Here is a 128095-nt window from a genome sequence, read left to right as displayed (position 1 = left end):
TGCTTCCCATTTAGACTGTGAATCCCCTGTGGTACAGGGATCACATTTCCATTTGATCTTCTTGAATTGACTACAGTGTATAGTACAATGCTTTGTACATAGTTAATGCTTAACAAATGTTAGTAAAATTAATAAATGTCTTTTCACCTTATACAGTGGAACAGCCACAGAGACACTCCATTAGTGTGTATGTTAAGGACAACGATGACTTTTTGAAAGAAACTATCAATTCAAATGATCATGCAATATCTTACTGGAGAAAGAGCAGAAAGGGTGGTTCTCTCTCTCTCATTACTGTCAGCCCCACCCCATTTTCAAGCCAGTGAGAAGGAGGTTATGAATAAAGGAAATAAAGATTTAGAAAAAAGAATTCTTCAGCACTGAGACAGGATTTTATATTGTCAAAAAAACCACCTGGCTTCATTCATCACTTGTTCGGGGAAGGAAGTCAATGGGGGAGGAAATGTGTCTGACTTGGTTACCTTAATAATAATAATTACGGTATTTGTTAGGTGCTTACTATGTGTCAAGCAGTGTGCTAGGCACAGAGGGGAGATACAGGATAATCAGGTCAGGCACAGTCCCTGTCCCACATGAGGCTCCCGGTCTAAATATCTACCCCAGCGCTTAACAGAATGCTGGGGTAAGTGCTCAACCAATACCACTATTAGTAGATCTCCAATACGTGCCTTCTGAGTGACCTTGGGTGAGTCACTTAGGAGATGCAGAAAAAAGAAACAGATGCAATTTTCAGTTGACTGGGAGAACAAACTTTGTCCCTGCCCCACTGAGTAGAAATAATAATGACCAAAGAAGCAATGATTCTGAATTCCTGGACCCCATTAGATTCCAAAATCTACTGAATTTTTAACTCATTGATTGTTCTTATGTCATTTGATAAGCACTTACTATGTGCCAGGCACTGTACTAAGTGCTAGGGTAGATATAAGTCAATCAGGTTGGACACAGTCTTAATCCCCATTTTACAGCTGAGGTAACTGAGGCACAGGGAAGTGAAGTGACTTGCCCAGGGACATACAGCAGAGAAGTGGCAGAGCGCAGATAAAACCCAGGTCCTACTGACTCCAAGGCCCATGCTCTATCCACTGGGCCACGGTACTTCTCAGCAGAAAGAGCTTACGACTGGGAGTCATGGAACTTGGAAACCTGGGTTCTACTCCCAACTCTGCCAGTTGCCTGCTGTGTTGGCCTGGGCAAGTCCTGTAATGTCTCAGGGCCTCCATTTTCTCATCTGTAAAATGTGGATTCAATAACTGTTTTCCCTTCTCCTTAGACTGTGAGCCCAATGTGGGACTGAATCCGACTGCAGAGTAGCATGTACTCTGGTGCTTAGTAAGCCCTTAACGAATACCACAATTATTAATATAAAGTTGCATGCTCAGGGTGGTAATTTCTGAAAAGTAAGCTTAGTCCTATCAGGGAAATTAGACAAGGTTGCAGACAGCTGCTTCAAGAAATGATGCTTGGCATGTGGGGCTGGATAAAGTTACTAATTTGGGAGTGCAAGCCCATGGAATAATGCTTGTCTTCTGAGAACAATAGTGCATTTGGGATGATTAAGACTGGTAATAAGGATGGCTCCAAAGTAGTATAATCAGTGGCTTGTCTTACTAAAGAAGGGGAAATAAAATGTCATGTTTATAGCCGCCCCTCTTCTCCTGGGCAACTTTAAAGGAGCAGAGCCGTTGAGGTTAATTGTGGCTTTCACTAAGGATACGAATTTTCCCTTACTGGTGGGAGAATCCTGGAATAATCAGGCTCAAAGGGACCTTGAAAGGTCATCCAATCTCTCCCCCATGCCCAAAAGGGCAGTCCCTAAACCATTCTGACCGGAGGGGCATCTATTCTACTTAAAAGATCCCCAGGAGTCAATCCCACCACCTTCTGTGGTAAAATAGGCAATGGTTTGTTTTTTTGCCTTATAATTTACCTAAATTTCTCATGTGGAGATTGGTAAGCTGCATGGCTCAGTGGGAAGAGCAAGGGTCTGAGAGTCAGAAGACCTCGATTCTGCTCCTGGCTCTGCTACCTGCCTGCTGTATGAACTTGGGCAAGCCACTTCACTTCTCTGGGCCTCAGTATCCTCATTTGTAAAATGGTGATCACATACCTGTTCTCCCTCTCCCTTAGGCTGTGAGCCCCTTGTGGGACAGGGACTATGTCTTACCTTTTTATCTTCTATCTCCCAGAGTTTAAAGCACCAGCCGACCTCCTAGTAGCCCCTCGCTCTCAACTTTCTGGCCTCTGCCCCTTGGTTCACACTGTTCCCCCAGCTTGGAACTCCTTCCTGCCTCATATCAGACAGACCACAGCTCTCCCCGGCACCCAAATCCCTCCTCAAATCCCACCTCCTCCTATAAGGCCTTCCCTGATTAATTTCCCAGCCCCCTGAGTCACATCATCCCTTCCACCAACTCTAGCACTTATCTATCCTCTCCTCCACTCATGTCTATGTTGGTACTCAGTTATTTTACCATTCGAGCTCTAAATATTTTTACGTTGGTCTTCTCTGTTAGAGAGGAAGCTCCCTGTAGGTAGGGAATTTGTCATTATGTTTTTCTATACTCCCCAAGTCTCTAGCACAGTGCACCGCACCAAGAGGGCAGTTGACATATGCTAAAATTACTCCTATTACTGCTATTATCACACCAAGACCTCTAATGCAGGCGAGGGGGCTCCTGAAAATAGGATCTCAGGACATCAACGACGAGAGGAAGCCTTGAAAATAAATAGCCCAAGGAGCAAAATGTCCCATCTCTCCATTAACAGAACTTTAATCTGTCCTAGTGCAAAAAGTGAAAGGCAAGGAATAGGAGCAGGAAATTAAATAGACGGCTATTTAGTTAACAGTGAGTGAGTTAAATACCCGGTACTTAAGAACTTTCCTTCTTATCTTTGCTTCTCTGGCTCATAATGAACCTGAAATACTTGTCAGTGTCAGGAGTAGTGTTGTTTTTTTGCCCTGTCCTGATAATTTGGAGATCATCTCTTGGCAAGAAGCACAGAATCCAGATAAGCAGGTACCTTCGGTATAATAATGATAACCAATCAACTGTACTGATTGAGCACTTACTATGTGCCGAACACTGTACTAAGTTGCTATGCAATAATAATATAACCTATGCTGCTGTTCAGCGAGTGTAGTTGATGAGTGAATAGATTATTTGGAGTTTACTTTCAATTTAAAAAGTCTAGAATATAAATCCCTTTTTTCTTATAAAAGGCATTATTCTTATTTTTTCTGATATTTTTGGAACCCAAATTTTATATTAATCAGACACAGACAATTTATTTGGAATCTGAAACATTTGGGATCAGAACTATTTCGGATGCCCCACTTTTTCAGATAACTGAGTTACAGAATGAATACTTGGGTCCCATTTCTGGCCCAGTTTAAGTTCCAACATTTATCTAGAAATATCACACCTTTAACCTCAATTTTTCCCTAGGAAAAATTTCTGGGAAAAAAAAGAAAAAAAAACGACATAAAATCCCCAAACAGGTGCTCTAGCTGTAAGGTTCCTTTCCCCTCTTAACTACGGGATGTGTCTACCAGCTCTGTTATATTGCACTCTCCCAAGTGCTTAATACTGGGTTCTGCACAAAGTAAGTACTCATTAAATACTGCTGATTGAACTGTTGGTAACCACAGGTGTCTGGGCAATGGTCATTCCTAATAGTAATAATAATAGGTTGTATTTGTTGAGTGCTCACTACCTGCCAGGCACCGTTCTAAGCATTGAGGTAGATACAATATAAGCAGATCAGACAATGTCCCTATCCTTCATGGGGCTTCTAGTCTAAGTGGGAGGGAGAACCTTTTCTACCTTCCTAATGACATGAGGCCAGATCATTATTACTAACAGTATTATTACTACTACTACTACTAATAATGATGATAATATTATCAGCATTGCTCTGTGACAAACACTGTACTAAGTGCTGGGGCAGACATAAGAGAATCTGACAGACATACTCCCTGTCCCACAAGGGGTTCACAGTGTAAGTGGAAAGGAGAGCAGGTATTCCCGTGAAGAACAGTCTCCTCTTGGGCACAGAGTGCACTCAAACCCTTGGATACTTGTCACCCTGTGTCTTTGTCACTGGGAAGGGCAACTCTGTAAGGTTGTCGTACTGTGGGCAAGGAATGTGTCTACAACTCTGCTGTAGTGTAGTCTCCCAGGTGCTCAGTACAGTGGTCTGCATACGGAGTGCTCAATAAATGTCAATGGTGGATTGATAATACTGGCATCACCTTCCTGTGTATGTAATTGTCCCGTATGGTCAGGGATGCTGATGCTGACCATGAGGAAATTTCTACTCGTGGCATATGTAGATGAAAAGACTAGGACAACTGGAAATCCTTCCTCTTGTGGTACCGGCCATTGCTTTAAAATCTGTCACTGGACTTGAGGTTCTCCCGACCCCTTTATTCAAGGAGAGCTGCACCTCTTCCTGATTTTTGCACTCCCAACAGTAGTCCCTAATGCTGCAGTCTTCTCCTTCAGTCGCTGCTTTCTGGCCTTGTTTGAGCCCAGGCTTCACTGCGTCTTTAAAGAGAGAGTTCCAACCACCCTGCTGGTGTGGGCCCCATTTCACACATCCACCCTTTGCTCATGCCTTGCTAGTGAAACTGTGTTGCTATGAGCAAGTCTCAGTGTGGGTGTGAGCAGATATCGAAAGCCCATGGAGAATGGAGGGCCTCTTTCTGGTGAGCAGATATCTATGGAAGTTTAATGTCACTCAAGAAATACTGAAAAGAATATAAAAACGTTTGGCTGCCAAGATTTATCTCTGTGATTTAGGTCTTTTCTAGCTTTGCCTGGTTTGCATTTATGGTTTCTGTGCCTCACACTTTTCATGTCAGGAACTGACATTTATGAGCCATCTCATTTGCTTTTTAAGACCATTTCTACCCAAGGAGATGCTCTAGGCTCCACTGCAGGTCAGCAGATTATGCCAACCAGGTATCTCTATTTGGTTGATCTTGCCCTGAGATTAATCAATCAATCACAGGTAGTGATTGAGCACCTACTGTGTGCAGAGCTTGGGAGAGAACAATAGAGTTTTTAGAAAGGATCCCTGCCTTCAAGAGTTTATTATCTACACTATCAATCAATAAATCAAAGGTATTCATTGAGTGGTCTGCTTTATGCAGAGTACTATGCTAAAGGCTTCGGAGCCTACAAGAGAAGTAAAATCTTAATTCAATGGTATATTTGAGGAGGGCAGGGACCAAGCCCCTTACTTTATCCAAGATCAGTTCTCAGGTGAAGGAAGTCTCTCAGGCTCCTGGGCTCCAGACCCAGCCACCAGTTACGCAACTTCTCAGCCACCCCATTGGACTGTTTTTGCAGGCTCCAGCAGGGCAATGGAAGTCCCATCCTGGCAGGGACCGTATCTGCTAATTCTGTTGTATCGTACTCTCTCAAGTGCTTAGTTCAGTGCTCTGCACATAGTAAGCACTCAGTAAATACCACTGATTAACTGCTTGGGCTTCCATCCTGTTCTCCCCCGTACTTAGAATGTGAACTCTGGTTGCGACAGGGACTGTGACCCATCGGAAAATCTTGTCTCTATCCCAGGGCTTAGTACTGCCATCTAGAAAGTACCAAACAAATGCCACAGTAAATAGTATTGGGTTGATCCAGCATAAGGCTGGGAGGTTGAGTCAGGAACAGATGACTGCAGGGATCACTTTTTTAAAAAAATTGTTCCATGCATATCTCCCCACTCCTCAAAATCCTCCAGTGGTTGCCCATCCATCTTCCCATCAAGGAGAAATTGCTCACCATTGACTTTAAGGCATTCAGTCAGCTTCCTCCCTCCCACTTAACCTCGCTCTTCTTCCATTACCACCCAGCCAGCACACTCACCTCCTCTAACAACAACCTACCTACTGTACTTCAATCTCATTATTTTTTTGATGGCACTTGTTAAGCGCTTGCTAAATGCCAAGCACTGGATCTCACTTCTCTCCCACCTGAAACTCCCTCCCCCTTCAAAGCCACCAGACTACCGCTCTTCCTACCTTCACAGTCCTACTAAAATCACATCTCCTCCAGAAAGCCTTTCCTGACTAATCTCTTTCCTCCCACCCTGCGATCCCTCCCTTCTGACTAGTGCCCTTGTCCCTGAGGTGATTGGATACTAACCACCCCACTTCACCCCCAGAGTTCTTACGCTTTACTGTTCCTACTGTCTGTAATTTATTTTGGTGTTCATCGCCCCATTAGACTGTTAGCTCCCTGTGGGCAAGGATCATATTAACCAGCTGTATTGTACTGTCTTCTCCCAAGGACTCAGTAGAGTGCTCAGCACATAGTAAACACTCAATAAATACCACTGATTGCCTGACTGATTGGAACCCCAGAGTTCTGGCTCTGAGGTGACAGGGGTGGGGGGGATCCAGGCTATTGTATCATCCTGGGGTTGGAGCCAGCTCTCGGCTCAATAAACCGTTTCTGTTTGGCACTGCACCTGACTGGAAGCTGCTTTTTCCATTTTGGACCCACCAAAAACAAATAAACCCCAGAGCCCTCCCTTACTGAACAGCTGGGAAGTGTCCTGAGTTTGGCTGGGCCGGCTTCCAGTTCCACGACAGCCAGGCTTGGGCCAGAGACCTTTCTGGTCATAAAAACAGACTCGAAGTTTAACTCCGACTTAACTTGTGCAGGATCAAAGCTGTAATCCATTGGAAACTGGCTTTCCCAGCGAAAGGAGAGCAAAGAGGAGAACTTAGGCAAGGTGATCTGGCAAGGTGAATGTTCCATGGAGCTGGGAGGGACACGGGGAAGGGAGAGTGGTGGTCGGGCTCAAAGAGGGGCAGATCTAGGGGGTTGAAGAGGGACCAGGAGTAGCCTGCACATCTAGGGATGGACTGTGCTGCTTTAAATCACAAAATATTCCTGGTTTATTGATGAGCTGCCTAAACAATAATACTAGTAATAACAGTTGTAGTATTTGTTAAGCACTGATTCTGTGTCAAGCACTATTCTAAGCACTGGGGTGTAGGGAAGCAGGGTGACCTGGGAGTCAGTGGGTTTGGTTTCTAAACCTGACTCCTCCCTGCACCTGCTGTGTGATCTTGGGCAAGCTATTTGACTTTTCCGTGGCTCAGTTCCCTCATCTGCAAAATGGGGATTCAATATCTGTTCTACCTCCTGCTTAGACTGTGAGCCCCACGTGGGATCTGGTTATCTTGTACCTACCCCAGCGCTTAATACATCATAAGCACTTAACAAAAAAACACAATTATTATTATTACAGTCCCTGTTTCCCATCGGAATCCCAGGCTAAAGGGAGGGGAGAACAGGCAATTAATCCCCATTTTTTCAGTTGAGGAAACTGAGGCACAGAACAGATCAGCGACTTGGTCAAGGTCATACAGCAGGCAAGTGGCAGAGCTGGGATTAGAACCTAGGTCTCCCCTTAAAAGCAACTACCTTGGGATGCTGAAAATCAAAGAAAAATCCATCTAAATATATCAATCAATCATCTCCACCTCTTTAAACTGAGAAGAGGGGTTTTTAAGGTTAAAGGTGTACAGAAACCCTGAGCAGTCCAACTTGCTTGTCTCTTCCAACCATCTGTTTGCCAATTTATTTTGCATTTTCAGCCAAAATCCTTCAAGCAGGATGTTCTAATGTGCAGTCTCAACTCCTGGTGGCAGATAAGAGATTCTACTGCCGTCAAGCTCTCTGGCATTGAACCACAGTGAGAAAATATATATCCTGACTCAAAGCTTTGGTGCCTCAGACGGGTCGAGGAGGTAATGAGATGATTTATTTCTAGTCCAAGAAAACCCAAACTCTGGACGCTGCTTCCTGTGACTTCCTGGTTTTCCTCAGTAATTAGATGACAGAGTGGACATGTAATAAAGTTATCTCTTTGCCTGCAGAAGTTACCACAGTCTCATGCTGCTGTGGCTGCCTCTACTACTACTACTAATAATAATGTTGGCATTTGTTAAGTGTTTACTATGTGCCGAGCACCGTTCTAAGCACTAGGGTAGATACAGGGTAATCAGGTTTTCCCACATGAGGCTCACAGTCTTAATCCCCATTTTACAGATGAGGTCACTGAGGCACCGAGAAGTTAAGTGACTTGCCCAAAGTCACACAGCTGACATGTGGCGGAGCCGGGATTAGAACCCATGACTTCTGCCTCCTAAGCCCGTGCTCTTTCCACTGAGCCACACTGCTTCTCTACTACTACTGAGACTCACACTAACAATAATAATTTTTTTTTTTAATTGTGGTATTTGTTAATGCGCATCATTGACTGGTGAGATGAATTTCAGCACTGGGGACTGAAGAATGGATTTTGGGGTGAAAGTCATTTTATGTCTTCTGCAAATTACTTGTAGTGACTTTGTTTCATAACCAAAAATCTCATTAGAGTAGCAGTAGAGCAACGCCTGGATGGGAGCTTCATTCCCCACAATATCCTTTGGGTAATTAAAGGGCCAGCACACCTCCGGAGGGAAGATCGATGCACCTGTGAATTCGACCCTAGAACGGTGGGACTAGAAAACCAGTCCATGGGATTCCCATTTGGACAACGGCGCCGCCTTCCGAACCTCTATTCCCCACTGTTAGCCTTCCTGACCTACTCATGGAACGGCAGCAAATGGCTCGAAATGAATCGGTTAAGTTGCAGAAACACGAGCAAAGGGGAAGACAGAATGAAAGGTTTTATGGCCACATGCTCGGCCGCCACACCTGGTATTAGGGAGATGCCCGATTTCATCTCCTTTCTCCTGCCTGTCAGCTAAATCACGGACTGAGAGGCAAAATGTAGTGCTCGGAAATTTCTCAGGCAATTTGGATTCTCCCCCGAGGACTTCGAGCCCATAAAGCAAGGCACTAATTATCAGACTTTAACAGTAACGTTTTCCATCTCTACCCTGGAATCCCTGGGCCCCGTTTATTAAGAGGCAACGTGGCTGAGGGGAAAGAGCCTGGGGCTTGGAATCAAGAGACCTGGGTTCAAGTCCTAGCTTGCCACGTGTCTGCTGAGTGACCTTGAGCAAGTCTCTTAAACTTTCTGTGCCTTAGTTTCCTCATCTGTAAAAAAGAGGTAAAATCTTTTTTCGCCCTTGTTCTTAGATGGGGAGCCCGTTGGGATGGGGACTATCTGATCTGATTGGGGATTGTCTGATCTGATTGGGGATTGTCTGATCTGATTAGTCCTTATCTACCCCAGTACTTGGCACATAGTAAGCACCTAATATATACCATAGTTATTACTGCATTTGAGGGGAGCTGCCTGTACAGCAAATGGAAAGAGTCAGAGTTCCTAACTGAGCAACTCAAGGGACCAACAATTCAGACGCCCGAACGTTCTACTGGAAAGACTACATCAACATTTAATTTTCTCCACTGTCGCCTCAGCATTACACACCACAGAAACAGACATCCTTAAGGTTTGATGATTCCAAGCAAAAATGAGTAAACTTGTGCCAAAGTTAACAACAAACCAAGCTGAAGAGAAAACCTTACCTTTGAAATGCTGAACATCTCTAGTGGGCAAAACAAAATGTCTCATTCATTATTCAATAGGGGCTTCCTATCAGTTGGAAGCAGCATGGCCTAGTGGAAAGAGCAAAGGCCTGGAGTCAGGAAACCTGGGTTCTAATTCCGGCTCTGTCGCTTGCCTGATGTGTGACCTTGGATAAGTCACTCACTCAACTAACCTGTGCCTCAATGCCCTCATCTGTAAAATGGAGATTAGATCCTACTCCCCCCTTACTTAGACTGTGAGCCCCTTGTTGGACAGGGACTAAGTCCAATCTGATTATCTTGTATCCACCCCAGTGCTTAGAACAGTTCTTGGCACATTGTAAGCACTTAATAATAGTAATAATTAATAATAATAACCCACCAAGTTACAGACCTTGCGGCCTGAACATGAATAGGCTTCAGGTAATCGTATTCTCTGCAACAGGGGAGAGGGAGTTTTTTGGATAAAACTGCTCAGGGGTCATCTTGCCTTCAAAAGCAGAAAAAGGCACTGAGAATTAAAAGCCAAAAAGCAAATTGCTTGAAAGTAAGAGTACAGATTGGAAGGAGGAGGGAAGTGAAACTAATGTCTTCATTTGGTATCATAAAGAGCAAAAGGAAAGCCTGTTTATACACTAGTTAAATGCCACCCAGAGAAGCCAGTTAATCCCATTAAGTGCATTAGCACACAGTACTGGTTTATGAAAGTAGTACTCTCACCATCTCCCCATTCCCTTCCCTTCAAAGAGCTGCCTTCCTTTCCAGGCACAGGAAGCAAGTCAGGCTTACGGCTCTAGTAAACTGTAGCTTCCTTTTTCCAGGCAGGATTTTGGTCTAACTCTTACTCTTTTGCAAACAGTGGATATAATGAGGTATTGTCCTAAGAAGTCAGCTCTCAAATGGCATCCTTCTTTTTCCCAGATGATACCTTTGCCCTATTACTTTGGCCTACAACGATATTACACGTAACCACTCTTCAATCCCAGGACGAGAATTTTTGCCTGTCAAAGGCCTTGTTCAACTCCTTCAGGCTCTCAAAACAGGTGACTTAGAGAGCATTTCATACCCCCACTTGAAGTGGAAAAGCTTGAAAATACAACCTTTGATATTACAAATCTCTCAGCTCATCTGGCTACAGTTCCCAAGTGAAGGTTCCTCCCTCCGCATGCCCCTCTACCCAGTCTAGGGCAAGGCAGCACTCCTGTGGAGTAAGAGAAGGTGGGGACAGTGGAGAGGACTCTTTAAAGATGCCATGACATTGGGAGTCAGTGTGGTCCAGTGGAAGGAGCTCCGGACTGCGAGTCAAAAGACCTGGGTTTTAGTCCCGCCTCTGCCCCCTTCCTGCTGGATGAACTTGGGCAAGCTTCTTCACTTCTCTGTGCCTCAGTTTCCTTACTTGTAAAATGAGGATAAAATACCTCTTCTCCATCCCTCTTAGACTCCTACCACCAATGGCGTAGGGACTATATCTGATCAGCTTAGCCTGTATCGACCCTGAGGCTTAGCACATAGCAAGGGCTTAATAAATACCAGTGTGTAATAATCATTACAGCTTAAACTGACTGAGGTAAAATCCTTTTGACAGTCTTCTGCCCTCTCCCCAACTTAAGAACTTGCTGTGGACCTCAAGGCAGCCCTTTTTTTCCCTCCCTCTCATTTATTTTAGTGGCTGTTGCCCCCACTAGATTATAAAATCCTCGAGGTCAGGGATTGTATCTAACTCTTGAACTCGCCCAAATGCTTAGCGAGGTGCTCTGCACACAATAATCACTTAATGACAGCACTGATGGATGGATGGATGGATGGATGGGCTGATTGATTGCCCCATTCCAGAACTTTCTGGAAAGATGCTACGTTCTTCAAGGAATCGATATACCCCAGCAACAGGGTGTCCTGGGAAGCCTGCCCTATTTTCCGGCAAGGGGCAGCAACCAAGCAGAGTGGCCTAGTGGAGAGACCACAGGTCTGGGAGTCAAAGGGACCCTCTAATCACGGCTCCACCGCTTGTCTGCTGTGTGACCTTGGGCAAGTCACTTCACTCTTCTGGGACTCAGTTCCGTCATCTGGAAAATGATGAGCCCCATGTGGGACATGGACTGTATTCAACCTGATTAGCTTGTATCTAATCCAGCACTTAGAACAGGGCCTGATAAATAGTAAGCGTTTAACAAGTACCATAAAAAAACCAGCCCTGCCAATCTGGGGATTGTGTGCTAAATGAACCATTTCTCCACATCATGTTGGATGCCATTTGGGTGGCAAACCAGTATTTGCTAGGCCTGAGGCAATCGCTGTCCTGGCACATTTCACTGAGATCAAGTCAGCCGATGGAAGGTCAACAAGGTCCTGGGTGGCTCCATTTAGCTGAGGAAAGAGAAAAGAGCCAAGAAAGAGGAAGAGTGGGGTCAGTAGGAAGAAGGGGAGAGAAGGGGGAAGCAGAGTAGCTAGTGGAAAGAGCCCAGGACTGGAAGTCAGCAGACCTGGATTTAAGCCTGCCTCTGCCCCTTCCCTGCTGTGGGACCTTGAGCAAGTCACTTCACTTTGTTAGGCCTCAGTTTCCTCTTCTGGAAAATGGGGAGAAAATCCCTGCTTGCCCTCCTCTTTAGACTGCGAGCCCCCTGTGAGAAAAACTGTCAGCGTTGATCATCCTGAATCTAGCCCATAGTAAGCACTTAACAAACACCACGATTATTAATGATGAGTCAACATCACAGAGTTGGGGCATTGGCCTAATGAAAGCAGAGAACAGAAATACTAATGGGTAGAAGCTGGCATCACCCAGATGGGCCAGGACAGGAAAACTGCTTCGTGTGGTCCCTTAGCCTGCCTGTGATTAGTTGCAGGACCACCCCAGTATTTAGTACATAACAGCGCACAATTGCCCTGATTTGGTCCTGTGGAGAAGCCTGCTGAGCAGAAGTGTTTAAGAAAAAGCTCCAGCTGAGTGTTCACAATGCCCTGCTAATCTGAAATTCCTGCTCAAGCAAACTCCCACACTGCACACACACACACACACACACACACACAGAGGCATTTCCTGTTTTCCTAGGACTTCGTCATCTCTAGCAGGAATGGTTAACGAAGGGGCAGGGGGAGGCCAGTGCCATCTCTCTAGCTCACTTCAACCCTATCCCGGCGCTAACTTGACATCCTGTCACCTCACCATGGTTTCCAGTAACACTGATCTGGCTCAGCTAAAGCAGCACTCAGAAACTAGTGAGCCAGAGAACAGGTGTGAATAATCATCACTGCCTTCATCATCATCATCACGACCACCACCACCGTCAGTGTATTCTATTATAGAGATGCAGCATGACTCGGAAAAAACATGGTCTTGGGAGTCAGAGGTCATGTGTTCTAATCTCTGCTCCGGCTCTCGTGTGCTGTGTGACCTTGGGCAAGCCACTTCACTTCTCTGGGCCTCAGTTACCTCATCTATAAAATGGCGATTAGGACTGTGAGCCCCACGTGGGACAACCTACTTACCTTGTACCTACCCCAGTGCTTAGAACAGTGCTTGGCACATAGTAAGCACTTAACAAATACCAATACTATTATTATTATTTTACTAGGACCGAGGGTGGCTCGGCATTAACCATCCCCACGACTGCCCGCATCGGCCAAGGGCACACACCGTCCCCCTCTTACCGTTGCTATGTGAGCAGCGCCGGAGAAGGGGCCTGAGAAGGGGCCGGCCGACTTGTCATGGACAGGAGGTGCAAGTGTGTCAAAGATTCTCTCTCGAAGACACTTCCAACACCCGGATGCAATCTCAATGTCGATGGAGCCATTTTCTGACCAAATGACAACACCACATAACTGCTACTACTATTCTACTACTACTATTACTGCGAATTCTATTACTATTACCACCAGTATTACTGCTAATGCTACAGGCAGACTCCCCCTCTAGACTGTAAGTTCGTTGTGGGCAGGGAATGTGTCTGTTATATTGTCATATTACCACCAGTATTACTGCTATTGCTACTGCAAGACTCCCCCTCTAGACTGTAAGTTCGCTGTGGGCAGGGAATCTGTTCTATTGCTATATTACCACCAGTATTACTGCTATTGCTACTGCCAGACTCCCCCTCTAGACCATAAGTTCTTTGTGGGCAGGGAATGTGTCTGTTCTATTGTTATAGGGTACTCTCCCAAGCACTCAGTACAGTGCTCTGCACACTGTAAGCATGCAATAAATACGACTGACTGACTGACTGACTATTATTGCTAGGACTATTACATCATTCGAATTACTGCTGTTGCTGCTGCTGCTATTGCTATCACTATTACTTCTATTACTGTTATTACTACTACTATTATTATTACTATGACTATTAACTATTATCACTGTTATCATTAGGACTATTACTTCTACAACTGTTATTATTATGACTATTACTGCTAATCCTACTATTACTGTCATTACAACTACTTCAAGGGGACCTTACGATAAAGAGGTCTTCTCTACCGCAGGGCCCTCTTAAAGTCTGTTCCCTTTTTCTCCAAATGTGGTGACTTTTAATCATCTAGCTACAGCCCAGTCTCTTTCACTGCAGTTGGGTTTTCTGAACACTAGCCCTGTTGTATTCAAATGGAGAAGCCACCCTAGCACTAGTTTAAAAGTTAAAGAGCCTCACCTACTTTTTGGTCCAGCCCCTTGTCTCCAGGAAATGTCCTAGGTCCCAGAGAAACTGCTGAGAAAAGCAAGTGCCCTTCTGAGACAACTAGTGAGTAACCCCGTTGACCGAGGGCACTACAGTGGAGGATGAAAAGAATAAATGTCTTTCACCATTGCCGGAGGCCATCAATTAATCAAGCAATAGAACGCATAAAGAGTTTACCCTATGCAGAGCACCGTACTAAACGTTCGACTGAGTATGACGGCAGCACTTTACCTTGCGCCATGGGTCTCTCCGGCTCTGGTGTCTAGCAAAAGAAATGAAATGGAGAAACAAACCCCTTCAAACAGAAAGTTTCCCAGGGGAGAAACTGCTCAAAACACAGAATGGGACACAAAAATAGTGTCTCCCCTGGGAACCGGTGAAGTGTCTTGCTCCTGGCTACTGGTGGGATCCCAGAGGGCCCTGCTTCTGACTAGCAACACTAATTCCAAGCTCGTTCATGTCCACGGCGCTTCTCCCTCAGATGATTTCCAGCCTGTCTCCTGAGGGAAAAGCCATTAATCAGCTCCCTCTGACATCATCCGCCCAAGCCAGCCGAATGCTCTGATAAAAGGCCGGCCAGATCTCACCTCAGAGCTCGGTGGTTTCTTATGCAAGATTGTGCCTGTTTCCCAAGCTCTGTCGGGGGAAGAAGTCTCGTCAGGCCGGCTCACAGAAGTCCCGTCTCCGACTCGGAAAACCAAAGCCACCCTGTGAGAGTCAAAATTCTAGGCAGCGTGTTCTTGGCTCTGGCCAGGGAAGACAGAATTTCTGATAAGGTAGAGGTGAAGGGAGAAACTTTCTCTTTAGAAGAAACAGAAAAGGAAACAGGAGGGGGGTGGTAGAGGCATGAAGGCTGATGAAGAGGATGGTGTGACGCTGCAATGGTTGAAAGAACCAATAAAAACCACTTTGTTTTCCCCGGTTAATTAATATTCCTTGCAGCCTGAGTACAGCAAAGAAAGGTCAGATTCCCTCACTACTCCTAACTGAGTTTGTTTGGCTATTTATAGTCATGCTGTTTGCAAGAGCACACAAATTACTATTGTAAATCGACTTGTAAATTTCAAGAGAAAGTTAAAGAAGGCAATTAGCTGAAATGCTTGTCCAACACATCTTATATCTTTAATTTTGGGCAGGAGAGTGATAGAACATCTTTTTTCCCCCCAAGGGATGAGTGTACATTTACAGAAAAAGAGCCCATTCCTAAAATAAAGCTTCCTTTAAATAAACTGTTTTGTGGCGATTCCCAATCACCTTGTCCAACACTCCTTTCCCAAAGGGCAGTGGTCTGCCCATTGGCCAAGGTCCTGAGACTGACCTGCGGGAAAGTCCTGCGTGACTTTCCCAAAGCCTTCCTTGGGTCCTCCACTTCCCGTTGAGAGGAGGGTTGCAAAACTCGCTCGTCTGCTGGGCCGGTTCCCTTCTCGACGCTTTTACTTCTGCTTCCCAGGCTGATTTCGATCAACCCTGGCAGAGAATTCACAGCCAAGTGGAGCTTGGCCCCACGGTCAGGCCTTTTATGACTCCGGTCTTGCATAACAGTAATAATAATTGCGGTCTCTGTTAAGCACTTACTATGTGCCAGGTACTGTATTAAGTGCTGGGATAGATACAAGATGATCAGATCTCACATAGGGCTCACAGTCTAAGTAGGAGGGAGGACAGGCATTGAGTCCCCATTTTGCAGATGACAGAACTGAGGCTCACAGAAGTTAACTCGATTTGCTTGTCTTCACCCCAGCGCTTAGTGAAGTACATAGAACCTAGTAAGCACTTAACAAATACCAGTATTATCATTATTATTGACTTGCCCAAGGTCACACAGCAGACAGGTGACTGGACCGAATTAGAACCCAGATCCTCTGACCCCTGCTCTTTCCACTAGGCCACACTGCTTCTTGCATAATGGTGTACAAATGCTATGCCGAGGGGGCTTCCCTGAAAATAATCTGCCCCATTGCTCAGGTGACGCAGACCTTTATTTCCATCTTTTGTTGACAAAATCCCAACAGAGGGCATTCTTACTCATCCCAAACTGCACCCGTTTCCTGTGTATTCTTGAGCAGAAGGTACCATGAGCGGGCTGGGTGGCCGTCCTACCAGGTACACAGTTCCCTCCTCTGCAAATAGACTGCCCGTCTTGTCAGGACAGTCGGTTTCCCTCATGACTCCAGAGCTAAAATCCCTGCTCTCCCTTTGACTGGGAGCCCCCATGTGGGCCAGGCACTTACCTAACCTGATTATCTTGCATCTGACCCAGTGCTTAGCACCCTGTTTGGCACATAATAAGCACTTAAGAAATACCACAATTACAACTTCAAAGTTGGTCCCCATGGGTCTGATTGCGTGTGAGAGGATTAATCTGGTCAGACAAGGGCTCACCCTACTAGATCATGCTGACTTGCAATCCAGAGCATTTATTGCAGAATATTAAGATTTATCTCAACAATGTTTGCCATGTATAGGCATGATCTGGATAAACACTGATGTCCCTCCTACACGGCCACACCACAGAGTGACTTTTGCTCTCCGCGCTAAACGTAGTTTTACAAGCTAGGTCTTATTGACGAAGCACACTTTGAAGGTCAAAGTTATCAATCGGTACCGAGAGGAATCGCAGATATTGAAAGAAAGGCTCAGAAAATAAACCCTACACTTTCATTAGTGTACTTTGATAGAATGCATTGGTCTCCCCAACCCTGTACACTCCTCATTCTCTTCTTAATGCTCCAACTTGCTCCTTCTTTGTCTCCTTTACTGGCTCTTCTCCCACCTCTCAATCCCTAATGAAGGGTGTTAGACTGTAAGCTTCTAGGGGGCAGTGTCTTTTCTGTTGTTCTCTCCTAAGTGCTTAGTACAGTTCTCGGTATACAATAGGTGCACAATGAATACCGTTGACTGGTTGATTGTTGTATACCTACGGTGTGCCAAGCACTCTTTAGTCATTGCTGCTATTAATGCGTGTTTTCATTACATGATTGGGACATAACACAAAGAAGGTACAGTCAGTTCCTTCGGGTCGGGGCTGCACTTTCACAGAATTTAATGTTAAGGAGAAATCCCATTTTAGTTCTGGCATAAATTGAGAGGCAGTCTTCTCTTCCTCCTTTCCCTTCTCTTTCCCTGGAACTCTGACTCTGGAGAGCTCCACCCCATCCTCAGCCCAGTGTCCCCAATCCTGACCCTACCCCCTCCCAGTGTCCCACTCCAGAGGCTTCAGCTCATTTTTTCATGGGTCTGGGGTTAGAGTTTGGGCCCTAGCTCAGAAACGGATTCCCAAATGCCCAGCGAGTGATGGAGAGGATTGAATCCCACCAAGCCTCCCCGGGCGTTCGGGCTCAGACTCCCAGATTCTCCCGCTTGCTGTTTCCGGTTCCCGGGGCCCCCCGCGGCAGTCGCAGCAGCTGTGAGCCTCTCAGGCAGGATGTGACCTTGCCTTTCTCCTCACCACTTTGTGAGGCAGTGCTCCTGGTTTCTCGCCAACAGATACCCGTTGCCAAGAGCCTGCCTTTCCACAGAGCTCCCTTTTCCCAAAAGCCACAATAATCACTGCTGCTTAAGCTAGTGTCGGCTGAAGCTCCTGCGGGATCAATTTTGACCAATCCGTCTGTCTGACGTGCCCAACCACACCTTCCAGGGAGGACCGCCACAAAAGGCATTTTAGACATCACCTCCTGACTGTGAAAGATGAAATAAATATGTCTGCTGACAAAGACCGTGACTGAGAGTTACCCGACTCCACGCGCTGAGGATTCTGCTCCTCTAGCCACAATGCTCTAATGATTTTGTGTATTTGTCTGTGCAGTGATTCGATGTTTCAACATTCCTGAGATGCCTGTCTCCAGGTCTTTCTTCCCACTTAATGCTCTTAGACAGTGAACACTCCGAGAGACAGGGAACCTGTCGAATGCCCACCTTCTTTCCCAGAACTTATTACAGTGCTCTGGGCCTGGGAGCCAGAAGGACCTGGGTTCTCATCCCAGCTCTGCCACGTGACTGCTGTGTGACCTTGAGTAAGTCACTTACTTTCTTTGGCCCTCAGTTACCTCATCTGGAAAATGGGGATTAAGAGTGTGAGCCCCATGGGTACGGGAAGGTACGGATCATCAGTTCCAACGCGGTCCCCGTCCGACATGGGACTCACAGTCTCCAAGAGGTGGGGAGCACATGTATCCTACCCCTTTTTACAGATGAGGAAATTGAGGAACAGAGAGGTTTAGTGGCTTGGCCAAGGGAACACAGCAAGCAAGTGGCAAAGCCAGGATTAGAACCCTGGCCCTCTGACTACCAGGCCCACGTTCTTTCCACTACGCCATGGTGCTTCTCGATTTAGAATCCTGGCTGCTCCCCTCAAGGTTTACACTGGCTTCCAAGAAGTTAAAGGCCCCAAGCCCCCTTTAGGAAACGTGCTCTGCTGGTGTTCACCAATGAATGTTTTCTGTGTGACATTTGGTCTGACTATACCCTTTAAGGAAACAGCGGCATTAATCAGAGTAATATAACCTCTCAACGGGAGGGAGAATTAGCAGCAATAAACCCAGCCTGAGAATAACAGTAATTCATTCTTATCCAGATTTAATTCATTTATCATTGCTCAACGGCTTCGATTATCACCCTTTGGCTTTTGCCCTCTCACAGATTTCTGCCAGATTCCTTTAGGCTGAAACTCCATGCTTGCTCTCTGACCAAATGCAATGTCTGCCCAGACCATGGAGCAGGTTTTTAAGAGTTGCCGGGGAAGGGTTGCAGGGGGTGTGGGGGGTGTGTGCATGTGTGTGTGTGTGGTGGGGCGGTCAAGGAGGGAAGGAGATAGGTTTTCCCACAAGGAAAAGTCAAAATGGCTTCCTCAATCCTTCTCCTGAAATAAAAAAACACCCTGTTCACTTGCCCTCTCTTAGCTTTACCGTGAAGAAGCCATCCTGTTTTCCGTTTTCAGTAGCAAGCTACAGGAAATTCTCAGATTACTAGTCTTCATCAATTTTTACAACACATCCTAGGAGGTATTTCCTTGAACCACATGAAATAGCATAATGAATAATGAAAATGAAACCATACCTGAATAAGGACATTTTGCAAGCAGTAACCTTGACTTTTTTTTAAAGCACATTCAGTGTCATTTGAAATTACTGCTGAAAAAAGAACATGATTTTGGAAACACGGCAGGGACCGTGTCTTCTACTTCTATGGCACTTGTCAGAACGCTTAGTGAATGGTTTAGCAAATAATAATACTAATAATTGTATTTAAGTGCTTACTCTTTAACAAGCACTGTGGTAAGCCCTGGGGTAGATACAGAACAGTCAGATGAGACATAGTCCCTGTCCCATATGGGAATCACACTCTAAAGGGGAGAATCAGTATTTAACCTCCTCTGACAGATGAGGAAATTGAGGCACCAAGAAGTTAAGTGATTTGCCCAAAGTCACATAGCAGGCAAATGGTGGATCCAGGATTAGAATCCAGGGTACCTGACTCTCTCTGACTCTCTCTTACTGAGTGCCTACTCCGAGCAGAGCACCGTAGTAACAGCTTATGACAGCACGGCAGAGTCCGTGGCACGATGCTGACCACCCCAACAATCCGGATCGATTAACCCTCTCTGGTGGCGTTAGCCACCTCTCCATCTCTCCATTAGGACTTACACATAGCAATAAATGATGGTATCTCTACAGCGCTTACTATGTGCCAAAGCACTGTGCTAAGCACCGGGGTCGACACACGATAATCATCTGAGCTGATGATCAGCTCAGACCCAGTCCTGGTCCCACCTGGGGCTCACAGTCTAAGAAGAAGAGGGTGAACGAATAGCTCATCCCATGTTACCCAATGAATAACTGAACGCGGGAGTGAGTTACTGGCTGAGGGTGCACCCGCTCTGTGTAGCTGCAGAAGACATTCTGGTGAATCAACATGGTTTCAGGCATAATAAATGGCATTTATTGAGCACTTACAGTGCGTGGAGTACTGTATTAAGCGACGGTAGACTTTGTGAGTTGGAGCCAGTACTTGTAAACTCTGGAATACCTACGAAGAGTAAGCTGTTTCCCGGTTTTCCTTATTCAAGGAAAAGGAATGCCTGGGAAACTAGGGAGTGGGGGGAAAATGGGGGGAAAAAGATTTTGAAACAGGTCCTGGGACTATTAAAACCAAAAATGAAAGCTTGACCATCTTCCGAGACACACTGGTCCCCCAACGCTCCGCTTGTTCCAACTCTGGAGCAATGGATCAAACATATTTAGAAAATAATGAGCTGCTAATTTTAAATTCAGATCTCAGCAGGACTCTTCCCTGGCTCACCAAGAGCATTGACAGGAATGACTTCACACTAAAGCGCTCTCTTCACCTGACAGCCCAGCAGGGTTAACATTTGAGTTCAAGCGAGTCTAGCTATTTGATTGCCATGTTTATCAGTCTGTGACCTTCTGGGGATTATATAACCTCATTTATTAGTTCTTCTTTTAAGACTTCTCCATGTCGGGTTGGGGTTTTAAAGTATGTATTTCACCTGGTGCTGAAGAGAAAAGCCCTGGTGTTTCCATTCCTCCAGTTTCCCAGTAAACAGGCGGCGAATAAAGCAAACTCTGTTTCTCGGCTTCCCTGCGATGAGGAGGAAAGACGGAGCCAATCGGACTCCTGCCAAATAATTTGGTGCCAGTTCACCCTTTCATAATAAAAATGGCATTTATTAGGCACTTGCTATCTGCCAAGTATTGAGCTAAAAACTGGGGTAGATATGTGATCATCAAATCAGAGTTCCTGTCTCTTATGGTGTTCACAATCTAAAAGGAGGGAGGGCAGGTGTTTTATCTGCATTTTGAGAAGCAGTGAGGCCTAGTGGAACGAGCCTGGGCCTGAGGCTCAGAGAACCCAGATTCTAACCTGGGCTCTGCCAGTTGCCTGCTTTGTGACCTTGGGCAAGTCGCTTCACTTCTCTGGGCTTCAGTTTTCTCATCTGTATTATGAGGATTAGCTCCCTGTTCTCCCTCATATTTAGAATGTGACCCCAGTGTAGAACTGGGACCATGACCTGCTTAGCTTGTTTCTGCCCTAGAGTTTAGTACAGCACCTAGTACAGTGCTCTGTACCAGTAAGTGCTTAATAAATATTTCCACTACCCACACTCCCAACTTGGCAGTCAGGGTTCAAGGGCGCAGATAAGCGCTAAGTAGAGATTCGAGAGAGCAGAGGAATGAGGAGTTTTGGCTCCGGGAGTATGTGCTGCCCCTGAGCAGCTGTCCTAGGGGGAAGACAGCTAAAAGGACCAAATAAAGCCACCATCAGGTGGCTTGGCATAACCCTATCCCCAGGGGCCTATGGGTAGGAAGACGAGGCGTGGCCAGGTGAGGGCTGCCCCAGGGAAGAGGGATGAGCCGCCACTAGGAAAATCCCTCTGAGCCAATGAAGAGGTGTCAGGAGACAGCCCTTAGCCTATAGGAGAGTAACAGTATTTACTAAGTGCTCACAAAGTGTAATGCACTGTAGTGAGGACTGGGAAAGAACACAGGGGTGAGGTTTAGACTACAGCCCTAGTCCTCCAGGGGCTCACAAACTAAGTATAAAAGAGGGGAGAGGGGACTGGTGACAGACACAGAAGGAAAGATGAACAATAAGAACAAAAAAAATCCCATAAAAGACCAAGGCAGGGAGTGATACAAAATTATGACAAAAAGCCAGAGGGTATTGTGGGCAGAGGAGCAGAAGCAGGAGAGGGAGGAAAGGGACAAAGGTAAGGGGTGAGATCCTGTGCCAAACTGGTAGGCCAGAGAGATAATCCCAGAGAAGCAGCAGTAACTCCAGTCAGGGATGGGGCTCCAGCCTTCAAAGACCGTCCTGAGAGGAGGGAGAAATGGCATTCCATCTGACGTCATTATGCTATTAAGCCCAGCACACAGCTTGACACAACAATGTCTTACAGAAGTCTCCCTGAGCCCCTAAACCTGTTATATTTTTCCAAAGGGACCCCTGACCACCCCCTGCTCCAGAACCTTTGCATTCCCTTTCCAGCTTCCCATGAACATGAGTGTGGCTTTCAACTTGGGTGGAGGGAGGCTGGGCACCTTCACATCTTTAACTGGGACCACCCCCTCTGACGGGGCACCCCGAGTCAGCTGCCTCACTCACTTCCCGCCGGAAGCCGTCCCCAAAGGGGAGGTATCAGCGGAGGGCCGACAGACTGGGCTGTTCTCTGACTCTGTCTCTCTCTCCCTTTTTGCCTCTTCCTCCCTCCCTTCTTCTCTGCCTTTTTCTCTCTCCCCTGAGGCTAATCCGAAATATATACTGTATCCAAATCTTGATTTTTGAGGCATTATTCTCCTAATTTGAAACTCTCTCCTTCAATCCGACAAACTACTGCCCTCCCCATATCCACAGTCCTCCTGAAAGTCCCCCTCCCAATTAATTCCCAGCCTCCCAAATCATATCAACCCCTCAGCCATCTCAAGCACTTTTGCACCCACCTTGCAAGCGCTGTCCTGATTTCTCCTCCCATCTGAAAATAGCCTGGAGTTCTTGAGTTTGCTCTGAAAAAAATTCCTTCATTTCACAAGCCTGATAGAGGGTTGCCAACTGCCGGGGTTTTTTGTTCCCCTGCCAGAAGCCAAAAATAAGTGCTACTTTATCAACAGTAAGACTCAAAAGAGTCTCTTCCTGCCGACTGGTTGGATTGGAAGAGAAGGGTTCGTCTGAGATCTTTTTTGGGGGGTCAGGGGTCAAGAGATGCAATTTCCCCTGGAAAACTCAAGAGCTGCCCCGGAGCTTGCCATTTCTCATCCGACCGGGATACTAGTTCAAGAGGATGGTCTCCTAGAAGCCTCCCTCCGGTCCCATCGCTCACCTCTCGTCCCTCAAGTAGCTCCCTAATAACCAGCTGCAGCCTCTCTTTCCACAGAGCCGGTGGTGATTAGGGATCAGGTGCAGAATCAGGGGAATTAGTGTGTTCTGTAGATTCTTTTGCACTCAGGGTAAAACAAATACAAAATAAATAAAAGGACATTCACTTCAGGGCAATGGCACCAAGAAACCTATCCGGCTTGGGAGTCAGAAAGACATGGGTTCTAATCCCGGCTCTGCTGCTTGTCTGCTGTGTGACCTTGGGCAAGTCACTTCACTGGGCCTCTGTTACCTCATCTGTAAAATGGGCATTAAAAGTATGAGCCCCTTGTGGGACAGTGACTGTGTCCAACTTGATCCGCTTGTATCTACTCCAATGCTTAGAACAGTGCTTGACACTTAGTAAGTGCTTCAGAAATGCCATTATTATAAGTGGGGTTGCAATGGGAGGAGAGCAGAGATATATAGGCAGAAGAGAACTAATCGAGTACCTAAAAGCCAATGGTGGAGCTTCTGCTTGAAATGGAGAGGAAGTGGCAGCCATGGGAGGTTTTAGAGGAGGGGAAACATGCGCAGAACACTGTTTCAGGAAAATGACTCGAGCAGCAGAATGAGGTCTGCAATGGAGGGGAGTAAGGCTGGGAAGGCAAGGAGGTCAGTCAGGAAGATGGTTCAGGTGATCTTAACCATAAGCTTCCCCCACCTAGGTACAGTCTAAATTTGACCCCCTTTCCACGTATGGGTCTTTCTTGCCAGCAAGTCCTCCTTACCTCCGTCTGGCAGAGCCTCAGGCTGGTTCTCCTTCAAATCATACCACATCTCCGGGGGTTGACTTTAGGGTAGGGAGCAGCCAGAGAGAGCAGGGAAAGAAATCCCCCTTAGGCAATTGGGAATGACTTTTATATGTAGGACGTGGACCTGGGAATGGACCTGGGAACGTGAGCTCTCCTTGGGGATGGCCTTGGACTAATCTCCTCCTTTCCCCACTCGCTCCCCAAACCCACTTCCTCATAGAAGGAGAGGGAGAAGAGGCAGCCTCAGTTTGGAGTTCTGTGCCCGGGGCACTAAGGCGCCCGGGTAAGCTGAGTTCAGGCAGCCAAATGCCACCGATGGAACAACCAAATCCCAGTGGCCCCGTTTGGAAGCTAGCATCATGGGGCCAACTGGTCAGATGCCTCATCCCTCCGCCCCAGGCTATCTGAGATGACTGGTTCTTTCCTCTCCCTATTGCATTTTCCCATTCCTCTCCTCATGCTCTTGGAAAATGCTGAAAGGGCAACAGGGATGTTTCATATAGCAATACCTTTCTGCGCTCTAACTTTCCCCGAGGCAGCGGCCGGGCAGCCTTCTCCTTGAGAGCGGCTTTAAGGTGGGGGTAGGGCTCTGCTCTGACCTCAAGGGACCTCTGTTGGCAATGACCCCAGAGTGGATAGGGGCCACGGAAACCCTATCCAAGCAACTGGAGCGGCTCTGGGAAAGAGGCAGTGAGAGAGAGGAACGAGTCCCACGCTCCAGGGAACGGGATTTTCACCTTGAGCCTTGGGAGCAGGACCCACTTCCTGAGCAGTCCTGTCTCAGCCTTGCCACAACCTGGCCCGGTGTGGGTGAACAGCAGCAGAAGCAGTAGTTCAAGGGTGGGGAGAGGCCTTTGGATGTGTCCAGCAGGGTCTGGAGAAGTCACCCAGGTCCACAACAGGTCCCCTGGAGTTTGGGATGGAATCAGACATTCCCTCCAGATACCTCTGAACTTCCCCTCCGGCATTTGGGAAGCAGAGGTGAGAAGTCCCAGAGAAGAAGGGTGACGCTAAGGAAGCCTGCTAGATCCCAAGCTTCTCGAGGGCTGGGATCATGGTCTCTTCCCCCAGCACTCAGTACAGGATTCTGAATATAATAAGGTACTCAATACATACCATTGACTGATGGAACTGGCGGAGAGCTTGGGCAGTCCTCGGCAATAAGCCGTTACGACAGATTACCAGAGACCCAAGGAAATACTTGGCACAAAGAGTTGATGCCTTGTGCTTTAGTAGACTTGGCACTGATTTTAGCTACTACAAGGAGGGCTGGCAGAAATTCATGAAACGATCCTAGTATTTTAAAATTCTCTTCTGCTGCCTCAGTTTCTCTGCTTCTGTGCAAATCTCTTTCCACATGTATAAATGTATTTGTGTGTGTGTGCATCTATTATATATATTTATACACACACACACAGTCAGTTGTCCTCATACTCAAAGATTCTCTTGATGTGAAACACACCAATGTGTGTATGTGTGTGACTGAAAAATCCAGAGTCCGGAGTGCCCTATGAGCCCACAAGGCCTGTCCCTTGCTGGGCTTTTGTGCTTGTTGCTGGGAGCCGTGGCTGCTGTTTTCACTTTTGCCTCATCTCACAATTCTTATGAAGCTTCAGCTTGAAGAGAGCCGCTCCCTCCTCTGCCTGACAGAAGGGGGCCTGTTTCCCAAACTCAACCCATCCAAGGGCCATACGAAGCCTCTGTGGCCCCACTTAGAAGTGGGGTGCCCAGAGTTCCACTGTGGGCTCACAGTCTATGTAGGGGGAGAATAGAGACCAAATCCCCATTTTACAGATGAAGAAACAGGCAGGGGAGTTTGGTGAATTGCCCAAGGTCACAGAGCAGGCAAGTGGCAGAGCTGGGATTAAAACCCAAGTCCTCTGGTTCCCAGGCCCGGGTTCTTTCCACTAGGCTGCACTGCCTCCTCTTCCCTGCTCGCCATCAATGATTTATCATGCTCCTTTTGAGATTCTCAGATATCCGCTCCAACAAAGGGAAACCAAGAAAACTGAGGATGATACAACTCCAGAGAAAATGGGGGTTAAATACCTGTTCTCCTTGATTAGCTCATAGTAAGCACTTAAATACCATTATTATTATCAATAATATTACCACTGTTAATAATAATGTCCTGGCTATTATGCCTATCTTGCATACAGTCACTTCTCCAGGCCAAGAAACAATTTCTGCCAAGAGAGAACCACCTGGGCCTGGCCTGTGAGTATGGGCTGATTAAAAAACTTAAAAACAAACTCAAAACAATTAAGGTATTTTGTATTATTGCCAAGGCCACAGGCTACAGTCAACTCTGGTTTATTTAGGAGTTGACTGCCCATTTTGGGAGGACTGAAGATGTTCTTATTCTCCTCTCCTCCTTTCTCTTTTATTCATTCATTCATTCATATTTATTGAGCACTGTGAGCAGAACACCATAATAAGCGCTTGGAAAGTACAATTCAGCAACAGATAGAGACAATCCCTACCCAACAACAGGCTCACAGTCTAGAAGGAAGAGACAGACACAAAACAAAACAAGTAGACAGGCAGGTAAGTAAGTAAGTAGCTGAGTAGGTAAGTCCCTGATCATCAGCATGATGTACCAGAGCCAAAGTATGAAAGAAAAATGTGGAAAGGCAAATCAATTCACTGATTTTACTACAGGCAATGGACTGTGCTGGGAGGTTGGAGCTTCAGTTTAAATGAAGCTTTTTGACTACTTGAGGGCCCCAGATTTCCTTTCTCTCCCCAGTCCCATCACTGCAAATAACCAAAATCAATTGGCATCGGAAGTCTTGTCAATTAATCAAGTGATCAATGGTATTTACTGAGCACCTACTGAGTGCTAAGCACTGTACTAGGAGTATTCAACAGTAGCAAAGACTCGGGTTCCCAGGCCTCCCAGAGTATGCTATCTATCGGAGGAGACAAAAATGATTTCCAGAAAATGACTGGCTCAACTTACTCCGGATGAATCAGAGGCAGGAGGAGGAGGAGGGCTTGACTCTATACCCCGGTTCTGCCTTGCTGGGTCCCTGGGTCAGATTCCTCACTGGAATGTCTTAAGTGCCACCCGCAGTATTTTCCTCCTGATAAATAGGCAGCTTAATGGCAAAGGCAGTCTCAAGCTAGGGTGTCTTTAGAGAGGTGAACAGTGGCCTGTATTAAGCTGTGAGGGCTTTCTAAAGATGAGCTAGGCATTTAGTGGGAATTTACTGGGGCTTTAATAACCCATCCCGAAAACTACAAGCAGCTTCATTCAGTATCTTATGGTAAACATTTGATAAATTCTAAGAGTACCTTATTAACAAAGGGAGGTGGGTAGAGTTGGCAAGTGATGGAAGTAAAGTTTATAGAGCCTGGGACCTTATGAACACAACAATTTTTATTCTGGCCCTAGGAAGTTGTTCAAGAGTTCTCTCTTCAACTACCTTCGTTTTTCTGGTGGAGAGAGCCACCTAGAGTCAGCCCATAAGATCATTCCAGAGAAGGTCATGTCCTGTATCGGCATACTGCCCTGAAGGAACTACATTATTAACAGGGCTGCACACTTTTTCCTCTAGGCAAAACATTATCTTTCTTCTGGAATCTCTGCCCCGTTCTCTGCCTGAAAACACAAGTGCCTCAAGCAAAAGGTGGTTGTAGAAACAGTACTGACAGCGCCCCTCATCTAGTTTAGTGGACAGAGCCCGGGCTTGGGAGTCAGGACCTGGGTTTGAATACCAGCTCTACCACTTACCTGCTGTGTGACCTTGGGTCACTTCACTTCTATGTTCCTCAGTTACCTCATCTGTAAAATGGGGATTAAGACCGTGAGCCCCATGAGGGACATGGACTGTGTCCAACTTGAGTACCTTATAGCTACCCCAGTGCTTAGTACAGTGCTCGACACATAGTAAGCATTTAACAAATACCATTGGAAAAAAAAACAAAACCCCAAAACTAGATGGGTCTGGAAAAGCCATGTCCTCTAGAACACAATGGCCTCAACTAGCCGGGAGTAGTAGAAATGGTATTTATTAAGTATCTAGTGAGTGCCACACAATACTAAGTGCTTGGGAAAATACCATGTATCCTGCCCAAGGGGAGCTTACAATCTAAAGCGGACAGGAAGAACAGGTGGCTTTGTGGCCTGGTTGATTCGGAAGGCAAGGAAGCATTTCCTCCTAACTGGGGACCCAATCTGTGGGATCTCCAATCCCCACGTCAAGAGCCAAACCGCTCTCCCTCAGTTTCATCTCTCACCATCAACCTTTTGCTCGCACCCTCCCTCCTGACTGGAACTCCCTCCCCCTTCACGTTGGGGAGATTGCCGCTCTTCGCATCTTCAAAATCCTCCTGGAATCACCTCTCTTCCAAAAGGCCTTCCCTCACTACTCCATCATCCTCCCCACCCTATATCCTCCATTACATCTGCTTTGTCACTATCATGTCACCTACAACCTTGGGTATTCTCACACCTCTCAGCACTTTTGTACATATCTTTACACTCTATTGCTTCCCTTGACTCAAATTAATTTTAGTGACTCCTCTGCTAGGTCATATGCATCTTGGTGGCAGGGTTCATGTCTACTAACAACTCCACTTGACTAAGTACACAGAAAAGCGCTCTTCACAAAGTGCTTGACAAAAAGGATTGATTAAAGAACAAAACTTTCTAATTATACTTCTGGTCAAAGCTTTCTTTACTGCTATTCTCACCCCATTGGAGCTCACAAGCAGCCAGGCAACCTGTTGGAACCACGGCAGACTCCGTCTGGCTTCCATTTAAACACTTAAATCACTTAACAGCCATCCTGGAGGTTTGTAAAACCCAAGATTGACTGGTATACTATGTGCCCTTTGACTCAAGGTCAGTGATTCCCACCTCGGGCAGATGCTAGATTTTCACCCTCCCAGAGTTAACCCATTCCTGAGTTTGGCATACTAAACCCTCATTCATTATCTTCCTTGCAGTGTGCTAAGAATTCATTCAGAAAAATAAATGCTTATTCAAACTGTGTTGGGGCACAACAAATTAACTTAGCTGGGCCAATAATTCACCTGTGAGTGGATTCTAAATCCCAAAATATAATTAAGAAACTGAAGAAAAAGCAGCTATTATGTATAGGGGCTGAAACCCAGACTATCAGTCAACCAAATTTAAAGACGAAAAATACAGCGTAAGAAAGGCCTGAAAACAAATTCTGCTCATAATTGGAGGCCTGCTGGAAAAAAACACCTAAAACTCCAGATTGATTACACAGCAACCGCAGGTTCAAGGAGGGGTCTGACCTGCAGTTCGCACTTTGATTTCTAACTTCCAGCCTGTTTCATACATTATCTACACCAGTAGTTAACTATGTAATCAAAGGGAGAACGGAGCTGGGCCCAAGTTACGTTCAGTTTCGGAACTTAAATCAATACATGGTATTTACTGAGTTTTTACTGGGTGCACAGCACTATACTAAGTTCTTGGGCAAGTACAATACAACAGATTTGGTAGACTTGATCCCTGCCCCTCAAGAACCTTACAGTCTAGAGAGATGTTGTGGTTCCAAGACACCAGTGGGATAATATCCATTTGGGGGTGTCACCCTGAGAAAACAGCTGTTCCAAGTTTTAAGACAGAAAAGGATCCGGACCTCTCGGCCGAGGGATCCTGCCAAAATGAGTCTTGTCATCCATTTGTCTACATGCCTTCGGTCCCTCTAAATAACTTCAAGGTAGATTGGAAAATGAGTGGTGAGTTGGAGAGGGAAGCGTGTGAGACCTGAACACTCAGTCTTCCGCCCCCCGATGGACCCAGGAGCTGAGACCAGGGAGCCCGACCTTGCTTCGGGCCACTATAAGGTGAAGGTCGGTGGGTTCTACCTAAATGCTCAGGCCATGAAGGACCCTGAGGTTTTCTTTAATCAACAACCGGTCCGTGGCTTTTTAAAAGCAGATTCATTAAAAAGCTCAGTTCCACTGAATGGGTCTTCCTAGAAATTATTTCAATAGGCTGCAGCATTGCAAGCATGTTATGGAATCTGGGTTTGGGGAGGAAATGCCAGCTCAAAGGTGAGCTCTACTTTTGAAACTGGTCTTTCTCTATGTGGTAAAGTGTTCTGCCCACAGTGCTCTGCCCTCCATAAATGCCACTGATTGAGGGTAGGGATCATGTCTCCTAACTCTACGGCACTCTCCTAAGTGATCTGCACAGTGCTCAGCACAGCTCCATAAATACCACTAATCAGTTGCTTGAGACTGACCTTAGCATTATCGATGCAATGATGCATCTGCTAACTGAAGCATTAACAGCCTAAATGGGACCCTGGTACCACATTCATTTAAATGAAAATTCTTTCCCACATCCCATTCTTTAGCCCTGCCCCATATTCTTTCAGATCGCAACTACTGTTGACTTACCGAGCTGATTAAAAATCACCGAGCATATCACGTCTGGCCTCTTCTCCTAGTTTAACCAACCTTTCTAATGGCTCCAATGACCCTACTAACTTGAAGTGATATCACACATTGAAAAAAAAAGTCTCATCCTATCAACAACCTTATTTTATCCTCACAGCATCCCAGTGAGGTTGGGAGAGGCAGGGAATAGGACCCCCTATGTCCCAGATAAGGAAACTGAGAGACAGAGAGATAAAGTGGAGAAGTGGACTGGTGGAAGGAAAATAGGACTGGAAATCACGAGAGCCAGGTACTAATCCTGGCTCTCAGCCACTTGCTGAAGGTGTGACTATGGACAAGTCACAACTTCCTTGTGCCTCAGTTCCCACATCTGGAAAATGGGGTTTAAATACCTGTTCTCCCTCCCCCTCCCCCTGAGACTGTGAGACCGGTATGGCACAAAGACCGCATTCAATCTGCTGATCTTGTACCTACTCTAGCACTTAGCATTGTCCTTAACACCTCATAAGAACTTAATACCATCACCACCATGAAGTAGTTTGCCCAAGGCCACCCAGCTGGCTAGCAGCAGAACAGGACTAACACCACGCAGGCTTCCTGGACTTCCCACTCCGCCACGGTGCCTCTGGAGTGATCACCACAGAATCGGACAGAAGAGAGATGATTTTGTTCTCGGTGGCTGATCAAGACTCAGGCGTGCCTGTCCTTGGCCCCGAGGGTCTGGTTCCCTAAAAGTCAGGGCTGGACCAGACAGATCTCCCATCAGGTCAAGAGTGTGGGCAAAGAGGCTGGAAACCACCAAGTCCTCAGGTTCCAAGGCCCAAAATAACATGCTGCAGCCAGCTGGAGACTCTGATCACTCTGCCAAAGGACAACACACCAGCCAGACCACACATGCCTGGGACTTGGAAAACTGTTTTATTGGCCACTAGCTGCACCCTCCAGGCCAGGGCCTGGCACCCTGCCCTCCCCAGGGCAGAGCAGACACGATACACAGGGTCGGAGTTGATCTTTTCTGCATTTTCTTTCCAGCCTACTTTCCTCCATCCTCACCCCCTTACTCGTCCCTGGTGGAACTCTCCCCGCCCTCACCTCTTCCTCCCAACCCTCCCCACTGTGTGCTCTTAAGGGACACCAAGGTCGCAGCCATCCACTCATTCAGACGGCCACCCCCTCCACGGCCCTGCTCCCCCGTGGTTCTCAGCGCCCCGCGGCCGAGGCCGCATCCATCGACCGTTTGGCCGACTGGCATGGGGCCTTCAGCGGTAGCCCGTCCTGCTCTTGGATATGTTTGCTGTCCCATCCGCGTCCCCGGGTCCCATCTGGCCAGGCACCCACGTGACCATGGGGGGCCCCATGCCAGTGGTACTCCTCGCCTAGTTGTTCTTCTTCCGCTTCTTCACTTTCTTCTTCTTCCTCTCCACTTTCATTCCCGACTCTTCTCCTCGATTCCTAGCCCTTGACTTCTCTTTTCCATCTTTTCCGGGAAGAACAGAAAGAAAGACGTTACGGGGCGAGCATTCCATCTGGCTGGGGATTCCCTTTATCACTCCGACATGGATTTACTCAGACTCCAGAGATCCAGGCGGTCTTTCCAGGAGCCTCGCTCACTGCTCCGCTGGGAGCCCAGAGTCGGGCTGAGAGGTGGCTGGGCACCGTTTACGCAGCCTCGATGGGCCTCCTACCCTGAAAACGGCCACCCCGGTCTGGCCTCACTGTGACACTGAGCACGTGGGAGGCAGGATCGACGTCAATGGGGTAGGGGGGAGGTGGTTAACCATCAACACGCATTTCTTTGCAGTGGGAAGTGTCGTTCCAGCATCACCAGACAGAATACAATTGTAGGGAGTCTAATGTGTAAATGTGCAGCAGAGACATGGGCATATAAACATACGTGGCTCAGCCCCATGCCAAACTGCAGGATCTTACTCTTCAGAAAGAACGAAAATAGCACCAGGCATTGACTTAGGAGTGCTTAGGGAACACAACCGTCACAGTGATCCCCAAACTCTTGTTAACTGCTGCGAGATGACCCAGCAGGCCACCCTCCTTCTGGAATCTGGATGGGACTCAGAACATGGAGCTGGGGTCCCCGCTTTGGGGTGCATCAGCTGCTGGGTCAGAGACACCCAGAATGCAAATCCATATTACACATTTCCCAGCATCTACGTAATGCGAAACTCAGCTGGTCTAACTTTGCCTCTGAAACAAAGCCTCTTACCTCCCTCCTTCCCCACTTTAGCTCTCGTCCGACGTTTCCTTTTCCTCTTTCGACTGAACGTATCATCATCATCATCCGTAGATACGTCATTGAGGAAATCGGTCCGGGGGAAGATGCCTGGCAGATACAAAGTTAAGTTCCGTGAGAGGCTCGCAGAGGGGGTAGCAGACACGTTTCTTCCTCACCTTCCAGGACTGGGGTATGGACACAAACTTTGACGGTGTCTGCCCTGCTTCCACCAACCTGGCTAAACTGTGGAGACAAACTCCACAGTGCGATTTTCTTTTTTAAACAGGTTTCGATATCCCCAACACCACACCTTAAGCCCCAGGAAATGAATCTTTCAACTAATAACATTACACCACTGGAAGACCTTGGCCTCTCAAGATACATTTAAGCAACTCAAAGAGAGCTTAATGGACTAAGGAGGCGGTCCAGAGACCGGATGCCTCAAATTCTAATCCAGTCACTCGCTCACTGAGTGCACATTACTGCAAGCTCCCGAGTGTCCCAATCCACGGATTAAGATCGCTTATTTCCCATCCCTCACTATTAGAACCGAGTCATCTATTTCACGGATCTAAAATATTTATTTTCTACAAAAGAGTGAAAGGTTTCCAATGCTTAAAACAGACAACCATGCAGAAGTGCACAAATCCTTTTGGAGGAATACTCTTGCCTTTGCCCTACTGAATCCTTACCTTCAGCCAAGTTCTGGAACCTGTGAAGACACAAAATGGAAGAGTTATCACTACAAAGGTTGGATTTTATTAAGCAAAAAAAGCTGCATCGCTGACTGAGACAACAACCAGGGTTTTCTCTTGTGCTCTACCAAGGTCTTAGTGATTTTTTTTCACGATTTTTTTTAAGCACTTACTATGTGCCAGGCACTTCCTAAAGCACTGGGATAGACACAAGTTTAATCAGGTTGGACACAATCAGTGTCCCACATGGGGCTCACAGTCTAAAGTCTCATTTTCTAGGTGCAATAACTGAGGCACAGAGAAGTGAACTGACTCACCCAAGGTCACTGGGCAGGCAAGTGGCAGAGTCAGGATAAGAATTCAGGCCCATGGTTCTATCCACTAGGTTCTGAGTCCACTTGGGTTTGGCTTTTCTCTCTATCACTTCTAGCAATAAAAATACCTTCCATGGGAAACCAATCTCCCTCAGGATTTTAGACTGCTTAAGGTTGCCCGAGAACAGAAGTCCTCGAGCTCAGACAAAGGACAGGTGAAAAGGAAACAATAGCAGCACGGCCTAGTGGATAGGGCACAGGCCTGCGAGTCAGAAGGACCTGGGTTTTAATCCTGACTCCGCCATTTGTCTGCTGGGCGACCTTGGGCAAGTCGCTTCACTTCTCTGGGCTGCAGGTACCTCATCTGTAAAATGGGGATTAAAACTGTGAGTCCTGTGTGACATATGGACTGTGTCCAACCTGATGATCTTGTAACTACCCCAGTGCTTAGTACAGTACCTGGTGCTTAGTACAGTACCTGGCACATAGTAAGCGCCTGAATACCAGTTTTTGGTTTTTTAAATAAAAAAAGGAAAGCAGGGGTCCTGGGTGGCAATGGGATGTGGGAATATGGAGACAGAGTTGGCAGCGAAAGGCGATGATCACTGAACAAGAGTCGATGTAAAGTAAACTTACTTTTGGACCAGTTTGTAGAGACAATTCCGGTTGAAGGCAGGAATGTTTTGCCTGCTGGACAGTTCAAACAGCCTGTGGCCAACTGCTTCAAAGTTAAACTGTGCAAAGACAGAGGTAGTCGACTTACACGACGGCCCACTGCCCTGGTGGCAGCCCTGCTCCCATGTGAAACCACCAACTCGTGGGCAGAGAAGGGAGGCAGCTATTCCAGGCAAACACTCAGATGCTGGTCACGCAGATGGCCAGTTCTGGTTCCAACCCCACCCCTGTACCAGCTGTCTGGAACCCTGGACTCTCACTTGCTCGGGTGGCATAAAAGGATTTTTGTTTCCTTGAGGAAAACTTTGATTGTCTTTCCTCTGCTCACCATAGAGTCTGTGAGAGCTCCTTAGCCTATGAACCCCATGAGGGACAATGACTGTGTCTGATCTGACTATAGTGTTTCTACCCCAAACCTTGGCATATAATAAATGCTTAATCTCACAGTTAGCGCGGTTTAGTGGAAAGAGCACGGGCTTGGGAGTTGGGAGGATGTGGGTTCTAATTCCGGCTCCACCTCTTGTCAGCTGTGTGACTTTGGGCAAGTCACTTAACTTCTCTGGGCCTCAGTTACCTAATCTGTAAAATGAGGATTAAGACTGTGAGCCCCACATAGGACATCCTGATTACCCTCTATCTACCCCAGCACTTACAACAGTGCTTGGCACACAGTAAGCGCTTAACAAATACCGCAATTATTATTATTGTGTCAAACTTAAATCTTGTACCTACTCCCAACCTGGTATATAGTAAGTGCTTACTAACCAGCATCATTATTATTTCAAGATGTCTTAACAGTCAATGGCATATTTACTGAGCACTTACTGTACGCAAAGCACTGAACTAGGCTGGTGTGAATAATTTCGCCAGGTGTAAACTCGCTCCTCGATCGGCCCAGGTGAGTTCTGCCAGCCTCCAGGTTGGACGCAATCGCTCTGTGCCACCCCATTCTGGCTCCCTCAGGGCCAAAGCAGCCAATCCTGGCACTGGGCTGGAACCACACCCACCTGAAGGACAGGGCCAATGTCCTTATCGGCATTTCTATGAGGGGCTCGCTGCTCCTCGTCATCATCGTCACCATCCTCCTCCTCCTCCTCTTCCAGCTCTGGGTCATCCTCTCGGGAGGAAGCCTTAGCTTTAGTCCCTAGGAAAAAAAGAAGACATACTGAAGGAGCAAACCATATCTTCAGTCCCACATCTTCAGGAAGGAGGGGAAAGGGGAACTGTCCACCCTGCCAACTGAATGATAAAGCTTGAATGAATACTATGTATTTGTTTCCGTGCTATTAATCCCTCCCTGGTATTTACTGAGGGCCAACTGTGAGCAGGGGACTGGACATAGCACTTGGGAGAGTATAATGGAGGTAGAAGGAGCAATCCCTTGCCTTCCAGTCTAGCAGGCTATTCCTTAGCTTGCAACCGTTCAGGCGAGCCAGGCAGGAATGACGGCACCAAGGATAAACCAATATGCCGACCATCATCGGGCGCGGCCAACTTCCCTTCCAATGAGCCCGAATCGCGCCTCAGTAAACCACCGCTACACCTGAAGTCGTCGGACAGCTTAGCTTCTCCTGCTCCAGCAGCAATAGGGTGGTGCTTACCGGCGGGCCCAGAGAGGCCCTACGAGGCCACAGTCGCCACCAAGATGGAGGGGGGGCACTGGCAGAATGGAAAACACCGAACTCCAATTCCCCAGGGAGGTCTCACCTCGGTCCTGTTTCCGAGACCGTTTCCTGGACGTCTGCTCCTCTCCTGAGAGCTCACTGGCTTTTTCGTTGGCCTTCAACTCCCTCATCAAATCTTCAATGGCAAAAGGGGCCTGGTCAATAATGGTTTCGAAGATGTCCTGGACTATGACCTCCACCAACGTGGAACTATACATGATGGAGGAACAGGAATGAGAAAGAAATAATGAGGAGAAGAAAGAACTTTTCTCTGTTCTCAGAAGACCACCAACACCCACACCAACACCCACCCCCTCGAGGAAAACCTTTCATTTGAATCTTCTGAACACTCAGCCCTTCCTTTCCCAAAATAAACCAATCCGGAAATAGTGAGTTCAGGGAACCAGCCATACTGAGGGGACCAATGGTTCTCGGAGGAACCGTCAAACCCACTCCATGACAATCAGCAACTTACTCCTTCGACTTGGCTGCAATTCTGCAGAGCGGATCGATAAATTTTAAGTTCTGATCTGCTGTGAGCTGTCCAGGAAAGAGAAGCGATGTGGTAATTGAGCAACACGCTCCACCAACCATGTGCCTCTCTCTCACACACATACATTCACACACTCAGACACCCCCTACCCCCACCACCCCCACACCCCGCCAGGAAGCAGGCTGCAGGTTTGCCTGGCCCTGGATCGCTCCCACCGCCAACTCCTCCTACCTCCTCAGCTCCCACTTTGGCCAATTCCTCCAGGTACAAGTCGATAAAGTGGAATTTCACTCCATTGGGAGCATGGCTGTCTGGGTGCAGGATTTCTTTCATTAGCATATCCAGAAGGAGCTCAATCTGACTGGCAGGGGAAGAAGGCCGACCGAAGACCAATGTTTGAAAAGGAAGCAGAGACCCTTCCTCTCCCTCAACACCCAAGCCACAAAACGCTGCAGCCGCAGCTAGCCGCCCGGCCCAGAACCAAAAGACTCAGAGAGGATGCGGGTGGGGTAAGGACTGGGAAGCCACATAAGCTAATACACAACATGACACTACAGTGCTGCTTGATGGGGCCAGTTTAATCAGTCCAGCACATAAGTCGAGGGAAAGCGAAGACGTTGGGCAAAGCATCAGCGTGGCTCTGAGAAAATTGGAGCACAAGAGTAAAAGCAAGGGAGATGGGTGGAAAGGACTGACACAGGGGGCAAGACTGACTGCAGGCAATGTTTCCAACAGTGAGATAAGCTTAAAACTGAAGGGGCCCTGTGGCAGCTGACCCGATATTCAGATTATGCAAGTCCTGGGTTTCCTCTCCACTTCCCTCTGGCATCTTGTCTTTTGGCTATTTTGCTATTTCCTAGAACTTGATTAAAGCTAAAGTGCCAAAAGATAAAAATTCCAACCAATTTATTTTGCTACTCATTAGTAGCATCGGTAACAAGTTCGGTGGGGCCCAGGCGGAAACTCCTCACTTTACCAACATGGGAGTTTTGCATTTACTATGGAGTGTTTTTTTTTTAATTATTATTATTATGGTATTTAAGTGCTGACTGCTTTAAGCACATGATAATCAGGTCAGATAGGGTCCCTGTGCTACCTGGGGTTCAAAGTCTACATAGGAAGGAGGACAAGTATTGAATCTCTATTTTACATGTGAGGAAGTGGAGGCCCAGAAGTGAAGTGACTTCCCCAAGGTCACCCAGCAGGCAAGTGGCGGAGGCAGCATTAGAATCCAGATCCTCTGCCTCCCAGGCTCGTCCTCTTCCCAATAGGCCACACTGCTTTCTCAGTGTTTTGATAGCAACCTGACTCCTGTGCCAACCCGCAATCCTCAAAAAGAGAGGCAAAGCCTATTTTAAGTGGACTGATGATGGAGCCTAGATCATGAGACCCCAGGACCAAGAACCTCTGTGAAGGGATTCATGATGGATCTAGCGGCCTGGGCAGTGCCATTAACACTCTTTCCTCCCCGCCAGGCGGGTGACTAAATGCATCTCGTTTTTATATCATTGCTACCAGCGCTCAATCAAATCACTGACTGACTATTTGAGGAGCAATACCACCACTATACGGCAAGGAAGGATGATGGCAGCAGAGGGAGAAAACTGCAAACCATCGCAAAAACCTCCCAGACCGGCATGCTGCTTCAAAGAGGGCACCACTACTCAAAAGCTTTCATGCTCTGATGGAACTGGCAGCTAAGCTCTGTGACGTACTAACCTTTCTTCCCATCCGTTTCTTTTCACTACTTCGAAGGACTGGTTCAGGACCATACGGATTAGCTGTGATACAAAAAGAGAACTGCATTAGGAGAAAACAAAACACGGGCTTCGCCACCACTCAGTCCCTCCAAGAGGAAAGCCAGCCGGACGCTGCATGACGCCAGACACTGAAGGCTTTGAGCTCTTGCGGCTGCTCAACAGATGGACTGGGATCAGAATTTTCCCAAGGTTTATCGGAGACTTTGGTCTTGGGATGTCACATCTTTGCTAAGAGTCGAAGCTGCCCTGAGATGGTGAGTGTGGACCCACCCTGAAGCCAGAGGGAATACTGGGTCTTGTAATCACCAGTACAACTCACATGCCCAGTAGCTTGCTGGGAACCACTGCCATCACCCCCCTCTCATCCTGAGGCGGGGGCCCCAATAGTGGGTTAGAGTAGCTCAGCCTGTGACTGGCTAGAGCCCAAACCCATGACTGCAAGCTAGGCAGAGCTCATTAAGCGCAGAAAAAGTGGATCACCATTGCCTTCCCAAAGGGTTAATTTAGGGTGATTTTGTGCCAAGGCCCTGATGCCTAAGCCAGTTCACCGATTCCACCTTGGGTTTCTGACGCCAGTTTTCATGCTCACCACTTGAAAGGTAATTCGCTAAAAGTACAAGTTGTGGGACAAAGATAAGGCAAGTTCACATTATACTCAAGGAAAGAAGTCACTAGTTCGACTAATTCCAATATTTACCTTTTTTTACCATAATTGACTCATTCAACTTCTCAGAAAGGTGATACAGTCACTATTCAATGTCGCTGATTTGAAAGGCCACTATATTTCTTTCAGCAGCCTACAAGTTTTTATTTTGACTTCAGCATTTCCCTTACCCTTCCTTTGAAGTAAATCTCTGACTTGAAAGAGGGATCAAAGCCCGTTTCAATTCAGCATTAGACAATGACACCTACTTCCCTTTCCCTATGCTAGATCTGTAAACACAAAGTGTCCTTCTGTTGAATAGGAACTGAAAGATAAAGCTTGCGTTTATAAATACACACGGAGAGAAAACAACTTCAAAGTCTTTCATTACTTCATAAAGACTGGGTAGGAGGCAGGATTGTAGCGAGCCAGAAACAGACATCTTAGCTGAGGAGGAACGGAGTGTGAGTTGGTCTGAAGTGGGAGAAGCGAGCTGACAGGTTAAGAGCCAGAGAGGAAAGGTTCAGACGCTCTTACCATATAGAATTTATCCAGGCGCAAACGGTCTATGCCATTCCACTCCCGGTTCATAGTTTGCCAAAAGGTCTGAAGGAATAAATGCTCTACGGGAGAACAAAGGTGAAGCCACCCAACATCAACTGGTCATCGTGCAATACTGCCGACTGATTGATCTCCACCTCCAAGCTAATACCCAAAACCAATCTCCAGGTCACCAGATTGCTGGGAGCACAATGTGTCACTTTTGGGGTTCCCTTTCTCCCCACCCCTCCTGAACTCATAGATTCCATTTCCCTTCAAAGCGAAAGCGTCGTGGACTTGCCACAAACCAGCCTTCTCCCGGATAGTTAATTCTCTATTATTTTCACCCTTCTGCTGTAGCGGATCCAGAGATGAGACAAAGCTACGGGGCAAGATCCCAGATGATTATCTCTAGGTGGAAAATTCCCTGTGGGCAGGAAATGTGCCTATCGACTGTTGCACTGTACTCTCCCAAGCTCTTAGAATTGTGTACTGCACACATTAAGGGCTCAATAAACACCAGTGACTGATTTTTTGAAACTCCTGTTACAAAATTGACAGGGCTTCCAAATCTGGAGAGAAAAAATCCACGCCAAGCAATATGGATGATTATGGAGTCTCTGTCATCTATACAAAATGTGGCTCAGATGTTTCTGAATAGGCTGAGGGAATAGAGACAAAAACGCTACTTCCTCTGTCATTGTAAAAGCAACCGCTAATCCCGCCCAGATGGTGATGGAAGCAATACCAATCCTGGCATTTACTGAGCGCCTACTGAATGCAATGCATCTAACTAAGAGCATGGGAAAGGACAAAAAGAGCCCATGAGCAGGGATGGCCCCACCCACAGAAGTAATGCAGAATTGGTCCACTGTCCCCAAACCTCTATCACTCCCGGCAGGAAGGGAAAGGAAAGGAAGCACAGTGACTTTATGTGCCAGCCAACACTAGCCCTATTCTCTCAGACTCTCAGGCCGTGAACCCATTTTCCAGCTCCTGATGGCCCTCTAAACTCAGGGTTACAGACCGACTAGTCAAGAACCCTGATTAATCTCTCCCCACTTTATATCCGCACCCTCCATTAAATGGTTACTTTGGCACCGCATCGTCACCTAAGCACCCGGATAGCCACGCCAGCCACCGCACTTAGGGACTTAACTTTGCACTCTATTGTTTCCCTCTGCCTGCAATTTGTCTGTCTCCCGTACTAGACCCTTGAGGACAGGGATCAGGTCTACTGCCTTGACTGTACTCTCCCAAGCTCTCAAAACTAGCCTTTGCAACAGGGTAAATGCAACAGGATAAGTATTGATCGACCAAAATGAAAACAAGGAATCTCTGGACCAACGGACTCAGAATATGTGGATCCAGGGAGAGACCTTTACGTGACACACTAAGAACGCCTTTCAGATTTCCTTCAGGTCCCTTTTAGAGGTAGAATTCATTACGGATATTTTCCTTCTGGGGGTAATTTGGGTCCTTGGATATTAAGTTGGGCCCAGTCAGGAGACAGTTCTCAAACCCAGGATGGGAATACTCACGTGCTTCTGCATTCTGAAAGTCATGAATGAGCTGGGAAATCGTGTTTCCTAGGGCCTCCTATAACAACAAAAACAAAAAAAGGAACACACCATGATTTCAAATACTAGACACTCTGAGGGTAGGAACAAGAGGGGAAAAAAGGGATAATGGGGAAAAAAGCCACACTTTTCTACAAGGGAACGAGAGTCCAGCATTTTGACAAAATAGTGAAAACAGAGATTCTCAAAATACCATAATTTTATACCAAGAATCTTTGAGTGAAGGGCTCCCCCGACACATAATAAGGCTCTGGATCTCAGAGGTTCAAGGGGTACAGAGACTTGTCACATTCTTGAACCACACTGACCTGGGGGCTCGCATCCAAGATGACAATCAAGAAGAAAGTACAAAGGGGGAGGAGAGAAGTAAGCTCAACCTTTCTCCTTCCTCCCTCCCCACAAGGAAGCAAAAGTGGGAAAACAGTAGTCGTAATCGAATTTGTTAAGCACTTACTATGTGCAAAGCACTCTGTAAGCACTGGGAAAGAATACACAGGTGGGAATTAGACTGTACCAGTGGGCCGGCCCTTCTGGGTGGATCCAGGTCCCCCGGTCACAGAGAAAGTTGGACACCTCTAACAGTACAACAGACCTTCGACATGGTCTGAGGTTTGGAGGCCCCTTGTCGCCAACTGTCCTTAGTCAAGTTCCCCAAAGTCATTTTGCCTTCCTGATTCTGGGGAAGGTCTGACACTGCTCAATGACCGGCTTGGATTCCAGATGTGCCCACGTCACCCCAGGGATATGAAACAACTCAGCCGACAACACTGAAACCAACAGGCCCAAGTACACTGTCCCGAGGACTCTGTCCGTTTACCAGTGCCGACGGAGGATGGTGGAGGGTGCGGGGACCACCTATTGGAATTCAGCCGGGCACTACCCGCAAAACGCCATGCTCCCCACCCAAACCCGCAACAACGACATTTCTCTCACCTGCAAGAGAGGCTTGTCCTGCATCCACATGCAGTAAAAGAGTCCCTTCCAGATTTTCAACATTTCGTCATGACTAAAACCACCTACATCAAAAATGAAAACAAAGTAAAAATGACGTTCAGAATATCACCTTTATCCTTCGATTCTGGATATTAAGCCGGCGAAGAGCGGGTATTAGAAAGGGGATGGGAAGTTAAGTCGTCGGCATCCTAAAAGTTGTCTGCTTATAATGAATTCAATCGAACGGGTATGTGCCGGTCATAAGGTAACGAGGGGACTCCCACTGGAAGAAGGGGGCAGGAAGCCAAAAGTTTAGGCTTTGCAGTTCTGAGCCTCCTTGTGCCTTTGGGGCTCTCAGGCTGAGTGACTAGAGGTCCCCTCCCCCCCACCCAGCCCGATCCGTCCCTCTAGAAAGAAGCTCCCACATGAGCGGAGGTGGAAGTCCTTTCTGAGCCCTGGGGTGGTTATGGCTATTTCTCCCCAAGGAGCAAGTGGCGGAGGCCCCATCCTCAGCCGGTCCCCGCCACCCCGACCTAGACCCACATGGTCCCCGGCAGCCCTCGCTCCCCGCACAAAGCCTCCTTCACTGTCCAGGACCAGGACTCGAACCAAGAGCAGGACCAGGACCAGGCCCAGGGGCAGGTCCAGGCCAAGGACCAAGAGCAGGACCAGGGCCAGGCCCAGGACGAGGATCATGAGCAGGAGCGGGAGCAGGACCAGGACCAGGACCAAGAGCAGGCCCAGGCCGAGGACCAAGAGCAGGCCCAGGCCAAGGACCAAGCTGAAGACCAAGAGGAGGCCCAGACCGTGGACCAAGAGCAGGATCAGGGCCAGGCCCAGGCCAAGGACCAAGAGCAGGACCAGTATCAAGAGCAGGCCCAGGCCAAGGTGATAATGTTGTCTTGTTTCCTTCTGTCTTGCTCTGCCGTCTGGCTCCCCCGATTAGATTGTGAGATTGTCACTGGGCAGCGATTGTCTCTGTTGCCGAATTGTAATAATAATAATAATAATGTTGGTATTTGTTAAGCGCTTACTATGTGCAGAGCACTGTTCTAAGCGCAGGGGTAGACACAGGGGAATCAGATTGTCCCACGTGGGGCTCACAGCCTTAATCCCCATTTGACAGATGAGGTAACTGAGGCACAGTGAAGTGACTTGCCCACAGTCACACTGCTGACAAGTGGCGGAGCCGGGATTCGAACCCATGACCTCTGACTCCCAAGGTCGTGCTCTTTCCCCTGAGCCACACAAGTGCTTAGTACAGTGCTCTGCACATAGTAAGCGCTCAATAAATACTATTGAATGAATGAATGAATGAATGACCAAGAGCAAGACCAGGCCTGGGCCCAGGCTGAGAACCAAAAGCAGGCCCAGGCCGTGGACCAAGAGCAGGGCCAAGCCCAGGCCCTGCACGAGGACCAAGAGCAGGTCCAGGACCAGGACCAAGAGCAGGCCCAGGCCAAGGACCAAGAGCAGGACCAGGCCCAGGCCCAGTCTGAGGACCAAGAACAGGAGTGGGAGCAGGATCAGGACCAGCCTTCCCAGACTGAGCTTCCCCTTTTCCCTCTGCTCCCTCTCTGTCCCTTCACCTCCCTTCAGCTAAGTCCCCTTTCCCTCTGCTCCTCTCCCTTCCCCTCAGCACTGTGCTCATTTGTATATATTTTTATTACCCTATTTATTTTGTTCATGAGGTGTCCATCCCCTTGATTCTATTTATTGCGATTAAGTTGTCTTGCTTTTGTCCGTCTGGCTCCCCCGATTAGAGTGTGAGCCCGGCAATGGGCAGGGATGGTCTCTATCTGTTGCCAAACTATACATTCCAAGGGCTAGTCCAGTGTTCGGCACATAGTAAGCGCTAAATAAATACTACTGACTGAATGAATGACCAAGAGCAAGACCAGGCCCGGGTCCAGGCCGAAGGACCGGAGCAGGCCGAAGGACCGGGGCAGGCCGAAGGACCGGGGCAGGCCGAAGGACCGGGGCAGGCCGAAGGACCGGGGCAGGCCGAAGGACCGGCCCAGGCCGAGGGCCAAGCGCAGTCCGGAGAGGGGACCCAAGCCCGCCCCGCCGCCGTCACCTGAGCTCCGCTGCGTCTTGGCGCTGATGTACTTGCGCAGCTTCCTCACGGCCCGGTCCCGGGTGACCTTCTCGTTGGCCGCCAGCCGCTGGGCGAGCTGGATCTCGGGCGCCAGCGCCGCGGTGGCCCTCGCTGCCGCCGCCATGCTGCTGCCGCGCGCGCACGCGCGCGCGGAGGAGAGGGGAGGGGGGAGCACGCATGCGCCGCGCGCACCCACGCGCCGGAGCCCAACGGCCGGAAGCCGGCGGCGGCACGCGGCGAGGCTGCGAGGGGGGCCCCTCTGCGCCTGCGCACTGCGCGCCCGCCCTTTCCCGCCTCTTCTCCTCAGGCCCGAAGCCCAAGGCCCCGTTGGCGTCGCCCTCCTTGCCTCCCTTTCCGCCCCGAGCCTTACCCCTCCTTCACAATCGCAGTTAAGGATGGCTGCTTAATCCTTATTAAGGATTAATCTTCATCGATCGCTGCTCCCTAGCGGACCCTGCTCGGGGCGGGGGCGCCCAAATGGGGTTCTGGGGAGGGTGTGATAGACTCCTCTGGTGGAGAAAATGAGACTGGAAAAACGCTAAGTGCCCCTGCCTTAGAAGGTAAACCCTTAAATGGATTAAACAGGGGTAAGAAGAAGAATAATGTTGGGATTTCTTAATTGCTTCTTCACGCATTCATCCATTTAATAGTATTTAATAATATTGGTATTTGTTAAGCGCTTATTATGTGCAGAGCACTGTTCTAAGCGCTGGGGTAATAATAATAATATTGGTATTTGTTAAGCACTTACTATGTGCCGAGCACTGTTCTAAGCGCCGGGGGAGATCCAGGGTAATTAGGTTGTTCATTCATTCATTCAATAGTATTTATTGAGCGCTTACTATGTGCAGAGCACTGTACTAAGCGCTTGGGATGGACAAGTCGGCAACAGATAGAGACAGTCCCTGCCGTTTGACGGGCTTACAGTCTAATCGGGGGAGACACGTGAGGCTCACAGTCTTCATCCCCATTTTACAGATGAGGGAACTGAGGCCCAGAGAAGTCAAGTGACTTGCCCACAGTCACCCAGCTGACAAGTGGTAGAGTGGGGATTCGAACCCATGGCCTCTGACTCCAAAGCCCGGGCTCGTTCCATTGAGCCACTTTTATTGAGCGCTTACTATGTGCAGAGCACTGTACAAAGCACTTGGAATGCACAAATCAGTAACAGAGAGAGACAGTCCCTGCCCTTTGACGGGCTTACAGTCTAATCGGGGGAGACGAACAGACAAGAACTATGTGCAGAGCACTATGCTTACTATGTGCAGAGCACTGTTCGAAGCGCAGGGGTAGATGCAGAGTAATAATAATAACAATGTTGGTGTTTGTTAAGCGCTTATTATGTGTACAGCACTGTTCGAAGCACTGGGGGAGATCCAGGGTAATAATAATAATAATGTTGGTGTTTGTTAAGCGCTTACTATGTGCCAGGCACTGTTCTAAGCGCTGGGGTAGATACAGGGTAATAATAATAATGTTGGTATTTGTTAAGCACCTACTATGTACAGAGCACTGTTCGAAGCGCTGGGGGAGATCAAGGGTAATAATAATGTTGGTGTTTGTTAAGCGCTAACTATGTGCAGAGCACTGTTCGAAGCGCTGGGGGAGATACAGGGTAATAATAATGTTGGTATTTGTTAAGCGCTTACTTTGTGCAGAGCACTTCAAAGCGCTGGGGGAGACCCAGGGTAATAATAATAATAATGTTGGTATTTGTTAAGCGCTTACTTGTACTGAGCACTGTTCTAAGCGCTGGGTAGATGCAGGATCATCAGGTTGTCCCACATGAGGCTCACAGTCTTCATCCCCATTTTACAGATGAGGTAACTGAGGCCCAGAGAAGTCAAGTGACTTGCCCAAAGTCACACAGCTGACAAGTGGCAGAGCAGGGATTTGAACCCATGACCTCTGACTTCCAAGCCCGGGCTCTTGCCACTGAGCCACGCTGCTTCCTATAATGTTGGTATTTGTTAAGCGCTTACTGTGTACTGAGCACTGTTCTAAACGCTGGGTGGATGAAGCGTCATCAAGTTGTCCCACATGAGCCTCACAGTCTTCATCCCCATTTTACAGATGAGGTAACTGAGGCCCAGAGAAGGGGCAGAGCCGGGATTTGAACCCATGACCTCTGACTCCCAAGCTCGGGCTCTTTGGAGACTGTGAGCCCGTTGTTGGGTAGGGATTATCTCTCTTTGTTGCTGAAGTGTACTTTCCAAGCGCTTAGGGCAGTGCTGTGCCCTCCCTTTTCCTCTGCTCCTCCTCCCCTTCCCCCCTACTCCCTTCTTCTGCTCTTCCCCCTTCCCCTCCCCACGGCACTTGGGCCTATTTGTACCTATTATTTATTACTCTATTTTATTAATGATGTGTATCTATCTAGGATTCTATTTATCTTGATGGTATTGACGCCTGTCTACTTCTTTTGTGGTCTGTCTCCCCTCTTTTAGGCTATGAGCCCATTGTTGGGCAGGGATGGTCTCTGTCTGTCATCAAATTGTCCCTTCCAAGCACTTAGCAGAGTGCTCTGCACACAATAATGGCTCAATAAATACGACTGAATGCACCCAGGTCCTTCTGATTCCCAGGCCCGTGGTCTAACCACTTGGCAATTGAGGCCAAGTGCTCAATAAATACAATTGAATGAATGAACCCAGGACCTTCTGACTCCCAGGCCTGTGGTGTAACCACTCGGCCATGCAGCTTCTCGAGGAATTCTAAAAGTATTTGATATCTTTTAGTCAGATTTTTTAAGGATGGCGTTAAGCAACCCAGTTAGCAGGAAAGACTCTTGATTATATTGATCACTTTGGTCAGCTATATACTGAACTTCTGGACTGCTTCAAGGCTCTCCATCACCTTGCCCCTTCCTACCTCTCCTCCCTTCTCTCTTTCTACCGCCCACCCCGCACGCTCCGCTCCTCTGCCGCCCACCTCCTCGCCGTCCCTCGGTCTCGCCTATCCCGCCGTCGACCCCTGGGTCACGTCCTCCCGCGGTCCTGGAACGCCCTCCCTCCTCACCTCCGCCAAACTGATTCTCTTTCCCTCTTCAAAACCTTACTTAAAAATCACCTCCTCCAAGAGGCGTTCCCAGACTGAGCTCCTCTTCCCCCTCTACTCCCTCTGCCATCCCCCCTTTACCTCTCCGCAGCTAAAGCCTCATTTTCCCCTTTTCCCTCTGCTCCTCCACCTCTCCCTTCCCATCCCCACAGCACTGTACCCGTCCGCTCAACTGTATATATTTTCGTTACCCTATTTATTTTGTTAATGAATTGTACATCGCCTTGATTCTATTTAGTTGCCATTGTTTTTACGAGATGTTCTTCCCCTTGACGCTGTTTATTGCCATTGTTCTTGTCTGTCCGTCTCCCCCGATTAGACTGTAAGCCCGTCAAACGGCAGGGACTGTCTCTATCTGTTGCCGACTTGTTCATCCCAAGCGCTTAGTACAGTGCTCTGCACATAGTAAGCGCTCAATAAATACTATTGAATGAATGAATGAATGACTGAATCTAAAAATTCAACACATTGATTCAACAGACTAGCCAAAGTATTTAGGAAGAAAAATCATTTATTGGGAAAAAAAATTGCATTTCACCGCAACACCATGAAAATATTTATTTGCATACTGTATTTTCTTCATAAGTAGTTATGACTTTCACAAAATGGAAAACCTATATAATTGTTTTCACACACACACACACACACACACACATTACAGTACAAATTGATGTAATCTTCAGTTGGTTAAGGAAACAATACCTGCACTGTACAAAAAACATTTATCTTTTCTAGGCAGCAGTAACAGTGAAATTAAATGTGCTTTGTTTCCAAAAATGGCATCCTCTTACAGAAACTTTAGCAATCAGAAAAAGGAACTCAATGGATTGAGGTTTCAGATTCTGAACTAATTTGTTTTCCAGGCAACACTTTAGTCCTACTTTTGGCTTCCTGTTGTGAAATTATCCTTCAGAAATACTACTAAATGTTCCATAGTTCAAGTTTAAGATTAGGCAATTCTTTAATAAATTTAAAACACCCAAAGGGTGAGGGACACAATGTACTTCCAGTGACAAAATAAGAGCTGAACATTCGTTCAGTCAACAACTTTTTTTAAAGCTAGTCATCACTATCAAAATCATTATTTAATCATCTATTTAACACTTAGATTCCAGAACATAAAAATCACATTTAAAATCAACAAAATCAAAGGTGGCATTGTTGCTTGTAAACTCCTAGGTCATGATTATCTATTCCACTAACCCAATTCAGGATTAAAATAACATTCCAATCTTATTTGCATACAATTATCCAGTGTATTGCTTATACATGCATACATCGGATACACATGAATAGAAGAAAATACTGTGTTGCAAGAACTGCTGTCTTTTACATACTGAATGCAGTAGATAAGCAGTGTGGTATAGCGGGTGGAGCACAGGCCTGGGAGTCAGAAGGACCTGGGTTCTAATCCTGACTCTGCCACTTGCCTGCTGTGTGACCTTGGGCAAGCCACTTAAGTTCTCTGTGCCTCAGTGTCATCATCTGTAAAACTGGGAGCCCCATGTACAATATGGGCTGTGTTCCGTCTGACTGAGCTTCTATCTACCCCAGTGCTTAGTATAGAGACTGGCACACTGTAAGCACCTAATACCATAAAAAAATGCAGTGAATTCATTTAGCACATAAAAACACTATTGATTTGTGGACATCATAGCCTGATCAAACTGGGACATTTCCCAGATACTCATCAAGGGACCATCCTGGTCTCTATTTTTTTTTGTGAATCTGTGGCATCCTAAAATAAGATAATCTCACCACAAATATAACCTGAATGTGTGAAATATTCTCTTACATGAGCTCTGGCTGCTCTGAACCTACACTCTTTTTCCTGATCTCTCAGGTTCCTTTAAGTCTCTCCACTTTATATTCCCTAGCCTCCTAATTGGATCCTGGCTACATCTTGAAAGCTTTTGAATGAAGATTTCTTCCACTGTTAGGTTAAATGCCTTGGCACTCTTTGCAGTGCTGGCTTTCTGCTTTAGTTATCAAGCGTAGATATGCAGTGCGGCCCTTGTTCTAACCTGGTTTGGGGAGTCTTGACCCAGTAGCCTCTGCCTCCAGTGGAAGTACTGTGGTGGTGATGATCAAATCAGCTACTCTGGAATACCCAGCCCAGTAATTTCCACAGATGGAATGCCTGAGTAACATATTCCTGGATCATTCCACAGTTATCATTCCCTGGACAAAAGCTGTCTGAAAGCATTCAGATTATTTTGCCAAGTGAATTATTGAAATTTAGGTCCCAATTCAGAAATCTCTTTCCACCCATCCCCTTGTATAAGGAGGAATGCTAGTGCTGGGATAACTGAGACTCGGGTATACAGAACTAGCAAGATCAAATATGGAACTGTGTTGTGCCAATGTCTCCCAGTTGAGAAAGTGTCTCAGCTTTCCTCTGCAATATCTTTGTTCACCCATCCCAGGTATCGCCCCATTCTGCTGGTAGTCAACTGCAGTGTCTACAGGCCATGTCAATTTCAGCATCTCCAAGGGGACACCAGGATATTCTGGTAGGTGCAAACTGGGAAATGGGTGGAGGGGAGGGGACGGGGAGAGGTGTCATCCCCAGGCCTCTGGACACATTCTAATTAGCACTGGCTGCCAGCGGGTATAGCCCCGGACTGGATGGAGACTTGGGGCCTGGCTTGGGCCTTCCTGAACCGAGCCAGGTGTGAGCCCAGCTGAGTCCCGGCCTGGCCCAATTCCAAATATATTAACTCTATTGAATACTGAGACTTTCCATCTTCTGGAGCAAACTGCTCATGCTCATGCACAGGGCACCTGGGAGCATGCAAGGACACCATAACAGATAATGATAATTGTAGTATTTGCCAAGCACTGGGGTAAGCGTGGGGGGTAATGCAGAATAATCAGATCAGACACAGCCCCTGTTCCACATGGAGTTCACAATCTATGGGGGAAGAGAAAAAGGTATTTCAACCTCTTTTCACAGATGAGGAAATTCTAAGCTCCCTCTAGACTGTAAGCTCTTTGTGGGCAGGGACCGTGTTTATCAACTCTGTAATACTGTTATAGCGTACTTTCCCAAGTGCTTAGTACAGTGCTCTGCACACGGTAAGCTCGCAATAAATATGATTGATTGAGCGATTGAAACCCAAACCCAACTGGGCTGTTTTTGCAGCCAAACCTGGACCACAGCCAGGGCTGGTCCAACTGTGGTCCCTCCCTGGTCCCAACCCTTGGACCTCAACCAGCCTCAAAACAGGTGTCAAGCAGCAGTCTCATCAGGCTACGGGGTGCCCACTCGGCAGCTCATTTATCCAGATATGGGATCATTGAAGATAACTTAGAGCCAGCTTCAGCAACGAGTTTATGCTTCCGTGCCAGGCGGAGGGAAGATGCGGGGGAAATGGGAGGGTGGATGCTGGGCCCATGGAGGCAGACAGCATTCGGTGTCTCATCTCAGCCAGTTTCTTCGGCATCGTCAGCTTCACGCTGTCTCTTTGGTGCGCCCTATGGGATTGTAGGCCAAAGTATCCTCCACAAGTGTGATCCAAGCAACGTTTGGGGTCTCATACATTCTGGAGGCACTGAGCTCAGCCAGAAGGACGAAGGGTCACAGAGGTGAGGGCTGGGTGAGGTCCCCAGGGGAGAGAGGTATAGGAGGCCAAAGCTAGATCTTGCTAATAGGAAACCAAGCTTTTGAAACTGACCCAGTCTAACCACCTTCCACCTCCAAAGAGTAATTCCCTCTCCCCTAGCTTTGTGGACCAGTTTGGGACCTCTGCAAAGAACAGTGCCAATTTACTTCATATTTATAGAACTTTCTCCTTCAGTAGTTCCCTTAGAGCATGAGCCCTGGGCAGGAATGTGTCATTTTTTGGTTTGGTACTCCCCAAGTGCTCAAATATGGTGCATTGCTCCCAGTTGGGTACTCAATAAATACTCACGCTCCTAGAGGAGTTCACATCTTTACAAATAGCTTGTGAACTCCTTTTCAGATAAATACAAGTCATTCATTTTACTATCCATACTTGAAGTGGAGAGGGAGAGAAAGGGTGGCTAACTTTTGGGGGGAACTGAGACATTAGTGTGCCTATTTGCTAGGCTGGCTTCCACCCACCCACAGGCACCAGTGGTCTGATTCCTATTTAACAGCCGGGGATTCTGAGGTGCATTCAGGTGTAAGTCGGTGTTCTGACAACACCTGGAGGGAAGATAAGCTGGAAATAAAACCCTGGGTACCTAATCACGATTGCTTTTCTAACTCTGCAGAAAGAGTTTCAATTTAAAGACAAAACACACTTCTTTTCATTCACATTTTAAAAAAACAAACTAAACACCTCATTCCTTCTAAAATAGATCATGTATCTACAGAAGACACATTGTTCAAATCTCCTCATTCAGCTCTCAAAAAAATGGACACATTATTCGTGTGCACAAAATGTGTAGTGAGGCAAAACTACATTACACAATAGCTATTGATCTTCTCTAGCAGATCTACTATAACATCTTTGTGTACTTCAGCATAGAAACCATTCTGCAATAAGAACATAGAAATACGGGCCAACCAGAAAATACACAAGCACTATAAAAGCCCACAGTTTTCAATAGAAATAAACCACTACCATTATACAGGACCAAGTGCAATGGCATAAAAATTATCACTCTATTGCGTGTTCCTTATAGAGCACTGCTGAAAGAGGAAAACATTGAATTTATCCATCTATTCACTGCAAAGTACTGTACTGCACAGATATCAAGTACATAAAAAGTGTGATTTAAACAGATATTTACAAACTAAAAAAATATTACTTAAAAAGGCATTTTCTTTTTAACCTATCCAGGGCTGGTGGGGTAATACTGTCCCTGCCATATCATAGCCACTGTTTTACCTCTTCCCACCCAATTTTACTCTTTTGGAAAAGGCAGACATGGTGTGGCTGGGGTCTGAAACCACAGTGCTGTCTATAAAAAATAGAGGAATTCATCAAAACACTCTTCTTGCTTTCAGAAGGCCTGCACAACCAGCCCCTAAAGTTTGCATCTAGCCCACTGAAACGGAAAGTTCAACATTTAGAACGCACATATGTGACACACAGACATACATACACACACATACACAGTACTTAGGTTACATTCTCATCTATGTACACTTTTCTAAGTAGTAACAAGGCAATGTGTAAGCAAATGTCTAATTTCAAGGGGAACATCATGGCACAGTTAGCAGCATATCAGCATTTCCGTTTGCCTCCTCCACCTCCTTCGTGGGCTAATATTTTTCATCCTTATTAGCTGGGGGACTTGGGCCCTGGTGGACCACAGCATGAGTCTTTGCGAGGGATTGATATCCGGGTTGACTGTGATGGGAATTACACATCTAAGACAGAGACTGAATTATAGATATGCACTTCTCCCCAGCTTTTCCTTGACTCTGATTTAGCAATGGAGAAGTAGATTGGCTTTGTCCACAAAAACAATACTAAATTCTGTGTAGCAACCACAGTGAAAAGCCAATTTCTTCCAAGATCAAAGTTGATCGATGGAGGGTGGCCCTTCTTTGGTCAGGGTCTTTGCTCTTCTACTGATCTGATGTCTTCAGCCACTGTTTGCATTGGGCTCTGCGCAAATGTTTTGATGCAAAGAGGCCAAGTCTTAGCTGCCGTGCATGGGAAAATGCCATACCTGAGGGGATTGGGGAAGGGGTATCCCGTCCCATGATCCCATCCTAACAACAGGTGATGCAGTCATCAGGATGTGGTGCAGTTGCAGAGTGGTAGAAATCTGCTCCATCATACTTTCAGACCCTACAACTGTCTTGGGCTAATGGCTTCCTTGGCCACTTCTTGCCAAACCAAGAGCTAGCAGGCAACTGGGATCTGGGCACAAGCTTCCTCTCCTGAACTACTGCTGTTTCTTGGGAGAGTATAGTAAAACAGAGGTGATAGATAGATCCCTCTCCACAAGGACTTTGGACTAGTGAGCCAATGCTACTGAAACACTTTCTTCTGACCAATTTGAGATTCAGCATCTGGTTCCAGAAACTGTCACTAAGGTGAAGATGGTTTCTGACTATCCGACGTACAGTTTTGTTGGTAAGAGATCGCTCCCCTGCTCAGCTGAACCCCCATTTCATTTGGTGGGTCAGTACCGCCACTGCCCCAGATAACTTCTGAAAGAGTAGAGGTGTTGTCTTTCAGAGGACTCATGAACACATCAATTCCACACCTGTGTCTATTCAATTATTTTTATTTTGGTACTCCTGCAACTGTTTTTATGTCTGTCTCCCCCAGTAGAGTGTATTGGGCACCTCATGGGCAGGGAACGGGCTCACATCTTCATTCTGTTCCTCCCAAACAGAGCACCACATCTAGTAGGGGTTCAGTAAGTAAAACGATTCGTACTACTGCGCTGGACCAATAAAAATGTCTGCAGCCCCTAACCTCCGGTCTCAGTGCAATCCCAAATGGATGTACCCCAGCTTGCGTTTGAGGTGGATTTAAATCAAAAGTGGTGTGGAATTGAAAAGAAAAGCGCAAGATGGAAATGCAGAATGACATCCTATCACTTCCACCTCCAACAAGCAAATGGAGTCCCAGGTCCAGAAGCCTCCCACTCCTCCCCTTGACTCAGAAACCCCGTCTCCTCTCAGTCCTCAACTGCTCTCTCCACAACTGGCTTCCATCAATCAAGGGTATTTACTGAGCGCTTACTGTGTGTGTGTGTGTGCACAGTACTGTACTAAGCACTCGGTAGAGCAATACAAGAGGTGGGTAGGCGTGATTCCTACCCTCAAGGAGCCTTTGCTGGAGTAAGGTCTTTAAAGAACGAGTCTCATAAAACAAGCCTAAAATGCTAATAAATATATGTATTTATTTTCCAGTCATAAAGTCATTCTTTTTACATCAGGGCACTTCAGGCATCACAGTGTAGGCTGCCCCCTGCCTCCTCCACCCCACACTAAGAAAACCGTAGTTAAACCCACCTTTCCGCATCAGTGCAATCAAACCAAGTTTGGTCTATTTTGAAATCATCAACATCTTTAAAAATAGGCTCTAATTTTTTAAGCACGGTATATTAAACATAGATCATTTTTACAACGTTTCTTGATACATAGAGCTAATTAAAATAGACTAATACAGTCACCAGAGTCGAGCCAGATAATAGGTGAAAACAGCTAATCTAAAAAGGGCCACGCTTTGTTAGCTTTCCTTAAGCTAAAATTGAGAACTACCTGGCCCGAGGAAGGACTGAGAAAATGAGGCCCGAAACAGTGCTGACAGATTCTGAAAATAAAACCAAGGCCTTTCAGAAGTAATCTGGCCCGCTTCATTTATCGCTTCTTGTTATATAATGTAGGTCTTTGTTGGCATCTTCCTGGACCCCATAAGCGAAAACTGAGGTAAACTGACTATCATGGCTATTAGGCACACCCTCTCAAGAACTGTTCAACACTGCTACTGATGACATTCAATTTCGTGAGCTGCATATTTAGAGAGATATTGCACCTTTCCATCATTGCTAGGTGACTGCAGGTCTAATCCCCAAATAAATGATCCAAGCTAAAAAGAACAGACTTTTGGTAGCTCCATATTAGAAAATAAAAGTCTTCAGAATTTCCCCAAAGCCTCCTACAACTATATAATAAGCTACATAAAAATCAGGATATTTCAACACATCCTTTTGTGCTTTTCCCATAGGGGCTATAATTATTGCTGGGCAATCATCTTGAATGTCAAGCTCTGTATGAAGATATGAAGAGCTTTGCAATTGGGAATCACATTCATTTGCTTAGTTTAATTGCTTTTTTTTTTTGGTAAGAGGAAATGCAAGCATTTTAAAGTGAGATCTGGCATGCAGTCCTCATGTCCTTCATCTGAATGACAGGGTGGTTTCTAAAATATAAAGCAGTGGCAAGAGATGGGAGGATTTATAGGTTTCGAGAGCCACAATTTGGTTAGGATTACCACCAGAAGGGATTAAGAGGGTAATTTGGTCTTGTTACCTATATATGTATTTATCAGATTTGGTGCAGGATTGACCGAAATGTGTACCCATTTTGCTTGGAGCCTACGCTTTCTCTACCATAACTAAAAAGGGCGCTTCTATCAGAAGAGTATATTCACCCAAAAGGATAATGTTGCATGAAATCACCATATTAATATATCTCCCAAGTGTCCCTTGTTACAGTGCCTTTTGAGCTACTGTATCTAAACTGGGAAGCTCTCCCTTTCATTTTCTAACGATGTCTGGTTTCACCCATTTCAACCCAATTGTTCTATTTTGCCTGATTTCATTTGATATGCCCAATGTTTACACCTAAAAGCTTCGTAAAAGACCCAGACTTCACCAATGAAGATCAGTGTTCCTATGGGCTCTTGACTCTCCAGTGGAAACAGAGCATCTTTGGGGAGGGTTTGCAAGTGACAGGAACATTCTAATCTAGGATGGCAAGAAACACATCATCCCCCCTCTCTTTCGTCACCAGGAAGGTATATCACTTTTAGCTATACAAGGCAGAAAAACCTCCTGAATCTGTCACCTCAGTTCTAGGAAACAGAATTACTTGCCTTGACATGGAATCGATAGCTCTTTGGCCTTACTGGAGCGAAAACCTCTGGAAAACCACTGGAAGCACCCATTAACGAAATGCCAAGTGGTTTAAAAAAAAAAAAAGTGAAATGAAAATTTAAACATGAGAATGGTATGGTTTGAGTAGTTGAAATTCCCTCCTGCCAAGATTTCCTCTGCTTCAGGGTTCAAAGAATATAATTAATCAAGAAATGAGTCTTTCCGGAAAGACCAAAGATAAGGACAGCATAGATGGTCAGCTCTCAGGCTCTATTCCAGCAGCAAAGCTTATGAGTGACATACATGAGCGTATAAAGGTGAGCGGGATCAAATCCTCTTTCCCAGACTCCAGGGATGGTGGGAAGTGGCAGAACTCTGCTGCTTATTTCTCACCTGATACCGGAGAGGCACATAAAGCCCTAAACTCCCCAGTATGAGCCAGCTGGAGAGTGGATCACTCTAAGCAAGCGGAGAGGTGGCCAGTACCTACTGTAGCAGGAATTGAGCAGGGGAGTGCTTTTCAAATAATATCCTTCCTGGCTCAGGCCTCACCAAGTGGGAAAGAGATTTCAAGAAGACTGCTTTTGGGAGCAGAGCCCCACACTTCCAGGGCAGCACAGTCTCAGAGCACACTTGCTAGATTTGGAACACAGACCCTATAATCCTAATGCACCACACTGTCTCATTCCACTAGGGGCAAGGGAAGAGCAATCAGTAAAAACAAGTCAAGAAACCAGGGAGGTGATGTCCCATGGGACAGATGGGCAGGAGGAGGCAAGGGGAAGAGGAGGCAATCGAGAGCTTGGACAGCACCTCAATAGAAGAAGCAGGTGATGTGCAATGGCCCTATTTGTGCCTCCATTTCTTGGAAGGGTCACAAGGCCGGCTGCCCCACAGTACCCTGCACTCATCCCTCTCCCAAGCTCCTTTCCAGAGCCACCCCTGTGAAGCCAGAGAATGCCGGTCTGGAAGCCAGAGGGCCCGGGTTCAAGTCCCAGCTCTGTCACCAGCCATCTGGGTGACCTTGGGCAAGTCACTTGACCTCCCTGAGCCTTAGTTTCTGAACTGCAAAATGGGGATAATACCTGCCTTTCTTCTTACCTCATGAGGTTGTTGTTGGGACCACTGTGAGGTAAGTTCTGACGGGGTGCTTTGGGAATAAAAATGCTTCAAACACCAAGGGCTTACTGATACTGTTATATTTTTTAAGCATGCTGCTGGCCAGTAATGCCCAGAGCTGGGGGGAATAGGGGGAGGTGAAGACAGTGTGGACAGAGTCCCATCATCCTCTCTGGGCTCGGTATCTGGTCACTGGGCCTGTCTCTACTTCCTCACAGTCACTGTGATTTCCCTGTGCTCTACCAGTGCCTCCAGTAGCAAGAAAAGACAATATCCCAAAATTGGAAATCCAAGCAAGATTGGGGCTCCACCACCATTGCCTTCCATAGTTAAAATCAGAATCTCTAGTAAAAGCATTTGCACAGAACACTTCCTTGAAGTGTTAACATAGTGTTTTACATCCATTTGGGCTAACCAGGAATGTCACTGGGTGTGAGGGGTGGGGAGGGGCATGGCAGAAGTGCTCTCAGCACTGCCCAAAACCCCATTGATTATAAAGAGTCCAGCTGGCTTCACATCATCAGATTGCTGATAAAGATGCTAAAGGCCTCAATGTTGATCACCACAACCTCTTCTCGGATGAGGCTTTTTGGTAAAATGTCTGTGGAGAATAAGGGAAAGCCAAACTGGGATACTAGATGGTTTGCTTCTAAACAGGCCTAGGCTAAAAATATTTAGTTCCTTTTCCTCTAGGACTGGAAGAAAAGGGAATATTTATGGTGTCCAGGCACCAAAAAAGTAGCCCATCCAGAAAAGCAATGCTTTGATGTCTTCCAGAGAAACGGGGGGGGAGAATAACAAAATCCAAAGTTTTATCCCAAACAGAATGCTTAAGGTCTCCAGGAGACCCCCTCAGTGGCAGACCAATTTTAACTCACTGAGTCTCGCACTTATCAAGAAACTAAGTCTCTCATTTAACCATCATAATGGGTGAGGGAGTCAACCCCACTGGCTCCGCATGAGGTCAAATTGTGTATTGGTCCATTTCCTCCCAAGAGCTGAAATTGTCCAATGTAACTGGGTGCTCTGTGGGGTTATTTTTTTTTTTTGTCTCAGTAGAGCCAATGGAGGGTGTTAGGAGGAGATCTAAGAATTGTCTGACATCCTAAGGCAGTAAAGAGGTCAAGTGAACTTGGGGCGGGGAGGTGGGGGAGAGCATGTTGGTAACTAGTTATCTCAGTGACAGTCCTGAGTCGGCTTTTCTTTTTTCAAATATGAGGATTTTTGTTTGTTTTCAATCAACTCTAACCAGCACCTATCCCAGCACCTATCCTCATTCCAGCAGAACTGTGCTGATGAGGGAAACCATTTCATGAAAGAGACAATATTTGAGGTTTAGTCACAGACCTAAGGCAGACATGACATTTTAACAAGAAAGAAAAGGAAGATATTAATACATTGTGCGTTACTGGGCGACACACACACACACACACTCCTCTCACAGCCTTTATAGCACAGTGGCTTTCACTATGATCTCTGGGTTTTCTATGTCCTTTTTGCTTTGGACCATTCTCAGTTCCAGTTCAGCTGGGCTGGGCTTCTTTCCTTTTCCAGCGTGTGCTAAAAGAACAAATTGAAACGCAAATTGGAAGAGGCAGAACGGGGGAGAGATGATTGCATTTTTTGTCCTCTCTCACTCCTCAATCAACCCTTATGTCTTCTGAACTCTCCAAACCATCCCAACCAATCTCCAGTGAGGGTCAAAAGTAGTCAAGTGCCCTGAACTGCAAAGCCACCTTGGCTTTGTACTTCTACTGAGTCCAAGGAAGGCAGGGGCCAGGAGAAGACTTTTGGTGCTAACAATCCAGACCAGGAGAGCAGCTTCCCTGTTCCTTAACTGTGGTATTTGTTAAGCACTTACTATGTGCTAGGCACCAAACTAAGCACTGGGGTGGATACAAGCAAATCAGGCTGGACAGAGTCCCTGACCCACTTGTGGCTTATAGTCTTAATCTCCATTTTACAGATGAAGTAACAGACAAAGAGAAGTGAAGTGACTTGCCCGAGCTCACACAGCGGACAAGAGGCAGAGCCAGGATTTGACCCCAGGTCCTTATGATTCCCAGGCTCCTGCTCTGTCCACTAGGCCGTGCTGCTTCTCCTTTCCCCAACTGGTTTGTTGGACCAGTGAGGGATGACCTCTTAAACAGAGACCAGGCAAGAACTAGCCCTGGCCAGGAACAAGCCATTCCTTACTTGTTCCCATCTGCCTCTGCTACAGGAAAGGGCTGGACACCAAACCACAGAGGCTCCACTGATTTAGACCTCATACTATAAGCTCCTGGAGGCCAGATATCGTGTCTACTTACTCTACTGGACTCTTCCAAGGGTTTGGTACAGTGCACCGCACACAGTGTGCACTGAGTAACTCCCACTGACTGACTGTCATCACAACACAGTCAGACAGGACCCAAGACCAAGTAACTGAGCAGGGCAAGTCACATGATATCCACCACTTACAGAAAAATCTGCCAGTCATGGGAACCAGAGCCTTCTCTGACCTGGGGGCAATCGAAAACTGGGTGACACATTAAACCCAGAGTGGACCCTCAACCCAGACCGGCCACCTTTCCATTGTGGGAGCTGTATCCTCCCATCTCATTTTACAGGTCTCGTTCCTAAGGGGCGGTGGGGTCAGGAGGAGGAAAAAGCAGACGTCCACATGGAGCTGTTTACCTCTGGCGCTTTCCATGGTCCTCTGCAGAACGTGATGCATGGCTGACACGGTCTTCTCACACGCCACCTGCAAATCGGGGAAGGAAGATTTTTCAGTCCACATGTGTCTCTAATGCCTGCACAACGGGTTTCCCTCTTAAACCCCGCCTGTTCAGCTCCTTATCCTCATCTTCCTTCCCTTCCTTTTCTTTCAAAAGGAAGGTCAGCAAATAATTGCATAAGCTTCAGCCCAGAGAAATTCTTGCACAAGTGTTCGGTCCATCGGGTAAAACTCCGAACTCTTGAAATCTGACCTTCACAGCTCACAATCTAAGAGGTGGGGAGAGCAGTTATATTAGCCCCATTTTACAGATGAGGAAGTTGAGGCTGAGAGAGCCTCAGAGGGACTTGACCAAAGTAATTCAGCAGGTCGGTTGACACTTGAACCTAAGTCCCCAGGGTCCCAGTTCTATGTCTTTTCAAATGCTCTCTTTAAAAAAGAAAATTCTCATCCCATGAACCATGGTTTATCTTTGTGTTTTAATTTTGATCTGTAAGGTTTGAGAGGACAGCAGAGTAATTCAGGTCACAGGACTACTCGGTTAGCATTTTACTTTTTTTTTTTAAATGGTATTTGGTTTGTACTTACTATGTGTCAAACACTGTTTTAAGTGCTGGGGTAGATACAAGTTAATCTGGGTTTGACAGAGTCCCTGTCCCACATGGGACTCACAGTCCAAGTAGGAGGGTGAGCAGATTCTGATCTCCATTTTGTAGTTGAAGAAACTGAAGGCACACAGCTGGCAAATGGGAGAGCTAGGATTAGAACCCAGGTCCTCTGACTCCCAAGCCTGTGCTCTTTCCACTAGGCCACGCTGCTTCCCCTACATGGGCAACTCCCTCCCTCCAAATGGTTTACCCTCCAGTCCCATCACTCATAAGTCTCATTTGTGCAATTTAAAGTTAAACTGACCCATCACACCTGACCACAGCCATCCCCTTGCCATTATTCTTCAGAAGTAACAGGGCTAGTGGAATGAACACAGGACTGAGATTTTTGAGACCGGGGTTCTAATCCCAGCTCCACCAGTTCCCTGATGCGTGACCCTGGACTTCCCTTAACTTCTGCTTTCATTTCCTCATTAATAAAATGAAGATTCAATGCCTGTTCTTCCTCCCCCTTAGACAGAGACGGTGTCTGACCTGACTACCGCATCGACCCCGGTGCTTGGACACACAGCAAGGACTTAACACATAGCAAAATCGTTATTGTTTCATCCACTTGCATCCTCTTGGTGGAAAGGAAATCCGTCTACCTTGAGATTATTAGGGTGCTTGTGTGTCCAAGCCAGCAGCATGGCAGCAAACAAGTCTCCAGTCCCCACAAACACTGCATCCACTTTACGCATCTCCATTCGGATTCTCTCTGTCACTTTGGTGCCATCAGATTTTGCTTGAAAAAGGAAACAAAAAACACGAGTGGCTGAAGGTTTTTTGGGTTTTTTTGGAGGGGGGGCCGGGGGAGAGAAAGGACGAGAAGCACCAATCCCCTAATCTGGCACAAATACCAGAGATACGCTGGATTATCAAGGACATCAAGACAGCTTTGTCTACTGGGTAGAGCTCTAGGGCTGGCAGAGAGGCAGCTTTGTAAGGGAACAAGGACTTGGGGGGCTTCAGACGTGATGGTGTTAATAGTAGTGGCATTTACTGAGCACCTACTGAATGCAAAGCACTGTACAAAGCATTTTGCAAAACGTTCAAGAGGAGGGCAGGACACACTCTACCAACGTTAGAGTTAGTGACCTGTTTTATGACAGGCCTATGATCCCATGTGTGACCTCAGGCACCCGCTGCTACAAACAAAAATCCCAAGACCGAGGGTCAGCCGGAAAGCTCTGTCGTGTCCTATGACGACTGTAGCGAGGATTCAGGCCCCAGAATGAAAAGTCCTTAGAAATGTAACTGGTCATCAAACCCAACTCCAGTGTGAATATCGGTATTTTGGAGCAAGGCAATCAATCAACAGTTTTTAACTGAGCGCTTACTGTGTGCAGAGTACTGTACTAAGCGCTTAGGAGAGTACAGCATTACCGAGTTGGTAGACATGTTCCCTGTCCACAACAAGCTTGCAGTCTAGAGGGCCTGCTGTCCTGCCTTCACAGCCCAAAAAGTTGTGAGCTGTTAGCACCGAACGTCAGGCGCTCACCTGCTTCCTCCAGGGGAACTTTCTCTTATAAAGAAAGAGTGGAAACCAAGAAAAAAAGCAGGGAAGGAGTAGGACTTACTTTTCCTCTGACTCCCCAGAGCAATCAGGTAGTCACTCCCTAAAGAAGATGGCAGGTCTGAGCTGGTGATGACAACTGTCTCTGGTCCCAGGGAATGAAGCAGGTCCATCACCTATGTAACCACCAAGAAACAGAGTCATTACTTGGCATGGCTTTTAGCCAACCCACTGGCTTGTATGGCCCCACCAATACTGGAATTATCTTTCTACTGCTGCACTGATAAAGACCAGGAAGAAATCCCAAAATCTTCCAGTCCGGGTAGGAACAAGCCATTTCCCTCCCTCCAGTGACTGTAAAGTTGACTGTAAGCTTCACCGAGATTCAATGCTCAGCTTTTTAAGAGCAAGGCTAGATTTTCTCAGTTACGGGACACTGGTGGGAAACCCAAAGAAAAGAGCTTTCCATAGTCTCTTCAACCAATCGGTAATATCTCTTGAGCACCTTCTGTGCAGAGCACCGCACTAAACCCTTGGGAGATTACCAAAGCAGTAGTAGATACAATCCCTGCCCTCAAGGATTTTACAAGGCTTACTGAAAGGAGGCCTTATCACATAGTAAGCACTCTATAAATGTCATACTGATTGTTTTTATTATAATGAATGAATGAAATAGGCTTTATAGGCATTCATTAAATGCTAGTGATTGATGGATTGATCTTTTTATTCACAATTCAAGATGCTGAGTTTATCCATTATCACAGGGCATTAATGAAAAGAAACAAACCTGGTCATCTAGAAAAAGCATTCAAAACACCCACCATCATGTTAAGAAATGATGAAAAGAGTTTTGTTTCCCCAGCTTGAGAAAATGAACCTCAAGTTTCATGACAAGGCATTTCACGCAGAGAGAAGCAGCATGGCCTACTGGTTACAGCATGGGCTTCGGAGTCAGGAGGACCTAGGTTCTAAACCCGGCTCCACCACTGACTGCTGTGTGACCTTGAGTAAGTCGATTCACTTCTCTGTGCCTCAGTTACCTCAGCACCTAATTGGGGATTAAGACTATGAGCCCCATGTGGGACAGGGACAGCATGTAACCCAGTTTGCTTGTATCCACCCCAGTACTTAATACTGTGCCTAGCACATAATAAATGCTTAATAAATGCCACGATTGTCACTATTAAGGCATCAAAATAAGATTCAGAAAGCCAGAAAATTCACCCTGATTACCTCTAAAGCTTCTTCTTGAGTATGAATCTTCCTGCCAGTAAGTAACCTAGAAGACATGAGGAAGAGTCAACATTGATAAATGGAGTCACATTTTTAATGGTGTCGCTCTTAAAGTCCCCAGAGACAAAAGGTTATTCATCAGACAGCTTCTGGAACAAGCTGCGATTAAAAGGACAAACACACTAAACTGTAAACAGATGGAACCCAAATTATCTTAGAGGGCATCCAAGGATACAGATTTGGGCTTTACAAATATAGATGTTACTATCTTATATCATTCCTCAAGTCTGGTCATTCCTTGGAAAGCCTGAAGCTCGAGTGATTTACACAATAATATCTCTTATTTTCAATTAGCCAAACTAACAGGGGAGATCATTTCCTTTTAAGCAACAGTTTTAACTGTCTCCTCCCAATAGCTTTTAAGAGCTTTGCTGACAAATTAATTTGCACTTCTCCTCCTCTCTTTTTCCTTCATTGGTCCTCTCCAGTGAGGAGGCCAAGCTGCAAGGAGATGGCCAGAAAGCAGGGTGTGATGGGAGGGAAGCGGCAAGCACATGGGTTATTCATGCTGGAACAACTATGGGCTGGTGGGATATAAAAATCCCACTTCAGTATGGAAGTCTAATATTACCTGGAGTCAACATTAAAAAATAAAAGGTTCCCAGGGCTTCATAACTGCCCCCAAAATCTTTTCTGAAGCAAAAGTTTTATTCTATCATACTTTCTTGCCCTGTCTGGATATCTCTTCGGTTCAACGTCATTGGCTAAGACAGGAAATGCCCAGTGCCTGGGGAAGAACTCCAGTTCTGCCTGCCCTGGCCACGTTGTTGCCCTAGTGCCAGGGAAGAAGCATTTAGAGCACAGCAGTGGGGGCAGGTCTTTACTCAAAGGCAAGAGCTGGGGGCAGTACCTCCAAGGAATTTACTTCTTCACATGATCGATGGTATTTACTAAGCATTACTGTGTGCAGAGCACTGTTACTTAGTGTTTGGAAGAGTTCAGATACTCAAATACTCAAGATCAGAGTTGGATCTTGAGGAAACCTGGCCCTTACACAATCCAGCTGTGTCAGGATGCAGAACTATTCTTGGGCTCCTGAGAGACCACTACAAATCCAGTGGGTGAAGTTTTGCCCTGTAACCTGGTTACCCCGCCCCATGAATGTCAACTGACACTGGGCAAAAACCAGGTCCAAGAGTTTCGGTGGACATCTCCAATCAGCCAAAACTGATCAAATCTGGGTAGATGGGTGTCACTCTTTACAGAATCCAGGCCGTCTCCTCCAACCCCACTCCTCGCATTTATAACTAACCCTGGTGTCCCTGTCCCACTTCTAATGGGTTAAGTTTTCTTCTCTCCAACAAGAACCTCATCTTATCCGACGGTAAATGTTTAATGACGAGAGCATCCTTCAAGCTGATCCAGACAGAAGGTAGAGGCAGGGGTTTGGAATAAGGGGAGTTGTTCCACTAAAAAGTTAAAAATTCCCATCCTGCCTATGGGTACAGTCCTCCTTGGGAAGAAAGGAGCAGACGATTTACTTACCTTGTGGTAGTGAACTAACTCTATATAAAGCTACCAAAATACCAGAGCATACATTTTTTAAGTGGCATCCCAGTGGCCTAAAAGAGTTTTAGGACACCCTCAGAGGATGAGCAATTTCATTCTTACTTTTTACTAGCATGAAGCCCATTATGAAAAGACTCAAACATTCTCACTGCTGCTTTATCTGGACAAGAGGGGCTCCTTGGGGGTAGAATCACCTCTGGGTTACTTACTCAGCCTCAAACTGATTTGGAGTGATTATATCTGACATGGGAACCACTTTCTCTTTGTAGACTGGAAGGAGGTCTTCTGGAACATACTAGGGAAAAAAGAAAGGGGAAAAAATACATATGAAAAGGACTTACTAGGTGCCAAGCACTCTGCTAGGTGCTGGGGTAGATAAAGGATAACTGGATCACACCGAGTCCCAGTCCCACATGCGACTGGCTGTCCAAGTGGGAGGGAGAACAGGTACCAAATCTCCATTTCATAGATGAGGCTAAGAAAAAGCTCTTCCACTTTCAGGACCTAGCTATTCACACACATCTCTCCTTCTAACATGGCATGCAGTTCTCTTGAGCCCATTATCAATCAGTGATATTTATTGAGTGCTTTCTGTATGCAGAGCACTGTACTAAGCACTTGGGAGAGTACAATACAACAGAGTTGGCAAGCATATGTTCTCTGCTCACAGACAGCTTGAGAAGTAGTGTGGCCTAGTGGGCAGACCATAGGCCTGAGAGGAAGAACTTGGGTTCTAATTCCAGCTCTGCCACCTGTCTGCTGTGAGACCTTAGGCAAGTCACAACTTCTCTGTGCCTCAGTGACCTCATTTGCAAACTGGAGATTAAGACTGTAAGCTTCACGTAGGATAGGGACGGTGTCTAACCTGATTAGCTTGTATCTACCCAGAACTTAATTAAATGCCTGGCACGTAATAAGCACTTAAATACCATTAAAAAAGGTTTAGACTCTAGAGGGGGAGACAGACATTAATATAAATAAATGAGTTACTAAATAGGTTACAGATATGTACGTAAGTACTGGTGGGCTGAAAGGGTGAATACAAGTGCCCAAAGGGTACAGATCCAAGTGCATAGCCTGTGACTAACTGAAATAACCTTTAAATGCACTAATGAGGTCAGTTTTGATTCAAGACAGTGACCCAAGCAGAATCCAACTGTTGGACAAAGCCTACTAACTTGTTTGAAGTCAGATCCCTTTACTTCTGACAAAGGAAAGCTGATGGGGCTTGTAAAAAAGAAAATCCTAACGAGAGCAGCAGGTTCCAAAAGTACAACTAGTCTGAATGGATGCCGTCTCCCCAGCTTAGGAACCGAACAAACCGTCTTTGCAAAAATATCATTTTCTTATAAAATGGAGGCATTTAACTCTTCAGTGGGGCATATTGTTGGGATCCTTTTTTGGTGAGAAATGGAAAGCAACAGGACATCAGAGAGGGATCCCACAGTTCAGATAGCAGGTGATTATGCATAACAGAAACCAAACCATGGAAGAACAAGTTTACCAGGCAGAAATGTGGTTTCTAACCAATTCAACAATAGAACATAAGATATGGGGGAGGCAAGTTCTGAACACATCAGTGAGTCAAACTTAAATTTGCCCAATACAATATGTGAATTTCAAAGAACACTGAGAAGGCTGGGGCCAGAGGCTGAGCAGCAGGGGGACAGCATAGTGCAAGCAGAATACACATGACAACATCCTCCCAGAAGAACTGATATTAGGACTTTGGAATGTGGGAAGACTGGTGGCTAGTAGAGCTCCCCAAGCTGATGGTGCACTGCAAATTTACAAATGAATGTAGTTTTGTCTTTTCACACAAATGCAATGGAAGAATTGAATGAACAAGGCAAGTTCAAAGACACACCACTTTTAATTACTAGAGCCAAAGAAAAACACCCCAAAACAAAAAAACCCCACCAAAACCAGCTTCAACTCAAAGGTTGAAACCCATGGCCTCAACATGCATGGGGAGCATTTTGCAAGGATGGATTCTGCCTGAGGACAACAGGGCCTTGGTCTCGGCAAGGCAGTTTTTGTAGCCCCCAGACTGTCTGATCTCTCTTTTGCTCATTCTCCCCTTACCCTGTAATGTCTTTCAGTGCCTGCCTCCCCTGCTAGGTTGTGAGCACCTTGAAGACATGGATCATATCTACTAAGGCTAATGAACTGTCCCAGAGCTCTGAGTGCAGTGCTCTGCAGTGAATAAGTGCTCAACAAATATCCCATCTTCCACCAGCTTATACCCAAACTCCCCCTCCCCACTCATGTTTGCTGGGATAGGACCCTATGTCACTGATCTGAGGCCAATTCCAGAAAGACACAGATCAGGGAGTCTACTCTTTCAAGAGCCAATCAACCCAGTCCTTCCATTCTCTATCAACTTGAAGGACGGCGCATACCTACAACAGTCTTGGGGAAAGATTCACTCGTGAGAGTATAGGCACCAATGGGTCAGACTTGCGTCTGGATTAGTTATCACTGGGCTCTCCCCACTTTGGATCACATGATCTGTTTCCTGACCCAACTGATCTCTGCATCAGAATCTGGAAGGCATCTTCAGCTCCATCACTCTCGGCACAGACTGAAGCGGTAGGGGGTGGCCCGTCCATACCGAGGGTCCATTAGAGGATAGGGTGACATAAGTCAAGCCACCCACCTCCAACTCAGGTCTTCCAGGAAAGGAAGTGGAGAGGTGAGCCGCTACCTCATTACTTTTCCACTTCCCTTTTCCCAGGTAAACTTAGTTCTGGCCTGGACTAAATCAGGGCTATGCAATATTAACAAGCCCAAAAAGTCATTTTCATCCAGCTTCTGGGCCTTACCTGCCCCTCAGTTAAACTACTTAGATCTGAAAAGTTAAGGCAGAATCTTTCTGCCCAAATACTGAATGGTCTCTCATGCCAGGAGTGAACACAACTACAGGAACACTCTGCCATTAGTGCTGCAATCTAGGCTGAGGTGCTCATTCTTGTGTTTTCTCTCCCTCTCCTTTAAGGGGAAGGGACCACCCAACCACGCTCCAAACTACCGAGAAATTACCAACCATGGAGCCTTCTCCATTCCACTTGTCACCCATCACTGGATCACAAACTGCAAAAAGAATGAAAACCATTTTAGGAATGACTACAAATCACAGATTAGAAAAACAAATTGACAGTGAAATCTGGGGAAATGAACTCATCATTTCCTGAAGCTCTCAAGGGAGATCACTTCCTCACAAACCATTTCGGTTGTGAAAGTCTCTCCATGAACTGAGAGAATTGACTCTCCTCTTGACTTAGGGGTGGGAGTGGAGGGATGGGAAAGGGAATGAAGGAGAAGGGGGAAAAGAGGGAATTAAGAGGGAAAGTCATTTTCCCTCCCCTTAGTAACTGATTTCCCAGATGGCTTCAGTGTTTTTTTGGTCAACTGATCCTGCCTGTTTCCTAATGACCAATGAACATTTTGCAGCTGAAATCCCACAATACCCATCCCACAAATTGCCTGAAAACCACTGGTCATGCCCTGTTCTCATTAAGGGGCTCACAGCTATGTTCCAGGGCCAAAAAGAAACATTCTACAACACGTTTCCCTAATCATCCTTCATATCAGCCTTCAAACCTCAATGACTCCTATGCAGAAATGAAATGTTATTCACATCTTACCCCTCTATCTCGGGATGGGCCTGGGCATTCCTTGAAAGGTCAGAATGTTATGGGGGTGCCCCTCAAAACTAAAGTCTCCAAGAAACCCAGGCCTAGTTGTAGGTGGACAATCTCTTGCCTAGTCTCAAAGGAAATGCCCTGAAGGAAATGACCTAATTCTATCTTATCCAATGCAATCTCTTGGATGGACCACCTCCCAGCTTCCCCATCCCCCTTCCAGGAGTCACAACCTCCTGCAACGACTGGGTGGCACTGGGCTGGGCCGGACTCTGTAGGCATGGAGAAGGACCGTTACAGAATCGCCTGGACCGCCACTACTCGGAGCACTAAGTAGACTTCAGTTGTCCTGCTTAACCTGAGGAGACCCAGGTCTAATTCCAGAACAAAGCGAGTGACCATTCCCTACCGTATACCAGCTTCGAGTTCTGTTGTTTCAGCTCCTTGATTATATCCACCACCATTTCCAGGAATGACTTATCCCTAGTGTAGCCTTTGGGAAGAAAAACCGCCTGGGTTACTCATAAAAATGAAACCTCACGCCATCCAGGGGAGTTTAAAAAAAAGGACATGAACTTAGACAACTTCCTCGCCAAGCCTTGATCAAGAAAGAAGGGAAAGGCCTCACTGTACCTCTCAGTAATTATCATTCCAACAAAAAATTATATGGACTACGCATATATGTGATAAGCAGTACAGGCTAGTGGAAAGACCACAGGACTGGGAGTCAGGAAACCTGGGTTCTATTCCCAACTCTGCCATTTGTCTGCTGTGTGACCTTGGGCAAGCCAGTTACCTTCTCTCAGCCTCCCTTTCCGCCTCGATAAAATAAGGAATCGATACCTGTTCTCCCTCCTACTTAGTGAGCACTGATGAAGAGGCATTACTTTCATACCACCTTCAGGCTCAGGCTAAACAAAGAGGTGTTTTCACCCAGGACTCAAAGAACTGTATAAAGTATAGGCTATTTTTATAGAATCACCTAGAAAAACCTAAAAATAGCTTTCTCAATCAAAGGGGCTGACCCTGGTTCACACTTCATGCTCCCTAAAACACTGGGTTCTGTGACGTACAGAACCTCTTGACTGTAAGCTCCTTTAGGGAAGGGACCGTGACTACCAACTCTGAAGTGCTCCCATTGGTGGGTAAGGATTGTCTCTATCTGTTGCCGAACAGTACTTCTCAAGGGCTTAGTACAGTGTTCTGCACACAGTAAGTGCTCACTAAATACAACTGAATGAATACCACTGATAGAGGCAGAGTGAGATGCAACGAGCTTGCTGCTCTTTCTCTGCTACTCCTGAACAGTAAATATACCTCTGCCCAATCAGATGTTTAACCGAGAGTAAAGCAAATAGGACCTCCTCATACAATTAGCTGCTCATGACGGCACTTAATGTCATTTTCTAAATCCTCTCCCTAATCACTTCATGAGGTGAGAAAACGCAACTGGAATAGATTGCCATTTTGTAGCACACACAGGATCCAGAACCAAGACATAATTTCTGTCCGTGGCTTAGAAATATTGGGTTAATTTGTCCCTAGACAGCACAGCGTTAGCATCCGGCCAGAGGGGGCAATTGTAGCCAAGACCATTGCGGAAAGAAAGAGGGAAGGCAGCTGTTAATCTATAGTTCTCAAGTGGGAGTCGGGGTGGGCTTCACCCTAAACTTGCTCTGTCGCCTCATTCCCTTAGCCTCCTTATGCCGCAGTTTTGCCCCAGAGGCCAAAGTTTTGCCTGAATGAACTCATGGGATGGACTGAAGTGGACTGATTTCTAGAGGGCAGGGGACACATTGGGAAGGGCTTTGGGTGGCCCAAAAAACTAAATCTCTCCCCAATTCTGCTAAAACCGATCATTAAAACAGCAATACGAAAGCCCACAGTGCTGCCCCTGACCTCTGCATGCGTATTCCTGTCATCTCTTAGTGCACCAACCTTCCTGCTAACAGACATGCCCAAGGTATAAGGGGATTGAAGGGAGAGGAGTAATAATAATAAATATAATCATGAATGATAAGATTTATTAAATGCTTCATGTGTGTCAAAGGACTGTGCTAAATACAGCTAATCCTATCCTATTTGGGACTCACAGACAGGAGGGACAGGGAATGGGTATTTAGTTCTCACTTTCCCACAGATGAGAATACTAAGATGTACAGAAATCAAGTGCACTGCCCAAGGTCACACACAACAGGCAAGTGGAAAAGCTGGGATTAAAACCTAGGTCTCCCAACTCCCAGTCCTGTGCTCTTCCCAGGAATAGGGTCCTTACACCTGCTGCTGGAGATACCTCAGAGGCAATCCAAGAAAAGGAGCTGCAAAGCAGTCTTTCAAAGAAGATGTAAAATTCTCAACACAACCTGTTTAGTTAATTGAGATTTCGCTACTCCAAGATGAGAAGTGTGGATTTATTCAGCCTTATATATGAGCATACCCTTTCTGTGGCAGGTGAGAGGGGAAATTCAATTCCTTACCAGTGAGCACATAATCATATTTATTCACTTTGTTCAGCTTAAGACCCTCATAGAGCTCATGAAGTTCGTCAGCATTCAAGACCTGGCCCTTCCAGTGCGCATAACCTAAAAAAGAAAACACAACCAAACACCTGAAGCCTTTTTTTTTTTTTTTTACAATACAGCCCCACAGAATTCTTGATTTTATTCATTTACTAGCTGAAGAGCTCTTGGGAGAAGACGGTGGGTTGGTAAAATGCAGTCCCTATTTGCTGGCCTATGATAAACACATGTATTTTGACCACTGACATTGGGTCTTCCTAACTCTGGCAAACCACAAGAGATTACAAGTGCTTCTGATGGATGGGGAACTTTGGGATACCTGACTTTTCAATTCTGGGCAAATGGATGATTAGTAGTGGTAATAATAATAGTAGTTGTAGTTTTTAAGTGCCCATTGTTCAAATGTACTGTACTGCTACATGCTTGGAAAAGTACAAGACTCGTTCCCTGCCCACAAGGACCTTACCCACCCACGTGCTGTTGGAGACAATGTGCTGCTGGGGAGAGTTCATTAGGGGATGACAATTGTGGCCCAGATCTATGAAATGCACTGGAACTCACTTCTAGACCCTGCATTTGTTTGGCCATAGGGAGTCATTCCTTCTGGAACACATCCTAACCGCCACTGCATATACAGTTTCACCTCTGGTCTTTCCCCCATGGTCCCAGGAGTTACCGGGGGCTTATGGAACAAACAAGTGAACTGATATCACTGCCCCTGGGGAATTGTGGATTTACTGGTGGTAAAGGGAAGGGCAGCAGATTCAACTATGAATGGAGAAGGTGGCAGGTGTAATCTCTTTCCAAGACAATCGGGAGCATTTGCTGTGGGAGGGGATGAGGGAGATGAAGGACATCTCTGCCGTAATGGGACTTGGGGAGACGGGCTTAGGCAAAATACTACCAAAGTGGTCCAATATGACCTTGGAAAAATGCAAACCAAACTGAGAAGGCAGCAAAGTTTAGTGGAAAGAGCCCAGGGAGTCAGGAGACCAGAATTCTACTCCCAGCTCTGCCACTGGCCTGCTATGGGACCTTAGAGATGTCTGTTTCCTCATCTGTAAAATGGAGATAATATCTCCGCTGTCCCTATCAATAATATTTATTGAGTGCTTACTAAGCAAATGGGAGAGTACAATACAACAGAGTTGGTAGTCATGCTGCTTGCCCACAACGAGCTTACAGTCTAGAGGGCTGTCCCAAATAATAACAACAACAATGGTACTTGTTAAGCACTTACTATTTACCAAGCACTCTTCTAAGCGCTGAGGCAGATATAAGGTATCAGATTGTCTCACGTGGGGTTCACAGTCTTAATCACAATTCAGAAGTTAAGTGACTTGCCCAAAGTCACACAGCTGACAAGGGGCAGAGCTTGGATTAAAACCCATGACCTCTGACTCCCACGCCCGTGCTCTTTCCACTAGGCCACGCTGCTTCTAGTAGGTGCTCCCTACCTTTCAGACTGGGAGTTCCACGTGACTGTGTGAGATCTGATTAACTCCTGTCTACCCAAGTGCTAAACCCTCTGCTCTGGTATACAGTGAGTGCTTAATAAATAAGTACCCAGGTCCCAGAGCAGGCAAATGGTGGAGCCAAACTTAAAACCTGGGCCTCCTGACTCCCAGTCCTGAGTTCATTCAACTGGGCCATATTTCCTTTGTTCTCTCCCAAAGCCTTAGTGCCCTGCGAACAGTACACATTCACTACCACTGACTGACTGATTGTTGCTTGCAAGAAAGACAAGAATGAGGAGAACAGAGAAGAAGAGACATGCTTTCTGGACAGCCAAGATGGGACCCTGCCAGTTAGTGGGATTGCATCAGCGGCCTCTTCTGTCTAAAGGTTAGTGGTCCTCGATTCAATCATTCATTCATTCACTCACTCATTCAGTTGTATTTATTGAGCACTTTGGGCCGAGCACTGTTCTAAGTGCTTGGGAGAGAACAATATAAAAATAAACAGACACATTCTCTGCCCACAAAAAACCTTACAGTCTAGAGGGGGAGACAGCCATTAATATAAAATAAATTACACATATGGTATGTAAGTGCTGTGGGGCTGTGGGGAGAGGGGATGAATAAAGGGAGCAAGTCAGGGTAACGCAGAAGGGAAAGGGAGCAGAGGAAAGGAGGGGCTTAGTCAGAGAAGGCCTCTTGGAGATGTGCCTTCAAAAAGCTTTGAAGGAAAGGAGAGTAATTGCTGAATGAGGAGGGAGGGCATTTTCAGGCCAGAGACAGGACGATATACTGAGTGTTCTTTTTTTCAGCAAAGTCATGGATCTCTAGATCCTTAGGCACTTAGGGTGAGGTATGGCAATCTCCCATGCAGACCTGAAGCATAACTGAAATTTTCTTCTGTGAAATGATCTCAAACACCCCTAGTCCCAGGCACACCTTTCAGACCTGTCTGTTGTTCCCTGGGGCAGCTCCCGTCTCCAGGGGAAGGCAAGTGAACAATGCATGGGAATGGAGCTGCTGGGGAGAGAGGCCCTTTAGCCACGACTCCCTTGGTCTGAGAGACAAACAACCGGGTCCCCTTGTCCTTCTGCTTCCAAGAACACGGTCTCATTCAAAAAAAGAATAATAATTCCACTAGACGCAGTTCATTCTCTGGCCTTTTCAAGGACCCAAGGAGAGAACTGCTAAGATCGTATTTGATGAAATTGCCAGTTTTTTCATTCACTCATAATCTGGATATCAAATAGGTAGGAGATCCCAAATTTGTCATTTCAGCTCAGGGCCTGCTGACAGGAAAAACTTGTTTAATGAGGTACCACTCCCGTCCTCAGTTCTTTCCCCTAATGAAAGCCAAGATTTAGTGCCTCAGAGATAATTATCTAAATCCAGCTAAGGTTTACTGAAAACCAGGCATAGCTCGTTAACACTAACAGCATTTACCGAGCACCCATTTGATTGAGTGAACCATACTAAACTGTGTAATTTAATTGCTTCCTATACATCAAGTACTGTACTAAGCAGAGGGGTAGATACAAGATAATCAGGTCCCACAGTCTAAATAGGAGGGAGAATAGGTATTGAATCCCCATTTTACAGGAGGGAACTGAGGCACGGAAAAGGTAAGTGTCTTGCCAAGGTCACACAGCAGAAAAGTGGAAGAGTTGGAATTAGAACCCAGGTCTGCCAACTCCCAGGCCCAAGCTGTTTCCACTAGGCAACACTGCTTCTTTCTAGGCACTTGGGAAGTACCAATAAGCACTCACCCAGAAAATCACAAGCATGACAGGGACAAGAACTGCATCCAGTGGGTGGTCGATAAATACAACTACTTCTACTACATGTGCAATTACCCGCCACCCAAAAAAGGGTCTTAAAATTTACCCTTTACCAAACAAAGAGCTTTACTGATAATTGCATTACCTGTATGGTTTGAAAACTGGACAGAGTTCACCGTGTCGATTTCAAATCCCAAAACCTGCAAGACAAATGGGAGAAGAACAGAGTTTTTAAGAAAGCCTTGCCCGCATCAGCATCACCAGTAACACAGATGCAGCCCGGCTGCTTTAGCAGTTTAGTTCCCTTACTGTCCTGAAGCTTTTTGTCTAAAAAACAAAACAGCCCAATATTATTGTCATGGAAACCTGAATGAGGACCATTTAGTGAACAGACTTTTTCCTTGGAAAAGAGGTTGGCTAACGGGATAGGTGGCCAGCCTCCCCCTCCCTGGGCCCTGGGAGAAAGATGCTTGTCAGGGTTTCCCTCTGGGCCACAGCAGGCAGGTGGCAGAACCAGAGTTAGAACTCCAGACCTCCAGCTCCCAGACCGAGGGCTCATTCCAGCAGGCCTCGCTGCTTCCACAAGGCAGGGCTGTGAAGAATTCACAGGGGAGAGGACCAAACTCACCAGTCATAAACAAGACAGGAGCAATAATCCTAACAAGAATCATTATTGTGTTATTTTTTAAGCACTTACTCTGTGCCTAAGTACTATACTACGCACTGGGGTAAGTACCGCAATCAGAGATCACAAACACTGCGCCTCTGTTCTTCAATCTATCAATTGTATTTATTGAGTGTTACTGGGTGCAGAGCACTGTCCTAAATGTTTGTGAGAGTACAATATAACAGTTGGTAGATATGTCCCCTACCCACAACAAACTTAGTCTATGGGGGAGACAGACATTATCGGGAAATTACAGATTTGTTCATAAGTGATGTGTGGCTGGGGGAGGGGTAAATAAAGGGTACGAATCCAAGTGCAAGGGTGGCACAAAAGGGAGTGGGAGAATAAGAAATGAGGCCTTAGTCAGAGGCAGCTTCTTGGACAGATCACCAGAAAATAAATCACTGAAGTACATTAGGAGAATATGTTAGGCTTCTCTGAACTAGCCCTAAGGGGAGCATTTTAATGACTCTTTCTATTGCTTCCAATTCAGGGTCCTTTCTTCTGATGCTTTGAAGAAAGCTTAGTTTTTATGCAAGTTCCCTTATAACCCCACAAACCAGTTGTGCCAAGAGTCTCATATTCTCATCGAGCCCATTTCTATTGGGCCCACTAGGAATGAGCGGTGTTTTAAGTCCTCTGGCCAGGAGGCTCTTAGCCATCTTCCTTCCCTACCAACTTCTGGACACCCACACGTGGTCCACTGCAGGCTTTTAATGTCACCGTCAGTTCTCACTGGTTCATTTCTTTTTCTGAACCACAACAGCCAAGCTGACTACTCCTCGGAGTTATTCCAGCTGCAGGAAGCTTTCTTTAAAGAAATGCATTTTGTGGTGGGTCTGTGATCAGGGAGAAATACCACACAAAGCCATCCCAGTTGGAGCTGCCTTTTCCATTGTTCCTGTGCTGAACGAAATTCTTAAAAAACCCACATCAGCACACAGAAACCTCAGCCACCTACTCCGATGAATCATGCAGTGATTACTCTTGAAAAAGACCCCGAAATACATCCAGCATGACCAATTTTCTACATGGTTAATTGAAACCTTGCTAGTTTTTCTGTTTCTAAGCAGGTAGGTTTCTTCCTAGCAAATCAGAGGATTCTCCTCTGAGGGAAATTTGGTCTGTCAGAAATCAAAATGAAAGCACTTTATGGTCCCTGCACCCCCCCACCCCCACTTTGACAGACTTGTCAGGGTCTGAATTGTTAAGTACTCTCAGGGATTTAGCAGCAGATTTCCAAACTACAAAGGACTAACTATTCCTTCAAAGACCAATCAATGGCATTTATGGCACAAATGATCAATTGTGGCTATTATTATTATACTATTATTATGGTATATAGTAAGTGTATCAAGCACTGTTCTACGTGCAATTCCCCAAATTTGAAAATATATCTTTTGAATGAATGGGTGACCCTTTGAGGCTGGTAAAAAACAACACTCCACTGTTTGGTGCTTGTAAGGGATACAGATAGCCAGGGAAAGAAGAGGCAACCCTTATGCCTCACAAACACCATGAGCAAAAACTAACGAATGAATCAGTGTCGGGCTCTAATTTAAAAGGTTACTAGTTACACAAATGAAACCACCCTTGACTGACACTGTCAAAAGTCCACCTCCTGAAAGTCATGTCACCCTGGAGTGGGTGGAAAAGGGAGGGTGAATAGAGGGAGACTCAGGAGTTCCTTAAGAGGCCACTGGGAGGGCAGAAAACTGCCTTCCTCCCAGCAAAGAGGCTGACTGAGCAAATGTTCTCAACCTATAGAACGATCTGACCCTGTGAATATTTACTTTGCGATATGCATATGGATTTGGCATTTGCCTCCGGAGTCAGACTTTCAACTTTGAGACAAGGACCCTGTTAAGGAGAAGAGGCCACTTTCTGCCTTTCTGTGGGTCTCTTCTCCTTTGAAGGGGGCGTGCAAGAAAGGTGAAAAAATGTAAAATCTCTAACCTGTATTTTCTCTCCCTTCAGCACTTAAGAACAGATTTTTATCCTGGTTTGCTTCCCCTACCTGTTAGTTTCTGTCCCTGATCCTGCTAGATCATAAACTCCTTGAGGCCAGGAATCTTGCCTAATAACGCTATTGTATTCTCAGTCAATTGTGTTTATTGTGCAAGGTGGGATACTAAGACTTGGGACCATACCATACAAAAGTTTTTCTCCCATTTCTGCACGGAGTAACAGAGTAATGTAGTAATACTGTAGAATGAATGAATGAATGAATGAATGAATGATTGTTTAGCTTGGAAGGTTTGTTCTGGTCTGCTTTTTCTGGTATAGGGCTTATCCTAAAACAGTACAGTTTCAGGTGCGTCCAGGAAGAGAAACCTCCAATTTCTTATCCCACCCTGAGTGACATATCTTTCAAGAAAACCTCTCAAATCAACTATTCCTACAGGGACTTAAACAAAATCTGCCTTTATGCCCCAGAGGAATTAAAATCCTGGATAACCGAGGATGTCGACAGGGACCTGGTTGGATATCTAGACAGGCAAAACTGCATTTTTTTCCTCAACCTGGAGTTTGGGGCCATTTTAGATCAAGAGGGCAGAGACGGTAGCTGCTCAATTTCCTGGTGCTTCCTTCCTCCTTCCAAGAATAATTCCTCCCTGTTACTTGTTGAGCACCTTCACTTTTCCAGCGCAATCTGCCAGTAGCCTGAGAGCCCCTCCTTAGCCGCTGAGCCCCATGCAAGACAGGGGTTGTGACTCACCTGATGAGCTTGTATCTAACCTCAGCGGGCAGTACACTGCTTGACACCTAATAAATGCTGAACAAACATGATGATAATGCTAATCATGATAATGGATCTCATTTCACTCTCACAGTCTCCCTGGAGAGAGGGCAAAGTTCCTATTCCCAATTTTACATAGTAAGAAACCGAGGCCCAGAGAGGTTAAGTAGCCTGCCCATGCTTACACAGCAGGCTACTTACTGCCAGAGATATTAGAACCCAGCTCTCTGGACTCCCAGCCCCTGGGCTCTTTCTGCTACCTTACCTCCTCCCAAGCCCCTGGTACTGCTTGGGTCCACCACAGCCAGTCAGTCAGTGGCATTTATTGAGCACTTACCATTGTGCACTATTCCAAGCACTGGGGTAGATAGAAGCTAAGCAGGTTGGACCCAGTCCCTGTCCCACATGGGCCCAACAGTCTTAGCACCCATTTTACAGATGAGGTAACTGAAGCACAGAGAAGTCAAGTGACTTGCCCAAGGTCACAGAGCAGAAAAGTGGTGGAGCTAGGATTAGAACCTAGGCCCTTCTGACTCCCAGGCCCATTCACTACCTACTAGGCCACGCTGCTTAGTGCTTAGTATAGTGCTCCATACACAGTAAGTGCTCAATAAATGCCACCAATTGATTGACTGGAATAGCTCTAAGTACAATTAACTGGGTGTGCTGAGAGTGGGAAACTGGCGGGGACTGAGGCGAGAGTTAAGGGTGAGCCCAACTACAGGCAATCCTGGCCAGTGCCCATCCGATACTTAAATTTAGGGAAGCCTTGGGCAGAATCAGATCAAAAATGGAAATTTTCCCCAGAGAAACCCTTCGCAAAACACCGCGGTCCCAAGCAGGGTGGCCAGAGACAGTGCTATTATTCTCGGGCATTCCGAGTGGAAAAGAACAGTCTGTTAAGTCATATTGGATGGCTTAAAAATAGCCCGAGACGATTATACATGTGAAATTCGGTTGATGCCAATTCGGAAATCGTCATCTCTTGGAGTTATTTTAGCTAGATTTCAATACCAAAATAAGAATGTGCTACTACAACCTGGCAAATGTGAGAGATAGAATAAACCCTATTCATCTCCCGCCATCAAAGTCACACACCACAACTCTCCCGTTACTGCATTTGTAACATAATTAAGTAGGAATGAGATGGCAGCTTTATGACATCTATTGGGGACTTTAAAAATCTTAAAAATCAATGAGAATCAGCCTGGCTAACTAGAAAGAGCACCGGCCTGCGAGTCAGGGGACCTGGGTTCTAATCCTGGCTCCATCACTTGTTGCCTGTGTGACCTGGGCAATTCACTTCACTTCGCTCTGTTTCCTCATTTAGGAAATGGGGATTAAGTACCTGTTCCTCCCCATGGAGACTGGGATTCTGCCGATCTGATTATCGCCTCTACCCCAGTGCAAAGAACAATGCTTTGCACATAGTAAACAATTAATACTACGTTATTATTATTGTCAGACACAGTATCCTGACCCACCCAGAACCCAATTAGAGAGGCAAGGAGAGCAGGGATTTTGTCCCCTTTTTCCAGATAAGGAAATTGAGGCCCACACAGCTTATGTGATTTGGCCACGGTGATCCAGTAGGCCGGTGGCAGACATGGCGCTCAAATCCAGGTGTTCTGACAGGAGTCTCTCCACTAGGCCTCCCTTGAGGGAAGCTCCACTCATCTGAGAGTTCAAAATGCCAAGAAACCAAGTGGGTGCTTACATCAGAGCCAATGAGATTGATTTCCAGTTCCTGTCAGAAAGCACCCCACTTTAAGGATAGAGAATCTTCTGTTTCTGGGAGCATGTTCCACCACAAAAGGTGCAACGATTCTGGGATCCCAAAAGCAACTCCTTTCTTTCCCCCCACAGCTGGCACTCAGCTAAAGCTGCTCACCTTGGATCGTTCAAAACAATCGGAACATAATGACGCTTCCGGAAGGAGAAAGAGCAGGGTAGATTTTTTTCTCGTGCAGGGAAGTGCAACTGCTTCCAAATGGCATTTAATTCCCCGTTTCCCCCGTGATATGATTGGGGAAAACACATCTGTAGTAATTAGGTCTCTAGCAAATGGAGGAAAATGCATTTTTCACAGTGTTCGCCCACCCTCCAGAAAGAGTAATATTGCAGCAGGAACCCAAGCAAGACACTCAGTTCCGGTTCTTGGCACCCTAAAATGGCCGGTCCAGTCTATTATTCCTACCCTGGATCGATGGGCCCCCACACGCCTCTGCCTGATTTCCCTGCCAGCTGTTTCCTTCTTCCCTAGACTCACTTCCCACAGTCAGGCCATCCCCGCTGGTCAGACATTTCGTGGAGAAATCATCCCCATCTCCGGACCCTCTCTCTGGATGACGCAGAAAGCCATCGTTCCTTTCCACCGTGTCACATCGACATCAGCAGAGCTAACAATTAGATGCAGCACTGGCTGATCTTCCTTTGAATATGGCGTTCCTGCTCCTCATCTGATGAATCCCGGTGGCCCAGTAAGCTTCTTCTGCAGGGGCTGGGGGAGTGGGGAAGCGAGGAGATTCCAGGATGCAGCCAACCCTATAGCTAAGGAAAGAACAATTTCCCCTTCCCCTCAACTGCTTTCCTTCTAATCTCTGCAGGTTCTCTCCTAACTTGTTCCAGGGTATTTTCAGGGGGAGATAGGGAGGAAAAGGAAAGGCAATGGGGGAACTGTAGTGGCTATAAATTTCCGTCATAACATGAGAATGTCAGATATGTCCCTTGTGGGGAGGGACCCTCGCTATTACCTCTATTGTACTCTTCCAAGCGCTTAGAGCAGTACTCTGCACCCAGCAGATGCTCAAAAAATACTGCTGACTGATTGACAGACTTGCTGCACTGAACCCTTGATGGGGCTTTCAGATCTGATCAGGAATTTCCATGCAGCAGTTTGGGGGTGGGGGTAAGCTGGGGAGGAGATTGTTTTTGATCATTTTAATAACAATGACATCGATTAAGCACTGCTTGTACTATGTGATGCCATAGGCAGAAACTTATGACAGCAAACACAGTCCCTCTCCCACACAGGATTCACGAGCCATCTCATTCCCCTCTAAACTGTAAGCTCATTGTGAGCAGGGATTGTACCTGCTGACTCTGCTATACTGTACTCTCCCGAAGGCGCAGTATAGTGCTCTGCACATAAGCACTCAGCTAATACCAGTGATTGAGTCCCATTTTCATGAGGAAATTCAGACCCAGAGAGGCTAAGGAACTTTTCCACACCACACAGCAGATGAGCGGCAGAGCTGGGACTCCTGGCTTGTTATTCTAGGCTACGCTTTGCCCGCTCAGATCTCCCGTTATGTGAGGACCTCTGACCCCCTACAGCGGGGCTACTGCACAGCGGGGCTGCCGCCATTACCACAAAAACCACAATCAGAGGACAGGGAGGGAGAGCCTTGCCTCAGGTGGAACTGGGACCACCTTTCATTCATTCATTTAATCTTACTTATCGAGCACTGCTTGTGTACAAAGCACTCTACTTTCTACCATCCAGGAAATGGACCCGATCTAGGTGAACACAAACCTAGACCCATAAGAAATGGCCCTGTATGTCACCAGTGGAACTGACTAGGCCTGGGGTCACAGCGAAGGAAGCCATTACTGCAGAAGTGTATCTATTTGCCAAATGATCATTTAACCCTTATCACCTAGAAGGCTTCTGACCACTGAAATCATCCTCAGAAGGAAAAGGACATTAGGTCATGCTGACTATAAAGATGATCTAAACCCTTTATCAAGAAAGGTTGCGTGAGGCAGCGTGGCCTCAGTGGAAAGAGTAGGGGATGGGAATCAGGAAACACAAGGTTCTAATTCCAGCTCTGCCCCTGGCCTGCTGTGTACCCTTGCGCAGGTTACTCAACATCTCTGTTCCTCAATTTCCTCATCTGTCAAATGAGGACAAAATGAGAGACTGGTTCTCCCTCCCTCTCAGACTTTAAGCCCTACAGCCAGCCTGAATATCTTGTATCTACCCCAGCAATTAGCACAGGGCTTGGCAGCTAGTAAAAGTGCTTGCTACATAGCATTATTATTATTAAGGAAATCAATCAATAGTATTTATTGAGTGTTTATTGTGTGCAGAGCACTGTACTAAGTATTTGGGAGAGTACAATGCAATGGAGTTGGTAGACAACTTCCCTGCCCACAATGAGTTTACAGTCTAGGGAAAAGGAAAGGAAGGCTTTTCAGATAATTTGGAGAGCGTTGAGGTGGGGTGTCAGGATTCTTTCCAGCCTCCTGGGGCTCTTAACCCATCTACAGTAAGTGCTTAATAAATGCCAGAAGGAAAGAGTCACTAGAAACAATTGACCAGGTCTTACAACGACTTGAAAGTAAGAACTGCTCCCTCCAGAGCATCTAGAAGTGTTCCAAGAAGAGTCATCTCGGCTCCGGAAACAATAAAAGCTGGTGACAAACCTCATCTTGGCAGGCCCTGAAGCAAGCAGCCTTGAAATCTCCATTGAGACAACTGGCATCCTTTAGCTCTGATCATTTCATATCCAATTTGCTCCATCACCTGTCCTCTGATAAACTGCCAGGGAATCCTGATTTTTTTGCTTTGCATCCTCTTAGGCTTAGAGGGACTAGTTTTCTAAACAACTGTGGTCAGTTGCCAAGAGCTGGCTGGTGTTAGATTGACCCCGACCTAGCAGCTTCCTATAAATGCACACTTCACCTACCAACATAACTCAAGGTGCAATCAGAGAGCATCCGTGCAATCAATCACTTTAGGAATTCAAATCTTCTGGCACCGATGGATTTCCTATAAGCAGCCTGGCCTACTGGCAAGCCTAGGGGCCTGGGAGATAGAAGACCTAATCGTAACAATATTAGCTAGGAGCTACTCTAAATACTGGGTTAGACACAGTCCCTGTCCCTCAAAGTTCACAGTTTAAGAGGGACGAGGAACAGGTATTCCCCATTTTACAGATAAGAAAACCGAGGCACATAAAAGTTAAATGACTTGCCTAACGTTACAGAGTAGACAGGTGACAGAGCTGGGATTAGAACCCAGGTTCCAAGGAAGCAGTGTGACCTAGTAGAAAGAGAACAGGACTGGGAGTAAGGAAACCTGGGTTCTGATCCCAGCTTCAGGGCTTGTCTCTTGTGTGATTTTGGATAAGTCAAAATCTCTCTGTGCCTCAGTTTTCCTCAAATGTAAAATGGGGGTTCAAAACCTCCCTCCCACTTAGACTGTGAGCCCTGTTTGGGACAGGGAGTATGTCCCCAGTCTCCTTGCTTTATTCTTTATCTATTTTTGTATCTTAAGGTTTTTCCTACAGTCCAACACAATGGACCACACACTGCTGCTAGTGCTGCTGCTGCTTGTACATCCCCGGTCGTTTGGGCATCCGGTGGTCTGGTCTCCAGTCTCAGGGGCTACTAAGTCAGGGGACAAGAGCCAGACTGGGGTGAGAAAACTGTTGGCAGTAGTAAAGGAGAAAGAGCAAGAGAGAAAATGGAGAGAGATTTCTCCGGCAGCCTCCTCCTCTCCCTCCCGGCCCTCAACTGTGCTTATCTTGGAGGGCAGGGACCACCTACGCAGTGACATGTTGGAGCTGCAGTAAAAGCCCTAGATTCAGAACAGAGGCGGAGGCAGGACTGTAAACTAGACTGTAAGGTCCTCGATACCAGGGATAGGATCTACCAACTGTACTGTACTCTAAGAGCTTAGTATGGTGCTCTGCACACAGTAAGTGCTCAACAAAGCCAACGGACTAATTGTGGGGAGTCAGGGGAACAAGTTTTGGGTACAACCCAGAAACTTTTGAGAACTGTATTTCAATACTACTAGTCGTAACAGAATTTACCAAGTGCCTTGGGAAGTAGAAAAGAAGCACAAGGTATACTTCTTGCCTACCTGGAAGTGTTCACCAGCAGAGGCATCAGAGGAAAATTGAATATTCAAATAAATATGCACCTACAGACACTCAAGCGCTGAGGAGGGATAGAAAACAAAACACGTGCCTATGTGCAAGAGGAATCGGAAGGATCGATAAGATTGGGGTACCCATAATTAGCCAGGACAGGGGAAGCAGCATGGTGTAGTGGGGTAGTGGGTAAGAGCATGGGCTTGGAAGTCATAAAGTCATGGGTTCTGATCCCAGCTCCACCACTTGTCTGCTGTGTGATCTTGGGGAAGTCACTTCACATCTCTGGGTCTCAGTTATCTCATCTGTAAAATGGGGATTGAGACTGTAAGACCCGCGTGGGACAGGATTATGTCCAACCTGATTTCCTTGTACCCACCCAGCATTTAGTACAGTGCCTGGCACATAGTACGTGCTTAACAAATACCATAATAATTATTATTTTGGGATGATTACTCTACCCACTGCACAACAGGGTAGGGAGAAGAGATTAAAAGTCACATTTTTCCCTTCAGTTTAACCATTCTGATAAAGTGAGGTTGAATGTAATGCTTAGGATGAGGATTCAGAATTATCTGTAGCTTCCATTACTAAGGAGAATTGATAATTTTATAGTATGGAGAAAACAAAAGCAACCCTTGGAATTGTGGCCTCCTATTCTGTCTAGATATTTTCTAGGGCTCCCAAGAAATTAAACTCTTCTGGAATTATGGCTCTATAGAATGAGAGGTCAACTTCAGTGCTCCTCTGGGGCATGTACAATTGGTTATTTTGGAGGGCTGAGTGGGGTAGGGAGGAGGAAAAGGGACGAGAGGAGTTTATCTGGAGTTTGATCATCTACTTTTGGTTGGTCTACAGCTCTTTGTCAAAAATATGCGCATTAAATCAGAGTGCCAATATTTTACACTTCATCGGGCTCCTCTCTGGTTGTACAAAAGGATAGATTTTTTTGTGGTGGTTTTGTTATTCTTGGCTTCCTCACTATCCCAGAAGGAAAAAGGAATGTACAGTTAGTTCTGAGTGCATCGCTGCATGGGGCCTCTCAGAGGGAAAATTCATATTCTCCACTCCACCCTGCTCCTCCCAACCTCACAAATATTTTCAGTTCAGTATCAGAAATTTTGGTCCAGGCCTGCTGGAGCAAGGCCACGACCGTGCAGTCCCATCAAAATTGAAGCTCTCGAGCTTAATAATTTCTTCACAGTGTTTCTTCCTCTATGTTTTATTTGATGCAATCTGCTTACAGCCAAATAATAGCTCTTCCTTCCCCACACAAAAAAAGCTAAAGCACGGTGACTCTGGTGGAAACACAGAGTTCCTGGACTTCGCTCTTGTTCTTTGGTGTCATTAGACAAATTCCCATTTTGGTAGAGCACATGGCTTTGTGATAAACTGGACCCTATACTGAGCCCCCAGCTGTGTCTATTTTACCTCCACATCTTTTTCATAACTGTGCTATCTGTAGTACTCTCCCAAGCACTTAGTACAGTGCTCTGCACACAGTGAAAGCTCGATAAAGACGACTGAATGCTTGATAAATATGACCTATTAAGCACTTTCACTTCACAAAGCGCTGGGGAAGAGAGAAGATAATAGGTTCAGCCCCAGTCCCCCCATGGGGCTCACAGTAGGAGGGAGAACATGTATTTTAATTCCATTTTATAGAGGAGGAAACTGAGGCACAGAGAACCCAAGTGACCCAAAGTCACACAGAGGCCAAGTGGCAAAGCCAGGACTGGTTCTCTGATTCCCAAGCCAGGGCTCTTTCCTCTCTGCCGGGCTGCTTCCCTCACCTCAAAAGATAAACAAACTAAGGGCAGTAGTAATTGTTCTTAGGTCTTCTTGTGTTTCAGCCAAGGTTCCTCCTGCAGCGAAGTATTTAATCTCTGAAACGGGATTAAAAAACAAAACTTTCTGCTCAGAGTCAGCTGGTTAGCATTTCGAAGTGGAAGGGGGGCAAATGTTAGGAATGTGCCCGCCCTATCACTGACAATAACGGCGGTGTTTGTTCAGCGCTTATTCTGTACCAGAGGTAACCCAGCTACATCGATACACAAAGTGGTGTTCTTCCAGGTGCTCAGTTCGGTGCTCTGCACACAGTCATCACTCAGTAAATACTACTGAATACTTCTCCCTTCGGATGGCACGCACGGCTAGGAGTCGGGGGACCCGGGTTCCAATCCCGGGTCCGCCAACCGCCCGCCGTGTGACCTTGTTCAAGGGAGTCAGGCTCTCTGTGCCTCGGTTTCCTCATCTGTACAAAAGGGGATGCCCCGTTCCGACGGTGAGCCCCACGTGGGACAGGAGCAGTGACTGATGTCATTGCATTTATCCCAGCTCTGGAGAAATACCAGGGGGAATTATTCCAAATCACGTCCAGGCTGCGCTTCGTGGCCCCCCGCCCCGGGTTTGACGGGTGGCTGCGGATCGGCCAGAAAAGCCCAGCTCTCGCTTTTTTGCCATCCACTCCCTCGGTCATCCCTTGCTTGCTTGCTTATTTTCTTCCTCCTTGCCTGCCCCGCGGCCAAACATTTCCAGTCGAGGGCGCGGAGCTGAGAGGAGCTGGATCCTCGCCGGCTCCCGGGGCTCCGGGAAGCAGCCCGGCCGCTTCCAGGAAAGCCGCTGCACAGCTCGGGGGTGGGGGGCAAATCCCCCTCCCACGTCACCCGGCCCCGCCGACCCTCCCCGGGGCAGGGGCACGGCCCGGGGGCGAGGGGGGCACAGGTGCCTGCAGGGCACCGCTTCAGGGCGATCACCCCAAGCGGCCCTGCCCCAGGGGGGTAACTAAGGGTCGGGGCGGTGGAAGCCAAGCGTCCGGGGAAGGTTGTGCGTGCGTGTGCAACACACACAGACACAGACACCCGCCCCCCGCGATCGCGCACCCGGCTTGGGCCCAGTCCGTACCTGCAGGGGGAAAGCGGCCGCCCGGTTTCCCACGTAGCCCCTGACAACGTGGCTCTGGATGGACAGGACCCTGCACTCGTCCTCCCCCATGCCGCCCGCCGCCGCCCTCCGGCCCGCAGGGCCACCCCGGCGCCGGACACACGGGCAGGCCTCACCGAGCCGCCGCGCCGACCTGACCACCTCCCTCCGCCGTCCCTCCCGCAGGCCGGAGGCGGGGCCCGGCCAAGGCCAACGCCGGAAGGGAGGAGCTGCGGGAGCCGCGGAGGAGGAGGCGGTGGCCGCTGCTGCTGCTCTTGTTGCTGCAGCTGGCACCCCTGCAACCGCTGCGAGCGGATGAGCAGACGGAGCCGGAGGCCAGCGGAGGGGCCGCGACGTCTGCACGGCGTCTGCACGGAGCCAGCACGGCCTGGAACAAGCCACAGCAGCCTCCTCCTTTTCCTTCTTTCCTCCTCTTCCTCCCGCTGGGCTCGGCCCAGGACCCACACGTGCGCTCCCAACCGGCACAGCGGCCCGTGCAGCAGCAAACTCCTCCTCTTCCTTCCTCCCTCTCCTCCTCCCCGCTTTAGCGCGGCCCCGGCTCCAATTTAAGGACTGACAGGGGGCGGGGGGAGATGGGGACAGCTCTGCCAGCCCGCGGGGTTACCCGTTCTCCAACAACCCCTCACCCCCCGTGCGTGCACCTTCACTCCCACCTACGAACTCGACAGCACACACACACACATCTCAACCCGCAGTCACGGTCACGTAGAGGACCTGAATGCTGCATTTTCCACTTTCTCTCAAAGACTGCGTATACTTTTACAGGATCCTGTGTGTTTCTCAAAGGGCAACTCGCTGTTTCCCATCCACACACGGTGCGTGATGAGAAATACGTTAATGACACATCGAGTGGCGGCTCCGTGCACCGTGCATGTCTAATGCGCGAACGTGCAGTTGTCCAGACTTGAAGAATGGTAAGCACTGAGTTTTTAGCCACTGTTCAATTTGGGCTGGCCAGAGGCAATCCATTCTGCATTTGCCTAGTCAATTCGCCGAACTGAACGTGATCATCCTTTTTGATATATACAGCCAGGGAGAGAACACTCCTCTTTAGTAAAAGATCCCACTCCTCGTGCTATACATTTTCGCCTCAAGGCCAACGGGAGACCCAGATGGCCTACCACATGGTGGACACGAAGGCTGTCTCTTGTTGTGCCGACATGTTTGTTGTTGGCAGACCTTGATGCTGTTTCCACATGTGGCTCCTCTTCACTGGATCCTTACAAAGCTTCTGCTCAAAAATTGCCCATCTGTGACAATTGGTTCCCAGTTTTCAGAAGACTGTTTTACTGTTTCCTTAAAATCACTGATTTGGGTTTCCCATTTTCGGCTCCCCATACAACAGCTGTCAGGGTCTCCTGCTCCTCAAGTGCTCCCCGGGATGCGTGGCTTACTTTAATGTAGGGAGACTGTCGTTATTGACTGTCATCTCATCCTGCCACTGAAATAATAATTATGGTATTTGTTAAGCGGTAACTATGGGCCAAGCACTATACCAAGCTCTGGGGTAGATAAAAGCTAATCAGGTTGGATGCAGTCCCTGTCCCACGTGGGCCCACAGTCTAAAATCCCCATTTTACAGAGGAGGTAACTGAGGCACAGGGAAGTTAAGTGAATTGCCCAAGGCCACACAGCAGACGTGGCGTAGCTGGGATTAGCGCCCATGACCTTCTTGACGCCCAGGCCTGTGTTCTAACCACTAGGCCATGCTGCTTCCCGACACTGAAGGACAGCTCAAGGAGTTGGACATAGGGTTTAATAAAGATTTCAACTAGAAAATTAGTCCTTTGAAAATGATACCAAGGAATTATACCTCAACTAGGCACATCTACCATATGTAAACTCACTGTGAGCAGGGAACGTGTCTATCGACCGTGTTGTACTTCCCCAAGCTCTTAGTACATACTTTGCACACAGTAAATGCTCAGTAAATTCCACTGATTCATTGACATGCAGCATCAAGCTAAATATAAGCTAGTTATATATAAGCCAAGCTTAAGGGGCCAGTAAAAGAAATACCACCCAACCACACACAGGGACCACTACACACCTGTCTTCCTTCCTTTCTCTCCCCCAAGCAGGCATTCTGGATGCACACTGGAACAGTAGCAGAGGGAGCTAAGAAGAGAAACTTGCGTTGCTACCACCCCGACCCCGACCCCCATTTCCCAGGCTCAGAGCTTACCAAGCACCTGCCACAACTGACTGAAACACAACTCCAAAAGCAGCAGGCAGAAGTGAGAACGTAAAGTCAGTTGTTGGAGGCGGGCACAGTGGTAGGGGCCATGGTTTCACACATCTCCTCCTGTTACTGTCATTCTGCTTCTCACTGGGCTCCCTGCTGCTGCCACTATCATAACCACAGTGGCCGAAAGCAGGAGTCAGGGCTGAGGCTCCAGGTCCAGGCCAGAAGGTGGGCGGGAAGGGACATGCCGGGAATTAGCAGACCACCATCACGCAGAAGAGAGGCCGAGACCAAGCGATCGGCACGGCTAACTCTTCGGAGAGGCCGAGGACCTCCTCCATGTTGAAGTTTGCACACTAGGACAGCCCCGGAGGCAGCGTGGTCTTGTGGAAAGAGCATGGGCCTGGGAGTCAGGGAACCTGGGTTCTGATCCTGGTTCCACAATTTGCCTGCTGCGGGCCTTGGGGAAAATCATTTAACTGCTCTGTAAAGTGGGGACTAAATCTCTGTTCTCCCTCTCCTTTAAACTGTGAACCCCATTTAGGATAGGGATTGTGTCCGACCTGAATATCCTGGATCTACTCCAATCCTTACTGTAGTGCTTGTCACAGAGTAAATGCTTAACGAATACCAATACTATTATTATTTTTATGCAATCTGCACTTGGCAAAGTACAACAGACACAAGAGATTTGTTCTCTGTCCTCAAAGAGCTTACACTCTTAACAGGTTAGACAGACATACAAGCACTTGCACATACAGTAAAAGTGAAATAACGGAAGAGGAAAAGGAGGGAGAGTAGAGCATCTGAAAAAGGAAAAGAAAAATTAAGACTGGGAGAGGAAAGGAACAGAAAACTAGAGGGAGAAAGAAGTGACAGCAGTTAGAGTTGAATAATAATATTTGTTACAGGCCTACTGTGTGCCAACTATTGTACCAAGCCCTGGGTTAGGGGAGAATCGCACAGAAGAATTACAACTGCAGGGAAGACCTTCGTGTTCAAAGATGTTGCCACTGATGATAGAATTTATCCACAGGTTGTGCTGTACTAAGCAACTGGAAAGTCCAAGACCAAGAAGTGACACGTTCCCTGCCCACAAGAAGTTTCCACTCTCAAGGAAAGCATCATCTCAATTTAGAACACACCATGCTTCCCGAGGACAGGCCCTCCGCTGAATTGAATGGGATTAACCTAAGGTATTGCACACTCCTGTCAAACTGCACTTTTGGTTCTTTACCTGCGGCAACTGTGTGAGGATTGTTTCAATTAAATAGTCCCTAGTTATTAAATACAAATTCCTTTAATGTTGTTAACAAGAATTGGGCTGTAGAAAGTCTCCATAAACCATGGAGGTGGGGAGGTTTTATAAGCCTCTTTTGGCATCAGTTTGTGTTAGTCACAGCTACAGGTAATGCCCAAGGAGGGGAAGGAAGGGAGCTGAACTTACACTTTGGACTTGTCTGGAGAATACTAATAATTACTGTGGAATCTGTGATACATAGGTGTGAAGGGGAGAAAGAGGAATCACACAGGAGAGTCCACAAACTTTCCTCTCCTCCCACAGAGAGACTTGTGAAAACCCTGAGGCTTTTTTTTGTAAACTACTTGAGGCCAGGGATTGGGTCTACCAACTCTGCTGTATTGTACTCTCCCAGGCGCTTAATGCAATCCTCTGCAAGTGGAAAATACCGTTGACTGATTGTTTTTTGTAAAAGCCCTTGTGTTTCTTGAAAAGGCCTTGGGGGAAATAAAAAGTCCCAGCGAATCTCCTTTCTCCTTGCACTTCCCTTACATTCCCAGGCATCCCACTGTCACTACTCCCTACACAGCCAGTTTGCAGATTTCATGGTCACCCCCACTGATGATTCACAGCAGGTCTCCAAGTGAGTGGGTGGAAGAGCTTTAGGGTCCCAGAGGGAGCTGAGGCTAGTCTCCACAGAAATTTACAGGACCTAAATAGTAGCCAGGAGCTAAGAAATGAAACTACCAACCACAAAGCCCCATGTAGGGCAAGGACTATGCCTGATCTGATTGTAGCTACCCCAGGGCTATTATAGTGCTGGACACTTAGCACCTGCTTAACAAATACCACAGTCACTTTTATTATCCTTTACTATTATATATACTGGACAGGAGACAGACCTGCTGAAAAACAGACTGTCCTTTATGAATCTGGACAAATGACTGCTCCCTAGAGGAGACGTCCCCATTTACTTTCCCATCACCTCTCCACTTCCATTTTGCAGTGATCATCTGTTGTCTTCATAAGCGACTCAGTCCAGGGGAGCATTTCCAAAGGCTACTGGGCTTCACCCCATCACCCTAAACTCCTAAAAAGAGGAGACAAGCACTGCTCCACGGGGATCCCAAGGCCTTGGGGGTCACCCAGGCCCCCTTGAGTTGCCTTAACATTTCCAAATGGATCAGTGGCTGCAGCGGCATATATCTGAGATGGCTGTAAAATGGGGACCTACCAAAGCCACAGTTCAACTGCAGAGACAGGAAGGAACCGCTTGGATCCAGCTCCCTGGTCAAACAGGAGAAGGTCTAACCTTACCTCTGTTAATGAATCACAGAGCCCATACACATTGCTTTGCCTTCAAAGGGTTCACAAGGTTAAAAGACAAGACTGACCGGGGCAACCCTTTATCTTTTAACAGGGTTTATGCTGACATTTTGGCTTGTTTCATTTTGTATTTAATCTAGGGTAGGAATTCTTCCTTACCCAGATCCCAAGGCCAAGGCATTAATTCTGTCCTTGTCATCTGTGTGGAAATTACTGCCTTATTTTCCGAGATAGGCTCCCTGCACTCTGCAGGTTGGGTAAATTCCCAGACTGGCAAGAGGCTGAGGCCTGAGCATTGGTGACATCACTGGAGGGGCGGTGTGTGTGAATGGGGTGAAGTGTGTGTGTGCGGGGGGAGTGGAGGGGCAAGTGGGGGGAAGAGGTTAGGAGCCCCCCACCAATGCAACTAATCCTACAGATCAGTGGGCAAGCCCATTCTGCTTTTTAGCACCTTGTTAACTGACTAAAATCCTTAGGTCAAGTCAAGGTCAAAAAATACCTTTAGAGCATAGGCCTGGGATTAGACTGTGAGCCCGTCGTTTAGACTGTGAGCCCGTTACTGTTCAGGGATTGTCTCTATCTGTTGCCGAATTGTACATTCCAAGTGCTTAGTCCAGTGCTCTGCACATAGTAAGTGCTCAATAAATACTATTGAATGAATGCATGAATTCAGAAGGACCATGGCTCCACCTTTTGTCTGCTCTGTGACTTTGGGCAACCTCATCTGTAAAATGGGAATTAAGACAGTGAGCCCCATTTGGCTCTAGACTGTAGTTTGTTGAGGGCAGGGAATATATTCTGTTCTGTATTGTGTTCTCCCAAGCACTTAGTACAGTAGTCAGCCCACAGTTAGCACTCGATAAATGCCACTGATTGATTGATGTGGGACTTGGACTGCATCCAACCTGATTAGCTTTTGTCTACCTCAGCTCTTAGTACACTGCCCGGCACGTAATACTCTTAACAAATACCATTAAAAAAAAATAAGTCCTTCCTCCTAAATGGCTTCTAAGAGAGAGCAAGACAGGCTCAAAATCAACAGCCTAATGTGGAAACAGACTCTCAAAGTACCTCTCAAACAAGCCCTTTCAGAAAACCATTCTGACCCCTCCTTTCTCTCCATTTTTTACTGCCCCCCGCCCCAATTTTCTCCCAGTAGCTCCTTACATTAATAATGAGGGTATTTGTTAAGTGCTTATTATGTGTCAGGCACTATTCTGAGTGCTGGGGGTAAGTAAAGATGATCAGGTTGGTCACAGTCCCCATCCCATATGAAAATGGAGCTAATGGACTGGAATTTAGTGAGTCAAGGAGAAGTTTTGTTGTTTTTTTTTAAATTTCTCTCTAGTCCATAAATTTCCATTTAAGTTGGTTTGTAACAAGAGGAGCTGACTTCGCCTCTCCCGCTCAATCACTGGTATTTATTGAGTGCCTTCTGTGTACTTTCTAGATGCCTTCTGGAGAAGTGGCATGGTATAGTGGATAGAACATGGGCCTGGGAGTCAAGTTATGGGTTCTAATTCCGGCTTCAGCTTGTCAGCTGTGTGGCCTTGGGAAAGTCACTGCACTTCTCTGTGCCTCTGTTACCTCATCTGTAAAATGGGGATTAAGACTGTGAGCCCCATGAGGGACAGGGACTGTGTCCAACCTGATTTGCTTGTATCCACCTCCAGGGCTTAGTACAGTGCCTGGCACATAGTAAGCACTTAAATACCATCATTATTATTATTATTATTATTACAGAACATTGTATAAAGAGAGCCCGTTGCCTGCCCTTCAAGGAGTTTGCAATCCCGCAGGAACTACTCGGGCACCAGTCAGAAGTATTTATTTACGTCCACTGGGTGCCGAGCCCTGCTTTAGGCTGTGAAAGTTGTACCAAAGAAAAGTCAGTCTGACCGGCAGGAACTTGTGAAATGGATTAAACCCGAATGTAAGCGAAATTCCAGAGAACACAGTTGAGGTCTGGGCTCGGACGTCTGTCCCAAGCCTCAAAACAGTTGAGGTCTGGGCTCGGACGTCTGTTCCAAGCCTCAAAAAGGCATTGCTCCATCCTGGATTTCCCCAGCTCTGTATGTGCCGTCTACCAATTTTCTTTGCGAACAAATGGGGTCTGGCATTACAACATCAGCCACCCCGGTGGGTGGATTCACCTTGACCAAGTAGATTAGTCAATTTAATCAATGTGGCATTTACTAAGTGCCATCTGGGTGCAAAGCACTGTACTTAGTCTTGGGAAAGTACAACCAGTGTGGTATTTATTGAGCACTTCCTAATAATAATAATGGTTTTTGTTAAGTGCTTACTATGTCCCTAGCACTGTACTAAGCGTTGGGGTAGGTACCAGAAAATCAGGTCCCACATGGAAGGGAACACAGGTTTCAGATCCCATTTTGCAGAGGCACAGAGAAGCTAAGTGACTTGTCCAAGGTCACATGGCAGACAGGTAGTGGAACTGGGATTAGAACCCAGGTCTCTGGCTCCCAGACCTGTGCTCTTTCCAGTAGGCCATGCTGCTTCCCTTCACTTCTTGGATGCAGAGCACCGTTCAAGAGAGCAAGTAGGCACAGTACCTGCCCTCAAAGGGTTTACATTCTAGGAAGTGCAGCACAAGGTGGTGGGCTGTTTCCCCCCAACCCCCCTCCTTGATAATGAATGACAGGGCAACACTGACTTAGGCTTATCAAACAGTATCATTATTTTTGCAATTTCATAAGCACTAACATTTTGTGAAGCACTGTTCTAAGCCCTGGGGTAGATACAAGTTAACCAGATCGGGTGCAATTCCTGTCCCCCAGTCTAATTAAGGCTCACAGTCTAATTAGTAAGGAGGACAGGTATTAAATCCCCATTTTACAGTTAAGGAAACTGAGGCCCAGATAAGTTAAGTGACTTGGCCAAGGTCACACAGCAGGCAAATGGCAGAGCTGGGATTAGAACCCAGGTCCTCTGACTTCCAGGTGCACGCTCTTTCCACTAGGGCACACTGATTTTAGATAGTACCTAATGGCCTGCCAAAGTCTAGCTACCTCTGAGGAGAAGCTTCCTCACCCAGTCAAATTTGGTACGATGGGTGGAGAAGAGAGCCCACCCAGCCCCTGCCCAAACTCTACTGCACAGGAGTAAAATCTAAGAATTCCTGCAGCACAATCATCCATTCATTATTTCAAATAGAGCTGCCAGCTAAACTGTGCTGAAACAGACAGCACTGTCAGCAATGGGTCAAGAAGAGAAGGTGCATCCTTCTCTTGCTAATAGAAAGTCGACTGTTGGAAAGTAGTTTTGGACAGGGCAGCTTTTCCCTCAGGAAAGCAAATGTGGTCAATGAGACTTATTTGCAGGGAAGCGTCGACTGTAGATGCCCAAGGGACAGCAATCAATGCCATTTCTTCGAGAGTTAAAAATAAAACCGGAACAGGACCTAGCTGGCACATTTGAGGGCTTTTTGTTTTTAAAAAGTCAGCAGGAAAAATAATTGCAGGATTGTAAAGCTTCACTGACTGCAGTGGTGAGTCACCAGGCAGTGACTAATAGAGGGAAGAATTGTAACTATTCTTTTAAACCAGGTACAGGGCAAGGAAGGGAGCGCTAGGAACAAGAGGAATATTATGAAGCGTCAGTACTGGTGAGGGCCCAGGCTGAATGACAGCTCGAACATAGGCGATCACAGTCCTGTTGGAGAAACGGCCTCGTGGCTCTTCTTCACTTGTTCATTTGATTTCCGAGAACTGAAGATTGGCAGCTCATTACAATCCATTTTTCTGAGGCAACTATCACTAGACTTGTCAGCCACAGAAAAGGTGATTGCAGGCTTTTTCAGGGCAGATCTTGGTGTCACTGGACTCTCTTCTACTATTCATTCATTCAATCTTATTCATTGAGCACCGTGCTAAGCACTTAGGAGAGTACACAGTACAACAAAAGACACATTCCCTGCCCTCATCAAGGAACTAAATCGGATCACCCCTGGAGGGGCAAGTGGGCCTCTTGGTCATGCTGGAGTTTTAACAGTCCTTGCTCCAACTGTTCTGGGTGGACTGCTGGGAAACCAAGTTAGCCTGGTACATAGTAGGTGCTTAAATACCACTAAAAAAATAAATGTGGGTCTAGTGGAAAGAACACAGGCCTGAGTCAGTGGACCTGGGTTAGGATCTTGCCACTGCTACTTTCCTGCTGTGTATCCTTGGGCAAGTGACAGTTTCTCTGGATCTCAGTTTCCTCATCTGTAAAATGAAGATTCAATACTTGTTCTCCCTCCATAAACTGTGAGCATCTTGTGGGCAAGGGACTGTGTCCGATCTGATTATCTTGTTGCTACCCCAGCACTTTGTATTGTGTTAGGAACGTTGTAATTGCTTAACAAATGCCACACAGTATTATTAATAACCTAGCAAAGGACCAACTTTACTTAATAACAACAACCGTGCTATTTAAGCGCTTTCTATGTGCCCGGCACTGTACTAAGCGCTGGGATGAATACAAACAAATCGGGTTGGACACAGCCCCTGTCCCATGTGCGGCTCACACTGCTCAGAACCAGGGAAAAATTTCCCACACATCCCCATTCTGTTAAACTGTGTGCTCACACAGAATTCTGTAGGATGCCATTACTTTGGGACATTAATGGTATTAAATAGAAGTCCTAGAGGGCTTCATTTTAAGGAGTCAGAGGAGTGGACCCTCCCCACTTGCTCCAGAACCACTGTGTTCCCTTTCCGGGCCCCTGCCACTTCTGAATGGTGGAGGCATTCATATCTCTAACCACCACTCCCTGCCCCGTTATCGATCTCTCTGTCTGTGCACCCTGAGGTGATTGCCTCACTAGCTCAGTCTCAAGCCAGTCCTACACGGAAGGGTTTGCTGGTTTCATACTGGTCTTGTCAGCCACAGTTAATATCTTCCCCCCTTCTCCCTCCCAGCCCCCCGCCACCCTACCAGTTAAGTCCTCTTTGACCCAGATGGAAAGCAGCATGGCCTAGTGGGAAGGGCACAGGCCTGGAAGTCAGGATGCTATAATAATAATGGTATTTGTTTAGCACTTACTATGTGCCAAGCACTGTTCTAAACACTGGGGTAGTTACAAGGTAATGAGCTTGTCCCATGTGGGGCTCACAGTCTTAATCCCCATTTTACAGATAAGGAAACAGGCCCAGAGAAAAGAATTGACTTGCCCAAGGTCACAGCAGACAAGTGGTCAAACCGGGATTAGAACCCACAACCCCTGACTCCCAAGCCTGTGCTGTTTCCTCTAGGCATGCTCTTTCGCTAATCATAGTTCTGCCACTTGTCTCTGTGACCTTGGGAAAGTCACTTAACTTCTCTGTGCTTCAGTTACCTCAACTGCAAAAAATAGAGATTAAGAGTGTGAGCCCCATGTGGGACGGGGACTGTATCAAATAGTAAGCGCTCAGTAAATACCATTGATGATGATGATGAGTGGCCACAAATTTCTTAAACTGGCACTTAACGGGGGGGAGGGGGGGGATTACATGGTCTGTGGCTGGCGGGGACCGCAGGCTCCCGCTGGCAGAGCAGCCCATCTCCTCAGATATCAATCACTCTTCCCAGCAGGTGGCTGGGCACGGGAACTGCGTCAGTCAGGCAGTCTGCTCGCCTGTCACGGGCCACTTGGGCTCCTGCTGCTCTGGGATATAGCTCAGTGAAAGCAACGTTTCTGGAGCGTTCTTTCCCTGGAGGAACAGCCACGTAATGAAGTGGGAACGGGGGACTCCGGCAGCAGTTACAGAAACTGAACAGATTTTCATTCGTGCTGAAACTCCAGGCGAGGGAGGGCAAGCGGACGTATGCTTCATTCAGGCTGCCGCTTCGTTACCTGCATGACGACAGGCGGATACCTCATTGGGGTCAGAAATGAATCCTCTCTCCCCAGAGTTTGTGGAGAAGCAGTTTGGGGCCTACCAGAAAGATCACAGGGCTGGAAGTCAGGAGACTTGTGTTCTAATTCCTGCTCTTCCACTTGCCTGCTGTGACCTTGGGCAAATCATTTAGAGTTTCTGTCTTCAGTTTCCTTATCTCTAAAATGGGGATACGATGCCTGTTCTTCCTCTGCTGCAGACTGTAAGTCAGGGACTGTTTCTGATCTGATTGTATTATTTCTACCACAGTGCTTGGCATATAGCAAGGGCTTATCAAATATCGCAGTCATTATTAGTAATTTCTCAGTGCCAGTGGCTCCTTGAGAAGAGCTGCCCAGTTCGTAGTTTCAGTTTCTTTGTGGATCTTTACACTGATTAACCACACCCAAGAGTCTTCTCAGGAGCTTCCAAGTAGCAATTGTAATACTTATGGTCTTTGCTAAATGTTTAATATGTGCCAAAAACTGTACTAAGCGCTGGGGATCGATACAAGATAATCAGGTCAGACACAGTCCCTGTCTCTATGGGGGCTTGTAGTCTTAGGAGACTTTACAGATTTTATTTTACCTTACTTTTACAGATGAGGAAAGAGAGGCACAGAAGTTAAATAGCCTGTCTAAAATCACACGTCAGGCAGGTAGCTGAGTTGGTATTAGAACTCAGGTCCTCATTCGTTCAATCATTTATTGAGCACTTACTGTGTGCAGAGCACTGTACTAAGCGCTTAGAAAGTACAATTCGGCAACAGATAGAGACAATCCCTACCCAACATCGAGCTCACAGTCTAGAAGGTCCTCCCATTCGCAGGCCTGATTTATCCTGGTATCAATCCCATGGAGCTTTGCTCTAGGTTGCAGCTGCTTTATCCGTAGCAGGTACTGAGAGGCAGAGTTCACGGGGGCGAAAAGCTTCATAGCGTGAGGTGATTGTTCCAGCGGACGGAGCACCGCTCTGGGAATCAGGAGACCAGGGTTTTAGATCCGAGAATTTTCAGTACCGGCCAGGAGAGGCACAGCTGCAGGAGGGAGGGGGACAGGGAAAGGAGACATGTGAGTTAAGGGGAAGGGCTTGCCCCTCTGCTCTTCCCGTCTGTCTTGCTCCCCTCTAGCTCTGCCCCTGCGCCTCGTGCCCTAACCCTCTCCCCTCCCAACCTCCACCTCCTTCTGCCCCCGGTCGTGCCCGAGCCCCCACGGCCGCACAGGTAATGAGAGCCATCAGCGAGCCTCTGAGCCAGCTGCTCTCCCTTCCCGGTTTCCCGCTGGGAAGGAGGGAACATGGGAGCTTGCAGAATGCTATGTAGGTCAGTCCCCGGATCCTGGACCGCTGAGTTTTCTTGATGCTTTCACGGAAAGAACTGGCAGCAAACTCCCCTTGGAGCACGGGAACAGAGGCGGAGATGACAACTGCTACCACTCCACTCCCATGTAACAGGGAGACCTCTTGGGTCTTGGAAAGGTTTTATGCCCGACCTCTCCCTGCCCCTTATAGCCAATTCAGAGCTATACAGCCTTCCGGAGCGCTTTATAAAATAAAAGAAGGCATAGTCTTACCATCAGAATGATGGAAACCTTGCATCTGCCTCTCACCAAAGCCCTGAAAAACAGTTTATCGCCTGTAGAGGTCACAATCAATCAATGGCATTTATCGAGGCCTTATTGTGTGCAGAGATCTGTACTAAAGCGCTTGGGAGAGTATAATACCACAGAGTTGATAGATATGTTCTCTGCCCACAATGAGCCTACACTCTTAGAGGGGAAGACAGACATATAAATAAAATTACAGATATTTAGCCAAAATTTATATCCATAAGTTATGGATATTTAACCTACACTCCATCACTTGCATTCTCTTTTCAATCAACTGCACTGACTGAATGCTTGCTGTGTGTACTCTTGAACTCCTTAGAGCTGTAGAGGGGGAAAAAATAAACACTAATCCTGAGGCGAGCTATAATAGAAGGAATAAAATGGCCTGGGAAAATCAATAGTAATAACGATTGTGCTGTTTGCTAAGGGCTTACTGTGCGCCAGGCACTGTAATAAGCACTGGGGTAGGTCCAGATAATCAGGTTGGGCACAGTCACATGCCCCATGGGGCATATGGGGCTCACAGTCTAAGGTGGAGAACAGGCATTTAACTTCTCTGTTAAAATGGGAATTGAGTGACTTGCCCAAGGTCAAAAAGCAGGTAAGTGGCAGAGCAAGGAATAGAACTCGGGCGCTTTGACTTTCAAGCAAGTGTTCTTTCCCCTAGGCCAAGCTGCTTCTTAAAATTGTCTGAGGCTAGACAGAATTCAAATTGGGATCCCTCTAATCATCTCCAAGGACTGCAGGGTTGAGTAAAACCCTACCTAGTGTTTGTAGCACGGTAGTTGGGATGAAGCTCAGCTGCCCGCAGATGCCTTTTTCCAGCTCTGGTCCGTCTAGCTGGGGAAGGGCCACTACTGTTTCCCCCCGGTTTTCCCAAAAAGGCAGGAAAGGCACTCGCCTATCCAACCCTGACTGAGACCCCGAGGACCACACTCTGCGGTGGCTTACCAAATGGGCAAGGGCACATTGGTGTCTGCCTCCACTGGGGGTCTCAGAGATCTTCTGATTTGGCTCACAGACCGCCCCCGTCCTCCCGACCGGCTGCTTCCCAAAGCCTGACGCACAGAGGGACCGGGCAAGACATGTGGTTGGCTCTGTGCAAACCATCGCCACTACTGTGGAAAGAGCCCGGGCTTGGGAGTCAGAGGTCATGGGTTCGAATCCCGGCTCTGCCACTTGTGTGACTGTGGGCAAGTCACTTAACTTCTCAGTGCCTCGCTTCCCTCATCTGGAAAATGGCGATGAAGACTGTGAGTCTCATGTGGGACAACCTGATCACCCTGTATCTCCCCCAGCGCTTAGAACAGTGCTCTGCAAATAGTAAGTGCTTAAATACCAACATTATTATTATTACTGCCAAAACAACTCAATGGAATGTCCTGTTGGCAAGATGACAGACCTTTCCCCTCTTAAGCATTGGTGACTGAGAAGCACTCACCCGGAATGGTCACTGCCCAGAGAAGCAGCGTGGCCTAGTGGATAGAGCACCCCCCACTCTCCCCCGCCACTCCAAGACTGTAAGCTCATTGTGGGCAAGGAACCTGTCTGTTTATTGTTGTATTGAACTCTCCCAAGCGCTTAGTACAGTGCTCTGCACACAGAAAGTGCTCAATAAATGACTGAAAAAAGAAGGACCTGGGCTCTAATTTGTTACTTGTCTGCTCTGTGAGACTTGGGCAAATCACTTCACTTCTTTGTGCTTCAGTTACCTTGTCACATAATAAGCACACAATACCAGAATTATTATTTTTTGCAACTGCTTGGTAGCACCTTCCCCCCCACCCCAAAACACCTTCCTATTTTCGACAATCCCCCTCTTGCACATTATATTTCGGGGGGGGGGGGCAGTGTTGACAGTTACCACCAAATTTTTTTTTAAAAATGACAAAAGACAATTTTATTAGATTTGGCTATGTGACCTGTTCTCACAGAACTGACCACACCATAGTTGCTGATACACCCACATATGGTGAAGAAAAACTCCTCTCCAGTGCAATAAAAAAATACAGGAAAAGTACACCCAGAGTAGATTAAATCCAATTTTATAACGTTCCAAGATCAAAAACTCCAATGCAAAAAAATCCCTCCCAAACCCCTTAACTTTCCCATTCTGCTATTTTTTGTGCTTTTACTCTATTGAAAGTTACAAACATTAATAAATCTTTAGACATCTGATACAAAATTGTACAAAACTGACCAGACCCGCGTAAAGTTAACTTCTTTTTACACAAAATACAGCATTTCGAATCAACTCCCAGAACTTCGTACGTTTGGAGCTTCTAACATACTTGGCAGACCTAGCCAGGGCTTTTTGGTTACAAAACAGGGCCCTGGGCTGAGCAACTTCTGGGGTCTGCCCTGGTTGGGAGCTAGGGGGTGAGTGATTATTATGGGGCTCTGCCCAGCCCTGGGGGGCTTTGGGTGGGGCTGGGAGGTGGAGAAAAGGGGGAAAAGGGGGTGTGTACACATGTGTGGCAGAGGCAGTTAGGCTCTTTAGCAAGTCTCCTCCACCCACTTGTCTTTCCCCAGGTTAGGTGCTTGTTTTCCAGCAGAAAACGATAAAACATTTAACAAGCCCTTACTGTGTTTTTCATCTTTTTTAAAACCAGAAATAATGGAATCCCACACCTTTCAGGGACATTTGTTTTTAAAAACTCTGGTTTTAGGTAGAAAAAGGAGAACAACCATCACTAACTTTTAAAACAGACCCAACTTTATGCAAAAACATTTCTTCCCTATGTGTATACGTCTCCCCTTTCTTGGCGGCCATTCTTTAGGGCATCTCCTTGCCAAAGAACCAAGTACACACAATAGGGAGCAAGTCCAGACGGATGGAGACGAATGGCCTGGTTTCCCACTTGGTCTCTGGACACAACTGCTACCACTCGAGACCAAGAATGTGTATTGGACCCGGGGCCATTTCTACCACGTCACACCAGGGAAAGTACAGATACAGCATGGACAACTTCTGGGCATTACTATTCACTGGTGGCTAACGGCCCCCTCTTTGCCTCAGAACCTCCTGCGCATATTAGCATCTTTGGGTTTACAAAGGGTTTACACAGCAGGTACGCTGGTGAGACCCTGGACTCAAGTGCTGAATGAAAGATAGATTTCAAAGACACAATTTGCGGGATTTCAAGAGGTCAAGATTACAAATGATAAAAGTTTTTTTTTTTTTTTTAACTTTCAACAGTTGAACCTCAAATTCTACCTCTCATAGAACAGTCAAACTGTGAATGTATCTATACCCAAATTGTATCTCAAATGGAATGCATTTCAAACCATGCATTTACAATAAAAAACGTACTTGTATCAATGGGCAAGATTAGCAGTATTAACTCATTCTTTCCTCTGGGGTCTCATCAGCTTAAATCTTCACCAGGCAAAGCAAGTGTCTATCAAGACCCAAAAGGTTTCCCCTCTTTACTAATCACTTCCTTACATGAAACCAAATAATACACATGCATCATTTGATGATGGTGTCTTCGCCAGACTCTGAGGTTAAAATCCCCCACTGCCGGCATTTATCATGAAATTCAAAAAGACAAAAACAGGAAAGCGCCTCATTTTGACAGTCGCGTGAAAAGCAACAAAATAAAAGATTTTTCAAAATCACTTGTCTGCCAAGTTTGCCAGGCATCTCAACAGCAGTATCCACTGGCAATTACCCAAACGCGATGGGGAATTTCAGAAAACCGTTGGGTTCTGTAGAGACTGCAGAAGAATTCTGTCACTTAGGGAGTTATGTGGCATATGATTCCCACAGGGTGGCTGAATGAGAAAATAGTCACTCTGCGGCGCTCCACGGAAGGCTGACAACCATCTGCTATTTTTAACAGCTCTCAAGACGAGGAGTTAGGCCTTGCGGGCTGGAGAATCCTCAGACTGCCAGAAGGGAATGCAAGAAGTCCCATTCTGAAGCCATAGCTCATTGAAACCCTGAGGCCCGAGGCAGAGTTAGCCTTTCCCTACTATGTGAGCACATCACAGACTTGGTTTCCCGAGAGCAAAGGACTAGCGTCCTTTGAGCAAATGAAATCTTTAGATAAGATTTAACTTTCTAAAAGTGACTAGCATTTGAGACTTAAGGTTTTTAGAAAAAAACTAGGGGTGACAATGTAAAGTTAACTGACGCACACAGGCTCCCCAAAGCTGCTTGCTTCTTGAGGCCTGCCCGCTTCTCAAACCCAGGAGTTTCAAAAAAACAAAGCCAACAAAAAAACCAGTAGGAGGCAAATTAAGACAAAGCTGAACGCAGCGAAACTTTCGCGGAATCCATTTTGGTTTCCGGATAAACCTGTGGCCACCGGAGGACAGAAGTATATTGGACCTGTACCTCACTGATCCTGAGGCACAGATCCAGCCTGCCCGGCTTCCTTGGTAACCAACAGCTATGCTTTTCCAGAAGCCTCTTGCTTGAACAGTGTAGAAGAGTAAACTCCATTCCTTCCAGGGATGGCCAAATCTTGGGCTTGAGTGTTCAGGTCATTAAGGGAAAGTGACGTAAAACGAAACTGCAGAGGAAAGAGGGTAGAGGAAGAGGGCTGTGCCCACCAGCACAGATGATGCCCTATGAATTCAGTCCAAAAGGGGCTGCAGGGTGGAAATGGCGGGATATGGAGACCACAATTAAAAGTACAATTGAACTCTCCCAAGCACTCATTTCAGTGCTCTGTACACAGTAAGGGACCACTAAATACCATCGATGATGGTAGCGGTCAGAAAGTTGGCTTTGGCTCTTTCTTAGCAGCTTAAGGATGTGGAGCAGATGGTAACCAGAGCTCAGGAAGTCGATGCAGGAATGAAGGGAAACAGAGCAAAGAGAAAAGATTTGATTTATGGACATGCACAAAAATATTACGGTGTAGTCCAAAGACTGAAAGAAATTAGTAACAGGCTCCTTTGAGAAAAGCGACACCAGAGGTATATTTCAAAAAAATCCAGAGCCCAATTAGAGCCAGAAATCCATCGGTCAGTATTCCCCACACAGCAGTTAAGTAGCGGTGCACTGGAACCTATTCCTAGACTTTTTAAAAGGCTCTATTTACACAAACATACAGAAGCCTCTTGTTCTAGCATAGCCAATTGTGCACTTGAGGAGGCTGTGCAAAGCAAGACACTGGAGGATGAAACATGAACTCTGGAGTTAATACTTGCTCTACGCTTTCCAGGAGATAGTTTTAGCTTAGGAGACGTTACAGCATCAACAATGTTGCATAAACTTCACGATTCAGAGACACTTCATCACCATAAACTCCATGATTCAGAGATCCTTCATCAATTCACCATCACTCGATACCACCCAGAATGTCACCTATATCTTGCCATCAATAAACAACCTTTTGTAGGCAAGACTCTACTTTGTCATTACATTGTACGTTTGGACCGTTGGCGACATTTACTGTCGTATTCTGATTCTGGCTTTTGCTCATCTCAATTTTCAAGGACGAGTGTACCATACATATGGGGGTTCGAACACCCTCCAATGCCTGCCCCGCCCCCCCCACTGTTTCCCACTGAAACACCACCTCAAAAATGCAAATTATGCCCATCGATGTGCTCTCTTAAAAATGCGACGTTGGCATCAGGGACTTGCCCGTGACGAATGAGTATCAGGAAAAGACAGAACAGTTGGAAACTCAACCGCCAACTTCACCACAGAAAGTGACAGAGAGGCTACCTCAGCTAGTGACGAAGCCACAAGATGAACTATGGGAACGGTAGAAAAAAAGAGAAGATGCCACCGGACGTGCTCAGTAGGGGTTGGGGTGGTACAGGGCAGGGCAAGCAGGATGGGAGGGAGGACGGGACAGGGCCCGACGATCTGGGCCCCACCTATGGGGAGAGGGAAGAAAGCGCTAAGGATGGGGAGTTCAGGCAGTCAGTTGCTGGTCGGGCCCAGAAGAGACTTGTCGCCCTCCCTTTGGGAAGTGAATAAATGCGCTTGTGCTGCCCGGTGAGTCCGTGCCAGGATCGACTATGTTACCGACAAGAGACAGGATGCGTGTCAGGCAACAGCGCCCACACGCACACGCTCACAAATGCAAATCCCCGAGGGTCCGAGCGACCGATGCAACGTGATGTCTCAATGACCCTAGAGAAGAGATAGTAACACAGCAGTGTCACAGAGTAAAACCAGACCGTTTATGTACAATATATAGCAATTTATAAAATAACAATAATATAAAGGGCCCAAAATTTCAAAGTCATAATTTACAGAGTCTTCTGTACAAAAAGAAATCGTCCCAAGAGACGGAGAGGAACACTGCTATGCTTAAAAGAAGTCCATTGCAGTTGGTCTTCTCTGAGGAGGGAAGAGTGATTTCTTATTCATTAGGGGAGTTTCTGAAGGTGAACCTGTAGGGGTCTTCAGCACTCCGTGGAGAGGCTTCCTCTTGGGATTAAAAGCCACTCTGGAGGGTCCAGAAGGACTCACCAGGATACTCTTGTCGGTCTTCCTGAATTCTGCCAGAAACAAAAGAAAAGTCACATTCCCGATGGCATGGGGGGGGGGGGGGGGGGGGTCGTGGAGAGAGGCCAGTCAATCAGCCAGTGGTATTTAATGAGTGCTCCGAAGAGCAGATCGCTATCCTAAGTGTTGAAGGCTGTGCACCAGAGGTAGTAGACACGATTTCTGCCCTCGAGGAAGGAGCTCAATGAATTGTGTACAGACCACTGTACTGAAGGCTGGGGGGGAGAACGACAGAGTTAGCAGAGTTAGCGACAGAGTTAGCAGAGTTAGCGATTCCTGCCCTCAAAGTGCTTAAGGCTGGGGAGAGGGTGTTGGCTGTTTACTGCAAGCCAGGTGTCTACTGGTGACTCAGAGCTCCAGGGGGAAAACATGTTTGCGGGTACTCTGCAGAGGGACAAATCAAAGGGATCCAAAGGGTGCACCTGGGACAGCAATATGGAAGAATAAAAGGGGAAGAAAAAAGCACCTGTCTTGAGGACCCAGGCTTTATTTTCCACAATATATGCAGAGGGCGATCTTTTGTCACCCAGAAGCTCTTCGGTCTCCAGCCCCGGGAGCAAAATTATGAAGGTATACCAGGACAAGGGTTCTAACATTTTAACTATCCCCTGACAGACTTTGTTCGGACAGCCCAGTCTTGGGTCCTGGCTGAATAAAATACTTTGAAACCGGGTTACAGTGAAAGAGGAAAGACTAAAAACGAAACGGGCCTGAGCTCCCTTTTGGAGGAGGCAGAAACAGACAGGAAAACCACAGGGGAAACAGGCGATCCTTGGGGGTTTCCCAGAGGCCTCTTCACCTGCAATGGGGCCACCCATTTTGGGCCTGAGATGTCCTCTCTTGGGTCCTGCTGGGAAGGGAGTTTTAAGGGCTGAATCCTAGGGGCACCTTGAGAAGACTCCTGTCTCCTGGAAAGAACCCTCTGGAGTTTGGGGACAACTCAGTTTACACGGGGTGGTACCTGGGGCCCCGGAAGGGACCGTCGTGGGAAGATCTGCCTTCACACTCTGCCAAACCAAACTGTAACAGAGCCCTCCTCCAGCCGGATCTGACCGAGAGGAAGGCTCCGGCTGACCCCGGGAGCCTATTGTCCCCCGTCCCTTTACTCCTCCGCCCGATGGAGGGAAGGGGAATCAGATTCATTCAACTCACCAGCAGTCATGTTCTTGTTTAGGCCAAAGGTGACCTTTTTGGAGGTGGACGGCAGCTTCTGGCCTGACTGCAGAGTAAGATGGAATTGAAAGAAAGAGAACTGGAGTCAGGCTTTGGGGATTGCTCTCTGTGCTCGTATCCCACCGGTGTCCTCGGGAACCCCTGCGGATCAGCAGATGTGCCCAACCCAGGGGAGCTACGCCTCTTTTTCCCAATCATTATGGGCACTGCCCACCACCCCCGAGTGCTAAGCGCTGGGCTAGACACCAGATCAGATGCAGAATCACATTGGGCTTCCGGCTTCTCTCTACAGCCCAGGGAGGGGAACTTACTGACTCTGGAAGCTGCCGGTTGTCACTTTGATTGAGAACCACAAATCCAAGTGGGCACATGTTCCCAGAAGCAATGGCGCAAGCTGCCTCTGCTCCCCACAGGGGCACCCACCCTGCTCCAGCCCACTAGTAGCAAAGGCTCACCCTCTTAGCTTTGCTAACCCCGTTTTCTTCATTTATGAAAGTAGATGATGGAGGCCAAACTAGTTATGGTGTTGCGGGAGGTATGTCTGTGTGCGAGTGGACACCAAACTGGGGAGAGGGCATGAATCTAGCCAGAACCCTTTCCCTGTGGGGTAAGGCCAGAAGTGCGCACTCTCCAGGAGCTCCTCAACAGAGTTGCCAAGTTAAGCAAGCATCCCTCTCCCCTCCCCTGTGAACTCTAAACTGCCACTGTCCACCACGGTCCAGCAGGGGTAGCCGGGGAATGTGTTTCCGAGCCAGGCCCGGCACAACGGACCCCCTTAGTCTCGATACCTGAACGGTCGGGGTCGGGGAGGAGATGCTGGCATTGCTTTTGGCTTTCCTGAAGAACACGGGCTTCGGTAACGCTGTGCTTTCAAACTTCACAAAATCATTCTCGGTCTTCAGCTTTGCTTTCTTCGCCGGGCCGTAAGTCCCGCTGCTCTCCTACCGGGAGGGAAAAGGGAAACGAGCCACATGGAAAAGTTGCTCAAGCAGGCAAGAAATCTTAAATCCAAGGCTGCGGGACAGACTGGGTGAGGGGGAGAAAGCAGAGAGCAGAGCCTTGTAGAGAGATGATTTGGGAAAACCTACAAATACAGTGCTCTTCATCTTGCATTCCAATGATTCCATTCTAATCACTGTTTGGAATCTGGCCTGGAATGAGGGTCTCCAAAGCAACTTCTACCCAACCAGCTGTTCGTTGGCCTGTGTGAAATAAGCCCCAAAGAAAAATCACTGAGCAGCCATGACTCAGTCGGCCAATAAAGACCACAGAGCTGGGCTCTGCGGCAAAGGCAGCCGTAGAGGTTTTGAAGGACCTCTCCAACTAGGATGACAGCACCTGTCTCCTCCTGGGCCTCTGGCCAAAAAAGGGGCAGTTGGCTCCTCAGCACATAAGCTGCTTGGCGGTCGGTAAGGCCGTACAACAGGGAAAACGGGGATTTCTGCTCTCCTCCTAGGACTCCCTGGCCAGACCAAGTCAGTGGAAGGTGAGACAGTAGTAGGGGCGGTGCCCACAGAGAGAGAGAGAGCCCGCTGGCCGTGAGGCCCGTTTACTAGTCACAGCAATGGTCTTTGCCAACTGCAATGGCCAGCAGGCCCAAGCTACCGGCTGCCCTGGCCTGGCCATCTCTCCTACTCCACAAGGAGCCTGGCCTCCGCAAACAGTATTCGGGAAGCAGGAAGTTTTCCCTAAGAGGTGTGGGATCCCTCGGGGAAGCATTCTGTTCGGGCTGAAATCCCTCACAGCTCCCCAGCTGTCCTACTTCTCTGGGGGGGCGGGTCTGAAATAGAATCCTGCTCCCCCTCCCCATCACCCCTACTCCCTCCCTCTGCTCTACCCCCTTCCCCTCGCCACAGCGCTTGCATATATTTGTAGGTACTTACTATTCTAATTTATTAATGATGTGTATATATCTAGAATTCTATTTATCTGTTTTGATGCTATTGATGCCTGTCTACTTTTGTTTTGTTGTCTGTCTCCCTCTTCTAGACTGTGAGTCCGTTATTGGGTAAAGACGGTCTCTGTTGCTGAGTTGTACTTTCCAAGTGCTTAGTACAGTGCTCTGCACACAGTAAGAGCTCAATAAATACGACCGAATGCATGTCTTGAGCACAGGAAACGTTGGGCTTAGGGACTGCTGGGAATTATAGGCCTCACAGTCAAAACTAACGTGTGCTAGGCAGCAGCAGCACGGAAGAGATTCGAGGGCAGAGACTCAAGTTTACTGAGTGGAAATAGGCAATGGTAAACCACTTCCGCATTTTTAAGCAAGGAAACTCTATGGATCCACTACCAGAACGATTACAGAGGGAGGTGGGGCGTTTTGGGAGAGATGCGTCCACGGCGTCGCTACGGGTCGGAGATGACTCGACGGCATAAGACGAGATAGTCAGTGAAGGAAGGTGCCTGAACATAAGGGGTCCAATGGGGATCCGGGGACCAGGGTGGGCACTGGGGCCTCGCTGCTTGATCTCGGCCCGAATCCCACATCGTCCCCCGCCACCTCCACCCCCTCCTTACGTTAGTCTTGGCAGTGGGCTCCAGGCCTCCATTAGTTTCCCCCGAGTTTAAGGTCCGCTTCGCTTTCTTCCTCTTCTTCAGGAGCCCGGGCTTCTCACCGCATGGAATGACTGGGTCCAGAAAGACCAGCTTTGTCTTTTTTTCCCTGACCTTGACTTTCTGGGGCAAGGGAGCCTGGGGGCCGCCGGCCCCGGCCAAACTCGCCGGCATTCTCTTCGGCAGGGACTGGGCTGTGACGTGTGGAGAAAGGCCATTGCCGTTGATGGCCAGGGCCGCGAACCGCTGCTTCTTTCTCGCAGACTTCACCTGGACGGCCGGGGGCCCGTTGGGCACAGGCTCCTGGGCGGCGCCGTTTGCCAAGGCGGAGGGGGCAGCAGGGGGCACCGCGGCCTCCACCAGCTCTTCCTGGGACCCCTCACCGTGCTCCTCCGGCCTCTTCCTTCTGGTGTCTGCCGGGAGGCCCTCCTTGCTGAGGCCAGCGTCCCGGCCCCCGAGCCCAGACACTCCGCTTCCGGGCTCACTGGCCTCGGCCTCCCGCTTCTGCCCTTTTCTCCCATCAGAGGCAGGCTCGCCGCTCCCCTTCGCTTCTGGGGGGACGGCGGCTTCCACGTCTGAGGCCTTGGGCCGGGGGCTGCCATTGCGCTTCTTCTTTTTCCTTTTTCTTTTCCGCAGGCCGGCCTCGCGGCCTCCCTTGGCCGGGTCGCACGGCTCCTCTCTGTCTCGGTCTGCAAATACAGCGAAGCGTAATGAAGGCGGGCCTCAGCGACTGGGCTTAGTTTCAATCAATCAGTCGGCTTACTGTGTGCACAGCAAGTGTACTAAGCTCTGGGGAGGGTACAGTGTAAGAGTTGGTAGATACATTCCATGCCCACGATGAGCTTGCACTCTAGTTTCTACTGGCAAAAGGCAAAACTGCTCTAAATGACAATTTTTTGCAACTAACATCTGTAAGTGTCGGAGCGGATGCCAAATAAACTAATTTCAACATGGTCCTTGCTCCACGTAAAGCTCCCAATCTAGGCTGTGGAGGATGAGACAAAACGACTAGAGGGACAGAGGCTCCGACAGCGGGAGGGATTTCAATGAAAGACTCAAAAGCAAGAGGAAGGGAAAGGTTATACGGACCAGTTAGCAGCCCAGAGAAGGGCAATCCTGAGAAGTCCCGGCTTTACTGTTGCGGGTAACAAAGTCCCAGGAGAAGCAGTGTGGCCTAGCGGGAAGAGCACGGGACTGGGAGTCAGGAGACACGTGTTCCGATCTCGACTCTGCCAACGGGCTGCTCTGTGACCTCGGGCGACTCACTCAACCTCTCTGGGGCCTCACTTCCTCATCTGTAAAATGGGGATAAAATACCCTTTTTTCTTATTTTGAAGATGGTGAGACGCGAGTGGGAGGGGAACAGGGTCCCGTCGGATTATTCTGAATTTACCCCAGTGCTAACTTTGGTGTCTGGCACATAGAAAGCACTCAATAAATAGCAACATTATGATTGCTGGATGGCCAACAGCGCCTTCTCACTCTGATTCCTGTCTCTCCTTCCAGCCTCTTCCCCACAGTCCCACCCCAGCCTGGCACCCTACCATTCTCTTTTTCCCTCTTAGCTTTCTCCAGATGGGCGACCTCCTTCTTCTTCGGCTTTCCCTGGCTGCAGATGCCATCATCTTCGTCGGCAGAAACATCTTCAGGGAGACTGTCTCTGGGGGAGTTGCCTGGAACGGGGGCGACAGGTTGGGTCCAATCAGAGTCTTGAGAAGTCTGGCAATCCTGTCGTCACAATCGTTTAGCTATTCTACAGCCACCTTAATTCATGCCTCTCTCACTGGCTAACCAGTGAGTTAGCATGCCCCTCACTTTGGCATGCAAGACGCCATAAATTCCCTCTGAGCCCTTTCTGAAAGAACTACCATAAATGGCAAGCAGTCCCAGTAACATTCAGGATCTCTAGGCAACCCTCTCTCTCCGGACTTCTTGACTCAAGGATCGCGCCTGGAAGCTGTCCACAACTGGTGAGGTTCCCTACTGAAGCCCATTACAAACCAAAGTCAGATGTTCTCCATACCCGTCAGTGAATAGTCACAGACCCCTAAGAAGGCCTGGAAAGGAGCACCAGGCCAGACCCTCCCTGGGAAGATCTTAAATCCACTCCTTTTTCAGACCCGCCCTGAGAAGATCGGAAGAAAGTACCCATAGGTTGGACCAGTGTGACGGTTCATCCAGCCCAATATTCTGTCTCTGCGAATGGCAAAACGATGCTCGGAGGAACCAAGGGATGGCTGCTCCCCGACACCCACCCTTCGGTTTAGGGGTGTTTGGTGGTTCTCTTCTTCCCGCTCTAGAGACCTGATTTACCCCCCTCAGCAACCTCTTACAAGCCACTTGCCCACAAATTTATCCTAACCTCGATTCTATTGACATTTTCTGCCTGGTAATGAATTCCACCTACTTTCCACCTTCAAGATTGAGCCAGCACCCTCGAACCTGAGTGAGGTGGGATTTGGATGAACAGGAATTCTGTTTGGCCTGCCTTTCGTCATCTGTACTCTTGGAGCATCCTCTCTTCAACTGTTTCTCTAGGTCAAAAATCCTAACTCTGTTTAGCTCACGAGGAAGATCCTCCATTTCCCTGATCATTTGGGGAGCCTTTCTTTAGCACAGATGAGGCAGTAAACAGATTCAGGAATCAATTTTCTCCCCTGGTGTTAAGCAAAGGCTACCGGATCAGACTGCACCATTTGACGGCCTTATAAGGGTCTTATAATTCTTATCATCCTTACAGAGGATTCTTCATGAGAAAGAACACCAGTGGTCAAAGGCTTTCATTAGGAAGCTCAGGGTTTTTGGCTTCTTTTAAGAGTTCTAAGGACAGCTTCTTCAGTCATCAGCATACCAGCATGCTCTGGTTTCACAAAAAATTATTCATACCGATAACACATTTTTTGTGTCTAGCTCGATCCTTACCTTCAGCTAGATCCTGGAATCTGAAAGAGAGAAAAAGGATAACAGCTTTAAAACAAAACATCACATCTGACACCATAAAATACCCTCCTCTTCCAGTGAACCTTTTTTCTTTAATGGTATTTGCTAAGAGCTTACTATGTTACAGGGTAGATACTAGCTAATCAGGTAGGACACAATCCATGTCCCACATAGGGCTCACAGTCTTCATCCCCATTGCACAGACGAAGCATAGAAAAGTTAAGTGACTTGCCCAAGGTCACACAGAAGACAAGTGGCAGAGCTGGGATTAGAACCAAGGTCTTTCTGTCTCCCAGGCCCACGTTCTACGCTCTAGACCACGCTGCTTCGCAAATTTCTCGAGAGACATCTAGACAGAACTCGGTCTTACGGACAAGACCACAACATTTGCCGTTTCGGGTTATTTTTTTAAGGCCAGGGAACGAAAGGTAAAAAACCAATTGAAAGAAAGTTTCTTGCTTCAAAATAAAAAAATCCAGGGGATCCTGCTACACTACCTCAAGACAATTGCTAAGGAGCCCCTGAAAGAGTCCCTTCATAAATCCCAGTTGACTGGAAGTTCTGTAAGCTCCTGTGGGAAGGAATCAGGTCTCCTTTCTCTTACAGGTCTCTCCCAATCCCACTCTAGACTGTAAATTCATTATGGTAGGGACTGTCTCTGTTTATTGTTTTATTGCACTCTCCCAAGTATAGTACAGTGCACCGCACACAGTAAGTGCTCAATATATATGACTGACACAGTACAGTACTCTGCACACAGCAGGCACTCAATCCACACTATTGATCCTTATTGATCCACACTATTGTTTATTCTGTGTCCGAGCCCTACACACCAACCCCCAACTCAATCCTTCTCCCCTCCGCCCCCAGCACCCCTCTGCGTAAATTTCCCTCCAGATGCCAGGGATGGCAGGGTCAGGGACTAGAGGATGAGGCGACTGCTGGTTGCAGAGAAGAGACAACCCTCCCCGCCCCCTCGCCTCTTCCATCCCACTCCCCGTCAGCATCTCATCCCAAAGCGCTCACTTACTTTCTGATGAGTTTGCAGAGCCGCCTCCTGTTGAAGGGAGGGATGTTTTTTTTGCTGGTCATTTCACACAGCCGGTCGGCCACAGCCTTATAGTTAAACTGTTCATCAAAGGGAAAGCCCACATTAGATGGTAGCAGAGCCTTAACTCGAATAATCAGCCAGACAGCAATGGACCCTCTGCCGAATAGAGGGGCGGCTCTCAGTTCGGACAAGACGATCTCATGGCTGAAAAACCATTTGGGGGAACTGATAATTCCTGTAGTATTTGCTAAACGTTCACTATCTGCCAAGCACTGTACTAAGTGCTGGGGTAGAAATGAGATAATCAGGTCCCACTCGGGGCTCACATTCTACGTAGGGGGGAGGACAGGTATCGAATCCCCATTCTGCACATGAGGGAACTGAGGCACAGAGGAATGAAGTGACTTGCCCAAGGACACAAAGCAGGTACGTGGTGGAGCATGGATTCGAACCCAGCTTCTCTGTCTCCCAGGTCCATGCTCTGTCCACTAGGCCACACTACTTCCTAAGTGATGTCAGTCCCGGTCGCCTGGGTAATATCACTCGTGCTCTCTCGCCCCTGCTGCTGACAAGCCAGCAGGCAGGCAGGGTACCACATGCAGTGGAAAAGCATACATTCAAAAACGCTTCACTGAGCTAGTAGCACCTTTTTCACGGATTTTCAGCTAACCAGAAGCTCACTACGTCTTTTCCTGAGTCTTGGCGTGTACCCCACCTTAGTTTGACCCTTCCTAAGGCCTGGTCCAATGTTACATTGAACCCAGAGAAAGGGCCAATTTTATGACAAGTTGAATCCAGGATCTCAATTTTAACTTTGGAATGCTGAGTGGAAAATCAACAAGAGAGACTTGAATTTCACCTTGCTCAAAAAGGACAGTTTAGAGTGGCTGAAATTCAAAGTATCTATCGAGGAGCAAGGTAAGACTTGACTCAAAGTCAGCAACACCGGCACACTGGATAATGCTAATCATCTATTTGTTAAGAGTTTTTACTCTTCTAAGGTGATTTCATATTAATTACCTTATTTTATCTTCATAATTTCTCTGTGAGGTTGGGAGAGGCAGCTATTATTAGTTCTGTTTGATTGATGAGGAAACGGAGGCCCTGAGAGATCAAGTGGCTTACCCAAGGTCACACAACTTGTCTGTCAGTGGGACTAGAACTCAAGTCTTTTGATTCTCTGAAAAATGTTCTTTCCATTAGCCTATGCTGCCCAGAGCCGAGTAAAACCAAATCTTTATACGGAAAGGCCATTCTGATGACCTCAAAGGATTAAGAGATACGATAACGCTTACTTCTCTGGCTCGATTAACTCGTGGCACTGACACCCAATCAGCAGAGATATCAAGGCTAACACCGTTAATGGCAAATTCTCCTTTTGAATCAAAGACAGGAAAGCCCACCAACCTGGAGTACAGGTCCACTGTTTTCAAAGCTGCCAACTTGAACCTTTGGCTCCTCTTCCACGTTTAACCCGGCTTTCCTCGAGGAATCTTTGTCTGCTGATGTCAAAAGAAATCCAGGCACTTAACAAAATTCTCTGGGGATTCCCCTTACCCAGTTGTTTCAAAAGGAACTAGAGAATGGAAAATCCATCATACATACAGCTCCAGGAGGGTAGTTTCCCGAGGTAGGAAGGAGCCGGTCAGCCATTATGGATGGGGCTCTCACACTCTTCCTCATTCCCCGGCCTGGGCCCATCAATAAGTCTCTGAAGGAACTCGCTGATCTCTCGCCCTTTCTTCCTCCCTGGCCTCAATCTGAGCTTAGGACTTCTCCTCCTTTACTAAGACATTAACTGGGGACAACAGGAAAAGCAGGGTGGCCTAGTGAAAAGAACACAGGCCTGGGAGTCAGAGGACCTGAGTTCTAATTCCAGGTCCACCACCTGTCCACTGTGTGACTCTAAGCAAGTCACTTCACTGTGCCTCAGTTTCCTCATCTATGAAATGTTGTCCTTCCTAAGACCGTGAGCCCCACGTGGACAGGGACTGTGTCCAACCTCATTTTCTTGAATCTACCACAGTGCTCAGCAGAGTGCTAGGTATACAGAAAGCACTTAAATACTACTATAATAATAATAATTTTGGGAGGACCTTTGCCTTTTACATTTAGGAGGCGGAAACTTGGCGATGACTGGGCACTCCTTCCTTCAAAGCAACCGTGTGTTCCAGGTATGTGGTGGACCTAACTGCTAATGAGCAGAGATGAGCGCCACTGGACCACTGGAAAAAAGGTGTACATGTGTGTGCATATGTCTGTGTACATGAGTGAGGGTTGGGGTGAGTGGCAACATACCCGGGAGTCTCCCTCACTTTACCTGAGAGCGCAGGGTCATGTAACCAGCTCTCAGCCAGCAAGATATTACAAATCTACAACAGCACAATCTCCCCATCTTTCGGTAGCTCATGCCACCTGTCGCACGGAAGGAGAGGAGTAGCCTGAGGTGCCACGATGAGGAAACATTTGCAGTTGGAGACAGAATGGACAGGGCTTGCAAAATCCCTACAGAAGTGGTTCCTTGGTCGGACTCGGAAGAAAGGGTGAGAGTGGAAATCAGGAAACTGGGGCTCTATGCTCAGGTCTGCTGATTAGCCCTGTGTCACTGAGCAGGGCACTCCGCTTCTCTGGGCCCCAGCCAGGGCCGGCTTCGGTCAGTCGAGCGGGAGAGACTACCACCTTGGGGCACGTTGTTCCCAAATCAGAACAATTTACCACTCGGGTGATTTTATCTGGGAGGGGGTGGCAGTTATTTTCCCACCTCGGGATTGCCAAATGTCTCTTTCCTCTGTAAACTGCAAATCATCTAAGTTTCTAAAAGATACTGGTAAATCACTCTGGACAGCAGCAGATGAAAAGGCACTGAGTACTTAAAGGATTTTACCTTTGCAGCCCTAAATACTCAAACCACAATTCATGATCACAAATGATAATGGAGAAACTTCAGTTTGAAGTACTGTTCCACTATTTTTTGTGGCGCATAAGCAATTAGCTGTTCAAGAGAGAAAATGTAGCCTAGGGAGAAAAGTGTGGCCCTGGGGATCACGGGATCTGGGTTTTAATCCCAGCTCTGTCACTGCCGTGCTGTGTGACCTAGGACAAGTCACTTCCCCTCTCTGATCCCGTTTCTTCATCTGCCAAACCGGGGAGAAGATGCCTGCTTCCCACTTTCTTCCGAGACTAGGGACGCCTTGAGGTACAGAAGCACGATGACCGTCGGTGTCCGGTTACAGACAGGTGTCTGGGGTTTGAAGCAGACTTAGCCCGGGGATGAATACCTAAGGCAGCGCTCTCACCTTTGGCTTTTCTACTGGCCGTTTTTTTAGGCACCTCCTCCTCCTCCGTCAGCAGCCCGCCGTCCCCATTCGCTTGTCGCTCCTCCACAGCGGCTTCAACGGCAAAGGGAGACTGAGCTACGATGGCTTCAAAGATGCCCTGGGCTATGGTCTGCACCAAGGCTGGACTAAACAGGAGAAGCACGAAGGAAATGCAAACCGTCAAGGTCTATGGTACTGTTCAGAGAGACTGGGCGGAGGAAGATGAACTACATTTGATAAATTCCCATTCATCCCCCGCCGCCTCCGATCACTTGGTATAAAGACTACTGTGACTCCTACACTACCTACACTACCTGTCTGTGACTCCCAATGGTTTGTCCTTGGAAATTCCCTTACCCCAAAAGAAAGGCTCTCTTTAACTTGGGAGTCTGGGAAACGCCACAGAGGGCAGGACTAAGAGCCCATCTGGTCCAGTAATCTTTCTCCAGGAGTGACAACTTTTATAAAAGTTTCAGGGTCTCTCTCTTCAAAGGAGACTATGGATATGCTCAGTCTCTCCCCTATAAAAGCCAAAGGGTCTCTTTTTCACCCTCGCAGTGTCCACCAATAGCCCCAGTCCCGTTCACAAGTAATTAATGAAATGCAGATCCCAGGGCACCTTGGGGCCCGGGGACTTATCCACAAGAATGCAAATCAGCCAAGCACCCTTCACCCCTCCCTCCCCACTGCCAGCATCTTGCCAACTGGCCCAACAGGTTCCATTTGGCTCCGCCTCATTTACCAACCCAGGACCCTTTCCCCAGCCGGCAAAATGCCTCCCCCTTTCTTCTCTTCTTTAGACATGGCCCATCAAATGGGGGCAATAAAACAGTTACGAGCATCATCACTCACTCCTTAGTCTTGGCGGTAATCTTGCAGAACGGATCAATGAACTTCAGATTCTGATCTGCCGTGAGCTGTACAGAGAACAACACGAAGGGGTGGGGAACCCGGTAAGAGTGGGGTGAACGGCCTCATCTCCTCTTCTAAACCATGAGCCTACATTATCTTAACAAAAGCTCCGGGGGCCCTCTGATAGAGGTTACGTGTTAAACACCGGCAACTTTGACAGGGAGGACCTCCATGCCCATGTCCACAGGCCCTCAGTTGGGAGACGAGAAGGCTATGCCCACTGTGACGATCGATCGTGAATGGGAACCGGCCTCTGCCATCGGTCGGTTGGCCATCAACCGGCACTTCTTGAGGCCTTGGCCTGGCTGTTCACAGTTCAAAGTGAATAGACCTTCCATCCGTAGGCGGAGAATGGAATGGTTTCAACCAGCTTTCGGATTCCTTATTCTCGTCATTACCCTGCTACTATGGACTTAGCCAACTGTTGAAAATTTGACCCTTCCATTCTAGATTACGAGCTCCTGGAAGGCAGGGCGTCTACCATCTGATGGTCAGCGTGCTAACCCTGGGGCCTGATGCGTCCTTGGACTTGCCTTGTTCAATTTAAAATTGGTGATGATGACACTTTTACGGGACCTTTACGGACAATGAGTTTCTTCTGTTCTTATAGTATTACTTAAGGCAAGGGTGCAAATGTATCCAACAAATACATTGGGGAAAAACACCTCCTTTTCCAAATAAATTGGGATTCAAGGATTGAACAGCTACTGTTCCCCTGGCCAGGAACGTCGAGAAAAGAACGCTGGCCCTTCTTACCTCCTCCGCTCCCACTTTCGCCAATTCAGCAAGGTAGATGTCAATAAAGTGGAATTTCACTCCATTGGAAGCATGATTCGCAGGGTGCACCACTTCTTGCATGAGTACACCCAGAAATAACTTGATCCGGCTAAGAAAGAGTATACGGTATTATTTTTGTTGAACGATAAAATATCCTGTCACTAAATCATGTGCAGGCGCCTTAAAACTTTACTGTTCAATAACTAATGAAAGCGAGACCACAAAACACATTGAACATCTAAAAGATAACGCAAGTAAGCGTTCAAGTGGAAACAGTCTGTGGCATTTAAGGACTGTCATGTATTAATAATCAATACTTATTGATTACCCACAGGATTGAGCTAGAGATTTTTATTATCTGTTTAAAGGGGGGAAAAAAGCCCCTACAACCACAAGAACAGCACAGCACCTGGCTTTTAAAAATCACGTTCTGAAAAATTTTAGGCCACCGGAACCTATCAGTCTACTAACCTGTCTTCCCAATCATTTCTCTTCAGTACCTCAAAGGACTCTCGCAGTACCACCCGGGTTAACTGAAGAGGGAACAGTTCGTTACATCAGAATGGTTAGGGATTTGCAATCTGTTAAGTAGAGTCAGAAGCGAGGGCCCAAATTTCTTCTGTAATTAAACTTAACCTCAGGGCTACTGACACCCACACTGGCTCGCCTCTACCCTCCACTCCCCGCGCCCACCCCCCAAACACACCCTGGAGGGAGAACTCAGAGAGTAAATCAACTTCTTAAATAAACAAGCAAATGATATCCGGCGGCCAAATTCCATGTCTGTTTCTGAAAACTAAAGCTGTGACTTGAATTTGCTGCTTATCTTTCCTACAAGTTCTCTGCTAGCCTCTAATTCATCTGAGAGCAGGACTGTGTCTTTCTTCTCTTTTTGTACCCTCCCAAGCACTTGTTTCGATGCTCTCTACCCAGTGGACCGGCTCAATGAGGGATCACACTTCCATGTCCTTTCCCTACGTGTGGTCTGGAGACATCCTTGCTGCACCTGCCCCGGGGGCCCTTTAATCGTGGGTCTGTCCGCCAGCGGATAAGAATGAAAATGAACCACTGCCTCACCAGGTGGAATTTGTCCAGGTGCCGCCTCTCCAGGCCATCCCATTCCCGATTCATGGTTTGCCAGAAGGTCTGGATGAACAAGTGCTCTGCAGTGAAAAAGACACACAAGATGTTGGGGCTCGATGACTGGAAGCTACAGAGTCTTCAGGAAAAGGGGCACGTGGACAGTCATTATAAAGCCTTCTTTCAAGGCCCCATAACTACCTGAAGAGTTATTTTGGGGAATCTGAAAATAAGCAGAGCTGTGAGCTAATTGGGCGCTATGACTGCTGAACTAGGGAACGGAGTGAAAATAAAGGAATCTTTCAAAGAGATCAGCTGATTCTGTCCACAGAAGATTGTTGTGCCCATTGGAACCCACTCCGTTTTCCTCATTAACTGAATCTGATCAGCAGAGACTTCTGTTTCCAGCACTTGCAATCCTCGGGGTCCATTTAAATTCAGGTCTCTGAGGCTGCAACCAAAATATTCATACCCACAGGTTGTTTTCTCTCAAAGCCACGTAACTGCCCGGGCAGACTTCCGAATTTCCGAACCCAATTTTCTATATTTTCCTGAACCATTTGATAGCTGCATAATTTAAAGTTGCTTCCCACCCTCAAAAGGGTATGAAGGGATACTGTCCTGTCTCCATGGGAACACATGCACAGACTAAGTTCTTGGCTACTTTAAAGATACCACGAGATACAATGCTTATGCGGGAAAATCACATTTTGCTTAAAAAAAAAAGAGACTCATAAGTTAGGTTGCACATTAAGACATCAATATTTAAAATGTAAGCTTTTTTGGATTGTAATACCGAACATTTTGAAGAGAATTAATGTGAAGGCTGACTGTGGGCCTCCTAATCTAAATGAACACGAGAAATCTAGGAGAGAGAAGGGGGGAAGGGAACAAATAGCAAATGTATCGAATAACACCAGCTTTCGAAGACAAAGTAAGAAATTAAAACGGCACTTACGAGCTTCCAGGTTAACAACGACATGGATAAGTTGAGAAATAGTACCGGCTAGTTCCTCCTGGAAAAGAAGAGTCAGAAAAGATGTCAGGAGCAGTATTATATGTCACACCTTCCCTGTGCCAGTGGTGAAAATTATACCCTATGAGAACAGCACATTTCTTCTGAAGAAAAAAATACACCCAGAGAAACATGAAATTTCATATTTCCCAGCTCAGAAATTCTCTTGCCACAGAGTTGCCTAAGCAGGAGCAAATCTTGGAAAAGAGCTGATTACTGTCTGAGAACATTTGTTCACATATTGCAATGTTTTTAACCTTCAAAGCGGCGTAAAGGAGGGTCTCCGAGCAAGAACTTGGGGAGAAAGCTCCTTTGACCAGAGAGTGAATCTGAAAGGAGCTGGGGGCTGGGGCAGGTCTGGGAGAGGGACAGTGGGAGTGAAGGAATGAAACACTACATGGAAATGGACTCATTTCCAATTTCATCAGGGAATGAAAAAGTTTTTCAATGCACCTTTGGGTGCATTCTTGCAAGACCCTTCTTACAGCAGATAAGAATGAACGGCCTTACTTGCAGGAGGGGCTGATCTTGCATCCACATGCAGTAAAAGAGGCCTTTCCATATTTTCAGTAATTCCTCTTGACTGAATCCTAAAGGATCAAAAAGTACAGCGTTCACATTTGAAGATCCACCCACATGGCCAAGTTTAAAAATGGCCCTGCAAGCAATGAGGATAAAAGAGCGACGTACACATGTATAAGTCTCCCTAGCACCAAATGTCTTTTTTGGACACTACGCCTAAGTTTTCTTTTTCTTCAGTCAACCATCGATAGCATTTATCGAGCACCTACTGTGTGGGGAAGACTGTACTAAGCTTTTGGAGAGTACCACAGAGTGAGCTGACAGAATCCCTGCCTTCAAGAAGTTCACAATCTGGTGGGAGAGATGGCCACTAAATATGTCCCCACGATTATTACGTCTGTCAAATGCACATGGCTGCATTTGCATTGCTTGATGCCTTATCTCATGCAAATCCCTAGCCAGCCCTAATATTCCAGACTGGAGGGCTACGGGAAAATAAGCCCCCTTCGAGATGAAACAATCTACGAAGAATAGATCTCTGAGGAAGAGGTTCTGTCGTGGTTTGGCTCAAGTTGTCCAGGTGCTAAAGATCCCCGAGCAGAAAACCAAACGAGGTTCTGACTGGGAGAGGCAACTTAATTTAAACACGGAGGACACAGAATTGCATTTCCTTTCCAGGAATGGCTGACTGAAGAACGCGGAGAACTTCGGCACTCGGACACATCATTACACTAGGTGGAAACACGACCAAGTAGGTCTGGTCTCTACAATACCAGTGAGGACTTGGAGATTTAAGAATATGGTTTCAGTGCTCAAGAAAAGGAGATGAACTTTGAAATGGGATTGAAGAAGACCCTACAGGAGAAGAGTTCAAAGGAGCCAGTGTTTAGGAGTCAACTTACTATAAGATGCTGTATAACAGAAAGCAGACAGATCCTTCACTAAAGTTGAAAATCCACTACTATAGCCAGCAGAGTGGGCATCTGCATTTGCAGCTTCCTTCAAAGGCTCATAATTGCATTTCAACCCTTAATTCATTGTTATGCACTGAATGACTTTAGTAAAGACTAAATAATAGCTGGGATATTTGCTCATTAAAGTATAGAACCCATAAATAAATTTTATATTCCTCTTCCAAAGATTCGGGAGGGATCCTAATTTATAACACAGAAGTGTGTGCGTAAACACACTCCATGCAACAACAGGTTTACGTTCCATATTTCCCAGCTGTGTCGTGGGATAACTGGCCTGTGGAAAGAGCACAGACATAGATGTCAGAGGAAATGGGCTCTAATCCAGGCTGTGTGACCTCAGGCAAGTCACTTCACTTCTCTGAGCCTCGGTTTCCTCATCTGTAAAATGGGGATTAAACACCTGTTCTTTATCCCCCTTAGATTTTGAGCCCCACATAAGACAGGGATGGTGTTCAACCTGATTACCTCACATCTACCCCAGTGCTTTAGTATGGTGTATAGTGTTTAGCATGTAGTAAGTGCTTCACAAACACAAAGACCGTAAGCTCGCTGTGGGCAGGGAATGTGTCTGATTGTTATATTGTACTCACCCAAGCACAGTGTAAGCACAGAGTAAGTGCTCAATAAATACAGTTGAATGACTGAATATTGCTAACTCTGGTATTAGGCAGCAGGTGGCTCTGTTCTGCTAAATTAGTAGGGCTGTTTCTTGTCCCCAAAATTAAATTCCTATTGCTGACCGAAACAATGGAACTGAATAGTAAAAGATGATAAAAGCATCCGGTTATTACTGAACACTTAATAAATCTATTTCATTAAGAGACATTAGGAATTAAGATTTTTGGAGCAGGCACCTGTAGAGGAACTTAAATGGCTGAATAAAACTGGTCAGTGCAATGACTCCTACTAAGCCCACCAAGTCCTGCACTAATTGTTCCCTCAATAAACAGCTCCTGTACTTTTTTCACCACCCGCCACCCCGCCCCAAAATAGTCACTGAGAATGTCTCAAGTTTGAAATAAGTCCCTCACAGGGTGAAAAGCTGAAGAATTTATCACCCTTGGTTGTCGCTACCCTTCACACATCAAAGAATCAAAAGGGACTATAGAAAGGGGCCTGCGTCGAGAGTCACTCGCTCCCTTGACTGTTGACGACACGGGATTTTATTATAAAGCATTGAGCTGGTTGGAAGATTCACTACAAGCAACATGTGCTATGTAAAATCAGCCCCAACTTTCAAGCGGTTCAACTGAGACCCTTTTTTTATCTAAAGGTTGACCTGCACTTGAAGACACGTGCAAGCTCCACAGAATATCTTCTGAATGACTGAGAGGTGCCAAAGTGGAAGTAATAATTGCGAGATTTGGTAAGAGCTTACCATTTGCTAAACACCGTACCGAGGGCTGGAGTAGGTGCAAGATAAGTAGTTCCGACAGGGACTAAAGGCCATTTTTATCCAATTCCACTGATGATAGGTGAGTATTCACTGTTCCCAACCACTGGAAAGTGTCAAATATTTTGTCAGAATGATTAAGTGAATTTCAGAAGCGGCCACAGAGCGACTCTCCGAGGACTCTGGTCTTTGTTGGATTGTATGCTCCTTGAGGGCAGGGTTAAACCCTACCTTCTCTACTCTCTTTTCCCAAGCAGTTTATATCTGCTCTGCACAGAGTAAATGCTCAATAAAGACCACTGATTGCTTCATTAGCAGTTCTATTAGAAGTGGGAGTTTTGCTGAAGGCAACAGAAGTGCCAAGTACAAGGTCTCCTCCCACCCTGTTCCCGGCAACATTTGGGTGGGTTTACGGGAAGCGGAACCGTTTTCTGGGAAGTCAAGGCAGACTCCAAGAAGATGTGGGAACGGCTCGACTGCGGCTCAACAGTCACAACACGGCTGCTTCAAAACTCCTGGTCCCGGGATAAGCCCGAGTTTCATCTGGACCAGAAATAGTCCAGGCTGAAACCGCGGGGCCACCAGCTTTGCATGTAGATTTGCTCTGAGCCACCGCAGCCGGAAAGCCCCGAGACGGAAGGGAGGGTGGGCCGAACCTGAGTGGATTCAGCTGAGCACTGGGCTGACCTGGCTCGGAACCTGGGGCTGATCTCAATATTGGGCTAAGTCCACCGAGGGGACAAGCTGGCTCTACTATTTTTCAAGCTTTATCCATTCTGCTGTTAGTAGTTCTAAAAGAGTTGGGAGAAACTTGGCATGACTGTCTCTTGGTGCCACACTGTGACAGGGGCAGGGTGAGGTTTCCGAATCACGCGTGAGCACTCTGCCCACAGACTAAGTTGACTTTCTAAAAAGCTTGCTCCTCTCAATGGGGTTTGAGACTGTTGAGACCTGACCCTGTGGGACGGGGACTATGTCCAATTCCATGTGCTTGTATCTACTCCAGCACTTAGCAAAGTGTCTGGCACGTAGGAAGTGCTTAACAAATACCATTATTATTATTATTGAGCTCTGCACATAGTAAGTGCTCATAGTAAGTACACACGATCGATTCCTTGAGGACAAGCAACTTGACTGGACCATCTGTTTCAGTTTTCCAAATGCTTACAATGCTTATGACACCCAAGGTGAACATATATTTGTCCTTCATACTTGAAGAGGACACCACTGATGGAAAAGCTAACCCTCGGGATAGGGGTGTGTGTGAATGTGTGCACTCAGTAGGTGCTCACTAAATATCATTATTACTCATGCTATTAATTTCCTACCGAGCAGTTTATGACTTGGGTGCTGCCTCAAAATTTTGCAGGAAAATATCATACTCCTTCATAATTTTCAAATTCTTGCCAATGGATTGCATTTACCGACCACTTAGTGCAGAGGACCAAAATCGACATTATGAGAAAACAGGCCTTTGTACTGCAGCCCTACTAAAAGCATATTCATTTTAAAGAGGACTGGGAAGTATTGTGGAAAATAGAGATGTAAAATTCACAAAATTGTCCGTTTCACACAGGGCAGTGGCATGGACATGTGGAAGGAACCCAGGTCTTGGATCAGAAGATTTGGGTTCCATTCCTCTAGACCGAAGGCTCATTGTGGGCAAGGAAACGTGTTTATCCACTGTTATATTGCACTCTCCCGAGCGTTTAGTACAGTGTGCCATACACAGTATGCGCTCAACAGATAGGACAATGATATTCCAGTCTCCCCCCATTTGTGTGGCTTAGTGGAAAGAGCACAGGCTACGAAGTCAGAGGTCATGGGCTCTAATCCCGGCTCCCCCACTTAGCTGTGTGACTTTGGGCAAGTCACTTCACTGGGTCTAGGTGACCTCATCTGTAAAATGGGGATGACGACTGCGAGCCCCACGTGGGTCAACCTGAGAACCCTGTCTGTACCCCAGAGCTCAGCACATAGTAAGCGCTTAAAAAAACCCAGCATTATTACGGCCTGCTCCGGGCCCTTGGTCAAATACCTTTCACTCCTCTGTGCCTCAGTTTCCTCGACTATAAAATGGGGATTAAAAAAAGTTGGCCGGCCTCCTTCCGGGGGGTGAATCCCCTGTGGGTCAGGGGCCGCCTCCGGAGCTCCGCGCTTAGCCCAGGGGTCGGGTGGGCGCAGGGGCTCAGCCGATGGCTGAAAGCAGCGTGGCTCGGTGGAAAGAGCCCGGGCTTGGGAGTCAGAGGTCATGGGTTCAAATCCCGGCTGGGCCGCTTGCCAGCTGTGTGACTCCGGGAAGTCCGTTCACTTCTCTGGGCCTTGGTGACCTCATCTGCAAAATGGGGGTGAAGACTGAGAGCCCCACGTGGGTCGACCTGATCACCTTGCATCCCCAGCGCTTAGAAGAGTGCTTTGCGCATAGTGAGCGCTTAACAAATACCAACATTATCCTCTCGGACGCTCAGAACAGTGCTCGGCATAGAGTAAGCGCTCAGCAAATGCCAGCACCATGCTCCCCCCTCCTCGATGGGCCGCCGAGCGGGGCCCGGTGCGCATGCGCGTTACCCTCCCCCCACCCCGTCCAGCTCCACGTGCTGCCCCGGTCCCCCCCGTCTCCCCGACCCCCACCTGCCGCCGTCTGCGTCTTCACGCCGATGAACCTGCGGAGCTTCCTCACCGCCTGCTCTCGGGTCCCCTTCTCGCTGGACGTCAGGCGCTGGGCGAACTGGATCTCGGCGGGCGGCGGCGGGGCGGCAGCCATCGCGCCCGCTCCACCATCCCTCCGCACGCCCCCGGGCCCCGCCGCGCCTGCGCAGAACCGCCGCGGCCCGCCGGGCGCGCTCCGCGGGGCGCGCGATGATGACGTCGGCCCCCCCTCCCCTCCCCTCCCCTCCCCTCCCCTCCCCTCCCCTCCCCTCCCCTCCCCTCCCCTCCCCTCCCTCCCCTCCCCTCCCCTCCCTCCCCTCCCGCCGCCGCCCTCCCCCCTTCAGGCATTCACATTTACTAAGCGCTCACTAGGGGCAGGGCACTGTACTAAGCGTCTGGAATGGACAATTCGGCAACAGATTCCTTCATTCCAGAGTATTTACTGAGCGCTCACTAGGGCAGGACACTGTATTAAGCGTTTGGAATGGACAATTCGGCAACAGATTCACTCATTCCATAGTATTCATTGAGCGCTGTACTAAGCGCCTGGAATGGACAATTCGGCAACAGATTCATGCATTCCGTAGTAGTTATTGAGCGCTCTCTAGATGCAGGGCACTGCACTAAGTGTCTGGAATGGACAATTCGGCAACAGATTCATGCATTCCATAGTATTCATTGAGCGCTCACTAGGGGCAGGGCACTGTACTAAGCGTCTGGAATGGACAATTCGGCAACAGATTCCTTCATTCCAGAGTATTTACTGAGCGCTCACTAGGGCAGGACACTGTATTAAGCGTTTGGAATGGACAATTCGGCAACAGATTCACTCATTCCATAGTATTCATTGAGCGCTCACTAGGTGCAGGACACTGTACTAAGCGCCTGGAATGGACAATTCGGCAACAGATTCATGCATTCCGTAGTAGTTATTGAGCGCTCTCTAGATGCAGGGCACTGCACTAAGTGTCTGGAATGGACAATTCGGCAACAGATTCATGCATTCCATAGTATTCATTGAGCGCTCACTAGGGGCAGGGCACTGTACTAAACGCCTGGAATGGACAATTCGGCAACATTCATTCAATAGTATTCATGCATTCCATAGTATTTATTGAGCACTCACTAGGTGCTGGGCACTGTACTAAGCGCCTTTAATGGACAATACGGCAACAGATTCATGCATTCCATAGTATTTATTGAGTGCTCACTAGGGGCAGGGCACTGTACTAAGTACCTGGAATGGACAATTCGGCCACAGATTCATTCAATAATATTTATCGAGCGCTCACTAGGTGAGGGCACTGTACTAAGCGCCTGGAATCGACAATTCGGCAACAGAGTCACTCATTCTATAGTATTTATTGAGTGCTCTCTAGGTGCAGGGCACTGTACTAAGCGCCAGGAATGGACAATTCGGCAACAGAGTCACTCATTCCAGAGTATTTACTGAGCGCTCACTGGGGCAGGACACTGTACTAAGCGTTTTAAATGGACAATTCGGCAACAGATTCGTTTATTCCAGAGCTTTTACTGAGTGCTCACTAGGTGCAGGGCACTGTACTAAGTGTCTGGAATGGACATTTTGGCAACAGATTCCTTCATTCCAGAGTATTTACTGAGCGCTCACTAGGGGCAGGGCACTGTACTAATCGTCTGGAATGGACGATTCGGCAACAGATTCATTCCATAGTATTTATTGAGCGCTCACTAGGTGCAGGGCACTGTTTTAACAGCTTCGAATGTACAGTGTGCATGCTCACGCAGGGAAGCAGCGTGGCTCAGTGGAAAAATCCCGGGCTTGGGAGTCAGAGGTCATGGGTTCGAATCCCGACTCTGCCACTTGTCAGCTGTGGGACTTTGGGCAAGTCACTTCACTTCTTTGTGCCTCAGTGACCTCATCTGTAAAATGGGGATGAAGACTGTGAGCCTCACGTGGGACAACCTGATTACACCATGTCTACCCCAGCGCTTAGAACAGTGCTCTGCACATAGTAAGCGCTTAACAAATACCAACATTATTATTATTACCGCATGTCAGGGTCGACGTTTCTTTCGCCTCTGAATGAGCCAACGCCAATCCGGTTTTTGGCAGGTGGGGAGAACGGCAGGATTCATTCAATAGTATTTATTGAGCGCTTACTACGTGCAGAGCACTGTACTAAGCGCTTGGAATGGACAATTCGGGAACAGATAGAGACCATCCCTGCCCAATGAGGGGCTCACAGTCTAATCGGGGGAGACAGACGGCAAAGCAAAACACAACGAAACAACATCAAGATAAATAGAATCCTAGATATATATATACACATCAATAAAATAAATAGAGTAATAAATAATAAATATCAATTTGCAGAGTGGGGAGGGGAAGGGGGAATGGGGAGGGGAGGAGGAGCAGAGGGAAAGGGAGGGCTCAGCCTGGGAAGGCCTCCTGGAGGAGGTGAGCTGTCAGTAGGGAGACGGGCCTACTGAAAACAATAATAATAATAATTAAGTGCTTACTCTGTGCGAAGCGCTGGGCTAAACAACGCCGTCAGGTCAGACGCAGTCCTTGTCTCATTCGGGACTCGCAGGCTGAAGGGGGGAGGGTTGAGAATTTGTTGCCCCGTTGTACTTTCCAAGCGCTTAGGACAGTGTAACGCACGTGGTAAGCACTCAATAAATACGATTGAATGAACGAGAGGGAACGGGTATTTTATTCCCCTCTTATTGAGGAAAAAGCAGCACAGAAATTAAGAAACTTGTTGGTCACCTAATACTGTGTCTATCTGTGGCCGAACTGTCCATTCCAAGCGCTTAGTCCAGTGCTCTGCACAGAGTAAACGCTCAATAAATGCTATTGAATGAATGAATACTAGGCAAATAGGTCTGTAAGCTCCTTGCGGGACAGGAGTCCGACTATAATAATAATAATGATGATGTTGATATTTGTTAAGCGCTTACTCTGTGCAGAGCACTGTTCTAAGCGCTGGGGGAGAGCCAGGGTCATCCCGGCTCTCCCACTCGTCAGCTGTGTGACTGTGGGCAAGTCACTTCACTGGGCCTCAGTGACCTCATCTGTAAAATGGGGCTGAAGCCTGTGAGCCCCACGTGGGACAACCTGATTCCCCTGTGTCTCCCCCAGCGCTTAGAACTGTGCTCCGCACAGAGGAAGCGCTTAACAAATACCAACATCATTATTCTCAGGTTGCCCCACGTGA

General features: G+C 47.3%; 3 protein-coding genes and 2 long non-coding RNA genes across 7 annotated transcripts; 2 read left to right on the top strand and 3 right to left on the bottom strand.

The window, feature by feature from the left end:
* Positions 1-31098: 31098 nt before the first annotated feature.
* RRP1 (ribosomal RNA processing 1) lies at positions 31099-43982 on the bottom strand. The gene is made up of 13 exons (XM_029046608.2): positions 43806-43982; positions 41729-41811; positions 40757-40814; positions 39213-39298; positions 37992-38053; positions 36504-36633; positions 36255-36319; positions 35823-35989; positions 35123-35259; positions 34077-34174; positions 33124-33143; positions 32423-32539; positions 31099-31678 (listed from the first exon to the last, which is right to left on the bottom strand). Exons 1-13 carry the CDS (start codon positions 43948-43950, stop codon positions 31578-31580), a joined length of 1269 nt encoding a protein of 422 aa, XP_028902441.1. The 5' UTR covers positions 43951-43982; the 3' UTR covers positions 31099-31577.
* Positions 43983-44112: 130 nt separating this feature from the next.
* LOC114805477 lies at positions 44113-86753 on the top strand. The gene is made up of 4 exons (XR_003753457.2): positions 44113-44386; positions 49307-49393; positions 72055-72223; positions 86611-86753. It is a non-coding gene; the product is annotated as an uncharacterized LOC114805477 (long non-coding RNA).
* Positions 53692-86346, bottom strand: PDXK (pyridoxal kinase). Its single transcript, XM_029046703.2, has 11 exons — positions 85807-86346; positions 73759-73813; positions 70337-70441; positions 68269-68352; positions 67262-67308; positions 64425-64510; positions 62647-62692; positions 61478-61589; positions 60506-60642; positions 59211-59277; positions 53692-58094 (listed from the first exon to the last, which is right to left on the bottom strand). The coding sequence occupies exons 1-11, from the start codon at positions 85894-85896 to the stop codon at positions 57982-57984; spliced, it is 942 nt and encodes a 313-aa protein (XP_028902536.1). The 5' UTR covers positions 85897-86346; the 3' UTR covers positions 53692-57981.
* Positions 86754-100087: 13334 nt separating the features above from the next.
* On the bottom strand, positions 100088-125039 carry RRP1B (ribosomal RNA processing 1B). 3 transcript variants are annotated; one of them, XM_007667222.3, is made up of 16 exons: positions 124878-125039; positions 119868-119947; positions 119301-119358; positions 118340-118425; positions 117734-117795; positions 117242-117371; positions 116426-116490; positions 115553-115719; positions 113664-113758; positions 112236-112333; positions 111188-111207; positions 109810-109938; positions 108230-108954; positions 106498-106650; positions 105689-105755; positions 100088-104529 (listed from the first exon to the last, which is right to left on the bottom strand). In XM_007667222.3, the coding sequence occupies exons 1-16, from the start codon at positions 125008-125010 to the stop codon at positions 104339-104341; spliced, it is 2259 nt and encodes a 752-aa protein (XP_007665412.2). In that variant the 5' UTR covers positions 125011-125039; the 3' UTR covers positions 100088-104338. The 3 variants fall into 3 exon arrangements, with proteins under 3 accessions (XP_007665412.2, XP_007665413.2, XP_039770564.1); XM_007667223.3 differs by having other exon boundaries at positions 113664-113755; XM_039914630.1 differs by lacking the exons at positions 117734-117795; positions 124878-125039 and having other exon boundaries at positions 119868-119907.
* LOC103170212 lies at positions 110020-115883 on the top strand. The gene is made up of 3 exons (XR_486023.2): positions 110020-110235; positions 114372-114430; positions 115583-115883. It is a non-coding gene; the product is annotated as an uncharacterized LOC103170212 (long non-coding RNA).
* Positions 125040-128095: the final 3056 nt, after the last annotated feature.

This window comes from Ornithorhynchus anatinus, chromosome 18 (assembly GCF_004115215.2).
Source record: "Ornithorhynchus anatinus isolate Pmale09 chromosome 18, mOrnAna1.pri.v4, whole genome shotgun sequence".
In the NCBI taxonomy this organism is placed as follows: domain Eukaryota; kingdom Metazoa; phylum Chordata; class Mammalia; order Monotremata; family Ornithorhynchidae; genus Ornithorhynchus; species Ornithorhynchus anatinus.
This window is presented reverse-complemented; position numbering and strand designations above follow the sequence as displayed.

Bases quoted from the DNA above. Each gene is read 5' to 3' on its own strand.
- PDXK (XM_029046703.2), bottom strand. From the start codon at position 85,896: ATGGGGGAGGACGAGTGCAGGGTCCTGTCCATCCAGAGCCACGTTGTC. The intron at 64,511-67,261 runs GTTGGTAATTTC...TTTTTTCCCTAG, and splicing joins GGAATGGAGAAGGCTCCATG to TATGTTCCAGAAGACCTCCT. The intron at 60,643-61,477 runs GTAAGTCCTACT...TCCTTTTTCAAG, and splicing joins TCTGGGGAGTCAGAGGAAAA to CAAAATCTGATGGCACCAAA.
- RRP1B (XM_007667222.3), bottom strand. From the start codon at position 125,010: ATGGCTGCCGCCCCGCCGCCGCCCGCCGAGATCCAGTTCGCCCAGCGC. The intron at 115,720-116,425 runs GTGAGTGATGAT...TCTCCTGTTTAG, and splicing joins ATTACCGCCAAGACTAAGGA to TCCAGCCTTGGTGCAGACCA. The intron at 111,208-112,235 runs GTAAGTGAGCGC...TCTCTCTTTCAG, and splicing joins CTCTGCAAACTCATCAGAAA to ATTCCAGGATCTAGCTGAAG.
- RRP1 (XM_029046608.2), bottom strand. From the start codon at position 43,950: ATGGCGGCGGCAGCGAGGGCCACCGCGGCGCTGGCGCCCGAGATCCAG. The intron at 39,299-40,756 runs GTGAGTATTCCC...GTTCTCCCGTAG, and splicing joins CTTTCAGAATGCAGAAGCAC to AGCATTTATTCCTTCAGACC. The intron at 35,990-36,254 runs GTAAGTTGCTGA...CATCATGTATAG, and splicing joins ATTGCAGCCAAGTCGAAGGA to TTCCACGTTGGTGGAGGTCA.